The 121,530-nt window shown below is 38.7% G+C and overlaps 30 protein-coding genes across 30 annotated transcripts; 12 read left to right on the plus strand and 18 right to left on the minus strand.

Moving 5' to 3' along the window:
• Positions 1-9,022: 9,022 nt before the first annotated feature.
• Positions 9,023-19,164, minus strand: GCK72_008639 (uncharacterized protein; the record flags this gene model as incomplete). Its single annotated transcript, XM_053726938.1, has 8 exons — positions 9,023-9,236; positions 10,026-10,106; positions 10,619-10,733; positions 10,782-11,158; positions 12,970-13,132; positions 13,399-13,498; positions 17,781-18,017; positions 19,090-19,164. 8 exons carry the CDS (start codon positions 19,162-19,164, stop codon positions 9,023-9,025), a joined length of 1,362 nt encoding a protein of 453 aa, XP_053586515.1.
• GCK72_008640 (uncharacterized protein) lies at positions 13,850-20,247 on the plus strand (the record flags this gene model as incomplete). Its single annotated transcript, XM_003093734.2, has 10 exons — positions 13,850-14,113; positions 14,381-14,484; positions 17,694-17,964; positions 18,576-18,853; positions 18,913-19,044; positions 19,101-19,204; positions 19,265-19,424; positions 19,738-19,867; positions 19,917-20,006; positions 20,050-20,247. 10 exons carry the CDS (start codon positions 13,850-13,852, stop codon positions 20,245-20,247), a joined length of 1,731 nt encoding a protein of 576 aa, XP_003093782.2.
• Positions 20,248-20,985: 738 nt separating this feature from the next.
• On the plus strand, positions 20,986-22,782 carry GCK72_008641 (uncharacterized protein; the record flags this gene model as incomplete). The annotated part of the gene is made up of 4 exons (XM_003093745.2): positions 20,986-21,017; positions 21,077-21,389; positions 22,323-22,594; positions 22,641-22,782. 4 exons carry the CDS (start codon positions 20,986-20,988, stop codon positions 22,780-22,782), a joined length of 759 nt encoding a protein of 252 aa, XP_003093793.2.
• Positions 22,783-23,006: 224 nt separating this feature from the next.
• On the minus strand, positions 23,007-23,944 carry GCK72_008642 (uncharacterized protein; the record flags this gene model as incomplete). The annotated part of the gene is made up of 3 exons (XM_003093725.2): positions 23,007-23,096; positions 23,646-23,762; positions 23,807-23,944. The coding sequence occupies 3 exons, from the start codon at positions 23,942-23,944 to the stop codon at positions 23,007-23,009; spliced, it is 345 nt and encodes a 114-aa protein (XP_003093773.2).
• Positions 23,945-26,199: 2,255 nt separating this feature from the next.
• Positions 26,200-26,535, plus strand: GCK72_008643 (uncharacterized protein; the record flags this gene model as incomplete). Its single annotated transcript, XM_053726939.1, has 2 exons — positions 26,200-26,291; positions 26,337-26,535. 2 exons carry the CDS (start codon positions 26,200-26,202, stop codon positions 26,533-26,535), a joined length of 291 nt encoding a protein of 96 aa, XP_053586516.1.
• A 1,227-nt stretch (positions 26,536-27,762) lies between these two features.
• On the plus strand, positions 27,763-28,604 carry GCK72_008644 (uncharacterized protein; the record flags this gene model as incomplete). The annotated part of the gene is made up of 4 exons (XM_053726940.1): positions 27,763-27,896; positions 27,950-28,052; positions 28,097-28,189; positions 28,233-28,604. The coding sequence occupies 4 exons, from the start codon at positions 27,763-27,765 to the stop codon at positions 28,602-28,604; spliced, it is 702 nt and encodes a 233-aa protein (XP_053586517.1).
• A 2,389-nt stretch (positions 28,605-30,993) lies between these two features.
• Positions 30,994-31,261, minus strand: GCK72_008645 (uncharacterized protein; the record flags this gene model as incomplete). The annotated part of the gene is made up of 2 exons (XM_053726941.1): positions 30,994-31,103; positions 31,150-31,261. 2 exons carry the CDS (start codon positions 31,259-31,261, stop codon positions 30,994-30,996), a joined length of 222 nt encoding a protein of 73 aa, XP_053586518.1.
• A 917-nt stretch (positions 31,262-32,178) lies between these two features.
• GCK72_008646 (uncharacterized protein) lies at positions 32,179-33,093 on the minus strand (the record flags this gene model as incomplete). Its single annotated transcript, XM_053726942.1, has 3 exons — positions 32,179-32,268; positions 32,795-32,911; positions 32,956-33,093. 3 exons carry the CDS (start codon positions 33,091-33,093, stop codon positions 32,179-32,181), a joined length of 345 nt encoding a protein of 114 aa, XP_053586519.1.
• A 1,766-nt stretch (positions 33,094-34,859) lies between these two features.
• Positions 34,860-35,283, plus strand: GCK72_008647 (uncharacterized protein; the record flags this gene model as incomplete). Its single annotated transcript, XM_053726943.1, has 3 exons — positions 34,860-34,870; positions 34,987-35,122; positions 35,173-35,283. The coding sequence occupies 3 exons, from the start codon at positions 34,860-34,862 to the stop codon at positions 35,281-35,283; spliced, it is 258 nt and encodes an 85-aa protein (XP_053586520.1).
• Positions 35,284-35,346: 63 nt separating this feature from the next.
• Positions 35,347-39,005, minus strand: GCK72_008648 (uncharacterized protein; the record flags this gene model as incomplete). Its single annotated transcript, XM_053726944.1, has 4 exons — positions 35,347-35,466; positions 35,511-35,782; positions 38,725-38,871; positions 38,930-39,005. 4 exons carry the CDS (start codon positions 39,003-39,005, stop codon positions 35,347-35,349), a joined length of 615 nt encoding a protein of 204 aa, XP_053586521.1.
• Positions 35,349-35,684, plus strand: GCK72_008649 (uncharacterized protein; the record flags this gene model as incomplete). Its single annotated transcript, XM_053726945.1, has 2 exons — positions 35,349-35,440; positions 35,486-35,684. The coding sequence occupies 2 exons, from the start codon at positions 35,349-35,351 to the stop codon at positions 35,682-35,684; spliced, it is 291 nt and encodes a 96-aa protein (XP_053586522.1).
• On the plus strand, positions 37,854-41,325 carry GCK72_008650 (uncharacterized protein; the record flags this gene model as incomplete). Its single annotated transcript, XM_053726946.1, has 5 exons — positions 37,854-37,892; positions 37,936-38,130; positions 38,354-38,461; positions 38,506-38,622; positions 40,990-41,325. 5 exons carry the CDS (start codon positions 37,854-37,856, stop codon positions 41,323-41,325), a joined length of 795 nt encoding a protein of 264 aa, XP_053586523.1.
• Positions 41,326-42,626: 1,301 nt separating this feature from the next.
• GCK72_008651 (uncharacterized protein) lies at positions 42,627-42,894 on the minus strand (the record flags this gene model as incomplete). The annotated part of the gene is made up of 2 exons (XM_053726947.1): positions 42,627-42,736; positions 42,783-42,894. The coding sequence occupies 2 exons, from the start codon at positions 42,892-42,894 to the stop codon at positions 42,627-42,629; spliced, it is 222 nt and encodes a 73-aa protein (XP_053586524.1).
• Positions 42,895-47,821: 4,927 nt separating this feature from the next.
• GCK72_008652 (uncharacterized protein) lies at positions 47,822-48,467 on the minus strand (the record flags this gene model as incomplete). The annotated part of the gene is made up of 4 exons (XM_053726948.1): positions 47,822-47,980; positions 48,023-48,115; positions 48,161-48,291; positions 48,344-48,467. The coding sequence occupies 4 exons, from the start codon at positions 48,465-48,467 to the stop codon at positions 47,822-47,824; spliced, it is 507 nt and encodes a 168-aa protein (XP_053586525.1).
• A 2,459-nt stretch (positions 48,468-50,926) lies between these two features.
• Positions 50,927-51,925, minus strand: GCK72_008653 (uncharacterized protein; the record flags this gene model as incomplete). Its single annotated transcript, XM_053726949.1, has 2 exons — positions 50,927-51,800; positions 51,846-51,925. 2 exons carry the CDS (start codon positions 51,923-51,925, stop codon positions 50,927-50,929), a joined length of 954 nt encoding a protein of 317 aa, XP_053586526.1.
• A 2,850-nt stretch (positions 51,926-54,775) lies between these two features.
• Positions 54,776-57,303, plus strand: GCK72_008654 (uncharacterized protein; the record flags this gene model as incomplete). The annotated part of the gene is made up of 5 exons (XM_053726950.1): positions 54,776-54,780; positions 55,159-55,294; positions 56,558-56,823; positions 56,868-57,053; positions 57,099-57,303. The coding sequence occupies 5 exons, from the start codon at positions 54,776-54,778 to the stop codon at positions 57,301-57,303; spliced, it is 798 nt and encodes a 265-aa protein (XP_053586527.1).
• An 8,293-nt stretch (positions 57,304-65,596) lies between these two features.
• On the minus strand, positions 65,597-65,864 carry GCK72_008655 (uncharacterized protein; the record flags this gene model as incomplete). The annotated part of the gene is made up of 2 exons (XM_053726951.1): positions 65,597-65,706; positions 65,753-65,864. The coding sequence occupies 2 exons, from the start codon at positions 65,862-65,864 to the stop codon at positions 65,597-65,599; spliced, it is 222 nt and encodes a 73-aa protein (XP_053586528.1).
• An 872-nt stretch (positions 65,865-66,736) lies between these two features.
• GCK72_008656 (uncharacterized protein) lies at positions 66,737-67,631 on the minus strand (the record flags this gene model as incomplete). Its single annotated transcript, XM_053726952.1, has 3 exons — positions 66,737-66,826; positions 67,333-67,449; positions 67,494-67,631. 3 exons carry the CDS (start codon positions 67,629-67,631, stop codon positions 66,737-66,739), a joined length of 345 nt encoding a protein of 114 aa, XP_053586529.1.
• Positions 67,632-71,930: 4,299 nt separating this feature from the next.
• Positions 71,931-72,298, plus strand: GCK72_008657 (uncharacterized protein; the record flags this gene model as incomplete). Its single annotated transcript, XM_053726953.1, has 3 exons — positions 71,931-71,948; positions 71,991-72,146; positions 72,251-72,298. The coding sequence occupies 3 exons, from the start codon at positions 71,931-71,933 to the stop codon at positions 72,296-72,298; spliced, it is 222 nt and encodes a 73-aa protein (XP_053586530.1).
• A 1,118-nt stretch (positions 72,299-73,416) lies between these two features.
• GCK72_008658 (uncharacterized protein) lies at positions 73,417-73,688 on the minus strand (the record flags this gene model as incomplete). Its single annotated transcript, XM_053726954.1, has 2 exons — positions 73,417-73,493; positions 73,550-73,688. 2 exons carry the CDS (start codon positions 73,686-73,688, stop codon positions 73,417-73,419), a joined length of 216 nt encoding a protein of 71 aa, XP_053586531.1.
• A 2,676-nt stretch (positions 73,689-76,364) lies between these two features.
• GCK72_008659 (uncharacterized protein) lies at positions 76,365-76,682 on the plus strand (the record flags this gene model as incomplete). The annotated part of the gene is made up of 1 exon (XM_053726955.1): positions 76,365-76,682. One exon carries the CDS (start codon positions 76,365-76,367, stop codon positions 76,680-76,682), a length of 318 nt encoding a protein of 105 aa, XP_053586532.1.
• Positions 76,683-77,646: 964 nt separating this feature from the next.
• GCK72_008660 (uncharacterized protein) lies at positions 77,647-79,064 on the minus strand (the record flags this gene model as incomplete). The annotated part of the gene is made up of 4 exons (XM_003093717.1): positions 77,647-77,756; positions 77,803-78,093; positions 78,142-78,394; positions 78,990-79,064. The coding sequence occupies 4 exons, from the start codon at positions 79,062-79,064 to the stop codon at positions 77,647-77,649; spliced, it is 729 nt and encodes a 242-aa protein (XP_003093765.1).
• A 1,236-nt stretch (positions 79,065-80,300) lies between these two features.
• Positions 80,301-83,606, minus strand: GCK72_008661 (uncharacterized protein; the record flags this gene model as incomplete). Its single annotated transcript, XM_053726956.1, has 4 exons — positions 80,301-80,458; positions 81,324-81,756; positions 83,475-83,549; positions 83,601-83,606. The coding sequence occupies 4 exons, from the start codon at positions 83,604-83,606 to the stop codon at positions 80,301-80,303; spliced, it is 672 nt and encodes a 223-aa protein (XP_053586533.1).
• A 1,086-nt stretch (positions 83,607-84,692) lies between these two features.
• On the minus strand, positions 84,693-85,785 carry GCK72_008662 (uncharacterized protein; the record flags this gene model as incomplete). Its single annotated transcript, XM_053726957.1, has 2 exons — positions 84,693-85,656; positions 85,706-85,785. The coding sequence occupies 2 exons, from the start codon at positions 85,783-85,785 to the stop codon at positions 84,693-84,695; spliced, it is 1,044 nt and encodes a 347-aa protein (XP_053586534.1).
• A 2,012-nt stretch (positions 85,786-87,797) lies between these two features.
• On the minus strand, positions 87,798-88,583 carry GCK72_008663 (uncharacterized protein; the record flags this gene model as incomplete). The annotated part of the gene is made up of 1 exon (XM_053726958.1): positions 87,798-88,583. One exon carries the CDS (start codon positions 88,581-88,583, stop codon positions 87,798-87,800), a length of 786 nt encoding a protein of 261 aa, XP_053586535.1.
• Positions 88,584-88,629: 46 nt separating this feature from the next.
• GCK72_008664 (uncharacterized protein) lies at positions 88,630-92,096 on the minus strand (the record flags this gene model as incomplete). Its single annotated transcript, XM_053726959.1, has 5 exons — positions 88,630-88,728; positions 88,778-88,932; positions 89,963-90,266; positions 90,704-90,828; positions 92,018-92,096. 5 exons carry the CDS (start codon positions 92,094-92,096, stop codon positions 88,630-88,632), a joined length of 762 nt encoding a protein of 253 aa, XP_053586536.1.
• A 12,010-nt stretch (positions 92,097-104,106) lies between these two features.
• On the minus strand, positions 104,107-108,396 carry GCK72_008665 (uncharacterized protein; the record flags this gene model as incomplete). The annotated part of the gene is made up of 7 exons (XM_053726960.1): positions 104,107-104,320; positions 104,906-104,986; positions 105,520-105,634; positions 105,683-106,059; positions 107,872-108,034; positions 108,142-108,231; positions 108,300-108,396. The coding sequence occupies 7 exons, from the start codon at positions 108,394-108,396 to the stop codon at positions 104,107-104,109; spliced, it is 1,137 nt and encodes a 378-aa protein (XP_053586537.1).
• Positions 108,397-108,750: 354 nt separating this feature from the next.
• Positions 108,751-114,827, plus strand: GCK72_008666 (uncharacterized protein; the record flags this gene model as incomplete). Its single annotated transcript, XM_053726961.1, has 10 exons — positions 108,751-109,014; positions 109,282-109,385; positions 112,357-112,627; positions 113,170-113,447; positions 113,507-113,638; positions 113,690-113,793; positions 113,855-114,014; positions 114,317-114,446; positions 114,496-114,585; positions 114,630-114,827. The coding sequence occupies 10 exons, from the start codon at positions 108,751-108,753 to the stop codon at positions 114,825-114,827; spliced, it is 1,731 nt and encodes a 576-aa protein (XP_053586538.1).
• Positions 114,828-117,481: 2,654 nt separating this feature from the next.
• Positions 117,482-117,745, plus strand: GCK72_008667 (uncharacterized protein; the record flags this gene model as incomplete). Its single annotated transcript, XM_053726962.1, has 1 exon — positions 117,482-117,745. One exon carries the CDS (start codon positions 117,482-117,484, stop codon positions 117,743-117,745), a length of 264 nt encoding a protein of 87 aa, XP_053586539.1.
• A 165-nt stretch (positions 117,746-117,910) lies between these two features.
• Positions 117,911-119,062, minus strand: GCK72_008668 (uncharacterized protein; the record flags this gene model as incomplete). Its single annotated transcript, XM_053726963.1, has 3 exons — positions 117,911-118,000; positions 118,764-118,880; positions 118,925-119,062. 3 exons carry the CDS (start codon positions 119,060-119,062, stop codon positions 117,911-117,913), a joined length of 345 nt encoding a protein of 114 aa, XP_053586540.1.
• Between the last annotated feature and the right edge of the window lie 2,468 nt (positions 119,063-121,530).

Raw genomic sequence — 121,530 nt, forward strand, 5'->3', positions numbered from 1 at the left:
AATTTTTTCAATTTTTCATCGAAAATGTGACCATTTTTGACTAATGTTCAGATTTTCTTCTAATTCTGAATCATAGTCAAAAATTTGACTTTTTCGCGAAAAAATTTCAAAATTTTCAAAAAATTTGAAAACTTGACTTTCGCGCCAGGGCCTTGACAAATATGGCAATTTCGGATACATTTTATTCGATCTACACAATCCTTGAAAAAATTTTACGTCCGGAAACCCGTTGTAAACGATTTTTCCGAGCTAAACTCCTCAAAAGACTGAATTTTTCACCTAAAAAGTCTGCAATTTCAGACGAAAAACACGTTTGACTAATAGAGAATCACATTGGAAAAGTGCTGAAATTAGCAGTCAGATTCTGATAAAATTTGACTGAAAATTATCAGAAACTTCCTAAATATACGGTAGATCACAAATTTTTCTTTCGAGTTGAGATCCATTTTCGGCCCTTTATCAGGCTGAAAATCACTAAAAGTTGAACGTTTTTCAGAAATTAAAGATATTATTAGTTCGGCACAGTTCTTACAACTGCGCTCCACCGAAATTCCCTTGAAAAATGTCTCTTTTTCTTTAAGTCTCTCAATTTCGCACACTATTTTCTTTGGTTTCGGTAGAGCGCGGTTGTAAGAAGGGTGCCGTTCTAATAGAGTAAAAAAAAAGCAATTTTCCTCGAAAATACGTCATTTCTAACGGGAAAACAAATTTTTTATGATTTTTCAAGAAAACATGTCAGAAACCTTCAAAAACTTTATTTTTCGAGAAAAACCCTATAAAAAAGCATCAGAAATCTCATTTTTGGTGGAAATACAAAAATTCGACTTTCCGATGGAACAAAACTTAAAAATCTCGTTTTTGACAGAAAAATTGTTTTTCTTCTCGGAAGAGACCAGTTGTAACCCCTATTCCATATGAAAAACAAGCCAAAATAGGGTTACTTCTTTGAAAAGATGTTCCAGACTACAAACCTTCAAAAATCGTATGAAAACAACGGGTAAAACTCCAAAAAGAAGGAAATTCTCACGATGAGTCACTTCAAATTGTGTAAAACCGACCAAAATAGGTAAAAAGAGAGGTCATCATGTTGAAATATATGACAAAATAATGATCTTTCTCTCTGTGTCCCACAGTTCTCTTTTCTCTCTTGTCCAATTAAAATGGATCGAAAGAGGAAAAGAGGATGTCTATTACTACTTCTGAATCTGACGACTACTTCTGATGACACGACGATGAGAGTGAAATGAACACGAATACAGAGTGAAAAGGGCATTCATTCCGGTAAACAAGCCCTGCGCGGGGGCCGCGGGGGGAACCCCGTCCGATGAGTCATGTGATTCAGATGAGGCCCCTTTTAGTAGAAATAGTGTGTAAGAGGAAGAGACGCAGAGTGACAGAGAGAGAGAGGGGAAGAACAGATGATGATGGTCACTGAGGGGTCATGTGAGGGCTTTTATTATGTGCTCCTCGAGAAAAAGAGAATTGGCACAGTTTTTTTTTGTTGTGTTTTTTGAAGTGGAACCTTCTTTTTTCCTTTTTCTAGAAGAGTCTGACAAGAGATGAGTAAACACGGGGAGATGTATCCTATTACATAATCCGTTTGGTTTTCTCGTTTTTTGTTTTCTATTTTTGTGGGGATGCCGTGAATTTGAGTTTTTTGGAGCAAACCACGTGGATGTGGTTTCTGGCGCCGTGCCAGAAACCAAAATCTTGTGACATTGATGTTGCTCTAGAAGAATTGGAGCCAATTTTCAGGAGAGGATGACATCACTTGGAACATCTAGATTCCCGTTTCGGGGATCTGAGAGTTAACTTCCTAGCGACTCAACGTTTGCTAATTTGATACGGAGCGAAACAACTCCTACGGTAGCGCGATAGAGCGTGATTGCAATACCTGTGAATTGACATTCCAAATGACCATCTGTACAAACATTGGTACAGACAGACACCCGAGAAATCGTGTTTGTTCAGAGGATATCGTTGGGTATTGATAATCACTGAATAGCGACTGAAATCGTGCTCAATGGATACGAAGACTAAATTTGGCATAATACCAAATTGGATCACAGAGCAAAATCGCGAACTGTAGAATATGAACATCTGGACAAACATACACACAGATAGACACCAAATTCGCTTGGAAGCTTTTCAATGCGTAACGACCCAAATCTTACTGATCGGATACGGGGCCAATGTATAGAGTTGTTCAAATGATTGAAAATCTGGACAAACCGAGGCACAGATGGATGCCAAAATCGCATCAGAAGTCTATCTGAGTGTGAAATGGTTCTTCCGGATGTCCTCAATCAGTATCTATACGAAGACTTGTTTATCTATAGATCTGTCTATCTAAATGTCCACTGATTCAAGTCGGTCTTTCGTCCGATTTGTCCGGATGTCCACAACTCTAGAAACCTCTTCCTGGAGTCGTTCTTAGCCAAGTTTAACCAGATATCAGAGGTGCCAGAAAGTTAAATTTTCTTATCCGGAAGTCGGAAGTAGATTTTATCGCAAAGATTCTAAAATTCGCGAAAATCAAAGGAAAATTAGTTTTCGGCTGAAGAAAAGCCTATTTTCTGTCTTCTAGACCATTTTTCAAATTCTTCGTGAATTTCATAATTATGGAATGACGGAAGTCGGGAGTCGGAAGTGAAATTCCTTATCCGGAACTCGGAAGTCGGAATGCCATGCAACTCTGACAGATGTCTCCAGATCTATCTGTCTGTCTGTGCGTGCGGATGTCCTCCACTGAACAAACAAAAACATGAACCAAAAGTTCAATATCTTCTCGTTCTCTCTTATCTTCTTTTTCTCCATATCAGTCCACCTCGTTCTTTGATACCCTCCACCTTTCCGCTATCTGACCGACTAACTGTCCTTTTTATCAGGAAAAAGTTCACGCCTTAGCGTGTAAACGGATACGGAGGAGGGAGAAATAGACAACAAGACAACAATAGAGAGACGACTAAAGTGTATGTTGCCGCCGTCTTCATGGTCTCACTCTGTCGGCACTGGGAAATCACGTGTTTTCTCATTTCTTCTATGAGAAAAGAATGGGCCGATATTTGTATACATTGTTGTATATGTTGTCTTCTGATATAGTGACAGTGAACGGGATAGCGAGAATCACGTGAGAAGAGGAGAAAGGGGGGGGGGCGTGGCGTAGAGAAAACTGTGGAATTCAGAAGAACCTAAGAAAGCAGTTTTTCGAGGGAAAAAGAAGGAACTGTAACTTCCAGACGGTAGCAAGATTCTGAAAGGTTCTTCACAAAATACGATCAAGATAAATCAGCTTTACCATGGGGACATGACGATACTGGGTAGCAAATTTCTAGACTTCAAAATCTTGTGAAATATCCAAAATCTAAAATTTTGGCAGAAAACTGAGTTCAGTAGTCGAATTTACGATGTCCGAGTTATTTTCAGACGGAGCGCCAAAGGCACGCCAGACAGAATTTCAAACGGAACATCTGACTCACTCGCATCAGCTTGTATAGGAACGCGTCAGAGACACGCCAGAAAGTTCAAATTTCAAGCGTAACGGTATCCCGACGGTCTCCGTAAACCTTTAAAAAGTGTAAAGCGATGGAGGCACGCCAGACGGAATCTCAGACCCAACAGACTTCTAATGGTCTTTGCAGACTTAGAAACGCGCCTGAGGCACGCCAGTAAGTCACCGTTGGAAAAATGAACCAAACTAGGAAAAATGTTCGCTGTATGATCGAATTTCCGATTTTCCAGACATTCAGATTCTGTTTTTTGAAGATTTCTCCTTTTTCTTCTTACATTTCCGATTGATTAGAGCAAACAAGGTGAGGGTGTCTCTTAACACGTTGTAAATCATTCTGTTTTCTGGAAAATCAGAATATCAAAAACCAAATCTATCTGAATACACTTTGATCACCTAGTTGTGTGCTCTCAGGTTACAAAGTGCGAAAACAGCATCGTCATAATAATAAAAGAATCACATGACACACTCTCTGAAAGTATCTAATTCTAGTTTATTCAGACGCTTGCTCGTTAGCCAGAATTCAGCCAGAATATCGAGTTTCAGAGAAATGGATCAGATGATCGAATATTCTGTCGGTGTGACGCACGGAGTTTGCGTAGATCAAATATAGAGAATTCAGAAGAACTTTCAGAGATTCTGAAGACACAAATAAGGATCTTCTTCAGGAAAAATTTCTGTTGGCAGAACTGTGGACATCCGGACAAACGAATTTACAGATAGACGGTTAGCTAATAAACTACAGGATCCACTGGCGTGACTCTGACGCGGTGTTTTGAAAATTCTGAATACATGGTTTCAGATATCTCATCGAGCATGAAGCGAATGAATTGAGTTAGATTATAAGCTTGAAGACTCGAAAAAAAGAAAAAAGATTCGAGGTAACTTCATAACCAGGATATTTCGAAACCGAGACGTTTTGAAATGGTGGACTGAATATGCAGTAGTTTTATCGACTAACTATTATCACAACGATGGATTCGAAGAAAAATTCGAAAATTTCACATTTCAGAGCTTTTTGAAACCGAGTTTATATGAAACTGGACGTTTTAAAACTGAATCTTGGCTTTAAAAGGTCTCGGAGTTAAACTTCTCATTAACAGTTTTTGAGCGAATTCGAAAAGAGAGCTGGCGTGCCTCTGACGCCTTTTCGAGAGTTTTACAGCAGGATCTGTGCTACCAAAAGTACGGTGAAGAACACGATTTCTACAAAAGAAGTCTGGCGTGTCGTTGACGCGTATTGTAGTTCGTGACATTGTGGACCTTCTAAGCGCACTCAAAACTCAATGGACAACCAGGGATGTTTCAGAATGTTCAGAATATCCCATCCGGTTTAAAAGTTATAAGGATTTACTGGAATCGTTCAGTCCAAATCTACCCAGAATCTAGCCTATTTCCCTATCAGACTACAAAAAAAGCAAAATCGTATTATGACCTATCGACCGATCAGATGATATAATATCTCTAAATAAAGCATCCGATATATTCTTTATCATGTCCGAACCGATTTGAATCAAAGAATCAAATCACGCCACTTCTTCTTCTTCTTCTTTCTTCTTTTCTGCTTTCATTCTTTTGCTTCAACAGAGAAGAATAGCGTGTTCTGTGAACATTGTTCTGCACACTATCACATAACTACAGTATAACTTGATTAGTTCAAAAAAAAAGTAGAAAATTGCAAAAAAGGAGAAGGAGATCGATGTTATTCTCTCTCTCTATTTGTTTCGACCGATTTTCGAACCTGGTTTTCGCCGGTGGTGGTGCAGCTGAGGGAGAGCAAATAGAGAAGAAAAGAGGGGAACGGTATGGGAAAATTGAGAGAAAAAATGGTTGAAAAAACAACAAAAGTCGCCGATGGGAAGGGGAGAGAGAGAAAAAAGGGGATTACTGTAGGCTTATGTGGAAACGGCGCTGGCGTATCGTTCGGCGCGTTTGTTCTAAACAGTTTTGTAAGAAGACAAGTAAACCACAGAGGATACTGTAGAACCAAGTTGATAGAATCGCTGGAGCGCCTTGGACGCGTTTAGAGCGAACTTGGAAAGAGACCTGGCGCGCCTGTGACGCGTTTTCCGAATTATACAGCAGGATCTGTGCTACCTGAAGTACTGTGATGACCGGCCTCTATTTCTACAAATAAAGTCTGGGGTGTCGTTGACGCGTACGCTTTTCTCATTTTTCGAAGTGTTTCAACTAAAATTTAGTAAAATTCTGCAGTTTTCAGCTAATTTTCGCTTAAAAAATAACATTTTCAACGTAAAATTTGCTAAAAAACACTGGAAAATCACTTTTTTTCAGTTACTGGTCACTTCTTGCATGGTGTACTGTAGATTTATCATAATGTAGCCTGGCGCACCTTTGACGCTTTTAAGGGTCTGAAAAGGGGTCAGTTATAGTGAAAAGAGCGCAAAACCGTCAATTTCTAGCTAAATTTCCTTAATTTTGCAACTTTTTTTACTTTATTTCGCTTTTCGGGTGTCATATGGTATTATAGCTGGCAGTAGAATAAAAAATCGCAAGAGTAAATATATCTTGTAACATCGACAACTGACTTAACAAGAAAAAAGGGAAAAAGACCAAAGAATTTCGAAAACTGCGATATATATGTTCTAGTTCAAATAGAAACAACACACATACCAGGTGGGGAAAGACACGGTTTTCTGTTCTGTGTTCTACTTTGTGGTCTATTTTTATATTTCTCACTTATTTAAGAACTAATAGTGGAGGTTGTGAACGGTCAGGAGTGTAGAGCAGTAGTGTTTACAAATGAGACATTCTCGGGAAATAAATAAATTTCTAACTTTTGGAAAAATTGATTTTCCGAACTTTCACATGTTCTGCAATTGTTTCAACCAACTCGAATCTGCTTATCCGTCTTTTAAAATCAGATTTGTTCACCTTTAATTGAGAGCAGAAAGTTATTGTATAGTTTTTGCCATAGTTGTCAAGGCCCGGAAAATTGGCGCCAAATTCAAAAATTCAAACTGTTTCAAAATTTTTTTCGAACTTTTTTCGCGAAAAACTCAAATTCTCAAATATCACTCACTAGGGAAGGCCTCGGGGTGACCGTGGAGTTATAGGACGTGACCTATATCATTGGAAAGCTGAGAGAACGCTGATTCCAAATATATACTTAGTTTTTGCCCTCGAGGCCTGGTATTTGAGAAACACAAGGTCAAAGTTCAGAAAAATGACAAATTATTGCCTTTTTAACACGCGAAAATTGCAAACATTTTTTCGCGTGTTAGAAAGGCAATAATTAGTCATTTTTCCTTACTTTGACCCTGTTTTTCTCGAATACCAGGCCTCGAGGGCAAAAACTGAATATATATTTGGAATCAGCGTTTTCCCAGCTTTCCAATGATATAGCTCACGTCCCATAACTCCACGGTCACCCCGAGGCCTTCCCTAGTCAGAATTAGAAGAAATTTTGAAAAATAGTCACATTTTTCATGAAAAATTAAAAAAACTTCGAAAAAATTTTGGGAAAAAAGGATCATTTTTTGAAGCCGGGCCGGGCCTAGCCGTGCCTAGACAACTATGGTTTTTGCACTGATTTAAACGAAGCATCAAAATGAACAGAGTTACAGACTGAACAATTTAATGTTATCACAGTAAGACGAATAGCTGAACATCTGGGAAACGGTAAAAATCCTTACGAGCAGACTATAAAGATGATATTGCTATTGCGTTGATATTGCCAGACTTGTCAAAAATCGGGCCGGGCCGGGCCGGGCCGAAATTTCTCTTGGCCCGGTCTGCCCGGATTCAAAAATGGGAACCCGTTTCTACCAAATTTTATTTGAAATTTTTTAGAAAAAATAGAGTAAAAATGCTTAAATTATCATACATATTCACATTTTTCAGAAAATTTCAAAAAATTCCAAAAAAAATTCAAAAACTCAAAATGTTTCAAAACGAGCCGAGCGGGCCGGGCCGGGCCGGGCTGAGATTTTTCTTGACCGGGCCGGGCCGAGATTTTTCCTGATTTCGGCCCGGCCCGGCCCGGCCCGTGACAAGTCTGGATATTGCAGATATAATAATCTTTAATTTCATCCAAATTCCATGAAAAAATCAAGAAATAAACACAATTTGCAGATTTTCAAGCAAAAATCATATTTTTTTCCATTTTTTAAAAGTGATTTTTCTCAACGACAAATAGTGTGCAGTTAGTAAGACAACTGAGAGAAACTGCAATTTTTGAAAAAAAATCTCCTCAACAATTATAAAAGTAGGCTTGAAATCTCGATAATTCGAAAAATTCTTTTTTCTTCATTTATCCATTTTAATGTTTTTTTCTCGAATTTTAAAAATTCCAGCAAAAAACCAAAAAAAAACTAACTCTTTCTTCCCTTCTTCAACTCGGGTGCTCCTATCACAACTTCTCTCGTCGCATACACATTTTTCGACTGATTCGTCAATTCACGCACACTTCGCAACATTATTGATGACGGTGGGGTCATCGAGGGAATCTGGAAATTGAAGAATAGAATCGAGGCTGGGGCGCTGTCGGCGCGTTTTTAAATCGTTGAAAAATTTCAAGTCTGGTGCGCCGATGGCGCGAAATTCTGAAGATATTTATGAGCTCAAAAAATATAAAAATTATAGCCTGGCGTTCCATAGACGCGTTTTTCAGAATGAAAACTGGTGCGCTGTTGGCGCGTTTTTTATGTTGATGATCAGCAATTTTATGGTTGGCGCGCTCTGAATAGTGAAAACGATTCGCTGGCGTGCCTTGGGCGCGTTTTCTACGAGAAAAACTCAAACTTGGAGATTCTTATCCAAATTTTGAGCTTTTTCAAATAAAACCCGATTTTGATGAAAAATGTTCTCTTTTTTTCCATTTTTCTGCCAAAAAAATCAATAAAATCTCACCTTTTTCGACACTGCCGAAAACACGTTGACGTTACGAATGACACCGAAGAGTCGATTCATTTTTCTCACTTCTGAAATCTCAATTTTCTGGAAAAATTCCTAAAACAGAAAAAGGAAGGATTTTCGATAGAATCGAGAGGCCAGTGACCATAAAAAAATGTAGAATTTCTGAGATTTTTTGGATAACAAGTGCATTTTTTAGAGGAAACAATGGATAATAACTGATAACAAAAGAAGGTATAACGAATAAGCATTTAACAAATTGAGTGTGAAAAAATGAAGAAATTAAAATGGGAAGAATAACAGGAGAGCAAGAGAATACGGAACATACAAGAAAAAAGTGGAAAATGGGGAGAAAACAAAGGAAAAATATAGAATTTCAGAGGGAAAAAGGCTGAAAATCGGTTTTTAAGAGTTTCTTTTAATGGAAAATGACAAATTTGTAACTAAAAATGACAAAAAATACTCAAAAAACGGTTTTTAAATCGATTTTCATCAGTTTTCGGCGGTTTTTCAGTCAAAGTTTGTTATTTCTTCTCTAAAACTCGCAAAATTTTCAATTTTCAACTAATTTCCAGCACTTTTCTCCTCAAAAATTCAATAAAATCAACTAAAAAAGATGGTCAGCTAATCTTCTCCTTCTCACAACTGATTCAAAGTCTCCAAACGACATTGAACCTGTGCCAACACTGACAAAACATTCTCTTCGACTCTCTCACTGCGTGATCCATTTGGCAGTGACGTAGTTCTGATGAGCATATCGAATGCGTCCTCAGCACGACGCCATTCGGCCAGTTCTTCAGATTCCACGGCGGCGTCCACACCGGCGACACCTCCGAACACGAGCAGGATTTTACTGAAACAATAGGAATGAGAGAGGGAGTTTAAGGGCCAAAATGGGATGATCGGCGTGGTTTTTGGCGAGCTATTAAAATGAAAATCTAGAAGTTCTCAGTGACTGTGTATTAGCTTGGCACAGTTCTTACAACTGCGCTCCATCGAAATCCCCTTGAAAGTTGTCAGACTTGCAAAATATCGGCCCGGTCGACCCGCAGCCAAAAAATGTGCACTATTTTTTAACAACATTTTTCGATTTTTTTCAAATTTTCATCAAAAATGGCCAAAAATCTTATATAAGCTTGTGTTTTATCGATATGTAATAACATAGTCGAAAAATCTTTCAAAAAATTCAAAATTTCAAATTTTTGTACTGTGACCCGGTCCGGTCCGTTGCAAGTCTGAAAATTGTCTCTTTTTCTGAGAGTCTCTCAATTTCGCACTCAATTTTCTTCGGTTTCGGTAGAGCGCGGTTGTAAAAAGCGTGTTGTGCTAATATGTCAGAATATCTGTATGTCCGCCTGTCATTGAGCTGTGCATTTTCAGCGCGTCAAAGTTGAAAATTGCAACAACAAAGCCAATTTCAGACAGATGTTTGCCACAAGCACCGGAGGTCTGTTTGTTACTGAACTGGAGTGCCTTTGACGCTTTTTTCATATCAGTGATTCGAAATACTGTTATTTTCTGTTCACTGCTCTTTTCTCCTCCAAATTATTTCTAAACCGGGTCGGTAAGCCCAGATGCCCTCAACTGTTTCGAATCTGGCGCACCTTCAGCGCGTTTTTTCCATCGTATCTGAAAAACTTACGGTTTATTCAGAATACAAACGTCCATCTCAGTGGCAAGCTTTCCACGTGGAGACACACCGGCGACCATGTCGAACTTCTTTCTGGAATTAATAGAAATAAAAATGATGATCATAGAAGCGATTTTTACATTTTGTTGCAAATTTTAGCTCAAAATCAATACAAAATGAGATGAATCTCAATAAAACTTTGTCAGATAAACATTTCCAGACACTCTGGAATTCATTTCAACGAAAAATTATGAAATTGCAGAATAAAACTTGAAACATTTGTTGAGAAAAGAAGCCAGATCGACGTTTCACACGCTCTGAACCTATTTTTAGTAAGAAATCTGGAATTTTCAGCTGAAAATTGGCTCAGATAACTAAAAATGTAGGTACTCGCCTAAAAACCTCCGTCAGCAACAATCAGGGTTTCGGACTTCAAATTCCAGGAACTAGGACTATTTTCAGACGTTTTAACCTCAATTATAGCACGAAAATTTTGAAGTTTCAGCCTAAAACTATATCAGAAACCCAAATCTTGGGAAAAATCGCTGCTTTTGAAGCTAATTTTCAGATTTTAGGGCTCAAAATCTAGAATCCCAATGACTAACCCTTCCAAAACCTTCTGCAATCCAGTCAACAATCTCACTGAATATCCCCAATACTGTCCGGTTTCTCGTGTCACCGCAGCTCCATTCGTTATACTTCCACGATACAATTTGCATTCTGTAACAAGTTATCTTTCTGTCTGTAAGTAAATCCAGATGTCCTTACGCTCTGTCAAATTCTTAATCTCTACAGTAACCCGAGTATACGGTGGCAGAGAGACAGCATCCGAATCAATCTCGAACTCTTTATCCAATCCAATACTACAAATCGGTCCACGTCCCTCTTTCGATCGTTTCTTCAACACGACACCCTCACGGAATCGGAATGTCTTCTCATCATACTTCAGATGATGTTGAGCGTCGAGTGGATTCAGAAGACCCGCGTATTTTAGTGGTTTTTGGATTGGAAAGAGATCTTTCCGAAGGTATTGCGGGCATTCGAGATATTCGAGAATTTTAGCGAGGTAGAAGCATCCTTCGTAGTTGTTTTCAGCTGGGAGCAGGTTTCCTTGCCACGTTCCATTGTAGTAGGCATTGACGGCTCTGGGAGAGAAACATGGTTAGAAAATGGGCTATGGACCCCTAGTTTTGGGATTATTTCAGGTAGTTTGAAGCTATTCTACGCTATCTTTCAGAATCTCATTACAGTGGCTTCTGAAATTCAAAATACGATACTAGGTGCAGTTAATCCCAGACTTGCAACGGGCCGGGCCGGGCCGGGCCGGAATGAAAATTTCTAGGGTTTGGACAAAAAATTGTAGTGAAAAAAGTTCAAAAATTCAAATCCGGGCCGACCGGGCCGGGCCGGGCCGGAGCTTTCTCGGCCCGGCCCGGCCCGGAATTTTGCAAGTCTGGTTAATCCTACCAGGGCTTTGCGAAAAATCATTCGGTGGTTTTCGAAAAAAAAAATTCGAAAATTAGTGAAATTTCTGCTGAAATTTTCAAAAATTAGTAAAAAAAATAGTTATTTTTCGATTTTTCCAGGTATTCGGAGTCTTTCCTGGTAAAAACTTGTAGTTTTCATACAAATCGAAGATTTTTGCCTCACAATTGTCGTCAGAGAAACTCATTTTCAGTCAGTTTTCTCGAATTTTTCGGTTTTTCGGTCAAAAATTTTCGGAAACGTTTTTTCACACAGCCTTGATCCTGGCACTGGAACCCCAAAACTGGAAAAGTGTCGCGGAACTTACTCTAACGGAGTTATAAATAGCTCAAAAACGCGCTAAAGGTACACCAGCCTCACAAGGGAATTGACTTTCGGTATGCGTTCAGAATTTTCTATAAACTTGCACACTGATAGTTTCGAGTCTGCTTTAAACAATGATAATAGTGAAAAAGTGCAAAACTCCCGAAAAGTTGGACTTTTTTGCTCCGAAAGTTTGCTCATTTTTCATCATAGAAAACACGAGTGACAATTCGGGAGGACTATCGGGTTCGTAAAGGCAACTAGCTACCTTCTCAGCCAGCGGTTGGATGGCCTCGTGGCAGTGAGTGGGACTGGTAGGAGGAAGGTCTGGGGATCGACCCTTCTCCCTTTTTTATTTTTTTTTGCATTTTGAAAGCTGGCTATAAAATGTCAACTACACCGTTTTCGAACTATTCCATCAAGTTTCCTTCCGTTTCGAACAGTTTTCTACATTTTCTGAACATTTGGAAGAAACTTTTTTTCAGAAATTTTTTTGTTCTCGTTGTCTCTCATCTCACCAAGGTCTACCCACTCATTTTGAAAGCTTGTAAACCAAATTTTTCATCTACTCTCGAGCCAGACATTATTTCAAAATGAAGAAGGCACTGTACGATTATCCGGCATGTCCTCGGAAAAAACAAGATTAATGGAAGAATTGTCAAAGAGAAGTCTCCATCATGAATAAGACCATGAGAACAAAAAATTTTCTCAAAAAAAGTTTCTTCCAAATGTTCAGAAAATGTAGAAAACTGTGCGAAACGGAAGGAAACTTGATGGAATAGTTCGAAAACGGTGTAGTTGACATTTTATAGCCAGCTTTCAAAATGCAAAAAAAAATAAAAAAGGGAGAAGGGTCGATCCCCAGACCTTCCTCCTACCAGTCCCACTCACTGCCACGAGGCCATCCAACCGCTGGCTGAGAAGGACCAACTTTTCGGGAGTTTTGCACTTTTTCACTATTATCATTGTTTAAAGCAGACTCGAAACTATCAGTGTGCAAGTTTATAGAAAATTCTGAACGCATACCGAAAGTCAATTCCCTTGTCAGTAAATTATTCAAATTTCAGCAGTTTTTGACCGAAAATAGAATTTCTGAGTCAAAACTCCATTTTTAATGTCAAAATCTACGTTTTTCAGCATTTTCCTCCTTAAAAACCTCAAAACTCACTCATCAGTCATTCGACACGACTCATCATAGATGATAATCTCGTCGACTCGATAAAGTGTGGCGGCGCGAGCGATTTGTCCGGCCATATAAGTGCGGAGTTCACTGGATTGAGCATTATTCAGGAATTGTCCGGGCACGGCGATGGAAATCGTGAAGGGTGGCGCTGAAAATGGGAATTTAAAATCATTTTTAGTGAAAAATTTGAAAATCTGTCGAAAATTCTGTTTCTAGTTGAAAAATTGTCAATTTTCGCTGTAAAAATGAAATTACTGTGATCAACTTTCTCGATTTTCGCTTTCTTAGCTTCCTCCGCCTCTCGAATGACTTTCTCCTCGTTTTTTTCGCTTTTTCTCGTCTTTCACTGGAAAAATTTCGATTTTAAACTGAATTTTATGTGAAAAATTGAATTTTTAGGTCTAGAAAACCCACTTTTCCGCCAATCCTGTCTTTCTGCATTTGTTGACTTGAACAATTTGTTGCGAATCTCATTTTTCTCTTTGAACGTTTTTTTCTGGTCCGGGTGCATTTTCTGGAAGATAAATTGATTATTTATAAAGGATTTAATTTATTTTCAAGGTAAAATAAGAAAAAAATCAAGAAAAACGATTATATTAGAGCGATTTGAGTTGAGAAAAGGCCGAAAATGAATGAAATAAAATAATTTTTGGGAATAAATGCAAGCGCGCTCCATCGGATACCAATAAAAATACGCGCGCGTTTAAATTTAATTTTTTTTCCTTGACATTTTATTTTCGGAAAAAAAACGTGGAATTTTTCGCGAAAACGAAATGAAAAATCTAAAAAATTCATTTTCGTATAATAATGTCGATATCAAGACGGAATTATGAACATTTTGATTCAATGAAGTCCGAAAATCCAGATGAAAAGACGGAAAAAGTTGGTTTCGTCTGGAAAACACGGATCAAAATACACAGGAATTCAGACAGAAGATGTGATAGACAGTGAGAGACATTTGAAGAAGTTGGATCCTGATAAATTTGTGCAATCTTATGGTAATTATGGAAAATATCAAATTTTGACCTACGTTTTGGTGCAAACTCTCAATTTTTTCTACTCGTCCTCGATTTATGTGATGAGTTATGTGCAGTTGGGGTTGGATAAGAAGTGCGTTTTGAATAATGAGGTTAGTCGACTTTGGAATTTCGAGTTTTGGGTGAAAAATCGAGATTTTGAAAAAACGAGTGGTGCAAACGCGCTCAAATGCTAATTTTTAATAAAAATTAGTTTTTTGGACATCCGGACATTTGGAAATACGAACCGAATGTCCGTAGATACTCGAAACTCTCTATGTACACGAAAAGCGCTATGAAATCGCGCTATATTGACAAACTTCCGAATTTCGGACATACGTACACCCGGACACACCGACAGACTATCCCAAAATTTTCAGACCCTCCCAATGAGTCAAACTTGCGAAATTGAAACGGAACCCAAAGGAAAATTCGGAGAACTCAAAGGCGGTTACTGTGGGATTGTCAATGAGACCAAGATGCAGTGAGTTTTCGAAAAACGCGCCGAAGGTGTCCCAGAAAGAGTTTTTTTATTCAAAAAATTTGCAAAATTAATGGGTCAAGTTATCGCCCCGCGAGATTACCCACGGACTTTGGACGAGTAAGAAGTGAATGCTCTCCTCTGTTGTTTATCAATTAGAGCAAATCGAAGCAGCCGACATCTCACGGGGAAATGCCAAATGGGGCGATGGGAAAAAAAATTATGTGAATTTTATGAAAGTGAAATCACAAAAATTAAATAAAAATCTGCAAAACTATCGGTCAAGTTGGTGTCAATGGGAGGGTTTCAAATTCTGATAACCCACTGACTCCGGACCGGTGTGAGAAATGAGAGAATGCGGTTCGCTTATATACTAGACCCCCCGACGAGCGGCCGACAATGCGCTGGCGAAGTTCACTCTTTCTCTGAGTCTATTCAAGTTATATAATCTCTCAGTTCATCCTCTCCTTTCTCTGGGTCTCCTGTGACCAAAGAAGGAGGTGAGAGTTAGCAAGACGCAGAGAAATTGTGAAATCGCCCGCAAATTGTCGGCTGCTTGGAGGGTGACAGGTATATAAGCAGCCCGTATGCAGTCTTTTAAATGTCGGTCCGGAGTCAATGGGTTATCCCATTACGAACTACCCCATTGGCACCAACTTGACCGTTGTTTTTGGAAAATGTTGGGGATGGAGAAGCGCGTCGAAGGAGCGCCAGACTTAAAAAGTGGGGGATCGTATTACTGTAGTTTTGATCTGGAAGAGGATTCTGAAAGTTTGTAATGCTGAAAGTCTGAAACAAATGAAATCATGTTTCTCCATGTCATATTCAGACTGTCTTCCTGTCTAACTAGGGAATGACTCACACATAGGATGGCAAGTTCTGTTTGAGCACTAAAATTTACCCAAAGTTTGGAGCTAAAATTCTCAAAACTGGGATGGACACTGCTAAAAATGAATATAGATTCAGAATCAGGAAAACATCAGCTTTCCGTCGATATATACAATGAGGTGTTTTTCCGTACTATGTGTGAGTCGTTCCCTAGTAAGACACTCCGTTATCCCTCCCTTATTCTTAGTTACAAAATGCAAAAAGCACCGGTCAAGTTGGTGTCAATGGGGGACTTCCTCTTCAATGATAACCCATCAACTCCGGACCGCTCTGATGAAATGACTGGATGGACGGTGCTTATATACCAGACACCCACCGAGCGACCGACATTTCGTTGGGGAATGTTTCATCACCTCTATTTGACTTGCGTCTCTCACTGAAACGTTATGAAATTCCTCGCAAGTTGTCGGCTGCTTGGAGGGTGACAGGTATACAAGCAGCCCGTTTGCAGTCATTTCTGGTTCGGTCCGGAGTCAATGGGTTATCCCATTACGAACTACCCCATTGACACCAACTTGACCGTTGTTTTTGATGAATTTTGGAGGAAGGAGAAGCGCGTCGAAGGAACGCCAGGGCTATGGAATCATTTTCAGATTTTACTCTTCAAGTGCTAAACATATTGAGCCGTCCGAGGACTTGTCAAAATATTTGTTGGAGATCCATACTGTATCTACTTCGATGATAGGATCCGTCTACTAGCCAATTTGAGGAAAAGAGCATTGAGGGGAAGTAGAAACTGAAAGTGATATGAAGAATAGGCGACGGGTGATCGGAGTATCGTAATACTGGTTGGCATTGCTGACGCCTCGGGTAAACAGAATTGCAGACCATCCGGAGAATCGCTGGAGCACAATTATTGATTCACAATCTGAACAAATTCCATAGCCCTGGCGTTCCTTCGACGCCGTTCTCCTTTCCCAAAATTTACCAAAAACAACGGTCAAGTTGGTGTCAATGGGGTAGTTCGTAATGGGATAACCCATTGACTCCGGACCGAACCAGAAATGACTGCAAACGGGGTGTTTATATACCAGTCACCCTCCAAGCAGCCGACAATTTGCAGTGAATTTCATAATGTATCAGTGAGAGACGCAAGTCAAATAGAGGTGATGAAAAATTCCCCAACGAAATGTCGGCCGCTCGGATGGTGTCTGGTATATAAGCACCGTCCATCCAGTCATTTCATCAGTGCGGTCCGGAGTTGATGGGTTATCATTGAAGAGGAAGTCCCCCATTGACACCAACTTGACCGGTGCTTTTTGCATTCTGGGAATGATGGTGGGATAACGGATTGTCTTACTAGGGAACGACTCACACATAGTACGGAAAAACATCTCATGGCATATATCGGCGGAAAGCTGATGTTTTCCTGATTCTGAATCTATATTCATTTTTTAGCGGTGTCCATCCCAGTTTTGAGAATTTTAGCTCCAGACTTTGGGTAAATTTTAGTGCTCAAACGGAACTTGCCATCCTATGTGTGAGTCATTCCCTAGTTAGACAGGAAGACAGTCTGAATATGACATGAAGACGATGATTGGATCCTCACTGGGAAACATGATTTCATTTGTTTCAGACTTTCAGAATTACAAACTTTCCGAATCCTCTTCCAGATCAAAACTAGAATAACACGACAATCCCCCACTTTTCAAGTCTGGCGCTCCTTCGACGCGCTTCTCCATCCCCAACATTTTCCAAAAACAACGGTCAAGTTGGTGCCAATGGGGTAGTTCGTAATGGGATAACCCACTGACTCCGGACCGACATTGAAAAGACGGCATACGGGCTGCTTATATACCTGTCACCCTCCAAGCAGCCGACAACTTTCGGGCGATTTCACAATTTCTCTGCGTCTTGCTATCTCTCGCTTTGGTTTTTTGGTCATGGCGAGAGTTTTGAGACCCAGAGAAAAAAGGTGATGGACTTCAGTTCTCCGGTAGACGATCAGACACAACAAGAACTTCGCCAGCACATTGTCGGCCGCTCTTCGGGGGGTCTAGTATATAAGGAACGTCGATTCTCTCATTTGTCACTCCGGTCCGGAGTCAGTGGGTTATCAAACTCAGATTCCCCTCCCAGTCCCATTGACACCAACTTGACCGATAGTTTTGCAGATTTTTATTTAATTTTTGAGATTTTAATTGAATAAAATGCCACATTTGGCATTTCCCCGTGAGATGTCGGCTGCTTCGATTTGCTCTAATTGATAAGCAACCGGGAAGAATATCCGTTTTCGGTACTGGTCCGGAGTCCGTAATCTCACGTGACAATCACTTGACACCGTATTTTTGCAAAATTTTCCAATTTTTCTCGAAACCTTGCAGAATCACCAATCACAATGCGCACACGAATCTGCTCGTCGAGTTCGAGCTCTCGTGTTCTCATTGGTTTTTCCAAGAGTTCGGACTGACCATCTTCACAATTGCGGCCATCGTCGCCGTCCCATTCATGTCGATGCTAGCTGATAGATATGGCCGGAAACCGGTGATCGTCTCGACCGCAATTCTCGCTTTCTTGGGAAATGTGGCCGCCTCGTTTAGTCCGAATTTCGGAGTGTTTCTTGTGTTGAGAGCGTTGGTTGGCGCGTGTAGTGATGTGAGTGGGGGGACATCTGGATGATAGCAGGGACAGACAGACATCTGGGCATCCTGGAATATGGTGGAGGGTAGAGGAGACATCTGGATATGAAGACATACAGACAGACAGGAAAAACTGGAAATCAGGATAAAGAGTCTAACAGACAGATGCTGAGATGTCCTGGTGTTTCGAGAAGTGAAAATCGGGACATCTAGATATACAGACAGACAGACAGACAGACAGACAGACAGACAGACAGACAGACATACAGACAGACAGACAGACAGACAGGCATGTGGACATCCGGACTTTTGCATATACAGACAAGTAGATTTTGAAAACTTGGAAATTGGCGCAAAATGATATGTGGATTTGCGCGGCTATACGGGGGTATATGAATCTGAAGGGAATTTAGACATCTGGACGAACAGAGAGACATACAGACAGACGTATAGACATCCGGACTCTGACTTCGAGGCGCACAGACAGACTAATCAAACTTTATATCTTATGACTTTCGAAAACCTAATCATGTTCGGAAACCCGGACATCCGCATTCGCTGACACACGGACATTCGGACGTCCGGACACACAGACATACATCAAGTCTAATCACTTTTTTCTTCCAGACCTACCTATCCGTCGGCAGTGTCGCCACGTGCGAATACATATCCGAAAAAGCGCGTGCCTGGATTACGGTAGTCTACAACGTTGCGTGGACCCTCGGCATGATATGGACTCTTATGGTCACCCTGATGACAGATGACTGGCGATGGAGATATTTCATCGCCGGATTTCCCGGTGTCTACGCGTTTTTCCTGTGGTGTTTCCTGCCCGAATCACCGCATTGGTTGATTGTGAAAAATCGAACGGAACGGCTGAAGAAGTATATCAAAACTGCGAATCGGTATGTCCCTCCGTCTGTCTGTATGTCTGTGTGTCCGGATGTCCACTTTCCATTTTCAGAATCAACAAGAAGACGCCAGACTTTAGCGAGTGCCAGCAGAGCTCCCATCACGAGGAGAAACACGAATCGTTTAAGGCAATGCTTGGAAGCAAGAAACTGATATGGATCCTATTTGCCAATGGATTTATAGAGTGGGTGGACAGACACCGGACACTCGGACACACTCACACACAGACCTTTTTTCCAGAATGGTCATCTCCCTTGTCTACTTTGCCATCTCCTTCCTTTCCGTTGAGCTGGGAAGTGATCATATTCAAGCATTCCTCTACTCTTCTCTTGTAGAAATTCCTGGTAACCGCTCGCGCGCCTTAGGTGCCCCAGCCCCTCCTCCAACAAAACTATTTGTTTCAGCCGGTCTCGCTGTCCTCCCCCTCATGATTGTTATGGGACGGAAGACCATTGTCATCTGGTGCCTCGTACTCCAGACCTTGGCACTCATCGGAGTTACAGTATTCCTCGATGTGTACAGTCTGAAATTGGGAATGATGTTGATAGCGAAGGTTATGGCGACGTAAGTTTCATTGGGTTTCCAGTTTAAAGAAGCAAAAAAATTTGGAGGAGTGTGGTGTCGAACCCCGGTAGTGAGATCCGTGGTCAGACTAGTTACCGGTTGCGCCACAGCTCGTCGTCGCCACTGACAGCGCTGCCCGCCACCACCACCGCCACTGCCTTTGCTTTTATCACTGCCCTCTCACCTGCGCCTCAACTTCAACCTTTATAGCGCAGTGGATAACGATCCTACCCAGTAATCTAACGACCCGGGTTCGAACCCCACTTCCTAGAATTCTTTTTTGCTTCCCTCTTTCATCATGAATTTTCTTCAGAATCATCTACTCCGTCCACCCGATCTGGGCCAACGAGCAATTCCCCACATCAGTCAGATCACTCTGCTTCTCCCTAATGAACATCCCTCAAAGTATGGGAATCATTATGTCACCTTATTTGAAGCATATCGTAAGTACCGTCTGTGTGTCCTTCTATCCAGATGTCTCCGTTTTTTCAGGCCCTGTCCCCCAACTGGCTCCCTTTCGTTGTCATCGCACTATTCAGTTTCATATCGGCTACTCTTGCGTTTATGTTGAATGAGACTAAGGTAATCCGGAAAAACAGACACACATACGGACTTTGAATTTCAGAATACAAAGTTGCCAACCGACGTGGAAAGTCTCTCAAACCCAGGCGAGGCCGCTGATCTATCTGCCTACCGTAACTCTTCGAGCTCCACGTCATCTCCAAGATCTCCGAAGAATAAATCAAAGAAGAAGAAGACATCTTCAAATGAGAATATAACGACAAAAAGTTTGGGAACTGTTACTTTTTCTGGTGAACAATAGTGCTTTTTTGATTGGAAGATGAAGTTTTTCGATTGTCATCGATAAAAATGTTAGAAATTTCTATTTTGATAATGGGCCTTTTCTGGAAGTAGCAAAAAAAGCAAAAAACTATTTTTTACTACTAGCAAAAATAGTTTTTTGCTTTTTTTGCTACCTCCAGAATAGGCCCATAATACGTATCCACAGCAGTGCTCCGCAACGAACAGATTTGATTTTTTTCCGAGTCGCGAAGCGTGCGCATCGCGGTTTATATTGAAAGATACAACGAATAAACGTAAAAATCTTAGGCACTCAGCCAAGTCTTTTTTTGCCACCGTACCAACTGCTGTGCGACGGAGCAACCTTTCGCCTCGCACTGCTGTGTCTATTCAAACAAATCTGACTATTGATTTTCCTTCCAACTTGCTAGATGAATTCTATAAATCTGCTATCCTTTCCGTTATTGGCATTCTCAGAAATTGTACGGTCGATGGAGGTAATGGAAATGTAAGGGTTTTCAAGAAAAATCAATAATTCCATTTCAGAAATTGAGTTGGGTTACAAACACATATATTTCCTTTCAGATTCGAACTATCTCTAGTTTCTCGTCGAATACTGAATTGCCTAAGCCTAGCAAGAATTCCGGTTCAGACGATTGATGTGAATATAAGTTTGGATACAATAACGGTCTTTGATAAGAGTTATATAGAAAGAGAGTTCATTATTGAGTTTGTTAAATTCCCTCAACCAGTAGGACAGATGAAGGTGGACAACATTTGCATAAATGTTTGGTTAGTTTAAGATATTTGAGTTTCTTCGGCATTAGAAAACCTGAAACCGTTTATTACAGTAGCAAGGACGAAGTCTGCAAAACCATTTATTGTAACTCCAATCAGTTTGAATCCGGTCTTGTTCCTGGACTGAAACATTTGGACAAAATATTCTTCCGGATGGGTTTTGCGATTGGAATAGAAATCAATACACTGAGGAGAACGAGAGGGATACTGTGTGATCCGATTTTCAAAAAATGCTTTTATATGCAGATTCGAGGAGAAGATGAGGAATTGTCAAACGAGGACTGTGAATATCTATTGGAGAAGACTCAACCAACTATTGGAATCACTATATTTTGCGAATTAAGTCCTGACTTTAATTACAAGAAGGTAAGTACAGTGACAACAAGTTAAGGGGTAGGAGAAGTTCTCGACTACAGGTACAGTACCGGTCAAAAAGATATGGACTTTGGCCGTTGTTAGTTGAAATGATTGTAACACCCAGAAAGATTCTTATTTTCTTACAGATCAAAAATAAAGCTTCATTTTTGTAATTGACAACTTTTTTGTACGGACACTGCCTAGAGAGTTATGGTCATTTTATGGGGACAGCTCAAAAATCACACTGAAATTGGTCAATTTGAGGGTGAAATCATTTTGTCGATACGTAACTCTCTAGGGAGTGTCCGTACAAAAAAGTTGTCAACTACAAAAATTAAGTGCTAAATTTTATCATTATGATCCATTTAAAATTTACATGGTGGAACAATCAGTGATACCGTGTTCAGTTTAAAATCTTCACCTTTGAGAGTGTGTCATGGTAATATTGACTGTCCCACAAAGTAAAAGTTTAATGAATCATACAGATCAAGAATAGAGCTTTATTTTTGTAGTTCACGTCTTTTCTGTACGGACACTCCCTAGAGACTTATGGTCATTTTAAGGGGACAGCTCAAAATCGCACTGAAATCGGTTCATTTAAGAGAGAAATTGATTTGTCGATACGTAACTTGTTAGGGAGTGTCCGTACAAAAAAGTTGTCAACTACAAAAATGAACCTCTAATTTTGATCTGTACGATCGATTAAAAATCTATTTGATGGGACAATCGGTGATACCATACCACCGTCTCAAAGTTGGACATTTCCAACTGAAAACGGCCAACGTCCACATCTTTTTGATCGGTACTGTAGATTCCAACGCTCATTGTTAAAGACATATCTAGCTCGGCAGTGTTAATTTTTCAATTTGTGTGAGTCTATCTATAAATTCAAATCAGTCTGAGAACAAAGGTTGTCGTCTTCAAATGAAATTCCTTTCCCAGATTCTTCACTTCTCCCGTCTCCGTGTTCCAAACCTCGGAAACATGCCACTGGAAGACTTGAAAGCATTGAATTGTGAAATTGCCAAGTTCGGCAGACATCAGTTCAATGAAATCGATTTGAATGAGTTTCTCCATCACTGGATTAAGGGAAATAATAGAAAATTGAGACGTCTGCAGCTTAATGGATTCAAGTATGCTCCAGAATGGGATTTCTTATTAAATGGCATCACTCATACGGAATGGAATCCGAAAGAAAGAGGAGACCTCTATAAGTAGGTTATCAACTAAAATATTTCATACCATTTTCAATATTTTCAGATCGAAATTTACTGTTGACATGGAAACTATCGACTGCAAGAATGGAAGAGACTTCAAGGATGCAAATGGACAACTGGCTACAGTAGTCCATCACTCCAAGTTTTTAGATTTCCTTGTCTGGGAAAATCGATTTTTCGACTAATTTAACGAATAGCGTTGATAGCGTTGATTGACAAATAGCGTTGATTTTCAAAAATTAAAATTTTGCGTCGAATCTGAATCCGTCTAGAAATAATTTGTGTTCGATCTACAGCCGTTACGCAATACACATAAATAATCAATGAATGTTTATTCTACTCTTTTGCCTCAGCAAGACAATGAAACGTTTGGCTTAGTAATTCAGAGGGTCTCCTCGAGAGGGATCGACTACTTTTTGCAGCAACAGCAGATGATTCCAATGACTGTCGAGATGATGATACAGAGGACGAGGACGGCGAGAGCAATGTAGACCCAGACCTGGAAAATATAGGGTATTTGGAAATCAGGGGAAGGGGGGGGGGGATTGGAAGTTTTTGGACAGAAATGAGATCCTAGAATACAGTAATCCTATCTTGGGTACAGTAACCCGGACATGACTACAGTAATAGCTCAACCCGGTATTCAGAGAGACTGTTCTAATGAAAATAAGTAACTGCGATAGTTTTCTGTGTACAGTAACCCAACCTACAGTAACCTATAAATTGATCGTATCCGGGGTACAGTAACTCGAACATAGCTACCGTAGTCCAACATGAACTACAGTAACATAACCAAAATCTGGGAAATGTACAGTAACCAGCGACACTGTCCTAGGTACAGTATCCCAATATTGGGTACAGTAATTCAATTCCATCTACAGTAATTCATGAGCGTGACTACAGTAACTAAATTAATCGCAAATACATTACTATCGTTCCAGCAAACTACCATATCCAATCAGTACCCTGATTTTAAGTGATGTACCCATCCCATCTCAGCTACAGTAACCAGTTACAGTAACCATCCGGTCTACAGTATCCAACATACCTGAAGAGCGAAACAACACTCTTTTTCACCGTCTCCACAACATTTGTGAGTGTGTGCAAACGATCCTTCTCCACAATCAGTCACCTGGTTTTCTTTTGATGGACAAAACACTTGACCCTAAAATCCCATTTCCATTTGATCTACAGTAGTGAATACGATACCTTGATCTCAATCGCAGCACTTCCATTTCCACTTGCAACCGCATTCTTCGCGTCGCCGGCGCCTCCATCGTTATCAGCGAAGACCAGAGCAAGAGCGACGATGATCACGCAGAATCCAAGGAATTTGAGGTTCAGCATGATTCTGGAAAAGGGGAAATTAGGCTCCGCCCCTTTTCACTAGAACTCACAGACAAATCACACACTGCGATGCACTATTTGAGAAGGGTTCAGAAGAGGTTCGACTCGAATTGGATATCGAGGAATAGTGAGGGGGTTAGAATAGAGAGCTACGTGGAGATAAAGATCAAAACATGATCGGAAAGTAAACCAGGGTATGGTGGGAGGTCACGTGTAAATGTATAGAAAATATTGGAGCTGAAATTGAGAATTTAGAAATTCTTCACGTAAAAAACCTTTTTGTTTTTTTTTCGTTTTCGAGTTATGGATTTGTAACAAGGGAAATCCTTGAAGCGTCCTCTTTCAAACGACTAAAGAATTTGGCTCCTGATACATTCGAGTCTGTAGATTCCGAATTTGAAATAAAATATTTCATAATCCATCTGTGAGACGAGTATATGAAACCCGTCAAACGTTTGCTACGGTTTAGGTTTTCCGAAGAGGATACCTTTCGGTAGACATTTTAATAATGGATGACATCTGGAAAAGCTTCATCATAGGAACAGTTTAACGAGTCATAACTCGGCTCACAGATGGATTTAGTAGAATTTTTTTCAGATTCAGAATCTACGGACTCGAAAGCATCAAGGGCTAAATGTTTCGATTGTTTGAAAGGGGACACTTCAAGGACTACCATTGCAAGACTGATGTTTATTACCGTAGTGTTTTGTGGTTATTGTGGCAGTCCGTCTATGGAAAAAATAAACTTCGGGAGGCTCAAACTCATTTTTTTCGCTCGGATATATCTCATCTCTAGAGATTACTAGTTCCGTCGAACTATAGTTTTCTATAGAGTTTCCGTCCTGAATTCAAATTCGTTTTTGAATTTTTCAAATATGAAAAAGTTCCTACAACCGAACCCTCAAAGATACCGACATCATGACACACATTTCTCTCTCATTCCTTTTCCCTTTGAGACGGTTTCTTCTATGACTCAATTTTTCCTGTCGGAAGCTGGGCACGCCTACTGAGAGAAAACAAACATTGAGAATGAAACTTTTGAAAACTGTTTGTCATTTATTCTCTCCTTTGAGCGGCCGATTGCTGTTCTACCCCCTTTTTTTGAATTCTCCTTTCTGGAAATTCGTGATTTTTATTGATTCCTAATCTTTTATTTATTTATTTCCTAACTGGCTTTTTAGGTGAGTAACAATTTTATATTAATTCTGTTTTTGGTAGAAAAATATGAAAAAAAAATTGGAAAAACAAAGAGAGAATGTTAGTCAAATTAGTACATTGGAAGTGTAGTTACCGTAAAACCCAAAAGTTTGGAGCTTCCTAGCTCGGCTGTTGTGAAAGATATGAAATTTTTTTCAACTGAAGAAATATTCTTTGAATTTTAAACTATATTTTGTCAGTTAACAGCTTTTTGATATTTCCTTTGGGAACCGAGATATACCGCTGCGCATAGTTGTCAAGGCCCGGGCCGGTAGAAAATTTTCAAGGCCCGGCTTCAAAAAATGACCTAATTTTTTTTCGAAATTTTTTCAATTTTTTATCGAAAATGTGACCATTTTTGACTGTTTTTCAGATTTTCTTCTAATTCTGAATCATAGTCGAAAAGTTGACTTTTTCGAAAAAAAATTCGAAAAATTTGAAAAAATTTGAAAATTTGACTTTCGTGCCAATTTGCCCGGGCCAGGCCGGGCCGAGTATTGACAACTATGCCGCTGCGAACAAGCAGGTGAGCCTCTATTATAGCTTTTACGGTAAACCTTCTTGCTGAAATGCCACAACAGTGAGAAATTTTCGAGTAGAAATTGACTCTATTTCTGATTTTTTACTCGTATATAAATTTTTGTGAAGACGTCTTTGGATATTTTTGAATTGGGTGAAAAACTTACATTGTTTCAGTGTGATACTGCAAAAATTCGCCAACCACGTGCGATGCCGCTATGGGTACAAGGAGTCTTGTGCCATCACTGCGCCAACCGGTATGGCAGCCCAAAACGTCCAAGGAGTGACGATTCACTCACTCCTTCGATTTTTCGTAAGTTTTCCAACTCGTCCATTTCAGTACCTGTAAAGTGAATATTTTAGCCAGGTCGAAAACCGTTCACTCCGTTGAGTAGAGAGACAACAAACCAACTGTTCAACGTGTTGAGCCATCTGCGTGTGTTGATCATTGATGAAATCAACCGTCCTCGCTGACGACAACCGGATTCAGTCTACGAGGCGAAAGAAGTTCCTTAAAATTGGTTGTTGGCAAGAGAGTCATGGTGACACACAACTTGCCACTCCAGGGATTGGCCAACGGTGTGATGGCTCGTTTGATTCGCTACTCTCGGGAATATGTGGTGCTCGAAAGGTAACATTAATCCTATACAACCTGATCTGAAATATTTATCTTTAGACTGGATAACCGGAAAACTGTGTACCTGGATCGTAAATTGTTCACGAATGGCCAACGATATTGGCACCAGTTTCCGGTGGTCATGTCGGAAGCAATAACTGTGCACAAGAGCCAAGGAATGACATTCGATGGAGTGGTGGTCGTCACAGAAGGAATGAATCGCTGGAGCGCGTTCCCTGGAGACATCACGGATCGTTGACGTGGAGACTGTGCAATGGAGTGCGTGTCGACTGGCACTTGCTGAATTGAAGAGGATGCAACGACGATCATCAGCATAATTCTCTTGTTTTCTTTGTTCTGTAAATAAATAGGTTAGAATCAAGTTCGAACTCTGAGGGACATTGGCGGGGGAAAATAATGGTCAAAAGAAAAGAAGCATGTTCAAAAGGCGTGTCTGTGAAGCGCAATTTGTATGCATTTCTTGAGTGAGGCAAAATTTGAAAATTTTATATTTTGAAGCAAAAGCAGCAGTTATCTCGCTAAAGATGAGAAATCAACACAGATTTTCTTAGCATATCAGAATTTATAGGAAAAATACAGATAAATTTTCAGAGGAAACCTGAGTTTTGCGGGAACCAGACAATAAAATCAGATTATTGCTGAAACTCTAGAAACATCTATCCCTAAAACCAAATGCTATAATCGCAGAATCAGTTTATTCAAGTAAAAAATAATGTTTAATTTATTGACAAGTTCCAGAATTCAAATTCATTTTTGAGTATTTCAAATACATATAAAACAAAGTTACCACAATCAAACCCTCAAGGATAACGACAGCGTGACACACAATTCCCTCTCATTCCTTGTCTCCTTGAGTCGGCTTCTTCTATGACTCACATTTCCTGTCGGAAGCTGGACACACCTACTGAGAGAAAACAAACATTACCTGCTGAGAAAGAAACTTTTGAAAACTATTTCTCATTGATTCTCTTTTTTGAGCGGCCGATTGCTGTTCTACTCCCTTTTTTGAATTCTCCCTTCTGGAAATTCTTGATTTTAATTGAGTTCGAATATTTATTTATTTATTTTCTAACTGGTTTTTTGATGAGGTGAGTTTCAATTTCATATGAATTCTTTTTTTGGTAGAAAAAAAAGGAAAAAAACGGAAAATTGAAGAGATAATGTTAGATGATTTTGTATTGAGGAATAAGCTTCTGATGTTTTTCTAATTAGTACATTGGAAGTGTAGTTACCGTAAAACCCAAAAGGTTGGAGCTTCCTAGCTCGGCTGTTGTGAAAGATATGAAATTTTTGTTAACTGAAGAAATGTTCTTGGAATTTTAAGCTATATTAGATAATTTTGTTCTGAGAAATTGGAGAAAACAAGCTTCTGCTTCTTAGTGTAGTAAACCCTTCTTTCTGGAATGTCTGAAAGTTTTCAGGCACGTTTGTGGAAATTCACAAAGAGGAGAACAATAATGTCGAAATGGTGGATGATGAAAATGACTCAAAGTTTGGGATTTTTTGGAAAGGATTCATTGCTTGCCGCATTCTTCCACCAAGGGACTTGAAGCTACCGCTACTCGCAATGAAGCCGAATGGGAAACTTCTTTTCGCCCTGTGCAGAGGTACGTTGACAATTTCCACTAATTATGATAACAATAAAATTTCAGCTGCATTCATTCGGATGAAGAGAAGGCCTTCACAGGGACATTCACCACCGCAGAAATAAGAAAAGCGTTGGATTTGGGTTACAAAATTACCAACGTTTACGATGTAAGTCTTGAGATTAGGAATCGTTAAAATTTCCGAATTTTCAGGCAGTGGAGTATGAATCATGGGCCAAAAACGATGCTAGTGGAGAAGGCGGATTGTTCACCTCTTATATGAACAAGATGATCGCCCTCAAAATTGTAAGTTTTTTTCAGAAAGACTCAAACTTCTTATGAATTTCAGTATGCGAGTGGATGGCCATCTGATGTGAACACCGATGAAGAGAAAGAGACGTTCGTCGACGACTACAGGAAACAAGGAATCATTTTGGACAATTGGGACCTTTTCGATGAAAGTCCAGGACGTCGTCTCTCCTCCAAACTCTCCATAAACTCACTCGTAAGTTTGGAATTCAAAGAGATGCATCAATGTAAATTTTCAGTGGGGGAAAGTGACGCAATCATGGAAAATGTCTGGACATTCAAAGGAACAGAAATGGTGGGTGGTGCACCGGACCAGAGAGGAAGCATTAAGAAGCTTGGGGAAAAAGCTCCATGCACATTGCAGCACACGTCCCATCCTATGGACAATTTCACCTCATTGTCGATCTCCTAAAAGTATATAAATATAATCTTAAATTGCGGAAAAAGGGAAGGCCATTCTCACCTTTGAATTGTACACCGCCCTTTAGAAGTAGTCTCCTTTCATCGGGGGCCATTATGTTGATTCATCAATGTCCCACACGGGTTCCTTTTTAATCTCCTCCTAAATAAACTCTCAGTGGTGTCATAGTTTGTCTTTGATTTCATTAACCCACAATAAATTCAGTTCAATAAACACTGTCGTGCTGAAAAATGTTTGACCGTTACTCCACACTATATGACCACCAAATCACATCGTGTAAGCAGCAATATCCCACATTTTCAAAAAATTTCTACAAACTGAAAATTGAAAGCACGGGCACTTTCAAGACACGAAGACAATTTTTGCCAACATTTTGACTGTAGTCAGGTTTGTTTTTTAAAATTGGTTGCGCTGATATTGTTTCAATAAATCTTTAGAAGACCCATATTTTATTAAAGTTACTTATCATAAAAACAAAGACAGGAGTAAGAATAAACGTTCTTAATGATCTGAGACTATGCAATTGGTGTTTCCGTAATGAGAAAATAAAACGGAAACTGTTTAATCAAAACCTCTGCAACAACATGTCCCAAAAGTGCACCTGCAACTCCACCGACAGATTCGTCCCCTGAAAAAAGCGAACTTACAGTAGTTATCAGAAATATAGACGCTATTAGTTGCGATAAAATAAAAAAACTTCAAAATCGTGTCACTGGATGTCTCGTAATGTAAATTTTTGTGAGGTTTGTAAATCAAATAGTCAGAACCGTTCTGCACTCATCGACTTTGAAGTAAGTAACTTTTTAAGATCATTCACATATCAGAAAATGCACTATAGACTCACTCAATATAGTTTCACGATGTCCACAGTATGCTCCCAATGTTGCTCCAATACACGGAAGGGACATTTTCAGTAATATCTTATTCATCACTGTTACAAGTTTCATGACTTTCTCCAATTCAGAAATTTGAGTAATGTGCATGATCAGAAAAACAAATATGAAAAGATAAAAGTATAGGGTTAGAATATTGGAGCAAATAAACAAAAGTCTTCGGTAAAAGTAAGCAGGAGACCAAAATATTTTCCATAATGATTCATTTTCCAATTGGTTAACTCTATGCTCTGCTTGCGCCGCACTAGTTATCAAGCCAAGAATAACGCTATTGAGGAATTCTGAACGAGTTATTCATTTTTAAATGCTTGTACGTCTTGAACAATTACCAATCTCCTGAAACTTGGTTTTCCATATATAAAACTTGACAATCATTAGGAATCTATAGAACATTCTCCACTTTTCTTCATTGTATTCGTTCATTTCTTCAATCGAAACGCCAGATCTGCTGTTTCCAACCATTGGTGAATTGTGAAAATCAGCATTGTTGGCTTGAAATATCGGGCTTTCAGTATCCGTAGGGTCTGGGCACTTGAAGTTTACAGTGAACGTTTGTCGTCGAGAAACTGGCCGTTTTCTAGGAGCCCGTCGTCTAGGAGCCTGTATTAACCATATTTGCAACGGGCCGGGCCAGGACGAGCCGGGCCTCCGAAGGCCCGGCTTAAAAATTTGAACTAAAAATTTGAACGAAAATTTGAATTTTTTTGAATTTTTTTCCAAAAACGTCGAATTTTTGACTATACTTCAGAATTCAATCAAAAGCTAGTTATGCAAAACTTAAATTTTTAATGTAAAATTTCAAAAAAATTAAAAAATGAGGTAAAAATAGGCACCTTTTTTTGAAGCCGGGTCTTCGGGCCGGGCCGGGCCGGAAATTTGCAAGTATGGTATTAACAGATTATAATATTTTGACACTGATTTTGTTTTTTTCTTAGCCCATATTGAAACTTATAAGTGAAAAATGTAACAACAAAAAAATCTACTAACCTTTCCTGTGCCTTCTGGGTTTCCCGTCTGTTTACCATGCACATCATTTCCAAAACTCTTCCGTCTTCTAGGCATCTAAAAAAAGACTAATAAGCATGTTACAAACCTTTTTCATATTAAATTACAAGTCAATCCAATAGAAACACTCAGAATTAGAAAACAAATTTCGTAATTCGACGATAAATGCAGAAATAAAAATGATATTTTTGGAAGGGTTCAAAAAGAAACCAACCAACGTTTCATAAAACTGGTTTACTAACTGAAAAACAAGAGGTGTTGTTCAGATACATATAGTGAACGAAATCTGTTTTTTCAAACAATTTATGTTTTTAAATCCCTGTATTTATATGATTTAAAATATTTCAACGAATGAAAAATTAATCTGACACCTGGTAGGTGTTTAAAATATTTTTCTGATTTAAACGAACATGAACAATTCTCACATTTTAAAACATGCCTAAGCTGATACAAGAAAGGAAAAATAAACGTTCATTTAGACCTCAAAATTCTCTCTTTCCGAATCGAGAAACAGGCGGGTAATGTTTCAGCCAAACCTCTGCAATCACGAATCCTAACATTCCACCAGTGGCTCCACCAACATGTTCGTCTCCTGAAAAGCTTAAATATCAGTAGAACATAGTTCGAATCCAACTCACTTAATATGGTTTCAAACTGTCCGATATACGCTCCGAGAAATGATCCAAATAATGTTGAAATCAGTTTGCGGCATAGACTAATAGCCATTGTTCCACCGGTAATCTTATCCATTTTTTCTAGCTCTTCAAAGTGAAAAATAAATATGAAGATGCAGAAGAACCATAAAATTTGATAAAAGTTAGTTTTATTTTCTTCTCTGTAAACCCTCTCCTCTGCTTGTGCCACTGCAATTAGCAACCCAAAAATAATACTGTTGAGAAATTCTGAAAAAAAACGAATTTATTCAGAGAATGTACGTTTTTGAATGATTACCAAGCTCGACAAATTTGGTTCTCCATATATAAATCCTGACAAAAACAAGGAATACATAAAAAGCTCTCTTCTTCATCTCTTTATAATTCTCAATTTCTTCTTTCGATATTCTATAGGGATTTCGTTTTTTAATCGTTTTTGTTTCTTCACACATTGGGCTCTCGTTTTTCGTAGGTGATGGTCGTTCGTAGGGTCGTTGACGTCGACGTGTCTGGAAATTTCTACAATGAATTCTGTTGCTAGATGGCAGATGTTAGCATACAAAAAAGTTGGATAAAAAGTGAATCATCATAGTTTTTATGAATTCGGATCTATTGTTTGAGTTATCACGTAATCCGGAACAACTTTTTTGAAAAAAAGTATACATATTTCTATCAAAATCTTGTTTACAAAGTTGAAAACAGAAAAAAACTAACATTTGGTCTAAATTCCTGTGTCCTTGGATGTTTGTTCTGTCCTTCAGTTTCACTGTTTTTTATTCTTCTCGGCATTTTCAGTAGTGACAATCGATTTTTCGACTAATTTAACAAATTCAAATAGCGTTGATTTTCGAAAATTAAAATTTTGCGTCGAATCTGAATCCGTCTAGAAATAATTTGTGTTCGATCTACAGCCGTTACGCAATACACATAAATAATCAATAAATATTTATTTTACTCATTTGCCTCAGCAAGATAATGAAACGTTTGGCTGTGTAATTCAGAGAAAGGGATCGACTACTTCTTGCAGCAACAGCAGAAGATTCCAATGATTGTCGAGATGATGATACAGAGGACGAGGACGGCGAGAGCAATGTAGACCCAGACCTGGAAAATATAGGATATTTGGAAATCTGGGGAAGGGGGATTGGAAGTATTTAGACAGAAATGTGATCCTAAAATACAGTAATCCTATCTTGGGTTCAGTAATCCGGACATAACTACAGTAATGTCCCAATCGCAAAAAGTGTCTACCATTGTTTTCTGGGTACAGTAACTCGATGCACGCTACAGTAACCTATAAATAGCTACAGTAATCCAGCATTAACTACAGTAACCCAACCAGAAGCAGTAATCTGGGCAAAGCTACATTTACCAGCGCCTCTGTCCTAGGTACAGTATCCCAATGTTGGGTACAGTAATCCAATTCCATCTACAGTACTCCGAGGGTACTCCAGCTACAGTAACTAAAAAGCAAATACAGTACTATCGCTCTAGCAAACTACCTTATCCGATCGTAATCCTGTCTAAAGTACAGTATACGATATACTGATCCTAGGTGATGTACCCATCCCATCTCGGCTACAGTAACCAGCTACAGTAACCGGAAGGCTAACTACAGTATCCAACATACCTGAAGAGCGAAACAACACTCTTTTTCACCGTCTCCACAACATTTGTGAGTGTGAGCAAACGATCCTTCTCCACAATCAGTCACCTGGTTTTCTTTTGATGGGCAAAACACTTGACCCTAAAATCTCATTTTCATTTGATCTACAGTAGTGGATACGGTACCTTGATCTCAATCGCAGCACTCCCATTTCCACTTGCAACCGCATTCTTCGCGTCGCCGGCGCCTCCATCGTTATCAGCGAAGACCAGAGCAAGAGCGACGATGATCACGCAGAATCCAAGGAATTTGAGGTTCAGCATGATTCTGGAAAAGGGGAAATTAGGCTCCGCCCCTTTTCACTAAAACTTACAGACAAATCACACACTGCGATGCACTATTTGAGAAGGGTTCAGAAGAGGTTCGACTCGAATTGGATATCGAGGAATAGTGAGGGGGTTAGAATAGAGAGCTACGTGGAGATAAAGATCAAAACATGATCGGAAAGTAAACCAGGGTATGGTGGGAGGTCACGTGTAAATGTATAGAAAATATTGGAGCTGAAATTGAGAATTTAGAAATTCTTCACGTAAAAAACCTTTTTGTTTTTTTTTCGTTTTCGAGTTATGGATTTGTAACAAGGGAAATCCTTGAAGCGTCCTCTTTCAAACGACTAAAGAATTTGGCTCCTGATACATTCGAGTCTGTAGATTCCGAATTTGAAATAAAATATTTCATAATCCATCTGTGAGACGAGTATATGAAACCCGTCAAACGTTTGCTACGGTTTAGGTTTTCCGAAGAGGATACCTTTCGGTAGACATTTTAATAATGGATGACATCTGGAAAAGCTTCATCATAGGAACAGTTTAACGAGTCATAACTCGGCTCACAGATGGATTTAGTAGAATTTTATTTCAGATTCAGAATCTACGGACTCGAAAGCATCAAGGGCTAAATGTTTCGATTGTTTGAAAGGGGACACTTCAAGGACTACCATTGCAAGACTGATGTTTATTACCGTAGTGTTTTGTGGTTACTGTGGCAGTCCGTCTATGGAAAAAATAAACTTCGGGAGGCTCAAACTCATTTTTTTCGCTTGGATATATCTCATCTCTAGAGATTACTAGTTCCGTCGAACTATAGTTTTCTATAGAGTTTCCGTCCTGAATTCAAATTCGTTTTTGAATTTTTCAAATATGAAAAAGTTCCTACAACCGAACCCTCAAAGATACCGACATCATGACACACATTTCTCTCTCATTCCTTTTCCCTTTGAGACGGTTTCTTCTATGACTCAATTTTTCCTGTCGGAAGCTGGACACGCCTACTGAGAGAAAACAAACATTGAGAATGAAACTTTTGAAAACTGTTTGTCATTTATTCTCTCCTTTGAGCGGCCGATTGCTGTTCTACCCCCTTTTTTTGAATTCTCCTTTCTGGAAATTCGTGATTTTTATTGATTCCTAATCTTTTATTTATTTATTTCCTAACTGGCTTTTTAGGTGAGTAACAATTTTATATTAATTCTGTTTTTGGTAGAAAAATATGAAAAAAAATTGGAAAAACAAAGAGAGAATGTTAGTCAAATTAGTACATTGGAAGTGTAGTTACCGTAAAACCCAAAAGTTTGGAGCTTCCTAGCTCGGCTGTTGTGAAAGATATGAAATTTTTTTCAACTGAAGAAATATTCTTTGAATTTTAAACTATATTTTGTCAGTTAACAGCTTTTTGATATTTCCTTTGGGAACCGAGATATACCGCTGCGCATAGTTGTCAAGGCCCGGGCCGGTAGAAAATTTTCAAGGCCCGGCTTCAAAAAATGACCTAATTTTTTTTCGAAATTTTTTCAATTTTTTATCGAAAATGTGACCATTTTTGACTGTTTTTCAGATTTTCTTCTAATTCTGAATCATAGTCGAAAATTTGACTTTTTCGAAAAAAAATTCGAAAAATTTGAAAAAATTTGAAAATTTGACTTTCGTGCCAATTTGCCCGGGCCAGGCCGGGCCGAGTATTGACAACTATGCCGCTGCGAACAAGCAGGTGAGCCTCTATTATAGCTTTTACGGTAAACCTTCTTGCTGAAATGCCACAACAGTGAGAAATTTTCGAGTAGAAATTGACTCTATTTCTGATTTTTTACTCGTATATAAATTTTTGTGAAGACGTCTTTGGATATTTTTGAATTGGGTGAAAAACTTACATTGTTTCAGTGTGATACTGCAAAAATTCGCCAACCACGTGCGATGCCGCTATGGGTACAAGGAGTCTTGTGCCATCACTGCGCCAACTGGTATGGCAGCCCAAAACGTCCAAGGAGTGACGATTCACTCACTCCTTCGATTTTTCGTAAGTTTTCCAACTCGTCCATTTCAGTACCTGTAAAGTGAATATTTTAGCCAGGTCAAAAACCGTTCACTCCGTTGAGTAGAGAGACAACAAACCAACTGTTCAACGTGTTGAGCCATCTGCGTGTGTTGATCATTGATGAAATCAACCGTCCTCGCTGACGACAACCGGATTCAGTCTACGAGGCGAAAGAAGTTCCTTAAAATTGGTTGTTGGCAAGAGAGTCATGGTGACACACAACTTGCCACTCCAGGGATTGGCCAACGGTGTGATGGCTCGTTTGATTCGCTACTCTCGGGAATATGTGGTGCTCGAAAGGTAACATTAATCCTATACAACCTGATCTGAAATATTTATCTTTAGACTGGATAACCGGAAAACTGTGTACCTGGATCGTAAATTGTTCACGAATGGCCAACGATATTGGCACCAGTTTCCGGTGGTCATGTCGGAAGCAATAACTGTGCACAAGAGCCAAGGAATGACATTCGATGGAGTGGTGGTCGTCACAGAAGGAATGAATCGCTGGAGCGCGTTCCCTGGAGACATCACGGATCGTTGACGTGGAGACTGTGCAATGGAGTGCGTGTCGACTGGCACTTGCTGAATTGAAGAGGATGCAACGACGATCATCAGCATAATTCTCTTGTTTTCTTTGTTCTGTAAATAAATAGGTTAGAATCAAGTTCGAACTCTGAGGGACATTGGCGGGGGAAAATAATGGTCAAAAGAAAAGGAGCATGTTCAAAAGGCGTGCCTGAAAAGCGCAATTTGTATGCATTTCTTGAGTGAGGCAAAATTTGAAAATTTTATATTTTGAAGCAAAAGTAGCAGTTATCTCGCTAAAGATGAGAAATTAACACGGATTTTCTTAGCATATCTGAATTTATAGGAAAAATACAGATAAATTTTCAGATTTTCGAGGAAACCTGAGTTTTGCGGGAACCAGACAATAAAATCAGATTATTGCTGAAACTCTAGAAACATCTATCCCTAAAACCAAATGCTATAATCGCAGAATCAGTTTATTCAAGTAAAAAATAATGTTTAATTTATTGACAACTTCCAGAATTCAAATTCATTTTTTAATTTTTCAATACACAAATCAATTTTTTGAAATAGTTCCAGTTCTGATTTTTTTTTGATAATCGATTTTTCCTGATCGTGATTTGAAAATTCGAAAAAAAAACTTTTTATTTTTCTCTTGGAGTTATTGAGGTTTTGATGTCAAAATTTTGCAAAACACTCAAATAAACAAAAAATTATGTTGAACTGATTTCTGAAACCCTGAGCATCGTTCCAGAGATCCAGAAGTCAAATGTAGTGTACTTGGGAAAATCATCATAACTCATCAAAAAATGTTCCAAATTAATCGAAACATGTACCAAAAGATGTGTCTTAAACTTTTCTACAAACAAACATCAAAAAGTTACATTTTCAGAAAAAAATAATTTTTAAAATTTTTTTCACTCAAAATTTTTTTGATTCCCATTTTTTCCTAATTTTCGATATTTTCTCGCTATAAAACGAACATACCTCTCACAAACTGGATACAAAGTGTTTTTCCACACAAAATAAAACGCATATGTGTATCTTTTGTTCGTTTTATAGCCAGAAAATATAGAAAATTAGGAAAATATGGGAATCAAAAAATTTTTGAGTGAAAAAAATTTCAAAAATTATTTTTTCTAAAAATGTAACTTTTTGATGTTTGTTTGTAGAAAAACTTAAGACACATCTTTTGGTACATGTTTCGATTAATTTGGAACATTTTTTGATGAGTTGTAATGATTTTCCCGAGGACGCCACATTTGACTTCTGGAGCTGTGGCACGATGCTCATATAGTAGAATGCCGATTCAACATAATTTTTGTTTATTTGAGTGTTTTCCAAAATTTTAACATCAAAACCTCAATAACTCCAAGAGAAAAATAAAAAGTTATATTTCGAATTTTCAAATCACGATCAGGAAAAATCGATTATCAAAAACAATCAGAATTGAAACTATTTTAAAAATTTGATTTACGTATTGCTGAATGTTTCAGCTATCTTTGAAAAAAAAGTTTATGCAAAACGGACTCCTTTCAGCTGAGATACATGTAAAAGTATGCAGGTGTACTCACCTGTGATCGCTACTGTATAAAAGTTACCACAATACAACCCTCAAGGATAACGACAGCGTGACACACAATTCCCTCTCATTTCTTGTCCCCTTAAGACGGCTTTTTCTATGACTCACTTTTTTCTGTCGGAAACTGGACACGCCTACTGAGAGAAAACAAACATTACCTTCTGAGAATGAAACTTTCAAAAACTATTCTCACTCATTCGTACTTTTGAGCGGCCGATTGCTGTTCTACCACCTTTATTTTGAATTATCCCTTCTGGAAATTCTTGATTTTTATTGAGTTCTAATATTTATTTATTCATTTTTCAACTGGATTTTTACTGAGGTAAGTAACAATTTTATATGTATTGATTTTTGGGTAGAAACAAATAAAAAAAGCTAAATTAAAGAGAAAAGAGAAAAGAGATAATGTTAGATAATTTTGAACTGAGAAATCGGAGAAAATAAGCTTCTGCTGTTTCTCAAATTAGTAAATTGAAATTGTAGTTAAAACTTCTTTCTGGAATGTCTGAAAGTTTTCAGAGAAGTTAGTGAAAATTCCCAAAGAGGAGACGCCACAACAGTATTGGGAAATGGTGGATGATGAAAATGAGCCAGTAGAAAATGATGAATCCGAAGATACTGACTGTCTGCTTGTTTGAAGTGAGTTTTCCAAAACTTGGAATATAATAAGTTATATTTTCAGGAGACTGTCACTGCAGCTTCAGCCGCCATGAAGATTTTCCAAAGAAACCACCTTGATGTGGAACGGCCAATTGTTCTTGACGCCCGTCCTTCAGCCTCCCGAAACTCATCGATCGTCAGCCAAAAGTATCTTGCATGGCTCGACAACGCAAATAAGGTGGACATCGCTTCTTCAGGCACGACGGGGGAGAGAAAGGTAAAATTATTGAACGAAAACCCCTCAAACAATCAATGTATTACAGATCGGGAAATTTAGCATGAATGTGTTTGTCGAGCCATGCCCCAAATTCCCACGAGGACTCGTCATCGAACTTTTTGGCTGCTATTGACACGCACATGAGTGTCGGTACACCAACCGGTCAATAATTGGAGGATTGACGGGAGAAGCGATCCGGAAGCTAGATGAAGAACGATTGCAGTTTCTGAGAGAACGACACGAGGTGAAACTCGTTTGGGAGTGCAAAGTGGAGAAGCAGCGATCGAAAAATCCAGTCATGGCCAAACTTTTTGAGGAATACGAACCAATTGTAAGAAGTTTTGCATCTAAACACATCAAATTTACCAGTTTCAGGGTCTCATGGAAATGGAGAAAGCCCTCTCAGGTGGTCGAACGGAGGCATTCAGACTTATGGCCGATGATAGTCGACGGATTATGAAACATGTTGACGTAGTCAGCATGTACCCAGCCGTCAGAAATGTGGATTTTAACTTTAGTGAAGTTTTTTTATAATTGGTTGGTCTGATATAGTTTCAATAAATGTTTAGACGACCCACATTTTATTAAGGTTACTTTCAAGATAGTTGTAAAATAAACGCTTCAAATATATTCCTAAATTGTTTTCTCCGTATCGAGAAACAAACGGAAATTGTTTAATCCAAATCTCTGCAGCCGCTAGTCCCAACAGTCCACCAGCAACTCCACCGACAGACTCGTCTCCTGAAAAAGACGAAACTACAGTAGTTATCAGAAATATAGTCGTTGTTAGTTGACTTACTCAATATAGTCACATACTGTCCACAGAATGATCCCAACATTGCTCCAATCCACGGTGTTATCATTTTCAGCAACATCTCATTCGAAACCGTTCCGCCAGTTCTTTTATCAACTTCTACTAATGACTCAATATAATACATGTTTATGTGGAGACAAATAAATAGAAGTCTTCGATAAAAATGAGTGGGGGACCATATGAAGTTCCACAACGTTTCCTCTTCTCCTTTGTGATTTCTTTCCTCTATTGTTATCGCGCCAGCTATCAAGCCAATAATTATACTATTGATGAATTCTGAATAAGTTCATTACTTTCAGATAAAAATTTGTTCTGAATTGATACCAATCTCGTGAAAGTTGTTGTACCATATAAAACACTTGACGATAGTTAGAAATCTATAGATCCATCTCCACTTCTTTCATTGTATTCTTCAATTGGTCTAATCAAAGCGCCAACTATTCTGCTTTCAAACGTTGGTAAAACTTCGTAATTAGCATTGTTGGATATAACCATTGACCGTTTCAAAAGTTTAGGCACCTATAAAGTTTACAGTACCACAGATACCATGAAGATTACGACACTTTCAGTTTTCAGTCACAGTGCCATACATTTCCTAACAACAACAAAATTATATTTTAACTTCTATTTACATACTTTACACACAGTTAGCATTAGTGCAATCCATGACTATAGGTTTTTCAATTGTTGAAAAAAAAACTCCAACTGAAAACTGCAAGTGTCAGATAAACTAGGGTTAATACTGTAATAGGATATTAAAATTTCTTATCCGGTACAAACAATTTAATAGAGAGAATGAAAAAAAAGCAACTATCGAGACAAAAGTTTAAAAAGAAACTATGGAACGTTTTATTAAACTGGTTGTACAAAAAATAAGTGTTGTTCAGAGAAATCGGACGCAAACTGTGTTTTTCAACCATTTTTGATCTTTACATCTCCGCAAAGGGAGATTTGAACAGATGTAACATTAATCTGACACCTGATGGGCGGATAAAACAAAAATTCCTGTTTTTAATGAGAAATTCGAACAAAGGTTGTAAATTTTCACATCTGAACGCAGTAATACTTGAACATGCTAGATAGTAAAGGAACTCAGTAGTGTACGCCTCTAATATCACTAATACATTACTTACAAAGATGTAGATTAACTCTACAGTACTTTTTTTAAAAAGTAGGTTCAACAGGTTTTTGAGGAATACAAACACTTGAGAAAACATATTGAAAATTTTCAGACAACAAATATTTGAAAAGAAATTGTAGTGAAAGAAGTGAAAAAATCAGGCGCTGAGCGGGCTCAGCCTGAATTTTGCAATTCTGGAATATACTTCAAGACCTACTGTAACACTGATTTTCAGACAAGACCGAACACCGTTCCCCCCTTATCTTTTTTATATTCATTTGAAAGCTCAAAAACCACCTAAATCATATAATCACTCTAAACATGCACAGAATGGACATAATTTTCAGACAAAGGGATTCAAACTTTCAATAAAAAATAATATTCACATCTCTCTATCGTTTTTCTCTCAAGGTGACCCTCGGCGTCATCTCGAGACGGCATCGGCTATGAGTCACTTTTTCTATCAGAAGCTAGGGTACGCACAGAAAACAAACATAACTTTCTGCCTAAGTTACTACAGTAAAACTATTCTCATTCATTCTCTTCACTGAGCGGCCGATTGCTTTTCTACCCTATTTTTTGAACTTTCCCTTCTGGAAAATATTGCTTTTTATTGAATTATTGCATTTCTATCGAATATTATCCGGAGGTTTATCAAGGTGAGCCATTTTTTACTGAACATTTTGGTAGCCATAGATATTTCGTGACACCTTGTACAGAAAATGTGTACAGAAAAAGTTTAATTATGGGGGTTTCTTCTTGCCGAGACCATTAAGGCAAAAATTTTCTTCAACAACTAGTAAAAAACAGAATCGAGAGCTTTTTTTTTCTTTCAGAGCATTCCCCGAACCAACGAGTTTCATGATGCATCGTACACACTAACTAGTAAGCAAAGTCGGAAATCAATCAAAACTATCAATTGAAGGTCAAAGATAAAGCGACATGCATTGCTACCAACAGTACATGTGCAGAACTCACAAAAAAATACAAAGATTCATACTTTGTGGGATTCATGACTGCTGGAATGAGCATGGATGGAATAATCGCAAACAGTATGTCAGATGTGCAACCGTGCATACAATGTAAAACTGTGATCGTCTGTCTCCACATGCGCACAATCAAACCTGTAGGACGACACTTCATTATCAATTTGTCCATGTCGGACACGTTAGGAAAGCTCGGAAGCTTTTCTGCAAATGAGCCAGTTGAGATTTTCGGAGTTCGATGGATACTCATTGCTTTCGCGGCACAAAAAACCTGAGGGCAAATCCGCCAAGAGACGGATAGTCAGCTCAGTCCAAGGACAACCTTCCTCAATCAAGGAAGAAGTCGATCAAGACAAAAACTCCGTGGAATCAATTAAAAAATCGAACCAAGAAAAGGACAAAAAAAGAAAATCCATTCGGGCAGCAAGTCAAGAAAACATACAGAGTTGAAGTCATTCAAAGGAGGCAGATGGAAGTTCAAAAAATGCATGACAATATTCGAAGAAGTCATTGGAAGGACGAACATCAAAACCCTTTATGCAGCTTAAACACCCCAACTTTTGAATTGTAACTATTTTTCTTCTCCTTATTTATATAAACGACTTAAGTCCTTCCAAAAAATAAATCAATCCAATTTTGAAAAACATGTATTATTGATGAAGGTGTACATGGAAGCTGTACTCGATGTACTTTGTACATCTCCCACTTTCTTTTCCCCTCTCCCATCGGATACATACTTGTCATTTGACGGGCCGGGCCAGGACCGGGCCGAGGAAAAGTTTTGCCGGCCCGGCCCGGCCCGGTCGGCCCGGGTGGAAAATTTTTTACAATTTTTGCACCCCAAAAATAATTTTCAAGTGTTTTTTTAATCACTAAGTTCACTGTAGAACTTATAAAATCATCAATTCAGTCGATTTTTTGCAGAAAATGCCACAAAACCACTTTTTCAAAAATTACTGCTGAAAAAAACATGTTTTTCGAAAAAAAGTCGCTTCACCCGGGCCGGGCCAGGCCGGTGAAAATTTGGAAATCGGCCCGGCCCGGCCCGGCCCGTGACAAGTATGATCAGATATGATTCATAGGCTTTTAGTCTTGAATCATTCTTTCTATCTGTTTTAATTGAATTCTTTTACCACACATTTTCTGTCTGGCTCCGCCTCTGCCCAGTATAAAAGCACTGGCGAGAGCTTATCTTTTATCTTTCAATAAAGGTTTAATTACCCAAATTTAAGGTTCTACCACTACAAAAGCATTCTACTACCACCGACGCATAAGATATTCCCAAGGACCCCGAAGGAATATTTTTAATTTAGAAACGATGTTTTTGACAATGTGAACAGAGATGTGTGGAACTGGAAATTTCGGAAATTCCGGAAATCTATCTATTAAAACTATTTACATTTCTTAAAACCGCACTTTGTAATAAAACTATTTAAAAGACAACGACCAACCGTATACTGTAAATTTTGACATAGCTGTGACGTCTGGCAATCTTCATGAAAAACTGTTATTTTACATAAAAATAAGCATCATTCTTTGGAATGCATTACAAAAAAAAGAAACATTCTGCTAGACCTCAATATTCTCTCTTTCCGAATCGAGAAACAGGCGGGTAATGTTTTAACCAAACTTCTCCAATTACGAATCCTAATAGTCCACCAGTGGCTCCACCAACATGTTCGTCTCCTGAAAAGCTTAAATAACAGTAGAACATAGTTCGAATCAAACTCACTTAATATGGTTTCAAACTGTCCGATATACGCTCCGATAATTGATCCAAGTAATGTTGAAAACAGTTTGCGGCATAGACTAATAGCCATTGTTCCACCGGTAATCTTATCCATTTTTTCTAGCTCTTCAAAGTGAAAAATAAATATGAAGATGCAGAAGAACCATAAAATTTGATAAAAGTTAGTTTTAGTTTCTTCTTTGTAAACCCTCTCCTCTGCTTGCGCAACTGCAATTAGCAACCCAAAAATAATACTGTTGAGAAATTCTGAAAAAAAACGAATTAATTCAGAGAATGTACGTTTTTGAATGATTACCAAGCTCGACAAATTTGGTTCTCCATATATAAATCCTGACAAAAACAAGGAATACATAAAAAGCTCTCTTCTTCATCTCTTTATAATTCTCAATTTCTTCTTTCGATATTCTATAGGGATTTCGTTTTTTAATCGTTTTTGTTTCTTCACACATTGGGCTCTCGTTTTTCGTAGGTGATGGTCGTTCGTAGGGTCGTTGACGTCGACGTGTCTGGAAATTTCTACAATGAATTCTGTTGCTAGATGGCAGATGTTAGCATACAAAAAAGTTGGATAAGAAGTGGATCATCATAGTTTTTATGAATTCGGATCTATTGTTTGAGTTATCACGTAATCCGGAACAACTTTTTTGAAAAAAAGTATACATATTTCTATCAAAATCTTGTTTACAAAGTTGAAAACAGAAAAAAAACTAACATTTGGTCTAAATTCCTGTGTCCTTGGATGTTTGTTCTGTCCTTCAGTTTCACTGTTTTTTATTCTTCTCGGCATTTTCAGTAGTGAAAATCGATTTTTCGACTAATTTAACAAATTCAAATAGCGTTGATTTTCGAAAATTAAAATTTTGCGTCGAATCTGAATCCGTCTAGAAATAATTTGTGTTCGATCTACAGCCGTTACGCAATACACATAAATAATCAATAAATATTTATTTTACTCATTTGCCTCAGCAAGATAATGAAACGTTTGGCTGTGTAATTCAGAGAAAGGGATCGACTACTTCTTGCAGCAACAGCAGAAGATTCCAATGATTGTCGAGATGATGATACAGAGGACGAGGACGGCGAGAGCAATGTAGACCCAGACCTGGAAAATATAGGATATTTGGAAATCTGGGGAAGGGGGATTGGAAGTATTTAGACAGAAATGTGATCCTAAAATACAGTAATCCTATCTTGGGTTCAGTAATCCGGACATAACTACAGTAATGTCCCAATCGCAAAAAGTGTCTACCATTGTTTTCTGGGTACAGTAACTCGATGCACGCTACAGTAACCTATAAATAGCTACAGTAATCCAGCATTAACTACAGTAACCCAACCAGAAGCAATAATCTGGGCAAAGCTACATTTACCAGCGCCTCTGTCCTAGGTACAGTATCCCAATGTTGGGTACAGTAATCCAATTCCATCTACAGTACTCCGAGGGTACTCCAGCTACAGTAACTAAAAAGCAAATACAGTACTATCGCTCTAGCAAACTACCTTATCCGATCGTAATCCAGACAAATCACACACTGCGATGCACTATTTGAGAAGGGTTCAGAAGAGGTTCGACTCGAATTGGATATCGAGGAATAGTGATGGGGTAGGAAAAGACAGCTATCGATGACGTGGAGATAAAGATCAAAACATGATCGGAAAGTAAACCAGAGTATGGGGGTGAGGTCACGTGGAAATGTATAGAAAATATTGAAGCTGAAATTGAGAATTTAGAAATTCTTCACGTAAAAAACCTTTTTGTGCATTTTCTGCGCTTTTGAGTTATGAAATTGTAACAAGGGAAGTCCTCGAAATGTCCTCTTTCAAATGACTCAAGAATTTTGCTCCTGATACTTTCGAGTCCGTAGATTCTGAATTTGAAATAAAACTATGATTAATCTATCTGTGAGACGAGTATATGACTCGTCAAATTTTTCCTATTAAGCTTTTCCGAGGAGGAAATGTTTCGGTAGACATTTTCGGCAACGGGTGTCACCCGGAACAGCTCAACCATAGGAAACGTTAGACAAGTCATAACTTGGATCACAGATGGTTTAAGTAGAATTGTATTTCAAATTCGGAATCTACGGACTCAAAGTGCCGACTAGTTCTGTTGAGCTATAATTTTCTATAGAATGTCCGTACAGAAATGACGACTTCCTGAATTCAAATTCATATTTGAATTTTTCAAATATGAAAAAAGTTCCGTGAAAGATACCGACATCATGACACACATTTCTCTCTCATTCCTTGTCCCTTGAGACGGCTTCTTCTGTGACTCAATTTTTTGTCGGAAGCTAGGTATGCCTTCGGAGACAAAGCAAACACTGAGAATGAAACTTTCGAAAACTATTTCTCATTCATTTTCTCTTTTGAGCGGCCGATTGCTGTTCTACCCCCATTTTTGAATTTTCCCTTTTCCCCTTCAATTTGGAATGCTATTACTGCTAATGTCTTCCAATTCCTTCCTCCATCTAAATTCCAAACTCTCCTTAACTCCTCTATTACCCGTTTTTAGTACTTTAGTTAATTGTGATGCTCTCCCCCGGTTTTCTTCTCTTCCTCAAACTTGCTAACTCCATTAATTTTTCTCCCGGTTATTTTACCCCCTATTCTAATTCTCACACATTTTCCTTCATATTATTACTAGTCCATCTCGTGAGGTATGTATCTAGTCTCCCCCTTTTTTAATGAATTCCTTTCGTTATTTTACTTCTGTCAATAAATATATATATATATATATATATATATATATATAGTGTTACAGTAGATCAAGAAGTTTATTCATTTTATTAAAGAAATTACTGTATATGTGTGCAATCTGGATCAACTTCTCGATGCCGGTCGTCAACATTTCTCTCCCGACTGCTCGTGGGCTTCGTTCAGACATCGTTTCTGTAATTTCGGATGATGAGTAATAGGTCAATCAATAACATTCTGCTATATCCATCTGTGAGCCGTCAAACTTTTCCTATGGTTAAGGTTTTCCATACTTGTAAACCGGGACAAAACGGGCCGACACGGGCCGGCGCGTCACTCGCGTCAAACGCAATATTATGAGCTGAAAAATATAGCAAAATGTAGATCTCAACGAGTTCTATATCCGTGACCTACTCCGGCCGGATGGCTATTTGGTTATGTGCAGCGGGTCGGGCTAGAATGGCTTTTTTGGTCATTTTCGCGTTTTTTTCGCACATTTAAGCTTCTGATCAGGGCTGGGCATTGTTTGAGAGGTCAAATAAATAGTTTGACCAAAAAATGTTTGAAATTTTTTTCCAAACTGTTTATTTGATTAAATAATATTTGAATTTTTTTCAAATAATTTATTTGACCAAACATTATTTGAAATTTTTTCTCAAATATTTAAACAATTTTAAACAACTCAAAAAAACTTTTATAGTCAACGAGAACAGTAATATGAACAAAAAAGCAGTGGAAAATTTTTTTTAACACGTGGAAACCAATGAAAAACAATATATTTGCAAAATTTTCCGTCCTGAAAGACTTTATCAAATTCGAATTAATTATTTCACCTAACTTTTTGGTATTAGGTTGGTTCATAATTTTCTGCAATTTTCGAGCTTGCCGGTTGTCGTTTTGTTTTCTTGGCACAGGATTAGTTTTTCGATGTGGTTGTTTTTGGGTTTGGTAGACCTACTCAAGTACTTGTTACAGTTTCAAAGTTTTACTCCTTGCTTTTTTTTTCGCCGAGAACGGAGCTTTGATTTACACGCAACCTTTTGCGTTTTTGAAACGTTATTTTGTTTTCATTCGTTTCTGGTCTAAAAATCATGCCATCCAAAACGAAGTTGCTGATGTATGTTAACAAGGGTCTCCTAGTTCCAACGCAAATACATCTTAATTCAAAAGATTTGACAAACAAAACTTGGATCTGACTGAAACAATTCTTCTCTTTCAGCAGTCAGAGCTAGATTTGGAGTTATTGCAGCGAACCGTTGAAGCGGATCTGTATCAAACCACCCTTAGGTTGTCAGTTTCTTTTAGGGTGACTTATGTAACTGTAGTTCATGGATGGAAACAAATTATCGGAATGAGAAAATTCGTCGTAACATACCACACGTTTTGAAACAACATGAGATGGCACATCACATGGACCTAAGTTGGTTCATAGTACTTTTATACCAAACACACGTATGGTCGAGCTGTTTATTTGTTAGAAATAAGTAGTTGGGTTGTTACTCTAACGATGTGAGGAAAGTAGAATGTGTGGACTAAGATTTGCGCGTTCTGGATGTTCTCAAACCGAAAAAAGTGGTTTTTTGAATCTGGTACTCAGTATTCTGGGTGGAGTGGTGGAAACTCCTGAACGAAGACAGGGAAGTAACATCAGATGTTTACGTTTCTTATTTTGATAAATTTAAAATCATGTGACTTCGGGACGGGGAGATATAACAAAACGGCGTTTTCAGTATGACAAAGCTTTTTCATGTGTTGGGAAAGTAACCCACAACAAACTGTTGCCATCTGGCTGGACAACACTTTTTTATTTATCGTATTAATCCAACCTTGTTTTCTTTAATTACAAACATTTTGCCTGACTTCAACGGCATTTTAATAGGAAAGAATCCAAATAAAAAGGGGATATCAAAAAGAAGCAAGTTTCCTTTTTCAGTGATCTCGAATAGATGGTCTAAGCGAAGAGAATCAGTAAGCTACCAAAATCTTGTCAGAAGACTTCCAATGCTGATAAACAGTATTTTGAATTCTAGAAATCTTTCTGGATTTGAAAAAATAAAATCAAAGTTTTATCGAAAAATTGCAGAAAATTATGTACCAACCTAATAGTTTGAAGAGAAAATTGTCATAAAAGGAATACAGAAATCGGTTTCAAATTATTTGAAACATTTCAAATAATTTGGTCAAATAATTTTATTTGATATGAATTTGGCAAACAATTTATTTGAAAAAAAAGTTCAAATAATTTTTTGAAGCAATTTATTTGACTTTACCATTTTCCCCTACTACAAATTTACATTGATGCATCTCTTTGAATAATTAAAAACTTACGAGTGAGTTAATGAGAAGTTTGGAGGAGAGACGTCGTCCTGGACTTTCCTCGAAAAGGTCCCAGTTATCCAAAATGATTCCCTGTTTCCGGTAGTTGTCGACGAATTTTTTTTCTCTTCATCCGTGTTCTCATGGGATGGCCAGCCACTCGCATACTGAAATTCATATAAAATTTGAGTCTTTCTGAAGAAACTTACAATTTTGAGGGCGATCATCTTGTTCATATACGATGTGAACAACCCTCCTTCGCCATTAGCGTCGTTCTTGGCCCATGATTCATACTCCACTGCCTGAAAATTCGGAATTTTTTAACGATTCCTAACCTCGAGACTTACGTCAAAAACGTTGGTTATTTTGTAACCGAGATCCAACGCTTTTCTTATTTCTGCAGTGGTGAATGTCCCTGTGAAGGCCTTCTCTTCATCCAAATGGGTGCAGTTCACCTGAGACTGAGTCTTGGCGCAGGCTGAAATTTTGATGTTACTATAATTAGTGGAAATTGTCAACGTACTCCGCACAGGGCGAAAAGAAGTTTCTATTCGGTTTCATCGGGAGCTTCAGGTCCTTTGGCGAAACAACACGGCAAGCAATGAATCCTTTCCAAAAAATCCCAAACTTTGAGTCATTTTCATCATCCACCATTTCGCCATTATTGTTGTGGTGTCTCCTCTTTGTCAATTTCCACTAACTTGTCTGAAAACTTTCAGACATTTTGGAAAGAAGGGTTAACTAAACTTCTAATATACTAATTTGAGAGCTTATTTTCTCCAATTGCTCTGTAAAAAATCATCTACATTATTTCTTTAATTTTGCTATTCTTTTTTTTCTACCAAGAAGTGAATTCACATGACTGTTACTCACCTCATCAAAAATCCAGTTAGAAAATAAATAAATAAATATTAGAACTCAATAAAAAGCAAGAATGTCCAGAAGGGAAAATTCAAAAATGGGGGTAGAACAGCAATCGGCCGCTCAAAAAAGAGAATCAATGAGAATAGTTTTCGAAATTTTCATTCTCAGCAGGTAATGTTTGTTTTCTCTCAGTAGGCGTGTCCAGCTTCCGACAAGAAAAAGTGAGTCATAGAAGAAGCCGTCTCGGGGGGACAACGAAGAATTGTGTGTCACTCTGTCGTTATCCTTGAGGGTTTTTGTGGTAACTTTGTTTTATATTTGAAAAATTCAAAAATGAATTTGAATTCAGGAAGCTGTCAATAAATTAAACATTATTTTTTACTTGAATAAACTGATTCTGCGATTATAACATTTGATTTTAGGCATGGATGTTTCTAGAGTTTCAGCAATAATCTGATTTTAATGTCTGGTTCCCGCAAAACTCAGGTTTCCTCGAAAATCTGAAAATTTATCTGTATTTTTCCTATAAATTCTGATATGCTAAGAAAATCTGTGATAATTTCTCATCTTTAGCGAGATAACTGCTACTTTTGCTTCAAAATATAAAATTTTCAAATTTTGCCTCACTCAAGAAATGCATACAAATTGCGCTTCACAGGCACGCCTTTTGAACATGCTTCTTTTCTTTTGACCATTATTTTCCCCCGCCAATGTCCCACAGACTTTGAACTTGATTCTAACCTATTTATTTATAGAACAAAGAAAACAAGAGAATTATGCTGATTAAAAACTTCGAAATGATAGAATTTAATGATGTATACTCATTAGACGCACGGTGATTTTTTCGGAACCACTTGGTTAGATTCCTAGGCCATGTAAAAAAAAACAATTTTTCTACTGAACTCAAATAAATTTCTCGGCCACAAAGTGTTAAGCGTGGCCTCGAAGTATTGAATAGCGTCCTGTTCGAAACTGAGTACTAAGAATTTTTGCAAACTCCCTACTAGCACTAGATTCGAAACCGGGGAATCTGTTAAAATGCAATAAAAATTTTTTTTTAATTGTCCTTGATACCGAATTTTTATTAAGGAGATTGGGGACGAACTCAAAAGAGCCGGCCATGGAGAAAGTAAGCTCTATCCGCACGGAGAAAGATCTGCGCCGCAGTTGCGAAAACCGCATGCCAACCTTGCGATGGCCGGTTCCGCCCATTTTTCAACCTGTGGCCGAACTCATTTTGCTACCAACTAGCTGGTCCCGAAAAAATCACCGTGAGAAGACATGATGTTGGTCAATAGTAAAAAAATCAGATTCAGGTATTCCAATGTTCTCACAGGCACATGAGAAGCCGATCCTAGCAGAGATGGGAAGATGAAATGAAAGAATGACTTGGCATACAATAAAAGTTTATATATAATTCATGGAGTTATTTTTTTATTGAGTAACAGAAAATGCTTGACAATGTGTACTCGAATGTTGAGGTAGGTTGAAAATAGAGGAAGTTGAGAAGTTGTAGTTATTGGTCAAGAAGAAATGGAAAAGACAATGACAAATTATCGGCAGTGTGTGCTTTCGAAGCAATTTCGAAAGAATTTTCGAAAAATTCTTCGAAAGATTTTCGAAAGATCTTTCGAAAGATTTTTCGAAAGATTTTCGAAAGATCTTTCGAAAGATCTTTCGAAATTAATTACTGTAGCTTTAAAGGCGCATAGCAAAAAAGTTTTCATACAGTATACAAAAATTACTAAATCAGCCGTCTTCTACCAAATTTAGTGAAGTTTTGGTGTTTTATAGCAATAAATTTTCAAAATTTCCCCTGAACATATATTTAATCTCCAAAAGACTGGTTAATTGAAAGTACCAACAAAAAAAAGAAAAAAAATTGAATTTGAAAACAACAACGATGCTCCGAAATCCCACTCCGCGCTCTCTTTAGCGAAAATTGTTTTTGAAACAACTTTCGGTTTCTTTCGGAAAATCTTTCGAAAGATCTTTCGAAAGATCTTTCGAAAGAATTTCGAAAGATTTCGAAACTTTCGAAATTTTTTCGAAAGATTTTCGAAAGTTTCGAAATCTTTCGAAATTTTTTCGAAAGGTTTTCGAAAGATTCGAAGTCTTTCGAAATTTTTTCGAAAGATTTTCGAAAGATCTTTCGAAAAATCTTTCGAAAGATCTTTCGAAATCTGAATTTTTCGAAATAAAAATTTCGAAAGCACACACTGATTATCGGTATAGAAATCTGTACAGTTTCAGTCCAAAACAATGAAGTGGATGTTCTCTGATTTTTCGGTTGCAATAACTGCAGCTGTCCCGTCTTTCCGTCTGATCTGAATCATATCAACATTAACTGACAGACTGTGCTTTCGACGGATTTCTCTTTTTGCATCTTCTCTCATGCCGATGCATTTGATTCCTTTCAAGTAGATTTCTCCGTCGACAGTTTCGGTCGCATCGATAATTAGTGACAAGAATTGCAGTCTTGGATTCGATCCACGTATCCAGTGTTTAAGGAATTTGTTGAACTGTTTTTGGGTTGTTGGACGGGTGAAATCGATTTTTTCACTGTTGACCAATAGCATGTCGTCTAATGAGTAAACGGCATCGAAATCGATAATGTCGAAATTTTGAATAAAGATTTGTTGAATCTGACAAACTTCTCCAAATGGATTCTGAAACAAAACCAATTCTCTTGGGGAATTGAAGTGTTTCAAAATTTTCCTGCTCGCATTGGCAGTCACTAGTCCAGTCAGAAACAGCGTATTGACATTTCCAATTGCTTCGTTCAAGTATTTAACTTCAAAGCGCTCACAACCTTGACAAAAATAAACATTCGTTGGTTTAGTCCAACAGAATACTGTCTGAATATGATTCAACCAATCGCTGAAATTGAATGGAGTGGATGGTTTGATTGGTTTTTGGTATTCGAAGTAAGCAGCAACTGGAAGAGTAATGTCTACTGGTAGATAGCTCGAAGCGTCATAAACGTCTAGAGTCAAACGAAATTTTGTAGTGCGCACAAGTACACTAATTTTACAATAAATGCTGATGCCAATTTCACGAGCTTCTATGCCTAATGATGTCACAAGTCGTTTGGTTTTTGATGAGATTAGGGAGATGATAAATCTGAAAAAAAATTTTTTTTAGAAAAACCTGCAGGCAGCTACTTACAGTTCATTGCCATCCGTGCTTTGGAGCACTTGGATGATGACATTCTTGGGAAGTTTTAGTAGAGGAAAAATAGGTTCCATTCAAATGATTTATCGATTTTTGTATACGAATGGGCTAAGAGTAGAAGAGATTAGTCGACGGTGTAGGTCGAGAAGTGCGGTTCTGAGAAATGAGGGTGTCGCTCTATTGCATTTGCCAGAAGGAAACTATTATTACCAACGATGTTTCTGGGAAGTTTGTTGTCAACGTGGGGGACGGGAGGGAGGACTATTTGGTTTGCCAAAAGGTTTCGGATGTGTGGATTTGTACACTGGGAATGTTGGATAGATGGGTCCTTGAAGTGTGAATCCTTACAATCAGAACCTTCTGTCGAACCAAATCAGACAACACCCTCATTTCCCAGAGCCCCTACACCGTCGACTATTTTTGTCCTAATCTTCCACGGAAATCACTGATTCGAATTCTCTGCCTATTTGTACCAAAAAACAAGCCACATCGCGAAAATATAAATACTTTGATAATGGAATTAGCCGGTGGTCCAAATAAGAGGAAACGTGAATTCCATTCAAACAAATTATCGATTCCTGTGGACGAATGAGGGAAGACATGGAAAGGACAATGACAAATAAAAGAAGAGGTTCGACTCGAATCGGATATCGAGGAATAGTCAGGGGGTTAGACTAGAGAGCTACGTGGAGATAAAGATCAAAACACGATAGGAAAGTAATCCAGGGTATGGGGTTGAGGTCACGTTTATAGAAAAGATTGAAGCTGCTGATATTGAGAATTGAGAAGTTATTCACGTAGAAAACATATTTGAGATTTTTTTGTGTTTTTGAGTTATGGATTTTTAACACTGCACGGTCTCCCACACTGCCAAAAAGAACTGCAAGAAACGTGAAGCCGATTTTTTCACGTTTCAATTCAATTCTTTTATTTTTTTCACTGAAAATGCAGTATTTTTAGGTTTGCAGACGTCGCAATGGATGAAAAACGGGTCCCGTCCATCAGAATTGTGGAAAATAAAATTCCCTATCTTATGAGCCGAAGAACGTGAATATTGGTGAGAAACTGACTTTTTTGATACAGAAAAACCGGGTTTCAGAGAAATGAGTATAACTTTTTTGAAAGAAAACATTTTCTGAATAAATCTGCACATATTGTACTTGAGGATGCTCTGAAACTGTTATAATTTTTAGAACAAGAAATGTTGATTGAAATGGCTGAAAATCTCATTATTCTGAAAACCGGTTTTTCTGTATCAAAAAAGTCAGTTTCTCACCAATATTCACGTTCTTTGGCTCATAAGATAGGGAATTTTATTTTCCACAATTCTGATGGACGGGACCCGTTTTTCATCCATTGCAACGTCTGCAAACGTAAAAAATACTGCATTTTCAGTGAAAAAAATAAAAGAATTGAATTGAAACGTGAAAAAATCGGCTTCACGTTTCTTGTAGTTCTTTTTGGCAGTGTGGGAGACCGTGCACTGATGTTTATTACCATAGTGTTTTGTGGTTACTGTGACAGTCCGTCTATGGAAAGAATAATCTGTGAGAGCATGGTTTCCTACACTGCGAAAAAGAACTGCAAAAAACGGGAAACCGATTTTTCACTTTTCTATTTTCACTTTTCTATTATATTTTTTGCACTGAAAGTTCAGTATTTTCAGGTTTACAGACATCGCAATGGATGAAAAAGAGCTATTTATCAAAAATTTAGAAAACAAAATGCTCTATCTTATGAGCCAGAAATATTGAATTTTCGTCAAAATTTGACTATTTTGATACAGAAAAACAGATTTTCAGATATTTCAGCCAGTTTTTATTTTTCTCAAATTTTTTGTAGTCTCAAGACATCCTCTAGTACATTATGCGCAATTTTCGTTCAAGAAGTTACACTCTTTTATCTGAAAAACTAATTTTCTGTATCAAAAAAAAGTCAATTTTGACCAAAATTTGAGTTTAATAAGACTTATCATTTTATTTTCTTCAATTCTGATGGATGTGACATTTTTTTATCCATTGCGACGTTTGAAAACAGGAAAAGACTGCATTTTCAGTGCAAAAAATAAGAATTAAATTAAAAAATCGGCTTCCGTTTGTTTAGTTGTTTTTCGCAGTGTGGGAAACAGTGTACCGCATACTTGCAAATTTACGGCCCGGCCCGTTAGAGAACTTTCAAGGCCCGGCTTCAAAAAAGGTACCTATGTTTTACCAAATTTTTTGAAATTTTACATTAAAAATTTCAATTTTTTGATGCATAACTATCTTTTGATTGAATTCTGAAGTATCGTCAAAAATTCGACATTTTTGGGAAAAAATTCAAAAAAAATCAAATTTTCGTTCAAAATTTCAGTTCAAATTTTTAAGCCGGGCCTTCGGGCCGGGCCTTGGAAATTCTCGTCACGGCCCGGCCCGGCCCGGCCCGTTGCAAGTATGGTGTACCGTAGTATTTTGCGGTGGTTACTGTGGCAGTCCGTCCATGGAAAAAAAACTTCGAGAGGCGCAAATCTTAGTCTTTCGCACTGATATGTATCACTTCTAACTAGTTCTGCTGAACTATAACTTTCTCAGTTTAGAAAAGACTACTTCTTGAATTCAAATTCATTTTTGAATTTTTCAAATTTGAAATAAGTTCCCACACCCGAACCCTCAAAGATACCGACAAAATGACTCACTTTTCTCTCTCATTCCTTGTCCCCTTGAGATGGCTTTTTCTATGACTCAATTTTTTGTCGGAAGCTGGACACCACGCCTACTGAGAGAAAACAAACAGAGAAAGAAACTTTTGAAAACTGTTTCTCATTTATTCTCTGTTTTGAGCGGCCGATTGCTGTTCTACCCCCATTTTTGAATTCTCCCTTCAGGAAGTTCTTGATTTTTATTGAGTTCTAATATTTATTTATTTATTTTCAAACTGGATTTTTAATGAGGTGAGTAATAATTTTATATTAATTCTGTTATTGGAAGTGTAGTTACCGTAAAACCCAAAAGTTTGGAGCTTTCTATCTCGGCTGTCTTTGAAGATATGAAAATTTTTTCAACTGAAGAAATATTCTTTGAATTTTAACCTATATTTTGTCAGTTAACAGTTTTTGATATTTCCTTTAGGAACCGAGATATACCGCTGCGAACAGGCAGGTGAGCCTCTATTATAGCTTTTACGGTAAACCTTCTTTCTGAAATGCCACAACAGTGAGAAATTTTCGAGTAGAAATTGTTTCTATTTCTGATTTTTTACTCGTATAGAAATTTTGGAGAAGACGTCTTTGGATATTTTTGAATTGGGTGAAAAACTTACATCGTTTCAGTGTGGTACGGCGAAAATTCGCCAACCACGTGCGATGCCGCTATGGGTACAAGGAGTCTTGTGCCATCACTGCGTCAACCGGTATGGCAGCCCAAAACGTCCAAGGAGTGACGATTCATTCACTCCTTCGATTTTTCGTAAGTTTTCCAACTCGTCCATTTCAGTACCTGTAAAGTGAGCAAGTTGTTCACGGACGATATTGGCACCAGTTCCCGGTGACCATGTCGGAAGCAATAACTGTCCACAAGAGTCAAGGAATGACCTTCGATGGAGCGGCGGTATATTTTATACCGCTTCGAGTCGAGCGCGTTCCCTGGAGACATCACGGATCGTTGACGTGGAGACTGTGCAATGGGGTGCGTGTCGACTGGCATTTGCTGAATTGAAGAGGATGCAACGAAGATCATTAGCATAACTCTCATGATGAGAAATTAACACAGATTTTCTTAGCATATCAGAATTTATAGGAAAAATACAGATAAATTTTCAGATTTTCGAGGAAACCTGAGTTTTGCGGGAATCAGACAATAAAATCAGATTATTTCTGAAACTCTAGAAACATCCATCCCTAAAACCAATGTTATAATCGCAGAATCAGTTTATTCAAGTAAAAAATAATGTTTAATTTATTGACAACTTCCAGAATTCAAATTCATTTTTTAATTTTTCAAATATAAAACAAAGTTACCACTATCAAACCCTCAAGGATAACGACAGCGTGACACACAATTCTCTCTCATTCCTTGTCCTCTTGAGACGGCTTCTTCTATGACTCACTTTTCTTGTCGGAAGCTGGACATAGCGCCTTCAGAAAAAGAGAGAGAATAAACAAACATTACCTGCTGAGAATGAAACTTTCAAAAACTATTCTCATTCATTTTCAAGTTTGAGCGGCCGATTGCTGTTCTACCCTCTTTTTTTGAATTTTCCCTTCTGGAAATTCTTGATTTTTATTAAGTTCTAATCTTTATTTATTTATTTTCTAACTGGATTCTTTTTAATGAGGTAAGTAACTATTTCAAATAAATTCATTTTTCGGTGAAAATTTTTTTACAAAATGAAAAATTATGGAGAGAATGTTTGATTATTTTTTTCTGTTTGGTTCGTTGTGGGAGTTTCGCGGCACACTACAATTGCCCACGCATACGCCATCCTTGCGGAGCTCTCGATTGTCCCGAAACTCAAGACGACCTTCCCCGTGCTGCATAAGGTGTACCGCAGTGTTTCGATCAAACCGCCTGTCTGGAAAATCATCTGAAAAAAGGTCAACACGAAATGAACCATATCTTTATGAATCGACCAAGAATGAGAAGAAATTGACCCGGAAAAGATTCGTCTACGACTTTGAGGTTGGTTGAAACTTGAAATGCATGAAATTCATACAATTTCCGAATTTTCAGAGTATGGAGGAGGAAGATACCGGAGAACAAGTCCCTGTCCTGTTCGTTGCACTTCGTTATTGCAAAAGTTGCTCCACATTCATCCCAACCAACCTGCAGGATGCTGCAGGATCCGTCTGTGAGCACTGCGCTCCAAATGGTCGTTGCAAGGTGATAAACTGTGTTTCGGACGAGACCAGATTCACCAATGTTGCCGATAAGGCCACCGAGTGGATCTTCTCAAAGGAGAACAGTGGCTTTGTTGGCATTGCACACAACGCGTCTGGGTAAGTTTTTGTATAAAATTATGAAAACGGTTTTGTGGTTTCAGATACGACGCGCAGTTTATCCTGAAAAGCCTCATCTCCAGGAACAAAGCAAGTCCAGCAGTGATCATGGCAGGAACAAAGATCGTTAGCTTGAAGTACAAAGGAGTCAAGCTGATCGATTCTTTGAAGTACTTGACCATGAGCCTGGCAGCCGTTGGAAAGGCTTTCAGAATTCCAACGGAGAAGGGGTCAGTTTTCCTTGATTTGGAATATTTACAAATCGAAACATTCAGAGACTTTCCGGTGAAATTCATCAAAAGAGAGAACTTCGACTACGTCGGCGACATCCCAGAAGACAAGTTTTCCAATTTGGAACACAAATCCACCGCCGCCAGACAGAAGCTCACCGATTTTCTAAAGGAAGAGAGAGCGCAAAATCTTATATTGCGAAAAATGGGAAAGTTACTCTCACCTTTGGATTGTACACCGCTCCTTTGAAGTAGTCGCTTTTCATCAGGGGCCATTGGGTTAACTCACCAATGTCCCACGCGGGCTCCTTCTTAATCTTCTCCTAAATAAACTCTCAGTGGTGTCATAGTCCGAATTTGATTTCATTAACACACAATAAAATTGTTTCCGTGAATTTTCTAATATTCTGTTCTCGAATTTGATAGTTTTCAATGGGTCCATCAATATACTCGGTCGTGCTGAAAAATGTTTGGCACGTACTAGATTCCACGCGCGCAGGATATGAACACTATATCTCTGTCACACATTTACAAAACTTTCTACAAATTGAACATTCAAAACACGGGCATTCAAGACACGGAAACAGTTTTTGCTAGTTTGCAACATTTAAACTGTTACTGTATTTTCAAACCTATAAGTAACTATATTTTCTTGACGAATTCTGAATTTCGACTTTATAGAAGTTTTTTTTATAATTGGTGACTCCATATTGTTTTAATAAATGTTCAGAAGACCCACATTTTATTAAAGTACATTTTCATAAAAACAAGGACAGTAGTAAGAATAAAATTTCTTAATGATCACTAACTATGCAATCGGTCTTTCCATAATGATAGACAAATGAAAAGTGCTTTATCAAAACCTCTGCAACAACATGCCCCAAAAGTGCACCAGCAACACCACCGACCGATTCGTCCCCTGAAAAAAAGCGAGCTTACAGTAGTTATCAGAAATACAGACGTTATTAGTTATTTTGATATGAAACAGATATAAACTTTTTGGCTCTGTTCGATTATAGCGGGTCGAAATCGAAAATAGCCCAAAATTAAAGCGCTCATTGGCTATTGAAATTTGAAAATTATTCTATTCATGTTTAAAAAAATTTATATACAACTTTTAATTGAACAACAGAAGAGGAAGTATGAAAAAAAGAAAAAATAGAAGTACAAATGCTTCTTTTACTACTTTCTATCTATACTGATTTGGTGTCCCTTTTTTGATTCGCTATTTTCAATTTCGCCCTCTATTTTGACCTCGGGCCGCTATGATCAAATAGAGCCAACTTTTTGTCTGAAGGGAACATCCGTACGTCGAGGTAGTCAAATATAAAACTCGATATATATGTACCTTACAAAGGCTAATGTAATGGGACGATCATTCACATAATAGAAAATACACTATGGACTCACTCAATATAGTTTCACGATGTCCACAGTATGCTCCCAAAGTTGCTCCATAAAACAGAAGAGAGATTTTCAACATCATCTCATTCATCTGCTTGTGTTTCTCGACCTTCTCCGATTCAGCAATGTGATTCATGTGCTGGATCAGATAAAATAGAAATATGAGCAGACACAAGTATAGGGTTAGAATGTAGAGACAGATAATAAAAAGTCTTCTGTAAAAGTAAGCAGGAGACCAAAGTATTCTCCATAATGATTCATTTTTCCCTTTGTTAACTCTCTCATCTGCTTGCGCCGCACTAATTATCAAGCCAAGAATTACAGTATTGAGGAATTCTGAACTAGTTCTCCATTTTTAAATACTTGTACGTCTTGGACAATTACCAATCTCTTGAAATTTGGTTTCCCATATATATAATTTGATAATCATCAGAAATCTATAGAACATTCTCCACTTTTCTTCATTGTATTCGTTCATTTCTTCAATCGAAACTCCAGATCTTCTGTTTCCAACCATTGGTGAATTGTGAAAATCAGCATTGTTCGCTTGAAACATCGAGTTTTCAGTATCCTTAGGGTCTGGGCACTTGAAGTTTGCAGTGCATTTTTTTCGTTGAGAAACTGGTCGTTGTCTAGGAGCCTATAGTAACAAATTATAATTGTTTGGCACATAATTTTGTTTTTTTTCTTAATCTATATTAAAATTTATAAGAGGAACATGTACATAACTACAAAGAAAATCTACTAACCTTTCCTGCGCCTTTTTGGTTTTCCGTCTGCTTACCACGCACATCATTTCCAAAACTCTTCCTTCTTCTAGGCATCTAAAAAAACTAAATCAATCCAAAATGAAAACTCAGAATTGGAAAAAAATCTCGTAATTCGACAATAAATGCACAAATAAAAAAGATATTTTGGAAAGGGCTTAAAAAGAAACTAAGCAAAGTTTCATAAAACTGGTTCAATAACTGAAACGAAAAAATATGTGTTGTTTAGATACATATGTATAGTAAATACAGCCTGTTTTTTTCGAACAATTTATGTTTTAAATCCCTGCATTTTGTATGAAAAGGATTCGAACGAATGAAAAATTAATCTGACACCTGGTGGGTGTATAAAATAAACACTTTATTTTCCTGATTTGAACAAACATAGCTAATTCTCACATTCCAACACATTTTTTAGATTTTGATGCCAAAAGGATTACTATGATAGAAACTCATTTTTTGACGGCTTACGACGCACATATCGTTCATTTATTACAGAAGGAAATTACTGAAGATTGAAGATTGACAATACAGTAATTTCTTCAATAAAATGAATAAACTTCTTGATCTACTGTAACACTGATTTTCAGACAAGATCGAAGACAATTCCCCCTTATCATGTTTATACTAGTTTGAAAGCTCAAAAACCCCCTAAATCAGGTAATCGCTCTAAAAATACACAAAAATAACTGAATATTCAGATAAAAGGCTTTCAAACTAAGTTTTTTTTTCAAACTCATATCTTTCAAAACAAATTTCTCTCAAGGTGACCCCCGTGGACCTCGAGACGGCATCGACCATGACTCACTTTTTCTATCAGAAGCTAGGGTACGCGGAGAAAACAAACATAACTGTCTGCCTATGTTACTTTAGTCATACTTGTCAAATCACGGGCCGGCCCGGGCCGGGCCCTCTGAAAATTTCAGGGCCCGGGCCGGCCCGCAGGGCCCGCAGCAAGCGTTTTTTTTCAATATTTTGACGGGCCGGGCCGGGCCGGAAGATTTTTTTAGCGGGCCCGGCCCGGCCCGGCTCGGCCCGGCCCGTGACAAGTATGACTTTAGTAAAACTATTTTCATTCTTTCTCTCCTGTGAGCGGCCGATTGCTGTTCTACCCCCATTTTTTGAATTTTCCCTTCTGGAAATTCTTGATTTTTATTGAATCATTGCATTTCGATCGAATATTATCTGGAGTTTCATCAAGGTGAGCCATTTTTTACTGAAAATTTTGGTAGCCATAACCCATGTTGTGACACCCTGTACAGAAAAAGTTTAATTATGGGGGTTTCTTCTTGCCGAGACTATTAAGGCAAAAATTTTCTTCAACTACTATTATAAAAACAGAGGCGATATCTTGTCTTTTGTCTTCCAGAGCATTCCCCGAACCAACGATTTTCATGTCACATCATACGCACTAATTAGTAGTCGGAAGTCAATCAAGACTATCAATTAAAAGTCAAAATTACAGCGACATGCATTGCTACCAACAGTACATGTGCAGAACTCACAAAAATACAAAGATTCATACTTTGTGGGATTCATGGCTGCTGGAATGAGAGTGGCTTCGCCTAGGTTCTTCAGCCACGAAACCCATTGGAAGAGAAGAAATCAAAGGAGAGAAGGAACGTGGAATCCGGATGACCCAAGCCACGTCAAAAGGTCAAATATGAACTCTTCTTGAATGATTAAATCAGTTCTAAGTTCTCGTTTTTGCGAAACTCAATAAAAGGTATTTGTTGTGAGTTTAGTGTGTTCTTAGTTCTCAAAGTCTGTTTCTGTCCTAACCGATAGAAATAGATAACTTGGGGGCCGAACCAAATTAGTTGTAGTAGTAGAAGTCAGACGCTGGTGAAGGTGATAAGACCTGATCCGAGCTCCTTCGCTATTAGAACTATTTCTCAATTCGAATTCGTTTTGAGAGAAAAAAACCTCTCGTTGACTAAATATCAGCGAACGTGCTGTTCCTGTCTCGGAGATCGAAGATCGAAGAGTCGGACAAATAGAAACGGTGAGACCGTGGTGAGATACTTTGGTGTGATATTGGTGAGACGGTGGTGAGAAACGGTGATGTCGTTCAGTACGGAGAGAACTAAAAAGAGAAGCTCGAGTGTTACTTCTTCCGAGAAGTCATGGGCTGTCCAAATGAACGAGGTGAGACTGAAGGAGAGACGCAAGTTGGTGAAGGGATTCACTGACTTTTTGGAGTCTTCGGGTCGTATGGAGAGTGATATGTATGAGGCACTCATAGCGGCGTGCAAAGGCAATGAGAGACAGTCAGAAGTGCTTGTAGAGCCGGTGAAAAAGTACTGTCAGGAGTTGCGAGAACGATTTGAAGAGCTTGGCGGAGAGAGATGGCCGCTAGAGATTATTGGAGTAATGAGGGAAAATGGAGTGGAAACGGTAGAAGAGTTGCGTGAACTCTGTGAGAAAGGCGTAGAAATGGTGCCAGGTGGCATCGTGGAGAATGCCAACAAGGCCCAGGATGAGTTGGCATTGTTACAAGATGCTTGGAATGAGGAGAGAGAGACGTTGTTTAGAGAATTGAACAAGCTGAAAGAGGAGAAGAGATTGGCTGAGGAGGCTGTCTCGAAGTACAAAAAGACGCTAAAGGAGGAGCGTGAGGCAAGTAGCGAGTTGAGAGGACTGCTCAGAAAGCAGGAAGGTGAGCCTAAGAAGGCTGGGCAGGCCCGTGATACTAAGGAAGTTCCGGTGCCCTCGAGGTTGGAGGTGGTCAGAAAGTGGTCCTCAAGGGATTCGGATGACGAATTCTCGATGCATGGCAGGCGTGGAGAATACTCGGATAGTGAAAGAAGTTGGGGTGAAGATTGGAAGAGTGGCAGAAGTTCCAGGTATAGCGCGGGGAACGAGGTTATGATGGGAATGGTGGCATCTATGGGGAGAATGATGAAGGCGTCGGCGTTGCCAGAGCCAAAAACGTTTGACGGTACTGGGGACTTCAAGGAGTTCAAGAGAGCGTTCTTGCTGAAGTACCAGCAGGTTACGGATGAGGATTATGAGCTAGTAGCCATATTGGAGGAGAGATACTTGAAGGGGGCAGCGAAGTCGTTGTTCAAGTCACTGGGAGATAGGCAGGAGAGGCCGATTGCTGAGTTGTTTGTGGAGTTTGAGAGAAAACTCCGGAAGAGACAGGGGGATGCGAAGGCTGAGGCCTTGCATGAATTCGATCGCCTTCAGAGGGCTCCGGGACAGAAGTTCTGGGAATACCTGGTGGAGGTAGAGAAGTGGTCGAAAAAAGCGTATCCCGAGGTCGAGAAAGCGACGTTGTCGCAGATGAGAACGACAAAGTTGATGAGAGCTACGGAGGATGATGACATGCTGCAGTCGGTGCTTGTAGCTAAACGGTTGGAGTTGCCACTGGCGGCGCAGTATGACCAGTTGAAGGATATTGTACTCCAGAGGGAGAATGAGAAACTGAGGAAGCAAAAAGAGAGAATGGGGAGATTGGGAGATCAGGGAAACAGTGTTGGTCGTCGGTCGCCTGAAGGTAGTAACGATGGTGACAGGAAAACTGTAGGGGAGAGAAGAGATAGTGGAGCGAAAATGAAATGCTTCACTTGTGGAGGAATCGGACATGGTTCCTGGCAATGTGTATCGAAAAGAGTCGATAAAGTGCAGATCCAGGAGGGGACTGTCGAGAATGCTGGGGTGGAAACCGTGGAAATGGTGGAGATGTTGGGACAACGGAGACGGGTTGTCATTGATAGTGGGGCAGTCGTATCGGTGATATCGACTACTGCTTATGAGAGGTTGAAGGCGGGGTGTCGTGACTGGGAAAAGGAAGTTGAAGTGTTCGGAAAGCCGACATTCACAGTTTTGAATGCGTCAAACTCTAAGATGAGAGTCAGGGGGCAGATCAAAATTCCCATGGTGGTCAGAGGGCGGAAAGTGAGAGTAGTTTTCCAGTTGGTTGACAATTGGGTGGAGAGGATACTGATAGGAACTAATGCTTTTGAGAGCATTGGCGTTGAGCTGAAATGGAAAGATCCATATGGTTTGGTGAATGCCGAAGAGAACTCGGCAGAAGTACAGTTCAGTGGAGGTGAGAAGAAACTGGAGAGACCAGGAGAGAAACTTCGGAAGGTTCCGACGGAGGTATCAGAGATACAGTGCAAGAGCGTTGCCGTGCGTGGAGAGAGGGGGAGAAGTGCAAGCACGGGTGACGTGGGAGAGGTGTTCAAGTCGGAAGGGGAGAAGGAAAGAAAGAAGGTGAAGATTCGGGCGAGTGTTGCGGTCATCGGACCTAGATTGGAGGCGAGGGGGCCAGGTGTTCTCGAGTATCGTAATAAGACGATAACGGGGTGGACTCAGAAGTTCGATTGGGGAGAAGTGAAGGAGGCAGTGGTGCTTGTTGAGTACACTGATAAGGAGGATGAGAACAGCGAGAGAGTTGAGTTCGTAAAATCAGTTGCGAAGGAAGTGGAGAAAGTCTGGATGATGCCGAGAAGTCTACAATGTGAATTTGGGGACGTCGCCAAAGTGACCGAAAAGTGGAAAATATGGATGGAGAAGTCAGTCAACGTGGAGGTGGTGGATCCGCTGATGCCAGTTGGAAAGCACAAAATACCACTCATCTTGGAGAAGTGGAATCAGAAGTCGCTGGACGGTCTTCGACAGTATCTGCGGATGGCGTTGCCGAATAATTCAACTGGATGTCAGCTGAAGAAGGATGAAACACTCGGACAGGATACCACAATTTGGATTGGAGAGAGTCTTCGGAAAAGGACGCCCGATCGCCGAGAGGAGGGGGAAGTGGCTTCGCCTAGGTTCTTCAGCCACGAAACCCATTGGAAGAGAAGAAATCAAAGGAGAGAAGGAACGTGGAATCCGGATGACCCAAGCCACGTCAAAAGGTCAAATATGAACTCTTCTTGAATGATTAAATCAGTTCTAAGTTCTCGTTTTTGCGAAACTCAATAAAAGGTATTTGTTGTGAGTTTAGTGTGTTCTTAGTTCTCAAAGTCTGTTTCTGTCCTAACCGATAGAAATAGATAACTTGAGCATGGATGGAATAATTGCAAACAGTCTGTCGGTGCATACAATGTAAAACTGTGAACGTCTGACGACACTTCATCATCAATTTGCCCAAGTCGGACACGTTAGCAAAGCTCGGAAGTTTTTCTGCAAATGAGCCAGTTGAGATTTTCGGAGTTCGATGGATGCTTATTGCTTTCGCGGCACTGGGACATCCGGGCAACCAAATTATTGCATTTGCAAAAAAAACCTGGAGACAAGTCCGCCAAGAAACGGATAGTCAGCTCACTATCGGTCCAAGGACAACCTTCCTCAATCAAGGAAGAAATCGATCAGGACAAAAACTCCGTGGAATCAACCAAAAATAGAACCAAAAAAAAGGAAAAAAAAAGAAAATCCATTCGGGCAGCAAGCCAAGAAAACATACAGAGTAGAAGTCATTCAAAGGAGGCAGATGGAAGTTCAAAAAATTCATGACAATATTCGAAGAAGTCATTGGAAGGACGAATATCAAAACCCTTTATGCAGCTTAAACACTCCAACTTTTGAATTGTAACTATTTTTCTTCTTCTTATTTGTATATACAGTACCGCTCAATAGGATATGAACTTTGGCCGTTTTCAATTGAAATTGTCCAACTTTGAGAGTGTGTCATAGCGATTCTGATTGTCAAATCTAGTAGGTTTTCAATGAACCATGCAGATTAAAAGTAGAGCACCATTTTTGTAGTTGGCAACTTTTTTGTACGGATACTCTCTAGAGAGTTATGATCATTTTAAGACGACAGCTCAAAAATCACTCGATTTTGCACTGAAATGGGACTATTTGAGGGAGACATTACTTTGTCGATATGTAACTTGCTAGAGAGTGTCCGTACAAAAAAGTTGTCAACTACAAAAAAAAAGTTCTACCCTTGTTCTGTAAGATCCAATAAAAACCTAATAGGTATGACAACCAGAATTACCTTGGCACACTCTCAAAGTTGGACGATTGCAACTGAAAACAGCCAAAGTTAATATCCTATTGAGCGGTACTGTATGACTTAAGTCCTTCCAATAAATAAATCAATCCGATTTTGAAAAATGTATTATTGATGAAGGTGTACATGGAAGCGATGTTTTTGACATTGTGAACAGAGATGTGTGGAACTGGAAATTTCGGAAATTCCGGAAATCTATCTATTAAAACTATTTACATTTCTTAAAACCGCACTTTGTAATAAAACAATTTAAAAGACAACGACCAACCGTATACAGTTAAAAAGATTGACATAGCTGTGGCGTTTGGCACCAAAGCTTTATGAAAAACTATTATCTTACATCAAAATAAGCATAATTTCTTATAATGCAATACAAGAAATAAAAATAAACATTCTTTCAGACCTCAATATTCTCTCTTTCCGAATCGAGAAACAGGCGGGTAATGTTTTAACCAAACTTCTGCAATCACGAATCCGAATAGTCCACCAGTTGCTCCACCAACATGTTCGTCTCCTGAAAAGCTTAAATAGCAGTAGAACATAGTTCGAATCCAACTCACTTAATATGGTTTCAAACTGTCCGATATACGCCCCGATAATTGATCCAAGTAATGTTGAAAACAGTTTGCGGCATAGACTAATAGCCATTGTTCCACCGGTAATCTTATCCATTTTTTCTAGCTCTTCAAAGTGAAAAATAAATATGAAGATGCAGAAGAACCATAAAATTTGATAAAAGTTAGTTTTATTTTCTTCTTTGTAAACCCTCTCCTCTGCTTGCGCAACTGCAATTAGCAACCCAAAAATAATACTGTTGAGAAATTCTGAAAAAAAACGAATTAATTCAGAGAATGTACGTTTTTGAATGATTACCAAGCTCGACAAATTTGGTTCTCCATATATAAATCCTGACAAAAACAAGGAATACATAAAAAGCTCTCTTCTTCATCTCTTTATAATTCTCAATTTCTTCTTTCGATATTCTATAGGGATTTCGTTTTTTAATCGTTTTTGTTTCTTCACACATTGGGCTCTCGTTTTTCGTAGGTGATGGTCGTTCGTAGGGTCGTTGACGTCGACGTGTCTGGAAATTTCTACAATGAATTCTGTTGCTAGATGGCAGATGTTAGCATACAAAAAAGTTGGATAAAAAGTGAATCATCATAGCTTTTATGAATTCGGATCTATTGTTTGAGTTATCACGTAATCCGGAACAACTTTTTTGAAAAAAAGTATACATATTTCTATCAAAATCTTGTTTACAAAGTTGAAAACAGAAAAAAACTAACATTTGGTCTAAATTCCTGTGTCCTTGGATGTTTGTTCTGTCCTTCAGTTTTTTTCGACTAATTTAACAAATTCAAATAGCGTTGATTTTCGAAAATTAAAATTTTGCGTCGAATCTGAATCCGTCTAGAAATAATTTGTGTTCGATCTACAGCCGTTACGCAATACACATAAATAATCAATAAATATTTATTTTACTCATTTGCCTCAGCAAGATAATGAAACGTTTGGCTGTGTAATTCAGAGAAAGGGATCGACTACTTCTTGCAGCAACAGCAGAAGATTCCAATGATTGTCGAGATGATGATACAGAGGACGAGGACGGCGAGAGCAATGTAGACCCAGACCTGTAAAATATAGGATATTTGGAAATCTGGGGAAGGGGGATTGGAAGTATTTAGACAGAAATGTGATCCTAAAATACAGTAATCCTATCTTGGGTTCAGTAATCCGGACATAACTACAGTAATGTCCCAATCGCAAAAAGTGTCTACCATTGTTTTCTGGGTACAGTAACTCGATGCACGCTACAGTAATCCAGCATTAACTACAGTAACCCAACCAGAAGCAGTAATCTGGGCAAAGCTACATTTACCAGCGCCTCTGTCCTAGGTACAGTATCCCAATGTTGGGTACAGTAATCCAATTCCATCTACAGTACTCCGAGGGTACTCCAGCTACAGTAACTAAAAAGCAAATACAGTACTATCGCTCTAGCAAACTACCTTATCCGATCGTAATCCTGTCTAAAGTACAGTATACGATATACTGATCCTAGGTGATGTACCCATCCCATCTCGGCTACAGTAACCAGCTACAGTAACCGGAAGGCTAACTACAGTATCCAACATACCTGAAGAGCGAAACAACACTCTTTTTCACCGTCTCCACAACATTTGTGAGTGTGAGCAAACGATCCTTCTCCACAATCAGTCACCTGGTTTTCTTTTGATGGACAAAATATTTGACCCTAAAATCCCATTTTCATTTGATCTGCAGTAGTGAATACAGTACCTTGATCTCAATCGCAGCACTTCCATTTCCACTTGCAACCGCATTCTTCGCGTCGCCGGCGCCTCCATCGTTATCAGCGAAGACCAGAGCAAGAGCGACGACGATCACGCAGAATCCAAGGAATTTGAGGTTCAGCATGATTCTGGAGAAGGGAAAGTTAGGCTCCGCCCCAGTGCTCTTCACTAAAACTCACAGACAAATCACACACTGCGATGCACTATTTGAGAAGGGTTCAGAAGAGGTTCGACTCGAATTGGATATCGAGGAATAGTGATGGGGTTAGAATAGAGAGCTACGTGGAGATAAGGATCAAAACATGATCGGAAAGTAAACCAGAGTATGGTGGAAGGTCACGTGGAAATGTATAGAAAATATTGTAGCTGAAATTGAGAATTTAGAAATTCTTCACGTAAAAAACCTTTTTGTTTTTTTTTTCGTTTTCGAGTTATGGATTTGTAACAAGGGAAATCCTTGAAGCGTCCTCTTTCAAACGACTAAAGAATTTGGCTCCTGATACATTCGAGTCTGTAGATTCCGAATTTGAAATAAAATATTTCATAATCCATCTGTGAGACGAGTATATGAAACCCGTCAAACGTTTGCTACGGTTTAGGTTTTCCGAAGAGGATACCTTTCGGTAGACATTTTAATAATGGATGACATCTGGAAAAGCTTCATCATAGGAACAGTTTAACGAGTCATAACTCGGCTCACAGATGGATTTAGTAGAATTTTTTTCAGATTCAGAATCTACGGACTCGAAAGCATCAAGGGCTAAATGTTTCGATTGTTTGAAAGGGGACACTTCAAGGACTACCATTGCAAGACTGATGTTTATTACCGTAGTGTTTTGTGGTTATTGTGGCAGTCCGTCTATGGAAAAAATAAACTTCGGGAGGCTCAAACTCATTTTTTTCGCTCGGATATATCTCATCTCTAGAGATTACTAGTTCCGTCGAACTATAGTTTTCTATAGAGTTTCCGTCCTGAATTCAAATTCGTTTTTGAATTTTTCAAATATGAAAAAGTTCCTACAACCGAACCCTCAAAGATACCGACATCATGACACACATTTCTCTCTCATTCCTTTTCCCTTTGAGATGGCTTTTTCTATGACTCAATTTTTCCTGTCGGAAGCTGGACACGCCTACTGAGAGAAAACAAACATTGAGAATGAAACTTTTGAAAACTGTTTGTCATTTATTCTCTCCTTTGAGCGGCCGATTGCTGTTCTACCCCCTTTTTTTGAATTCTCCTTTCTGGAAATTCGTGATTTTTATTGATTCCTAATCTTTTATTTATTTATTTCCTAACTGGCTTTTTAGGTGAGTAACAATTTTATATTAATTCTGTTTTTGGTAGAAAAATATGAAAAAAAAAAATTGGAAAAACAAAGAGAGAATGTTAGTCAAATTAGTACATTGGAAGTGTAGTTACCGTAAAACCCAAAAGTTTGGAGCTTCCTAGCTCGGCTGTTGTGAAAGATATGAAATTTTTTTCAACTGAAGAAATATTCTTTGAATTTTAAACTATATTTTGTCAGTTAACAGCTTTTTGATATTTCCTTTGGGAACCGAGATATACCGCTGCGCATAGTTGTCAAGGCCCGGGCCGGTAGAAAATTTTCAAGGCCCGGCTTCAAAAAATGACCTAATTTTTTTTCGAAATTTTTTCAATTTTTTATCGAAAATGTGACCATTTTTGACTGTTTTTCAGATTTTCTTCTAATTCTGAATCATAGTCGAAAATTTGACTTTTTCGAAAAAAAATTCGAAAAATTTGAAAAAATTTGAAAATTTGACTTTCGTGCCAATTTGCCCGGGCCGGGCCGGGCCTTGACAACTATGCCGCTGCGAACAGGCAGGTGAGCCTCTATTATAGCTTTTACGGTAAACCTTCTTGCTGAAATGCCACAACAGTGAGAAATTTTCGAGTAGAAATTGACTCTATTTCTGATTTTTTACTCGTATAGAAATTTTTGTGAAGACGTCTTTGGATATTTTTGAATTGGGTGAAAAACTTACATCGTTTCAGTGTGGTACTGCGAAAATTCGCCAACCACGTGCGATGCCGCTATGGGTACAAGGAGTCTTGTGCCATCACTGCGCCAACCGGTATGGCAGCCCAAAACGTCCAAGGAGTGACGATTCATTCACTCCTTTGATTTTTCGTAAGTTTTCCAACTCGTCCATTTCAGTACCTGTAAAGTGAATATTTTAGCCAGGTCGAAAACCGTTCACTCCGTTGAGTAGAGAGACAACAAACCAACTGTTCAACGTGTTGAGCCATCTGCGTGTGTTGATCATTGATGAAATCAATCTGGTCTCCGCGTTGCAATTCGAAAAAGAGCATCGTTTTGGAACCAATCACCGTCCTCGCTGACGACAACCGGATTCAGTCTACGAGGCGAAAGAAGTTCCTTAAAATTGGTTGTTGGCAAGAGAGTCATGGTGACACACAACTTGCCACTCCAGGGATTGGCCAACGGTGTGATGGCTCGTTTGATTCGCTACTCTCGGGAATATGTGGTGCTCGAAAGGTAACATTAATCCTATACAACCTGATCTGAAATATTTATCTTTAGACTGGATAACCGGAAAACTGTGTACCTGGATCGTAAATTGTTCACGAATGGCCAACGATATTGGCACCAGTTTCCGGTGGTCATGTCGGAAGCAATAACTGTCCACAAGAGCCAAGGAATGACATTCGATGGAGTGGTGGTCGTCACAGAAGGAATGAATCGCTGGAGCGCGTTCCCTGGAGACATCACGGATCGTTGACGTGGAGACGGTGCAATGGAGTGCGTGTCGACTGGCACTTGCTGAATTGAAGAGGATGCAACGAAGATCATTAGCATAACTCTCTTGTTTTTTCAGTTCTGTAAATAAATAGGTTAGAATCAAGTTAAAAATCTGAGGGACATTGGCGGGGGAAAATAATGGTCAAAAGAAAAGGAGCATGTTCAAAAGGCGTGCCTGAAAAGCGCAATTTGTATGCATTTCTTGAGTGAGGCAAAATTTGAAAATTTTATATTTTGAAGCAAAAGTAGCAGTTATCTCGCTAAAAATGAGAAATTAACACGGATTTTCTTAGCATATCAGAATTTATAGGAAAAATACAGATAAATTTTCAGAGGAAACCTGAGTTTTGCGGGAACCAGACAATAAAATCAGATTATTGCTGAAACTCTAGAAACATCTATCCCTAAAACCGAATGCTATAATCGCAGAATCAGTTTATGCAAGTAAAAAATAATGTTTAATCATTTATTGGCAACTTCCAGAGTTCAAATTCATTTTTGACCTTTCCAATATAAAAAAAGTTCCCATAATCAAACTCTCAAGGATACCGACGACATGACACACAATTATCTTTCGTTCCTTGTCCCCTTGAGACGGCTTCATCTATGACTCACATTTCTTGTCGGATGTTGGGCACGCCTACTGACCTAGAGAAAACAAACATTACCTGCTGAGAAAGAAACTTTCGAAAACTATTCTCATTGATTCTCTTTTTTGAGCGGCCGATTGCTGTTCTACCCCATTTTTTGAATTTTCCCTTCTGGAAATTCTTGATTTTTATTGAGTTCTTATCTATATTTATTTATTTTCTAACTGGGTTTTTTAAATGAGGTAAGTAACTATTTATATGAACTCCTTTTTTAAAAGAGAAAAATAATTAGAAAATCAAAGAGAGAATGTTAGATGATTTTTTACTGAAAATTTGGAGAAAATAAGCTTCAGATGTTTTTCAAATTAGTTTATTGGAAGTGTAGTTCACCCTTCTTTCTATAATGTCTGAAAGTTTTCAGACAAGTTAGTGGAAATTGACAAAGAGGAGACACCACAACAATAATGTCGAAATGGTGGATGATGAAAATGACTCAAAGTTTGGGATTTTTTGGAAAGGATTCATTGCTTGCCGTGTTGTTTCGCCAAAGGACCTGAAGCTCCCGATGAAACCGAATAGGAAACTTCTTTTCGCTTTGTGCAGAGGTACGTTGACAATTTCCACTAATTATGATAACAATAAAATTTCAGGTGCATTCATTCGGATGAGGAGAGGGCCTTCACAGGGACATTCATCACTGCAGAAATAAGAAAAGCGTTGGATCTCGGGTAAAAAATCGCCAGCGCTTTCGATGTAAGTCTCGAGATTAGAAATCGTTGAAAAATTCCGAATTTTCAGGCAATGGAGTATGAATCATGTGCTAAGACTTTAGTATTCAAATTTAAAAGTATGCATTCCATTGACTCATCTTCTTCCCTGTTTTCAATTGTTTCCAAAGCGAATTCATTGCCTTATTCCCCTCACAATACCTTCTTTTCCCCACAACTTCCTTCTTCTCTTCCTCTGCCCCCACTACGGTTATCGCCTCAATAAAAGAACGACGCTAATGGCGAAGGAGGATTGTTCACATCTTATATGAACAAGATGATCGCCCTCAAGATTGTAAGTTTCTTCAGAAAGATTCAAATTTCATATAAATTTCAGTATGCGAGTGGATGGCCATCTAATGTGAGCACCGATGAAGAGAAAGAAAAGTTCGTCGACGACTACCGGAAACAGGGAATCATCTTGGATAATTGGGACCTTTTCCAGGAAAGTCCAGGACGTCGTCTCTTGTCCAAACTTCTCATATATTCACTAGTGAGTTTTGAATAAATGCAAAGAGTAGTGTAAATTTTCAGTGGGGGAAAATGGCTCAACGTGTTTATATGCCGAACACTTCATTCTTCCATGACCCCGCTCAGATCTGGACAATGTTCCACGACACATCCAACATCATGGAAAATGTCTAGACATTCAAAGGAGCAGTAATGGTGGTGCACCGGACCAGAGAGGAAGCATTGAGAAGTTTGCCCACAAGCGACATGTCCCACACGGGTTCCTTCTTAATCTCCTCCTAAATAAACCCTCAGTGGTGTCATAGTCCGTCTTTGATTTCATCCACACACAATAAATTTGGTTTCGTGCATTTTCTAATCTATTGTTCTCGAATTTGTTAGTTTTAAATGACTCCATCAATGAACTCTGTCGTGCTGAAGAATGTTTGACCCTTACTGGATTCCATGCGTGCACTTTATGACCACTCTTCTCTCGTATTAGCAGCAATATCCCTATAAAACATTTCCAAACAATTTCTATAAAATAAAAATTGAAAAGACGGACATAATTCAGACAGTTTATGCTAGTTACCAACATTTAAACTAGTACTGTATTATCAAACTTGGAAGTGACTGAAGCAATGATATTTTTCAGCAGAGAGTGTCCTCTCCTACATATTAACAAATTTTAAAAATTTAAGACTTTGTGGAGTTTAAAAAAAAATTTGATTACTCTGACATTGTTACAAAAAATGTTTAGAAAATCCACATTTTATTAAGGTTACTTTCAAGATAGTTGTAAAATAAACGCTCCAAATAACTTCCTAAATTGTTCTGTCCGTATCGAAAAACAAACGGAAATTGTTTAAAGGCGTATTGTGGTCTGTTGTGATGTTTTCAATACTGAAAAAACAACTTTACAGAAGTAAGATTTCTAGAAAATTCTCGCTGGCCAAACTTTCCGTTGGTTTTTTCAGTATTCTGCTATTTCTGGCGTTATTTTCGATAGTTTTTAGTGTTTTTCTATCAATATTCGCCGTTTTCTATCGAAATTATTGAAGAAATACAACAAAAATAATCGAAAATACCGTCAAAATTCAAAAAATCAACTTTTTCGAAGTCGAATTTCTAGGCCACGGCCCCCAATTTTCTGCGACCTTTTCAATGACCAAACTTTCCGGCGCTCGCTCTCAGCGGGTTGTGGACCGAATTAAACAATTCTTGAACTATGAAAATGAACTCGCCGAAACTCATACATTAAAATATGAAAACATCACAACAGACCACAATACGCCTTTAAAGGAAATACGCCTTTAAAGGAAGAAAATCAAAATCTCGGCCGTCGCTTGTCCTATCAATCCACCAGCAACTCCACCGACAGACTCGTCCCCTGAAAAACGAGTTTACATTAGTTATTAGAATTACAGTCGTTGTTAATTGACTTACTCAATATAGTCGCATACTGTCCACAGAATGATCCCAACATTGCTCCAAGCCACGATATACAAATTTTCAACGTCATCTCTTTTCCCACTGTGCCACCAGTCCATTTATCAACTTCTATTAATGACTCAATATAATACATGTTTATGTAGAAACAAATTAATAGAAGTCTTATGTAAAAGTGAGTGGGGGACCATATGAAGTCCCAAAACTTTTTCTCTTCTCCTTCGTGATTTCTTTCCTCTATTGTTATCGCGCCAGCTATCAAGCCAATAATTATACTATTGATGAATTCTGAATAAGTTCATTACTTTCAGATAAAACAAACATTCTGAATTGTTACCAATCTCGTGAAAGTTGTTGTACCATATAAAACACTTGACGATAGTTAGAAATCTATAGACCCATCTCCACTATTTTTCATTGTATTCTTCAATTGGTCCAATGAAAACGCCGACTATTCTACTTTCAAACGTTGGTAAAATTTCGTAATTAGCATTGTTGGATATAACCATTGTCCGTTTCAAAAGTCTAGGCACCTGTAAAATATACAATACCACAGATACAGTATTAAAAATGCGTCACTTGCAGTTTTTAGTTGAAAATGGTCAGAGTCTAGAACGGCCTCCCTGATAGTCTCACAATATTGATTCTTTATGGAGTGTTTAGATCACAAGTAGAGTTTCATTTTTGTAGTTGACAGCTTTTTTGTGCTGATGCACCTGTAGAAGTTATAAGCCGTCTATGTAAAAAACTCATAAATTTCTCCTTTTAGCAGGGCAATAATTGCGAGTAATTTATTTGACGATTGATAACTTCTTAGGATGTGCCCGTACAAAAAAGTTGTCAACTACAAAAATGGAGCTCTACTTTGATCTATACACTCCTTAAACAACCGATATTGTGACACTATCAGGGAGGCCGTGTCACAGTCCCGAAGTTGACAATTTTCAACTAAAAACTGCAAGTTTCGCATCCTTATGGCCAGTACTGTACCATGCATATTATGACACTTTCAGTTACCACTTTTCACAACAATAGGATATTTTAACTTCTATCTACAAACTTTGCAAACAGTTAACATTAATCCATGACTATAGATTTTTCAATTTTTGAAAAAAAAACTCCAACTGAAACCTGCAAGTGTCAGAAAGACTAGAGTTAATACTGTAATAGGTTATTGAATATTTTAATCTGGTTCAAAAAAGTTTTAAAAGAACAAATGAAAAAAAAGTAACTATTGAGACAAAAGTTTAAAAAGAAACTATGGAACGTTTTATTAAACTGGTTGTACAAAAAAGAAGTGTTGTTCAGAGAAATCGGACACAAACTGTGTTTTTCAATAATTTTTGATCTGTACAACCTCCATAAGAAGGGAGATTTGAACAGATGTAAAATTAATCTGGCACCTGATGGGCGTATAAAACAAACATTTCTGTTTCTGATGAGAAATTCGAACGAAGATTGTAAATGTTCTGAATGCAGTAATACTTGAACATGCTAGATAGTAAAGGAACTCAGTAGTGTACGCCTCTAATATCACACTTACAAAGATGTAGATTAACTCTACAGTACTTTTTTTAAAAGGTTGTTGAGGGATACAAATACTTGAGAAAACATATTGAAAATTTTCAGAAAACAAATATTTGCAAAGAAATTGTAGTGGAAGAAGTTAAAAAAATTAGACGCTGAGCGGGCTCACTGGGGAAGGTCATGGACTCGGTCTGGAGTTATGAGGTGATCTATATCATTGGAAAGCTGAGAAAACGCTAATTCCAAATATATATCCAGATTTTGCCCCCGAGGCCTCGTATTCGAGAAAAACAAGGTCAAAGTTAGAAAAAATGACAAATGATTGCCTTTCTAACACGTGAAAAACTTTTTGAAATTTTTTGCCATTTTCGCGTGTTAAAAAAGCAATAATTTGTCATTTTTCTAATTTTGACCTTGTTTTTCTCGAATACCATGCCTCGAGAACAAAAACTGAATGTATATTGGGAATCAGCGTTTTCTCTGCTTTTCAATGATAAAGGTCACGCCCCATAACTCCAGACCGAGTCGAGAGCCTTCCCTAGTCAGCCTGAATTTTGCAATTCTGGAATATACTTCTTGACCTACTGTAACACTGATTTTCAGACAAGACCGAACACCATTCTCCCTTATCTTTTTTATACTCGTTTGAAAGCTTAAAATCCCCCAAATCATATAATCACTCTAAACATGCACTGAATGGACATAATTTTCAGACAAAGGATCCAAACTTTCAATAAAAAAAATAACACTCACATCTCTCTATCGTTTTTCTCTCAAAGTGACCCCCGTCGTACTCTCGAGATAGCATGAGTCACTTTTTCTATCAGAAGCTAGGGTACGCACAGAAAACAAACATAACTTTCTGCCTATGTTACTTTAGTAAAACTATTTTTCATTCATTCTCTTCACTGAGCGGCCGATTGCTGTTCTACCCTCCATTTTTTGTATTTTCCCTTCTGGAAAGTCTTGATTTTTATTGAATCATTGCATTTCGATCGAATATTATCTGGAGTTTCATCAAGGTGAGCCATTTTTTACTGAGAATTTTGGTAGCCATAACCCATGTTGTGACACCCTGTACAGAAAATGTTTAGTTATGGGAGTTTCTTCTTGCCGAGACTAGTAGGGTGGAATTTTTCTTCAACAACTAGTAAAAAACATAATCGAGAGCTTTTTTTTCTTTCAGAGCATTCCCCGAACCAACCATTTTCATGGTGCATCGTACGCACTAACTAGTAAGCGAAGTCAATCAAGACTATCAATTGAAGGTCAAACATACAGCGACATGCATTGCTACCAACAGTACATGTGTAGACCTCACAAAAAATACAAAGATTCATACTTTGTGGGATTCATGACTGTTGGAATGAGCATGGATGGAATAATCGCAAACAGTAAGTCAGATGTGCAACCGTGTATACAATGTAAAGCTGTGAACGTCTGTCTCCACATGCGCACAATCAAACCTGTAGGACGACACTTCATCATCAATTTCTCCAAGTCGGACACGTTAGCAAAGATCGGAAGTTTTTCTGCATATGAGCCAGTTGAGATTTTCGGAGTTCGATGGATGCTTATTGCTTTTGCGGCACAAAAAACCTGAGGGCAAATCCGCCAAGAGACGGATAGTCAGCTCAGTTCAAGGACAACCTTCCTCAATCAAGGAAGAAGCTCCTCAATCAAGGAAGAAACAAAAACTCCGTGGAATCGATACAAAAAATCGAACCAAGAAAAGGAAAAACCCGTGGAAAATCCATTCGGGCAGCAAGTCAAGAAAACATACAGAGTTGAAGTCATTCAAAGGAGGCAGATGGAAGTTCAAAAAATTCATGACAATAAAGAAGTCGGAAGGACGAATATCAAACCCCTTTATGCAGCTTAAACACTCCAACTTTTGAATTGTAACTATTTTTCTTCTTCTTATTTATATAAATGGCTTAAGTCCTTCCAAATTTTAAATCAATCCGATTTTGAAAAATGTATTATTGATGAAGGTGTACATGGAAGCTATATTCGATGTACTTTGTACATCTCCCACTTTCTTTTCCCCGCTCCCATCCGATATGATTCATGGCTTTTAGTCTTGAATCATTCTTTCTATCTGTTTTAATTGAATTCTTTTACCACACATTTTCTGTCTGGCTCCGCCTCTGCCCAGTATAAAAGCACTGGCGAGAGCTTATCTTTTATCTTTCAATAAAGGTTTAATTACCCAAATTTAAGGTTCTACCACTACAAAAGCATTCTACTACCACCGACGCATAAGATATTCCCAAGGACCCCGAAGGAATATTTTTAATTTAGAAACGATGTTTTTGACAATGTGAACAGAGATGTGTGGAACTGGAAATTTCGGAAATTCCGGAAATCTATCTATTAAAACTATTTACATTTCTTAAAACCGCACTTTGTAATAAAACTATTTAAAAGACAACGACCAACCGTATACTGTAAATTTTGACATAGCTGTGACGTCTGGCAATCTTCATGAAAAACTGTTATTTTACATAAAAATAAGCATCATTCTTTGGAATGCATTACAAAAAAAAGAAACGTTCTGCTAGACCTCAATATTCTCTCTTTCCGAATCGAGAAACAGGCGGGTAATGTTTTAACCAAACTTCTCCAATTACGAATCCTAATAGTCCACCAGTGGCTCCACCAACATGTTCGTCTCCTGAAAAGCTTAAATAACAGTAGAACATAGTTCGAATCAAACTCACTCAATATCGTTTCAAACTGTCCAATGTACGCTCCTAAATTTGATCCTACCATTGCAAAACAAAATTTGATGGCTAGACAAATCGCCATTGTTCCACCGGTAATTTTATCCATATCTTGTAACTCGGCCATGTGAACCATATATATCATGAAACAGAAGAACCATAAATTTCTATAAAAGTAAGTACGCGACCAACATTTGATCCAACGTTTTTTATCTTCTTCTCTGTAAACCCTCTCCTCTGCTTGCGCAACTGCTGCTAGCAATCCAAAAATAATACTGTTGAGAATCTCTGTAAATAAAATCATTTATCAAAAAATAAACTTTTTTGAATGATTACCAAGTTCGACAAATTTGGTTCTCCATATATAAATCCTGACAAAAACAAGGAAACCGTAAAAAGCTCTCTTCTTCGCCTCTTTATAATTATCAATTTCTTCTTTCCATATTTCAAACGGGTCTCGTTTTCCATTGGTTTTCGTTGCTTCACACATTGGGCTCTCGTTTTCCGTAGGTGATGAAATGACTGGTACTTCATCTGTTTGTATTTGCTTGGTAATTTGCTGTTTTTGAATCCGTTGACGTCTTCGAGCCTGGAAATATCTGCGACAAATTTCGTTGGTAGCTGGCAGCTTTTAGTCTACTAAAAATAAGAAGTGCTCATAATTTTCGTAAATTCGAAGGTTCGCTTTGAGAGTAAAAAAGGATTTAGCTCGGAAGGTCTGAAGACTGTAATGGCTTGTTTGATTTCTTTTTTATAAAAGAAAATCATAATCGCTCGTTGGAATCGTTTCGAGTTTTAATTTTTGAGCGCAATATTAGCAGCCCACCCTCTCTTCAACTCGACCGCAGCAAACTCGTCGAATTCCAGCCCGACCCGTGAGAAGTTTGTACCGCAGACGAGAGAGTATAATAATTTACGAAAAAAACTTATTTTTTCATACTATACTCGTTAAGACCCGGCTCGGACCTTGTTTCGAATTTTTTGAAATTTTTTGTATTTTCTACTATGATTCAGAATAAAAAATTCGAAAAATTAAAAAAAAAAGTTCACATTTTCGATGAAAAGTTGAACAATTTTTAAAAGTTTTTGAAAAAATTGGTTTTTTTTTTGAAGCCCTGCCTTCGGGCTTGTAAAATTTTCCCTCAGCCCGGGACGGGGGTGGACAAGTATGAAAAAAAGCTAACACTTGGTCTAAATTCCTGTGTCCTTGGATGTTTGTACTGTCCTTCAGCCTCACAGTTTTTCATTCTTCTCGGCATTTTCAGCAGTGCTAATCGGACTGAAAAATTGGAGCGATGTACAAATTCTAAAAACGGATGATTCAAAATCGAACATGAAAAACGGGAGGCAGATACATACTAGAGTGTCGTATCGCGAGACGATTCCAGCTGATTCCAGCATATTCTCGCAATCGTCTCGTTTTGCTCTGTCTCGTTTTGTCCAGCACAAAGTTCAGCATATTCTCGTTCAGCATAGTTCAGCAAAGTTCAGTTACAGCATATTCCAGCACGTTTCATTTATTTTTCATTCCCGCATAATTTCTTGCTGGACATTGCGAGAATCTCGCGAGACGAACGTGAATTATTTTTCTGTGAGAAAAATAGAAAAATCTATGCTAAAGTGTTATTTCCGTGATCTTCCATTGTGAATCAAGTACAGTGTTCCTTCATTTTGAACTTTTTTCGAAGGTCACGGTTCTAAAAATGTCAATTTTGCTTTATTTTCAACATTCGTTTCGTAAAAGTTTGCATGAAAAAATGATAAGAAACGTCAAAATTAAATTTCTTTATACGAAAGAATGGCCACGTTCGTCTCGCGAGATTCTCGCAATGTCCAGCATGAAATTATGCGGGAATGAAAAATAAATTAAACGTGCTGGAATATGCTGTAACTGAACTTTTTCTGAACTGAACTTTGTTGAACGAGAATATGCTGAACTTTATGCTGGACAAAACGAGACAGAGCAAAACGAGACGATGCTGGATTCAGCTGGAATTCTCGCAAAGTGCTGTAACTGATTCTCGCGAGACGACACTCTTTTACATACAAATGAAGCTAAAAACCGATCAGTTTCCTTTTTTCCGGAAATTAATATTTATCGCATAAATCTATGACTCCAGGAAATTGAAAAGTAGTTAGAGAAAACCGAAAACAACAAAAGCCACGTCTCCTTACTAGAATTCAATAATTGAAAGAGACGCAGATAGCAAGAAAAATAAATCTCCGAAAGAGAAGGCATCTGTTTTCCAAACATTTGTTGCCTCCTGAGAGTTTGACCAGCTGTCGTGAACTAGAATCATGCTTTTCTGTTTGTGAAATCCAATGAGAACTTTTATACATTGAAAAAATTTATTGTGATTTAGAAACCACCAAACATTTTTGAACGTGTTAATAAAAATAAAGTTCTTTGAGAACAGCATGGCTATAATATCTACTTTTTTCATAGAAGCATAAACATTGAAAACGATGTCATCATTGAGAATGTCTCAAGTTAGTTATGGCATGCTTGTTGGGATCGCATGAATTGATTCAATTGGATACAAATGTGCTGGGTGATTCTCCATTCGATGAATCAGCACAGCGCGGGACACCAACCCGAAGACAACGATTCCGATGATCGAACCGATAACAGCACCAATTGTTGCACGATATCCTGAAACAAATGGAATCATTAAATTTTGTTGTGGATGTTTGGGATTGAATTGCTCTAGTCATGGCCGGACCGAATAAAAATTGGCTTGGGAGAATATTAGCTCAGCATAGTTTGCTTGAAAAATGTCTTCTCCGAGTCTCTCGATTTCGCACACAATTTTCTTCGGTTTCGGTAGAGCGCGGTTGTAAGAAACGTAACGGGCTAATAAATTGAGCTGAGTATACATAGCTTTTGTTTAAAATTTTTTTTTTGAAATTTTCCAAGAAAACGTTATTTTATGGAAAGAATATTGTTTTTCGAAAGTAAATCCGGTATTTTACTCTTAAAAAATTATTCTAACTAGGGAATGACTTACACAATGTTTGGAGATACACAACTTGATATATATTACCGGAAAGCTGACGTTTCCTGATTCCGAATCTATATTCAGTTTTTGCAACGGCGCTCCCAGTTTTAAGAAATTCGGCTCCAAATTTTGGGTAAATTTAGTAAGCAAAATATACGTTCCTTTGAAAATGTTATTATCGGTTCACGAACACTCTGGTGTTCAAGGTGCATGAAATTTGTTGGGATGGGTCTTGCAGCGGAGAACATATATTACGGTATTTTGCGCTTCGCAGTTGGGAAATTGAAATGCATACTACGGTAAAACCTGTTCTCGCTGCAAGACCCATCAAAAACAGTTCCATGCGCCTTTAATACCTCCCGGTGAGTGATTACGAACCGATAATAAAGTTATCTACCGTAAACTTTTTCAAGAACTTTTCCTGATTTCAAGACATCAAGATATTTTTTGACAGCATAGTGTTTATTGTTTTACTTATTCCTCTCACCCTACTTTCATGAATTTCTCACGCAAACTCACGACTTTCTGGGGTTTTTTTGAAGTTGGCAGCATAGGCGCCAGTCCATGACAACCCAATTTCGACTGCTCCGCCAGCAAAAAACATAATGTGACCGATCTCCAACAGTTCCACTCGCAAATGTTCGTAGCCATCGATAAAGAGAATTGCTCCGAACAAGATGATGTACGAAAGCAGATGATTGGGGTGTTTGCAAGCGTAGAGGTTGTAATCAATTGAAATCGATCCGATGATACAGCCGAGGACAATTGTCCGAAGAACATCTGAAATTTTTTTATTTGGAAATGTTGGTTGGTTTTGCGACTTGCTGGTTTCCTCCAGGGAGATGAACCAGATGACGATACTCATCAGAACTGCGATCGTATTGAATATCAGCCATTTGGAGGCATTGGGATTGGAATCCCATTCATTTTTGGCATTTGGAGCAAGTTGTTTCTGAAAGATATTTTCGTTATCTATGTGCCTTTCAAAAGTTTCAACTTGAGCTTAGAAGCAGAGACATCTGGGAACAGAGTTGAGCGGTGTGCGGTTTTTGAAATGCTGGAAGGCGGAAGACGAAAAGCGGAATGAAAAAACTGTCAAAGATCAGAAGGCGGAGTGAAAGTTTCGTTTTTAGAAAACGATTTTGGCCTTACTTTCTTGTAAAAAGCCCCTAGAAAGCAGACTTGTCACGGGCCGGGCCGAAATCAAACAAAATCTCGGCCTGTTTTTTGAAAAAATGTGAATTTTTAATTTTTTTTGAAATTTTTTTTGAATTTTTTTGGAAAAAGTTTAGTTTTTGACCAAAACCTTAAAATGGAATCAAAATGTGAATATTTGTGATAATTTTAGCATTTTTCACTCTATTTTTTCGAAAAATTTAAAAAATCAAAGTACAAAATGTGTACCCACTTTTGAATCCTGGCCGACCGGGCCGGGCCGGGAGAAAATTCGGCCCGGCCTCAAGAAATTTCGGGCCGGCCCGATTTTTGACAAATCTGCTAGAAAGTGTTATATATGTGTTAAATTTCGTTAAATTTTAGTAAAAACTGATAGCCTTGCTGCATAAAACCTCAAAAAATGGGGACTGTGACAATGGAAAACAGCTTCTCTCATTTTCTTACTTTTATTCAGACTCGTCAAAAATCGGGCCGACGGGCCGGGCCGGATTCAAAAGTTGGTACCCATTTTTGAGACCCCACAAATCGGGGAGAAACGTGGTGCGGGAAACACGAATCGGAAAAAAAGTTGCAAAAAAATTTGCTCATGGTAATTTTTCCTCTTAAAACTACTGTAAAAAGTTATCACAAATACTCACGTTTTGATTCAATTTTAAAGTTTTGGTCAAAAACTATACTTTTTCCAAAAAATGTTCAAAAAATGTCAAAAAAAATTCAAACACTCAAATTTTTTTTCAAAGAATGTTTCAAGACGTGCCGAACGGGCCGGACCGAGATTTTGTTTGATTTCGGCCTGGCCCGGCCCGTGACAAGTCTGCTTTTAATCACTTTCCTCATCGCACAAAATATCCCAGTTTCAAAACGTCTCAGTTAGACCCTGGGTTGCTCAGTAATGATTGATAATGCGTGACAATCGTCCCGTGAAACTTAAAAAAAGTCGGACTAACCTAACAGCTGTTCTGATTGAATTGTGTACTAAAGTGTCAGTTGTTTTTGAAACAAAAAATATCTTCACACCTCATGGCATGCTAAAGTGTCAGTTGCGTTCGGGAGCCCGGAGAAATAGTTCTCTGATCCGTTTAATCGAAAAAAAAACCGCTGGTGTAATGACAGTCACGTACGAGCATTTCCGAATTTTAGAGAAGGCCAAGATCTGATCTCAACTCGAATAAAAAACTTTTGAAATTTTTTCTGAGTTTTCTGAAAGTTTAATGGTCCGAAATAATACGTTTTTTTTCAGAAAACTAGAAAACTTTCCACATTCACTGACTCAGAATCTGCTTCCGTTTTTTGCAGAAAAAAACCCAAAGAGATAACGACAATTCTAGAAAGGAAAAAAAGCACTTAACGGGATAGTTTTTATTTAGCAAGGGGGGGGGGGGCACTAGCATTTTTTTCAACCATTGAGAAGTGTATCATTAAGGAGGACTACATTAAAATATCATCACTAGAGCACAATTTTCAAACTATATACATATGCACTTCCCAACTAACCTCAAGTCCTGGATTGGCCAAATTGGTATTATCCATCGGGATGAGGACATCCTTAGCTTTTTGAACCTCGATTTTCTGAAATTACGTATATTTATTTATAGATAGTTAAAAAAATATATGAGTTACCGTCATTTTCTTCTTTTTGAAGTTTTTCCTGGATTGTTGAGGATCGACAGAGAACAGTCCCAACGACGGCTGAAAAGAATCAACAATAAGGCCGACCACACGGTGAGAATGAATAATAATAGCAACAAATACTGACTTTAGATTATAAATACGTTATTATAATGAGTTCATTTTGGAAAATTAACAGGTGAAATATTTTCATATGTTAATTTTCCTATAGATCAATTGATTTTTAATCATTTGACCCGGATTTTATTCAATATTTGCCAATTAAAAATGAATAAAAGAAGAACTAAAAGTTGTGGGATGTTAGCGACGATCCGGGCTGTCCGTGTACGCTCCGCCCACCCGGCGATCTCTTGAAACAAAAAAATGAAAGGACGAAAACAATTGATGGAGTCCTCTTGGTGTAATGGAAAAGAACTAGCGAACAAAAAAAATGAAGAAGAGAAAATAGAAGGAAAGGGAGTGGAGAGGCAGCACTTTTTTGATAAACGATCTAATAATCGGGAAGAGTTTCGTGATTCGATAAGGAGACAGCGGGAGACTCGTGATGAAATGTTTTCGCATTCTTTTGATTGAAAGTTTCATTCACAGTAGCGTTCTTTGTGTTCGTATGACGTAAATACCTTTTCTAGCATTGTGACCAGTTCCCGATACTAACTGATAAGACTTTCTATATAACCCCTGCCACTGACCAGTCTTGGTCGGTTCTCTTATCATCGTTCCATAGACATTATGATGTTTCACTAAACTCAAATAAAGATACTACGTCTAGATTATGACGCCCTAGATAAATCATTTTTGATAATACCGCTCACACTAAAGGCTAAAGAAACACTACATATATTACAAAAGAGTCACTTCAAGAGACAACGAAACTGGGATTTTTCTAATTTGAGAGGGGAAAATTTATAATTTCAAGGGAAAAAGGTGTTTCATGTATGTTAAAAGTCCCCCGAGTCGCCGGAACAAAACAAGAGCTGTAAAGTTGAATTCAGTCGGGTATCATTGCAGTTTATCTACAATCAAAACGCTCGAATTTTCTCAATTCAAAATTTATAGAAAGAATAAGAAAGATAGATAAGATAATTACAACAACATTAAACATATTCTTCTCTCGATCTCATCCACTTCTCCCAAATAATGTACATTCATGTTCAAATATTGAAGATTATCAAAAGACTTGAATTCAATCGTAGCTTTGGTCCCATCACATCTATTGAAGTCATAGCCTCCTTTCACGGTACATGTTAATTCTATGTCTGATTTAAACCATCTCGTATGCTCAGCAGGGAATTCGGTGCACTTGATTCCTTTGAAAATGTCGGATTTGTTGAGAGCTTCTGGTGAGAAAAAATGAATTCGAAGCCTTTCCATGCGGGGATTAGACCCTTTTATCCAATGTTTGAGAAATCTGTTGAGCTCTTTCTCCCTCCAGCCGATGTTACTGATATCTATTGTTTTACTATTTATAACTAGTAAATCATCCAACGTCAATGTACTTGGCCGAGTAACCTGACGGATCTCAAGATCATCATAATTTTGAATTAACACTTGATGAGGATTTTCAAGGTTCTTAAAAACATCATCAGCAAATAACAGTCGTCTTGTCGGAAAATGTTTCAAAATTGATTTCACATTTGATCGATTATCACTAAGGATATCGACTTTGTCGTAGGTACAGAACAAGGTCCGCAGCGCTTTCATATCAAAACGAGATGTATTCTCATCGAACTTAAGACAGTAAAATTTGGAAAAATGGAAAACTTCTTTTAGATGAGTGATCCATTCCTTGATGCTGAGTCCTCCTTTCATACTCCTTTTCACATTTACTGGCGGATTTCTGAAAATTCTCAATCCCACTTTTTTCGGCAATAGCGAGTGACCACTTGCTCGTCCATTACAAAGTTTGAACGTCCAATCCAAGCGTATTGTATCAAGTACAATATGTAAACGAATCTCACTGCTTATGTGAACTATTGAAAATACATACTTCCAATTCATCGATCCCACGGATCTCTTTGCTCTTTCGGAAAGTAATGAGAGAGTGATACTGAAATAATTTGATGCGTTTTATAGGCTAAAGTGAAGAGGAAGCTCACAATTCTCCAAAATCCATTGATTTGAGCACATGGAGAACCGCTTCGGGAGGGAGGTTGAGGAGAGGAAAAGATGTCGTCATCAGGGCAGAAGAGATGAGGATGAATGAATGAGAAGATGGGGATGAACGGTGAGGTAGAATGCGTGCAGTCTCTGAAATCGATAAATGAAGGGTCTAGTCAAACAATAATGACAAACGACTGTGGGAAACAAGGTAAGGGAAAATGTGACTGAGTAGGAGAACGACGGACTGATCTTTGACTGACAGATGGACTAAAAAAATGGAAGTTGGGAAACTGGAGAAGGTTACTGTCAAACTAGGAGAAAATCGAACGAGATGCAGAAGACATGCGGCCTCTGTGATGGCCTAAACGAATAAAAATGCATCAGGTCGTGGACTCGGCTAGGATGAGATGCACTAACGGTGGCCAGGAATGAGGAAATGTCTGTTTTAGAATTGTTCCGAGAGCATTGTTTACAAATTCTAAGCAAAAATCCTCATTTCTGACTCAGAGCTTGCAGTTCCTTTTTTAAGACTGGGGGGACCGTGCAGTGACAACAGAAGCGGTGGTCAAACAGTAGTGTCGGGATAACTAAACGAGACATCTACAGAAGATGATCAGGATTGTGGATAAGATGACGGGTGAAAGCAAAATGGTAACTGAGTTATCGACTGACAGATGGATTTACCAAACAATATTTGCATGGACCTCTGGTGAACTAAGCGAGGATACTGTGTGAGTAGACACAATGGAATAAACGAAAGATGCACACGGAACATATGAACAGGTGCAACTTCATCCAAAACCTATCCTGGGGGGGGGCACTTTAATTTTAATTTTATTTATTGACTAGAATATAAATCATGAAAATTAAACAGGAGACCGGATCATGCCCCTCACGAGGCTATAGACCTGGTAGGAGGGCAAAAAAGGGGAAAGCAAGATATTAAGTCCGAAAGAATGGGAAAAAATGGGGGGGGAACGAGAATTAATTGACATGAGGTGAGAAGATATGAATGAAATGGATGAAATAGCCGAAAAGGGGGAGAGGGGGCAAGGTAAAGAGCAAATTCACAGGGGGGAGATCATAGTCTATTAATTGAATTATTGAGCAGGGAGACAAATTCACCGGGGGGGAGGAAGTCATGGGTATTACATATGATAGAATTCCATATGGGAATAGTAGTAGAGAAGAAGTCATTAACGTCAGGCCTAACACAAATTAAAGTCATGGGTCGTCTAGCCGAATTGGACAGTCTGACATACGATTGGATATTTGGAAAATACGCTGCGCCGCATATAAATTTATAAAGTAAGATTAATTGTGATTTAAGTCTGCGATGGCGGGTTGAGTAAATATCGAGAATTTCGAGACGGTCGAGGTAAGAAGAATAAGGGATGTTGCATCGTTGTAGAACTTTTCTAGTGAATAATCTGAGTGGTTTTTCAAGTTTTTGAGATAGAATGCTAGAAGGTTTAGGAGAGTAAACAACAGAGCAATATTCAAGTAAGGGCAGAACATAGGTGTAGAAAAGATGCCTGTAGAGTGATATAGATCTAGACTTGAAGGCTTTCAGCAGTTGATTACAACGGAGTAAAGCTAACGAGGATAATTTGGAAATGTGAAGGTCGAATTTGAGATCTGAGTCGGTTAATAGACCCAGATCCCGTACTACTGTAGATTCGGAGATGGGGATGGAGTCTACATGAAATGGGTGACGAGAGTTTTCGGGACCTAGCCTAAGAAGAGAGGTTTTGGTGTGGGCTAGCGGGAGGGCGTTGGCGGAGAAATTCTGGTAAAGTGCACACGCACAGGGTAATTTTTGACCATGCGAATTCAAATTATTTTCCCGCGGAATCGGAAGTCTAGTGAAGCGCGTTTGCATATGACTTGACAGGTTGCCAATTGAGTCGCCGCTCAGCCATAACTTATAACGGAGCGCATTCATGACAAACAAAGCGAGCGATATATTTATTTAACAAGAATGATTAATAATGAAACTACTCACGAGAAAAAAGTGTATATGAAAACTTATGGGAACCAATCAAGGAAAAAAGTTAAAAACATTAATTAGTCTTCTCATACTGCCGCCTATCCCACACAATGTGGATACCAGACATACATTACAAACAAGTAACTATGAAAACCGTCATTCGAAAATGTGATTGTCGCTTTGATCCCATCTTTTCGATAAAAATCAATTCCTTCTCTGAATGCATAAATCTTCCCGACGCTTGTCTTGAACACTCTCGTATGCTCAGCAGGGACTACGCTGCACTTGATTCCTTTGAAAATATTGGATTTGTTGAGAGGTTCTGGTGAGACAAAATGAATTTGAATCGTTTCCATTCGGGGATTAGACCCCTTCATCCAATGTTTGAGAAATCTGTTGAGTTCTTTCTCTTTCCAGTCTAAATTATTGAAATCTATTGTTTTACTATTTGTGATCAGTAGATCATCCAACTTCAATGCACTTGCTAACTCGAATCCCGGACGGATCACAAGTTGGTCATAATTTTGAATTAATACTGGATAAGGATCCTCCAGGATATCAAAAATATCATTCATTATCTCCAGGCGTCTTGTCGGGAAATTTTTCAAAATTGATTTCACATTCGATTCACTATTACTTGAAATAGAGAGGTTCTTGTAGCTATTGAACATGATCCGCAGATCTTCGATATCAAACAGATTTGCATTTTCCATGAATTGAAGACAGGAAAATGAGGAAAAATGAAAAACTTCTTTGAGATGAGGGATCCATTTCTTGATGCTGAGTCCTTTCATACTCCATTTTATTCTTACTGGCGCACAAATTCTCAATTCCACGTTATCCATCAAAGGACCATTCGCTGGATCTTCCGGGACGTTATTCATTTTGAACTTCCATACCATGAAGGAATTGCCAACTAACATATATATACTAATGTGATTGGTTATGGTAATTGATGAAGTTTTGTGGTTCAAGTTCATCAATTTTACGACTTGCTTTGCTCTTTTGGAAAGTAATGAGAGACTTATGCTGAAATTAATTACTATGTTTTAGGAGAATGAACAAAACGAAAACTCACAATTCTCCATAATTCATTGATTTGACCACATGGAGGATAGCCTCGAGAGGGAGGCTGAAGAGAGCGAAAGAGTACGTCATAGTTGTAGATGGGATGAGGGTGAATGAATGAGAAGAAGGGAGGATGGATGGTGTGATGTGGAATGCGCGCGGTCTCTGAAATCGATAAATGAATATATGACTGTGGGAAACAAGGTAAGGGAAATATGACTGCGTTGGAAGACTGCTCTTCGACTGACAGATGGACTAAACAAATGAGAAGTGATAAACTGGGGAAGGTTGCTGTCAGACTATCGAACGGGATACAGAAGAACTGCCTCTGAGATGGCCTAAACAAATAAAAATGCATCAAGTCATGGGATACAGACCTGTCTCGGATGGATCAGTTGTATGTTGTGATCAGAGATGGGCGGAAGAGTTAAAGACGGTAACCGAAAGTGTTCAACAGGTGAAACTTGCAGCACTAATTTGTCTATCGATTGGAAAAAAATGAGGCTCAAAAATATTAAAAACTAAACGAGTTACAGTCATTAAAGTTTGTATTCCGCCTTCCGCCGAATGGCCTCATGGCGGAAGGCGGAATACACAGCTTAAAGGCATTCTCTCTGGTTGTGGTTACGGACACAGTGTTCTTATTACATACACAACTGCGTTCTTCTGAAACTGGGTGAAATAATATGGGCAATTGAGAGACGCAATGAAATAAAAAAGGTAAAAACGGCCACCAATTTTCTTCGGCCTTCTCAATGACCAAACTTTCCGGTGTTCGCTCTCAGCGGGTTGTGGACCGAATTAAAAAATTCTTGAAGTATGAAAATGAACTCGCCGAAACTCATACATTATGATATGAAAACATCATAACAGACCACAATACGCCTTTAATCTTTTCTTTGAGAAAAACTCGGGGGAATAGTTTTACAAACATCTGAATTTCCAGGCCATCAATATAAAAACCTTAAAATTGACAGTTTTGTCCAATTTTTTTGAAAATTTCTGTTTTAGTTTGTTCTGGATTTTAAAAAAATCCACAAAATCTACATTAGTTTCGAGACGACACACAAAATTTTGTTGTTTTACCTATTTCGACTTCAAAAAATAGTTTTCAACAGAAAAGAGATGTGAGGACTAACTTTTACAAACATTAGGATTTCTAGGCCACTGAAAATTTCAGAAATATTTCGCTCACCTTTAACATATTCAATCTTATTCTCCTCGACTTTTCCAAAATGCAAAACGGTTCCATCAGCCGGTGAGACCAACGGAGACGCACTAATCGGACGAGTCGATTCTCTCAATTTGCGATTGAAGAATGCGGCAAACGATCGATAATTCTTGAAATCCGGATCGACGCATTCCTCCATTCGACAGTCATAAATACGGGCGAATCCACCGAGAAGATGCTCACGGAGCCAGATGGGAATCTCTTGATTTGCGAGACCTCCAATGACTCGGCTGGCAGTGTTGAAGGGGAGAGACAGGTAGACACGAATCTAGAAATTTCAGAGTTGTAAAATAGGAAAAATAGGGAATTTTTGGGGTCGGCAATCGGGGGCTGTGCAAAAAAACTCTTCACCGAAAAAATCGGAAAAATGTCAAGAAAACTGTCTGAAAAAACGAGTTTTTCGGATGTAAAAATCAAGTATTTCAGGGATAGACCCACAGAAATCTGTTTTTGAGTACAAATTTAGAAAAAATTCAGAAAAAATTGAAAAATCACTATTTTGTTACTCAATTTGAAAATTTTAGTAGAAATTTGAAAATTTTTTCGAACGGCTTTTTCGAAAATTATATTCAAAATACATATAATTGTCTGTGCGGACGTCCGGATTTCCAGATTTGTCAAAACTATGAAAAAATGCTCCCGTTTCTACAATTTTCTCTATGAAAAAAAGATGAAAAATATCACAATTTTGTCCAGATTACTCACCTTCCAATTACTATAATAATGTTTCGAATCAACAATTTCCCGCCAATCCGGAGTGAATAAGTAGCCAATATAGGAAGCGCCTCCGATGATCAACGTCGATACGGATAGCCATTTCACCCAGCTCCCTGCAATGAACACTGACTGTAGGGAGAGGAAAAACAAAGGTTATTTCATTTTCAGACATAATTAAACCTATATAATCAAATTTTTTATGGATTATATTACCTCTTTTATGGATTATATTTTGTCTCGTTTTCTCTGAGTCTCTCGCTTTCGCACACAATTTTCTTCGGTTTCGGTAGAGCGCGGTTGTAAGAAACGTGTCGTGCTAATAAGAGTACTTGGATTTTTATAAAATTTACTTCGACTATTCTAAATTTTCCAATTTTGAAAATTCACTTCAACTGATACGTACCCAAACAAAAACCATAGATAATTGTTCCTAAATACATGATTTTCAAAATTATAGAAACCACGAGAACTATGCATTTATTATTTGAATGTTAAAGGTCAATATGTATACATAAGATACATTAGAAAACAATAATACATCATCCAGATTTTTGAAATATAGTTTTTTTTCCTAAATGATGTTTTTGATATTTGGTGTTTTCTTTTGATATTGAAATTTGCAGATATCGATACTTCAGAAAATTCAAAGAAACTTTCATCATTAGAGCATATGCTAAAAATCCCTCTAAACACCAAAATTCCCGTTCTCCTGACTCGAAAGAAGCCTAGGTGGAAGAGTTTTTTCCTGCGGTCGTGTAGTCCTCTCGGACAAGATTTTTGCTCACTTACTCTTTTTTCTCGCTTTTCCAACAATTTTCCGTTTTTTCTCTCGATATAATTGTTGGTAAAAACGAGAAAACGAAGAAATGAGCAAAAATCTTGTCCGAGAGGACTACCCGGCCGCGCGGGAAAACTCTTCCACTAATGCTCCTTTTGAGGAGTCAGGAGAACGGGAATTGTGGCGTTTAGAGCGAAAAAAATAACATTGTGATTTCAGCCCTCGTTTAATAACAATTTTTGTTAGAATTTTCGAAAAAAAAAGACTTTTCTCTCTAGAAAATAGAAAAATCCCATTATTTTTAGGAGAAACGAATGCTACATGCTTAAAAAACGGATCAAAATGAAAATTAATTGAGAATTTCACTTTCTATCGGAAGGACATCCTTGAGACTCATAAATTTTTAAAATACCGGAATCCAGTTAAAAAAAAACCTATTTTCATCGAAATTTCGTGCTGAAACTTGATTTTAAGCTTTTTTTTTCATAAAAAATCACTAGAAATTTTCAAATTTTTCTACTCACAAACTGCAACAATAATCAAAAAGGGATTGATCGCCATAACAGAGTCGGGATGAAGGAAACCACCAGAGTATGTATCCATTCTTTATACAGTAGTTACAGTAATCCAAGTCGAGAGAGCGCCGAGAGAGAGAGTTGTTGTATATCACCTATTCCGTTTCGTTGTGATTCACATCGCACTGTGAATTCTATTCTCACAAAATTGTAGGCGGGGCAGACACGCAGAGAGGGGGCGGAGCTTAAAGAGTTTTTTAAATGACGGGATGAAGAGAGATGGAGAGACGCAGAGAAACGAGAGGGAACAACAAAACAAAAGTGATGGGATGACAAAAGTTTAGGTCAAATTAGGAGAGACCACGCCCACTTTTGATGCCGATAAAGTGGGCGTGGCCTCGAAGTGGGCGGAGTTTCAGGGCTAATAGGAACTAGTTTTCTGATTTTTTTAAGCGTTCAAACGAGAAAAAAATGTACTGTGTGACAAAATTGCAAAAAGGGGTGTGGCCTGAAGTGGGCGGAGCTTCAGGTTTTTTGAACCATGTCAAAAGAGTTTAGAAAAAGAAAGTGTGCGGCAAAATTGCCAAAAATGGGCGGAGCGTCTTCAGAAATTTTGTTCAAATTATCAATTTCAACCGATTTTCTCCGCGTTTTCAAAGATTGAAATAGCTAAATTGACAGGAAACAAGGAGACTATGCGGCAAAATTGCAAAAAAATTCAAACGAAACTAAAAAAACAATACTTTTTCTCGAAAACATGAAGTGATGCCATTGGAATTGCCCAATAATGGCCATGACCATTGGCTGCAATTTCATAAAGGAGGAGAGAAAACAACCAAAACAAAGAGAGAGAGCGGACGATCAAAAAGATGAAAAAAAAAACAGTCGTCAGAGATGGAAATGATGGGAGTGGGAGTGGGAGGAGGAGGGGTATTCGAGACAACAAAACTTTTTTTCGAAAAATTTTAACCGAAAAATCCGAAAAAAAGAAAACTGTCTGAAAACATAAGTTTTTCGGAGTCAAAAATCTTGAATTTGTATGAAAACTGAAAGTATTTCGAGGACAGAACTCGAGAAACCTGTTTTTGAGTAGAAAATTAGAAAAAAATCGAAAAATCACTATTTTTGTTATTAGCAGCCCACGCTTTCTTACAACTGCGCCCCACCGCAAACGAGAGAGTATCGGCGAGAGACGCAGAGCTTTTTTTCTGGCGCGAAACAGATTTTCACTATTTTTGACTCGGAAATTGGCAAAAAAATTATTAAAACTTGTGAAAATAGGTCAGAAACTGAAACTTTGTGTTGGCACGAGAAAAAACTCTGCTTCTCTCGCCAATACTCTCTCGTTTGCGGCGGAGCGCGGTTGTAATGAATCTGCTAATACTTAATCTTCGAAAATTTCAACGAAAAAATTTCCAAAATTTTTCCAAACTTCCTAGTTTTGAAACGTCATGGTTTTAAAAAGGATGATTGCATGAATACCGGTTTCGAGACCGTCTCGAGTCTGAATTTTTGAATTTTTCGCGAAAAAGTCTAATTTTCGACTATCATTAAGAATAAGAAGCAATTCTGGAAAATCCTCAGAAATGGTCAGATTTTGGATGGAAAAATGAAAAAATTTCAAGAAAAAATTTGGAAAAAAATGGTAATTTTTGAAGCCGGGTCTTGAAAATTTTCCAAACATCTCGATTTCCAACTCCCTCGGTTCCGTAAAGTTCCGGTTTTGAGATTCTTGGTTAAGAACTGTCTCAGTTTCGAAACGTCCATAAATCTAACAAAACAAGAAAATGAAACTTTGAGCGATGCTATGAATCTGTGACGACATTGTTGGAAGAAGAAGAAGGAGGAGGAAGAGGACATCATAATAAAAACAAAACAAAAAATATTTGAAGACAAAGACAGAGAAAGAACTTTAACCGCAGATTAAAATGATGGAAGAGAAAATGATAACAAAAAATGAATTGGTTGATTATTTGGAGGGAGGGCATCAAAAAACGACCCCGAACAAGGAACTCATTATAGGGAGGGGGTGTGGGAATTTACAACTGCGCTCTACCAGAAACAGAGAAAATAACGTAGGAAAGTGAGAGACGCAGAGTAAGAAGAGAAATTTTTCAAGAATTTCAGATTCCTGTTCCTACAACTGCGCTCCACCGAAATTCTCTCAAAAATGTCTCTTTTTCTCTGATTCTCTCAATTTCGCACAAAATATTCTTCGTTTCCGGTAGAGCGCAGTTGTAAGAAACGTGTCGTACTGATAACAACTTTTAAAATGTGGAAAAGCACTCAAAATGATAGAAAGGAGTCAGATTTTAGCGCTTTCCAGCCTGGAAAAAAATTATATTTTCCTATAGAAACATGGAAAATTTCTCTCAATGATTACAGTGAATTCCAATTTTTTGAACACTTCCTATAGATCGAAATCTGATCTTTTTTCATTCCCCATTTACCGCTAATTTGAATTGAATTTGGAAGTGAAAAGAGAAGAAAAGTGAATACGGATGGCAAGCTAAACGAGAGGAAGTGAGACGGAAATGATTGAACTAATTGAGAGAAGATTCATCGATTTCAAAAAGATCAGGGAAAGGAACGCTTGAAAAGACCTTTGTAATCAACCGAAAGAAAAATGGGTTACAGATTTTTGTAACAGACGGAATAAAAAGAAATACTAAGGTACTACTAATAGAGTATTACATAGGAAAAATTCTGAAAACTACAGTCAGATTCCGATAAACTTTCATAGAAATTATTGGGAATTTCCTTTAAAAAAATACGGTAGATCACAAATGTTTCGAGTTGAGATCTATTTTTAGTCATAATCAGGCAGAAAATCACTACAAGCTGAAAGCTTTTTAGAAAATAAAGACATTAGTCTAAAAAAGTCAATTTTTCTAGAAAATAAGTAATTTCTAGAGTGAAAGCTAACTAGGGAATGGCTCACACAATGTTTGGAGATACACAACATGATGTATATCGTTGGAAAGCTGACGTTTCCCTGATTCCGAATCTATATTCTGTTTTTGCAACGGCGCTCCCAGTTTCGAGAAATCCGGCTCCAAAGTTTGGGTAAATTTTAGTGCTAAAACTCAAGTTGCCAGCCCGCGTGTTGAACTAACACGTAAACCCATTCGGATAATAGTTAAACCAGCGGTCGAATGGTCTAGGGGGTTACACGTAGGGTAGGAGGTGGACACTCTATGGTTCGATTCCTTGCTTTTTTCCTTCTTTTTTTATTTTTGTAATCCTCGTTTTTGGGTCCCATGGTCATCACAATGTGCCAGAAATGGAGGTTTTGAAGATTTTCTAGTCCATATTGACCGTCTACGACGTTTTAAGAAAAATAATTTTTTCAAGAAAATTAACTTTTCTGTGAGTTCAAGGCGAGAAGGCACTTGGAATTTTTTGAACAATTTTCGTTAAAAGTTAGAAAAACAATATAAAATTTGTTTGGTATTTGATTCCATCATGTTTACATGGCAGAGATCTACTGACTACGACCAACTTTGAATCACCAAATATGAAGCAGAGTAGTTGCTTCAAAAAAGTATCTACCGGCGGAACAAGAAAAGTAAACTTTGGAAAAATCATTTTCAAAGCTTGCTATAACATTTTATATTGTTTTTCTAACTTTTAACGAAAATTGTTCAAAAAAATTCCAAGTGCCTTCTCGCCTTGAACTCACAGAAAAGTTAATTTTCTTGAAAAAATTATTTTTCTTAAAACGTCGTAGACGGTCAATATGGACTAGAAAATCTTCAAAACCTCCATTTCTGGCACATTGTGATGACCATGGGACCCAAAAACGAGGATTACAAAAATAAAAAAAGAAGGAAAAAAGCAAGGAATCGAACCATAGAGTGTCCACCTCCTACCCTACATGTAACCCCCTAGACCATTCGACCGCTGGTTTAACTATTATCCGAATGGGTTTACGTGTTAGTTCAACACGCGGGCTGGCAACTTGAGTTTTAGCACTAAAATTTACCCAAACTTTGGAGCCGGATTTCTCGAAACTGGGAGCGCCGTTGCAAAAACTGAATATAGATTCGGAATCAGGGAAACGTCAGCTTTCCAACGATATACATCATGTTGTGTATCTCCAAACATTGTGTGAGCCATTCCCTAGTAAATCTTTTGTGATTTTTCAAGAAAAAATCACAGAAAACTTCAAAACCCCTATTTTTCGAGTAAAATACTAGAAGAAAATGGCAGAAATCTCATTTTTCGTGAAAATATAGAAATTCGATTTTCCGATGGAACAAACCTACAAAAATCCCGTTTTTGACAGAAAATTGGTCTTTTTGCTTGGAAGAGACCAGTTTTAGCACCAATTCCTTATGAAAACCAAGCCAAAATAGGGTTACCCCTTAAAAAAAAGATTTCTAGACTAAAAACCTTCAAAAATCTATCAAAACAACGGGGAAAACTCCAAAAAGAAGGAAATTCTCACGATGAGTCACTCCAAATTGGGTAAAACCGTCCAAAAAGGTAAAAAGAGAGGTCATCATGTTGAAATATATGACAAAATAATGATCTTTCTCTCTGTGTCCCACAGTTCTCTTTTCTCTCTTGTCCAATTAAAATGGATCGAAAGAGGAGAGGAGAAGAGGACGCCGAGGTCTATTACTACTTCTGAATCTGACGACTACTTCTGATGACACGACGATGAGAGTGAAATGAACACGAATACAGAGTGAAAAGGGCATTCATTCCGGTAAACAAGCCCTGCGCGGGGGCCGCGGGGGGAACCCCCGATGAGTCATGTGATTCAGATGAGGCCCCTTTTAGTAGAAATAGTGTGTAAGAGGAAGAGACGCAGAGTGGCAGAGAAAGAGGGGAAGAACAGATGATGATGGTCACTGAGGGGGTCATGTGAGGGCTTTTATTATGTGCTCCTCGAGAGAAAGAGAGAATTGGCACAGTTTTTTTGTTGTTGTGTTTATTGAAGTGGAACCTTCTTTTTCCTTTTTCTAGAAGAGTCTGACAAGAGATGAGTAAACACGGAGAGATGTATCCAATTACATAATCCGTTTGGTTTTCTCGTTTTTTTGTTTTCTATTTTTGTTCTGTGAATTGGAGTTTTTTGGAGCAAACCACGTGGATGTGTGTGGTTTCTGGCGCCGTGCCAGAAATCTTGTGATGCTCTAGAAGGATTGGAACCAATTTCCAGGGGAGCATGACATCACTCCGTTCTGAAACATCTAGATTCGGGGATCAAAGAGTTGGCGACTCAACGTATGCTAATTTGATACGGAGCCGCAACGCCTGATGCGATAATGACAATCTTACGGTAGAGCAATAGAGCGTGATTGCAATACCTGTGAATTGACATTCCAAATAACCATCTGTACAAACATTGGTACAGAAGGACACCCGAGAAATCGTGTTTGTTCAGAGGATATCGTTGGGTATTGATAATCACTGAATAGCGACTGAAATCGTGCTCAGTGGATACGAAGCCTAAATTTGGCATGATACCAAATTGGACCACAGAGCAAAATCGCAACTCTAGAATATGAAAATCTGGACGAACAGACGCACAGATAGACAAGCTTTTTTGTCTGCGAAATAATGTCTGAGCGAATGTGTAGCGGCTCAAACCGTACTGATCGGATACGGAGCCAAAACATAGAACTGGACATACTTGCAACGGCCCGGTCGGCCCGGGTCACAGTACAAAAATTTGAACTTTTTTGAAATTTTTTTTTGAAAGAAAAAACCGGGCCGGCAACTTTCTCTACCGGGTCGAGCAGGGCCGATATTTTGCAAGTATGGAGCCGGACAAACCGAGGCACAGATGGATACCAAAATAGCATCAGAAGTCTATCTGAGTGTGAAATGATTCGTCCGGATGTCCTCAATCAGTATCTATACGAAGACTTGTCTATCTATAGATCTGTCTATCGAAATGTTCACTGATTCCAGTCGGTCTTTCGTCCGATTTGTCCGGATGTCCACAACTCTAGAAACCTCTTCCTGGAGTCGTTCTTAGCCAAGTTCGACCAGATATCAGAGGTGCCAGAAAGTGAAATTTTCTTATCCGGAAGTCGGAAGTAGATTTTATCGCAAAGATTCTAAAATTCGCGAAAATCAAAGGAAAATTAGTTTTTGGCTGAAGAAAAGCCTATTTTCTGTCTTTTAGATCATTTTTCAATTTTTTCGTGAATTTTATAATTATGGAATGACGGAAGTCGGGAGTCGAAAGTGAAATTCCTTATTCGTAACTCGGAAGTCGGAATGCCATGCAACTCTGACAGATGTCTCCAGATCTATCTGTCTGTCTGTGCGTGCGGATGTCCTCCACTGAACAAACACAAACATGAACCAAAAGTTCAATATCTTCTCGTTCTCTCCTATCTTCTTCTTCTCCATATCAGTCCACCTCGTTCTTTGATACCCTCCACCTTTCCGCTATCTGACCGACTAACTGTCCTTTTTATCAGGAAAAAGTTCACGCCTTAGCGTGTAAACGGATACGGAGGAGGGAGAAATAGACAACAAGACAACAATAGAGAGACGACTAAAGTGTATGTTGCCGCCGTCTTCATGGTCTCACTCTGTCGGCACTGGGAAATCACGTGTTTTCTCATTTCTTCTATGGGAAATGAATGGGCCGATATTTGTATACATTGTTGTATACATTGTCTTCTGATATGGTGACAGTGAACGGGATGGCGAGTATCACGTGAGAAGAGGAGAAAAGGGGGCGGGGCGTAGAGAAAACTGCGGAATTCAGAAGAACCTAATAAAGCCGTTTTTTCGAGGGAAAAAGAAGAAACTGTAATTTCCAGACAAGATTCTGAAAAGTTCTTCACAAAACACGATCAGGATAGGTCAGCTTTACCATGGGGACATGAAGATACTAAGATTTCGAGAAATGGAATTGAAGAAAGCAGGAATACGGTAGCAAACTACTAAATTTCAGAATCAGAATTGTGAATTATCCAAAATCTAGAATTTGTAAGCTGAGTTCTGTATTCGAATTGACAATGTCCGAGTTATTTTCAGATGGAGCGCCAAAGGCACGCCAGACAGAATTTCAAACGGAACAGCTGACTCACTCGCCTCTGAAACGCGTCAGAGACACGCCAAAGTGTAAAGCGATGGAGGCACGCCAGACGGAATCTCAGACCCAACAGACTTCTAATGGTCTTTGCAGACTTAGAAACGCGCCTGAGGCACGCCAGTAAGTCACCGTTGGAAAAATGAACCAAACTAGGAAAAATGTTCGCTGTATGATCGAATTTCCGATTTTCCAGACATTCAGATTCTGTTTTTTGAAGATTTCTCCTTTTTGCTCCTTACATTTCCGATTGATTACAACAAACAAGGTGAGGGTGTCTCTTAACACGTTGTAAATCATTCGGTTTTCTGGAAAATCAGAATATCAAAAACCGAATCTATCTGAATACACTTTGATCACCTAGTTGTGTGCTCTCAGGTTACAAAGTGCGAAAACAGCATCGTCATAATAATAAAAGAATCACATGACACACTCTCTGAAAGTATCTAATTCTAGTTTATTCAGACGCTCGTTAGCCAGAATTCGGCCAGAATATCGAGTTTCAGAGAAATGGATCAGATGATCGAATATTCTGTCGGTGTGACGCACGGCGTAGATCAAATATAGAGAATTCAGAAGAACTTTCAGAGATTCTGAAGACACAAATAAGGATCTTCTTCAGGGGAAATTTCTGTTGAAATTCGGACAAATTCCAACAGAAGGTCACAGGAGAAAGGCAATTGGCTTTTCGGTCTGTGGACATCCGGACAAACGAATCTACAGATAGACGGTTAGCTAATAAATTACAGGATCCACTGGCGTGACTCTGACGCGGTGTTTTGAAAATTCTGACTATGGTTTCAGATTTTTGTCAACGTCAGAACCAAGTGAGATGCACGACCGAGCTTGAAGCGAGTTAATCCAGTTCGAACCTCAAGATTCGAGGAAACTTCATAAATATTTCAAAACCGAGACGTTTTGAAATGGTGGACTGGATTTACAGTAGTTTGAAGATGCTCTAACTATAATCACAACCCTGGATTCGAAGAAAAATTCGAAAATTTCATATTTCAGAGCTTTTTGAAACCGAGTTTATATGAAACTGGACATGTTAAAACTGAATCTTGGCTTTAAAAGGTCTCGGAGTTAAATTTCTCATTAACAGTTTTTGAGCGAATTCGGAAAGTGATCTGGCGTGCCACTGACGCCTTTTCGAGAGTTTTACAGCAGGATCTGTGCTACCAAAAGTACACGATTTCTACAAAAGAAGTCTGGCGTGTCGTTGACGCGTATTGTAGTTCGTGACGTTGTGCACCTTCTAAGCGCACTCAAAACTCAATGGACAACCAGGGATGTTTCAGAATGTCCAGAATCCCATCCGGTTTAAAAGTTATAAGGATTTACTGGAATCGTTCAGTCCAAATCTACCCAGAATCTAGCCAATCTCAGACTACAAAAAAAAGCAAAATCGTATTATGACCTATCGACCGATCAGATGATATAATATCTCCAAATAAAGCATCCGATGTCATGTCCGAACCGATTTGAATCAAAGAATCAAATCACGCCACTTCTTCTTCTTCTTCTTTCTTCTTTTCTGCTTTCATTCTTTTGCTTCAGCAGAGAAGAATATCGTGTTCTGTGAACATTGTTCTGCACACTATAACAAAACTACAGTATAACTTGATTAGTTCTAAAAAAAAATGTAGAAAATTGCAAAAAAAGGAGAAGGAGATCGATGTTATTCTCTCTCTCTCTATTTGTTTCGACCGATTTTCGAACCTGGTTTTCGTCGGTCGGTGATGGTGCAGCTGAGGGAGAGCAAATAGAGAAGAAAAGAGGGGAACGGTATGAGAAAATTGAGAGAAAAAATGGTTGAAAAAACAAAAAAAGTCGCCGATGGGAAGGGGAGAGAGAGAAAAAAGGGGATTACTGTAGCCTTATGTGGCAAGGCTGGTGTGTCGTTAGGCGCGTTTTTTTCAAATGGTTTTGTAGGAAGACAAGTAAACCGCAGAGGATACTGTAGAGCCAAGATGATAGAATTTCTGGAGCGCCTTGGACGCGTTTACAGTTTTAGAGCGAATTTGGAAAGAGACCTGGCGCGCCTGTGACGCGTTTTTGAATACAATAAAAAACTAATACGGTTACATGAGGTGATTTGTGTTCTTAAAAGCAAAGAGGGCTGGTGCGCGGAGCTACTGGACGCACTATAGAAGCTGAGGACTCTAGAAGTCTGGCATACCGTTGACGTGGCAGCAGGTTCGTTGTTAATTTAGTGAATTTTTGTAGTTTTCCGCAAATTTTCGCTTAAAAATAACATTTTCAACGTAAAATTTGCTAAAAAACACTGGAAAATCACTTTTTTTCAGTTACTGGTCACTTCTTGCATGGTGTACTGTAGATTTATCATAATGTAGCCTGGCGCACCTTTGACGCTTTTAAGGGTCTGAAAAGGGGTCAGTTATAGTGAAAAGAGCGCAAAACCGTCAATTTCTAGCTAAATTTCCTCAATTTTGCAACTTTTTTGACTTTATTTCTTTCTTCGGGTGTGCAATGGTATTATAGCAGGTAGTAGAATAAAAAAATCGTAAGAGTAAATATATCTTGTAACATCGACAACTGACTTAACAAGAAAAAAAGGTAGAAAGACCAAAGAATTTCGAAAACTGCGATACATATGTTCTAGTTCAAATAGAAACAACACACATACCAGGTGGGGAAAGACACGGTTTTCTGTTCTGTGTTCTACTTTGTGGTCTATTTTTATATTTCTCACTTATTTAAGAACTAATAGTGGAGGTTGTGAACGGTCAGAAGTTTAGTCGTTACCAGAGCTATGGGAAAAACTTTTTTCGAAAGTTTTTGACCGAAAAATTCGAAAAAAATAATTTCAAGAAAACTATCCGAAAAAATGATTTAAAAAATTTCTTCGAATAGCTCTGGTCGTTACCACTTATTGTCAAAACGGAGAGGAGTATAGTGAAAAAAACTGAAAAATGCTTTATTTTTTTTTAATTAGCTTAAAAAACACGCAGAAAATCACAAAAAACTAGTTGGAAAGTAGATTTTCAGACAGAATTATTGATATTTTCTCCAAATTTTTCTAATTTTATGTGTTTTAAGTAAAATCAGTATTAACAACGTAAGGTTGTTCTGAAAAATCTCAAAAATTCACAACCTTCATTTAAAATAGATTTTTTTCAATTGTCTTAATAAATCCATATTTATCATACTTGCAAAATATCGGCCGGGCCGGTAGAGAAAGTTGCCGGCCCGGCCCGGCCCGGTCGGCCCGGAGTCAAAAAATGAGCACAATTTTTTCACAAAATTTTTCGAAATTTTTTGAAATTTTTATAAAAAATAGTCAAAAATCCTATGTAAACTTGAGTTTTATCGATATGTAAAAACATAGTCGAAAATTCGACTTTTTTGCGAAAAAATCAAAAAAAAATTTCAAAAAAATTCAAATTTTTGTACTGTGACCCGGGCCGGGCCGGGCCGGTGAAAATACTCAAATCGGCCCGGCCCGGCCCGTTGCAAGTATGATATTTATACACTGTTTTTGGACATTTTCTCGAATTTTACAACCTGAAAATCTTAACAATACTAACTCTTTCTTCCCTTCTTCAACTCGGGTGCTCCTATCACAACTTCTCTCGTCGCATACACATTTTTCGATTGATTCGTCAATTCACGCACACTTCGCAACATTATTGATGACGGTGGGGTCATCGAGGGAATCTGGAAAGGGAAGAATATAATTGCGGCTGGGGCGCTGTCGGCGCGTTTTTCACACGATTCACACTGGAAACTGGTGGTCGTCGTGTTTCTAAAACTTTGAAAAATTTGGAGTCTGGTGCACCGATGGCGCGAAATTTCGAAGATATTTATGAGCTCAAAAAATACAAAAATAAATAGCCTGGCGTTCCATTGACGCGTTTTAGAATGAAAACTGGTGCGCTGTTGGCGCGTTTTTTATGTTGATGATCAGCAGTTTTATGCTGCGTCCAAAGTAACTTTTTCGCGGAAAATCCGCGCGGAAAAAGTGTCCAAAGTAGCCATTTCTTTTCCGCGTTTTCCTCTGCGCCTTTAAGCTAATCGCGGCGAGACCAGCGCATTTTTTAGGAGGGAAAGTTAAATTTTCGAAATTATATATTCTTTTTGAATTCCCTCCAAAAAAGTGAGCTGGTCTCACCGCGATTACCTTAAAGGCGCAGAGGAAAACGCGGAAAAGAAATGGCTACTTTGGACACTTTTTCCGCGCGGATTTTCCGCGAAAAAGTTACTTTGGACGCAGCATTATGGCTGGCGCGCTCTGAATAGTGAAAACGAGTGGCTGGCGTGCCTTGGGCGCGTTTTCTTCGAGAAAAACTCAAACGTGAAGATTCTTATCCAAATTTTGAGCTTTTTCAAATAAAACCCGATTTTGATGAAATAATTTCCCGTTTTCAGCCAAAAAATCAATAAAATCTCACCTTTTTTGACACCGACGAAAGCATGTTGACGTTACGAATCACACCGAAGAGTCGATTCATTTTACTCACTTCTGAAATCTTTCTGGAAAAATTCCTAAAACAGAAAAAAGGAAGGATTTTCGATAGAATCGAGAGGCCAGTGACCATGAAAAAATGTAGAATTTCTGAGATTTTTGGGATAACAAGTGCATTTTTTAGAGGAAACAATGGATAATAACTGATAACAAAAGAAGATATAACGAATAAGCATTTAACAAATTGGGTGTGAAAAAATGAAGAAATTAAAATGGGAAGAATAACAGGAGAGCAAGAGAATACGGAACATATAAGAAAAAAGTGGAAAATGGGGAGAAAACAAAGGAAAAATATAGAATTTCAGAGGGAAAAAGACTGAAAATCGGTTTTTATGAGTTTCTTTTAATGGAAAATGACAAATTTGTAACTAAAAATGACAAAAAATACTCAAAAAACGGTTTTCGGTGGTTTTTCAGTCAAAGTTTTTTATTTCTTCTCTATTTAAAATTCGCAAAATTTTCAATTTTCAACCAATTTCCAGCACTTTTCTCCTCAAAAATTCAATAAAATCAACTAAAAAAGATGGTCAGCTAATCTCCTTCTTCTCACAACTGATTCAAAGTCTCCAAACGACATTGAACCTGTGCCAACACTGACAAAACATTCTCTTCGACTCTCTCACTGCGTGATCCATTTGGCAGTGACGTAGTTCTGATAAGCATATCGAATGCGTCCTCAGCACGACGCCACTCGGCGAGTTCTTCTGATTCCACAGCGGCGTCCACACCAGCGACACCTCCGAACACGAGCAGGATTTTACTGAAACAATAGGAATGAGAGAGGGAGTTTAAGGGCCAAAATGGGGTGGTCGGCGTGGTTTTTGGCAAGCTATTAGAATGAAAATCCAGAAATTCAGTGACTGTGTATTAGCTCGACACAGTGCTTACAACTGCGCTCCATCGAGATTCCCTTGAAAATTGTCTCTTTTTCTGAGAGTCTCTCAATTTCGCACTCAATTTTCTTCGGTTTCGGTAGAGCGCGGTTGTAAGAAGCGTGCCATGCTAATATGTCAGAATATCTGTATGTCCGCCTGTCATTGAGCTGGCAAATTTTCAGCGCGCCAAAAATGATACTTGCAAAAAACGATGACAATTTTAGTCAGATGTTTGCCCCAATGCCCTGATGTCCGAGTGTTGCTGAACTGGAGCACCTTTGACGTTTTTTCCATTTCAGCGATTCGAAATAATGCTATTTCCTGTTCACTGCTTTTTTCTCTTTCAAAATATTTCTAAACCGGGTCGGGTAAGCCCAGATGTCCTCAACTGTTTCGAATCTGGCGCGCCTTCAGCGCGTTATGATGCAGGATTCGAGTTCTCCGGATTACTCAACATCTGAAAAACTTACGGTTTATTCAGAATACAGACGTTCATCTCAGTGGCGAGCTTTCCACGTGGAGACACACCGGCGACCATGTCGAACTTCTTTCTGAATTAATAAAAGTTTTATGATCATAGAAGCGATTTTTTAAAAACATTTTTTGAACGAATTTTAACCCAAAATCAATATAAAATAAGATAGAGCTCGGCAAACCCCTGACAATCTCGGATCAACATTTCCAGGCATTCTGGACTTCATTTAAATGAAAAATTGAGAAATTTCAGAATAAAACTTGATAAATTTGTTGAGAAAAGAAGCCAGATCGACGTTTCACACGCTCTGAACCAATTTTTAGTAAGAAATCTTGAATTTTCAGCTGAAAATTGGCTCAGATAACTACAAATTGAGGTAATCGCCTAAAAACCTCCGTCGACTACTTCATAAACACTTGAGTGGAGTTTCAGACTATAAATTTCAGGAACTGGGACTATTTTCAGACGTTCTAACCTCAATTATAGCAGGAAAATATTTGAACTATCAGTCTAAAACTATGTCAGAAACTCAAATCTTGAGAAAAATCGCTGCTTTTGATGCTAGTTTTCAGATTCTAGGCCTCAAAATCTAGAATCCCAATGACTAACCCTTCCAAAACCTTCTGCAATCCAGTCAACAATCTCACTGAATATCCCCAATACTGTCCGGTTTCTCTCGTCACCGCAGCTCCATTCGTTATACTTCCACGATACAATTTGCATTCTGTAACAAGTTATCTTTCTGTCTGTAAGTAAATCCAGATGTCCTTACGCTCAGTCAAATTCTTAATCTCTACAGTAACCCGAGTATACGGTGGCAGAGAGACAGCATCCGAATCAATCTCGAACTCTTTATCCAATCCAATACTACAAATCGGTCCACGTCCCTCTTTCGATCGTTTCTTCAACACGACACCCTCACGGAATCGGAATGTCTTCTCATCATACTTCAGATGATGTTGAGCGTCGAGTGGATTCAGAAGACCCGCGTATTTTAGTGGTTTTTGGATTGGAAAGAGATCTTTCCGAAGGTATTGCGGGCATTCGAGATATTCGAGAATTTTAGCGAGGTAGAAGCATCCTTCGTAGTTGTTTTCAGCTGGGAGCAGGTTTCCTTGCCACGTTCCATTGTAGTAGGCATTGACGGCTCTGGGAGAGAAACATGGTTAGAAAATGGGCTATGGACCCCTAGTTTTGGGATTATTTCAGGTAGTTTGAAGCTATTCTACGCTATCTTTCAGAATCTCATTACAGTGGCTTCTGAAATTCAAAATACGATACTAGGTGCAGTTAATCCCAGACTTGCAACGGGCCGGGCCGGGCCGGGCCGGAATGAAAATTTCTAGGGTTTGGACAAAAAATTGTAGTGAAAAAAGTTCAAAAATTCAAATCCGGGCCGACCGGGCCGGGCCGGGCCGGAGCTTTCTCGGCCCGGCCCGGCCCGGAATTTTGCAAGTCTGGTTAATCCTACCAGGGCTTTGCGAAAAATCATTCGGTGGTTTTCGAAAAAAAAAATTCGAAAATTAGTGAAATTTCTGCTGAAATTTTCAAAAATTAGTAAAAAAAATAGTTATTTTTCGATTTTTCCAGGTATTCGGAGTCTTTCCTGGTAAAAACTTGTAGTTTTCATACAAATCGAAGATTTTTGCCTCACAATTGTCGTCAGAGAAACTCATTTTCAGTCAGTTTTCTCGAATTTTTCGGTTTTTTCGGTCAAAAATTTTCGGAAACGTTTTTTCACACAGCCTTGATCCTGGCACTGGAACCCCAAAACTGGAAAAGTGTCGCGGAACTTACTCTAACGGAGTTATAAATAGCTCAAAAACGCGCTAAAGGTACACCAGCCTCACAAGGGAATTGACTTTCGGTATGCGTTCAGAATTTTCTATAAACTTGCACACTGATAGTTTCGAGTCTGCTTTAAACAATGATAATAGTGAAAAAGTGCAAAACTCCCGAAAAGTTGGACTTTTTTGCTCCGAAAGTTTGCTCATTTTTCATCATAGAAAACACGAGTGACAATTCGGGAGGACTATCGGGTTCGTAAAGGCAACTAGCTACCTTCTCAGCCAGCGGTTGGATGGCCTCGTGGCAGTGAGTGGGACTGGTAGGAGGAAGGTCTGGGGATCGACCCTTCTCCCTTTTTTATTTTTTTTTGCATTTTGAAAGCTGGCTATAAAATGTCAACTACACCGTTTTCGAACTATTCCATCAAGTTTCCTTCCGTTTCGAACAGTTTTCTACATTTTCTGAACATTTGGAAGAAACTTTTTTTCAGAAATTTTTTTGTTCTCGTTGTCTCTCATCTCACCAAGGTCTACCCACTCATTTTGAAAGCTTGTAAACCAAATTTTTCATCTACTCTCGAGCCAGACATTATTTCAAAATGAAGAAGGCACTGTACGATTATCCGGCATGTCCTCGGAAAAAACAAGATTAATGGAAGAATTGTCAAAGAGAAGTCTCCATCATGAATAAGACCATGAGAACAAAAAATTTTCTCAAAAAAAGTTTCTTCCAAATGTTCAGAAAATGTAGAAAACTGTGCGAAACGGAAGGAAACTTGATGGAATAGTTCGAAAACGGTGTAGTTGACATTTTATAGCCAGCTTTCAAAATGCAAAAAAAAATAAAAAAGGGAGAAGGGTCGATCCCCAGACCTTCCTCCTACCAGTCCCACTCACTGCCACGAGGCCATCCAACCGCTGGCTGAGAAGGACCAACTTTTCGGGAGTTTTGCACTTTTTCACTATTATCATTGTTTAAAGCAGACTCGAAACTATCAGTGTGCAAGTTTATAGAAAATTCTGAACGCATACCGAAAGTCAATTCCCTTGTCAGTAAATTATTCAAATTTCAGCAGTTTTTGACCGAAAATAGAATTTCTGAGTCAAAACTCCATTTTTAATGTCAAAATCTACGTTTTTCAGCATTTTCCTCCTTAAAAACCTCAAAACTCACTCATCAGTCATTCGACACGACTCATCATAGATGATAATCTCGTCGACTCGATAAAGTGTGGCGGCGCGAGCGATTTGTCCGGCCATATAAGTGCGGAGTTCACTGGATTGAGCATTATTCAGGAATTGTCCGGGCACGGCGATGGAAATCGTGAAGGGTGGCGCTGAAAATGGGAATTTAAAATCATTTTTAGTGAAAAATTTGAAAATCTGTCGAAAATTCTGTTTCTAGTTGAAAAATTGTCAATTTTCGCTGTAAAAATGAAATTACTGTGATCAACTTTCTCGATTTTCGCTTTCTTAGCTTCCTCCGCCTCTCGAATGACTTTCTCCTCGTTTTTTCGCTTTTTCTCGTCTTTCACTGGAAAAATTTCGATTTTAAACTGAATTTTATGTGAAAAATTGAATTTTTAGGTCTAGAAAACCCACTTTTCCGCCAATCCTGTCTTTCTGCATTTGTTGACTTGAACAATTTGTTGCGAATCTCATTTTTCTCTTTGAACGTTTTTTTCTGGTCCGGGTGCATTTTCTGGAAGATAAATTGATTATTTATAAAGGATTTAATTTATTTTCAAGGTAAAATAAGAAAAAAATCAAGAAAAACGATTATATTAGAGCGATTTGAGTTGAGAAAAGGCCGAAAATGAATGAAATAAAATAATTTTTGGGAATAAATGCAAGCGCGCTCCATCGGATACCAATAAAAATACGCGCGCGTTTAAATTTAATTTTTTTTCCTTGACATTTTATTTTCGGAAAAAAAACGTGGAATTTTTCGCGAAAACGAAATGAAAAATCTAAAAAATTCATTTTCGTATAATAATGTCGATATCAAGACGGAATTATGAACATTTTGATTCAATGAAGTCCGAAAATCCAGATGAAAAGACGGAAAAAGTTGGTTTCGTCTGGAAAACACGGATCAAAATACACAGGAATTCAGACAGAAGATGTGATAGACAGTGAGAGACATTTGAAGAAGTTGGATCCTGATAAATTTGTGCAATCTTATGGTAATTATGGAAAATATCAAATTTTGACCTACGTTTTGGTGCAAACTCTCAATTTTTTCTACTCGTCCTCGATTTATGTGATGAGTTATGTGCAGTTGGGGTTGGATAAGAAGTGCGTTTTGAATAATGAGGTTAGTCGACTTTGGAATTTCGAGTTTTGGGTGAAAAATCGAGATTTTGAAAAAACGAGTGGTGCAAACGCGCTCAAATGCTAATTTTTAATAAAAATTAGTTTTTTGGACATCCGGACATTTGGAAATACGAACCGAATGTCCGTAGATACTCGAAACTCTCTATGTACACGAAAAGCGCTATGAAATCGCGCTATATTGACAAACTTCCGAATTTCGGACATACGTACACCCGGACACACCGACAGACTATCCCAAAATTTTCAGACCCTCCCAATGAGTCAAACTTGCGAAATTGAAACGGAACCCAAAGGAAAATTCGGAGAACTCAAAGGCGGTTACTGTGGGATTGTCAATGAGACCAAGATGCAGTGAGTTTTCGAAAAACGCGCCGAAGGTGTCCCAGAAAGAGTTTTTTTATTCAAAAAATTTGCAAAATTAATGGGTCAAGTTATCGCCCCGCGAGATTACCCACGGACTTTGGACGAGTAAGAAGTGAATGCTCTCCTCTGTTGTTTATCAATTAGAGCAAATCGAAGCAGCCGACATCTCACGGGGAAATGCCAAATGGGGCGATGGGAAAAAAAATTATGTGAATTTTATGAAAGTGAAATCACAAAAATTAAATAAAAATCTGCAAAACTATCGGTCAAGTTGGTGTCAATAGGAGGGTTTCAAATTCTGATAACCCACTGACTCCGGACCGGTGTGAGAAATGAGAGAATGCGGTTCGCTTATATACTAGACCCCCCGACGAGCGGCCGACAATGTGCTGGCGAAGTTCACTCTCTCTGAGTCTATTCAAGTTATATAATCTCTCATTTCATTCTCTCCTTTCTCTGGGTCTCCTGTGACCAAAGAAGGAGGCGAGAGTTAGCAAGACGCAGAGAAATTGTGAAATCGCCTGAATGTTGTTGGCTGCTTGGAGGGTGACAGGTATATAAGCAGCCCGTATGCCGTCTTTTCAATGTCGGTCCGGAGTCAGTGGGTTATCCCATTACGAACTACCCCATTGGCACCAACTTGACCGTTGTTTTTGAAAATTTTGGGAGAAGGAGAAGCGCGTCGAAGGAGCGCCAGACTTAAAACAATGAGGTATTACTGTAGTTTTGATCTGGAAGAGGATTCTGAAAGTTTGTAATGCTGAAAGTCGAATGAAATCATGTTTCCCTGTGAGGCTCCAATCACCGTCTCTACTCCGTTATTCCTCCATCATTCCCAAAATGCAAAAAGCACCGGTCAAGTTGGTGTCAATGGGGGACTTCCTCTTCAATGATAACCCATCAACTCCGGACCGCACTGATGAAATGACTGGATGGACGGTGCTTATATACCAGACACCCTCCGAGCGGTCGACATTTCGTTGGGGAATGTTTCATCACCTCGGTTTGACTCGCGTCTCTCACTGAAACGTTATGAAATTCCTCGCAAGTTGTCGGCTGTTTGGAGGGTGACAGGTATATAAGCAGCCCGTTTGCAGTCATTTCAATGTCGGTCCGGAGTCAATGGGTTATCCCATTACGAACTACCCCATTGGCACCAACTTGACCGTTGTTTTTGATGAATTTTGGAGGAAGGAGAAGCGCGTCGAAGGAACGCCAGGGCTATGGAATCATTTTCAGATTTTACTCTTCAAGTGCTAAACATTTTGAGCCGTCCGAGGACTTGTCAAAATATTTGTTGGAGATCCAAACGATGATATTTCGATGATACTATGATCACCCGTCTACTAGTCAATTTGAGGTAAAGAGCGTTGAGGGGAAGTAGAAACTGAAAGTTATCTGAAGAATAGGCGACGGGGTGATCGGAGTATCGTAATACTGGTTGGCATTGCTGACGCCTGGGATGAGCAAAAACAAAGACAGATTTTGAAAGCAGTTTCCAGAGAATCGCTTTACACTTTCACAATCTGAAGAAATTCCATAGCCCTGGCGTTCCTTCGACGCCGTTCTCCTTTCTCCAAAATTTACCAAAAACAACGGTCAAGTTGGTGCCAATGGGGTAGTTCGTAATGGGATAACCCATTGACTCCGGACCGAACCAGAAGTGACTGTGAACGGGGTGTTTATATACCAGTCACCCTCCAAGCAGCCGGCAACTTGCGAAGAATTTCATAACGTTTCAGTGAGAGACGCGAGTCAAATAGAGGTGATGAAACATTCCCCAACGAAATGTCGGTCGCTCGGTGGGTGTCTGGTATATAAGCACCGTCCATCCAGCCATTTCATCAGTGCGGTCCGGAGTTGATGGGTTATCATTGAAGAAGAAAGCCCCCATTGACACCAACTTGACCGGTGCTTTTTGCATTTTTCGACTTGGAATGATGAAGGGATAACGGAATGTCTTACTAGGGAACGACTCACACATAGTACGGAAAAACACCTCATGGCATATATCGGTGGAAAGCTGATGTTTTCCTGATTCTGAATCTATATTCATTTTTAGCAGTGTCCATCCCAGTTTTGAGAATTTTAGCTCTAAACTTTGGAAAAATTTTAGTGCTAAAACGGAACTTGCCATCCTATGTGTGAGTCATTCCTTAGTTAGACAGGAAGACAGTCTGAATATGACATGGAGAAACATGATTTCATTTGTTTCAGACTTTCAGAATTACAAACTTTCAGAATCCTCTTCCAGATCAAAACTACAGTAATACGATCCCCCACTTTTCAAGTCTCGCGTTCCTTCGACGCGCTTCTCCTTCTCCTAAAATTTTCAAAAACAACGGTCAAGTTGGTGTCAATGGGAGGCGTTCAAATGATAACCCATTGACTCCGGACCGACATTGAAAAGACGGCATACGGGTTGCTTATATACCTGTCACCCTCCAAGCAGCCGACAATTTGCAGGCGATTTCACAATTTCTCTGCGTCTTGCTATCTCTCGCTTTGATTTTTTGGTCATGGTAAGAGTTTTGAGATCCAGAGAAAGAGGGTGATAGACTTCAGCGTTCCAGGAGACGATCAGACACAACAAGAACTTTGCCAGCGCGTTGTCGGCCGCTCGTCGGGGGGTCTAGTATATAAGGAACGTCGATTCTCTCATTTCTCACTCCGGTCCGGAGTCAGTGGGTTATCAAACTCAGATTCCCCTCCCAGTCCCATTGACACCAACTTGACCGATAGTTTTGCAGATTTTATTCAATTTTTGAGATTTTAATTGCATGAAATGCCCCATTTGGCATTTCCCCGTGAGATGTCGGCTGCTTCGATTTGCTCTAATTGATAAGCAACCGGGAAGAATATCCGATTTCGGTACTGGTCCGGAGTCCGTAATCTCACGTGACAATCACTTGACACCGTATTTTTGCGAAATTTTCCAATTTTTCTCGAAACCTTGCAGAATCACCAATCACAATGCGCACACGAATCTGCTCGTCGAGTTCGAGCTCTCGTGTTCTCATTGGTTCTTCCAAGAGTTCGGACTGACCATCTTCACAATTGCGGCCATCGTCGCCGTCCCATTCATGTCGATGCTAGCTGATAGATATGGCCGGAAACCGGTGATCGTCTCGACCGCAATTCTCGCTTTCTTGGGAAATGTGGCCGCCTCGTTCAGTCCGAATTTCGGAGTGTTTCTCGTGTTGAGAGCGTTGGTCGGGGCGTGTAGTGATGTGAGTGGGGGGACATCTGGATGAAAGCAGGGACAGACAGATAGGTATCTGGACATCCAGTATAGTGGATGGCAATGGAGACATCAGGACATGAAGACATACAGACAGACAGGAAAAACTGGAAATCAGGATAAAGAGGCTCACAGACAGATGCTGAGATGTCCCGGTGTTTCGAGAAGTGAAAATCGGGACATCTAGATGTACAGACAAACAGACAGGCTTGTGGACATCCGGACTTTTGGATATACAGACAAGCAGACTTTGAAAATTTAGAAGTTGGCACAAAACGATATGTGGATTTGCGCGGCTATACGAGCGGGCATGAATCTGAAGGGAATTTGGACATCTGAACAAACAGACAGACATACAGATATTCTGACTTCGAGACGCACAGACAGACTAATCAAACTTTATATCTTGTGACTTTCAAAAATCTAATCATGTTCGGAAACCTGGACATCCGTATTCCCCGACACACGGACATCCGGACATCCTGACGACCGGACACACAGACAGACGCCAAGCCTAATCACTTCTTCCAGACCTACCTATCCGTCGGCAGTGTCGCCACGTGCGAATACATATCCGAAAAAGCGCGTGCCTGGATTACGGTAGTCTACAACGTTGCGTGGACCCTCGGCATGATATGGACTCTCATGGTCACCCTGATGACAGATGACTGGCGATGGAGATATTTCATCGCCGGATTTCCCGGTGTCTACGCGTTTTTCCTGTGGTTTTTCCTGCCCGAATCACCGCATTGGTTGATAGTGAAAAATCGAACGGAACGTCTGAAGAAGTATATCAAAACTGCGAATCGGTATGTCCCTCCGTCTGTCTGTATGTCTGTGTGTCCGGATGTCCACTTTCCATTTTCAGAATCAACAAGAAGACACCCGACTTTAGCGAGTGTCAACAGAGCTCCCACCACGAGGAGAAACACGAATCGTTTAAGGCAATGCTAGGAAGCAAGAAACTGATATGGATCCTGTTTGCCAATGGATTTATAGAGTAAGCGGACATCCGGACACACTAGGACACACCGACAGACCTTTTTTCCAGAATGGTAATCTCCCTTGTCTACTTTGCCATCTCCTTCCTTTCCGTTGAGCTGGGAGATGATCATATTCAAGCATTCCTCTACTCTTCTCTTGTGGAAATTCCTGGTAATCGCGCGCGCGCCTTAGGTGCCCCAGCCCGTCCTCCTACAAAAACTATTTGTTTCAGCCGGTCTCGCTGTCCTCCCCCTCATGATTGTTATGGGACGGAAGACCATTGTCATCTGGTGCCTTGTATTCCAGACCTTGGCACTCATCGGAGTTACAGTATTCCTTGATGTGTACAGTCTGAAATTGGGAATGATGTTGATAGCGAAGGTTATGGCGACGTGAGTTTTTATTGGGTTTCCAGTTTAAAGAAGCAAAAAAATTTTGGAGGAGTGTGGTGTCGAACCCCGGTCGTGATATCCGTGGTCAGACTCGTTACCGGTTGCGCCACAGCTCGTCGTCGGCACTGACAGCGCCGCACACCGCCGCCGCCTTCTGTTTTATCAATACCCTTTCAATGGCGCCTCAGCTTCGACCTCCATAGCGCAGTGGATAACGATCCTACCCAGTAATCTAACGACCCGGGTTCGACCCCCACCCCCTCGAATTCTTTTTTTCCTTTTTCATCATGAATTTTCTTTAGAATCATCTACTCCGTCCACCCGATCTGGGCCAACGAGCAATTCCCCACATCAGTCAGATCACTCTGCTTCTCCCTAATGAACATCCCTCAAAGTATGGGAATCATTATGTCACCTTATTTGAAGCATATCGTAAGTACCGTCTGTGTGTCCTTCTATCCAGATGTCTCCGTTTTTTCAGGCCCTGTCCCCCAACTGGCTCCCATTCGTTGTCATCGCACTATTCAGTTTTATATCGGCTACTCTTGCGTTCATGCTGAATGAGACTAAGGTAATCCGGAAAAACAGACACACGAACGGACTTAAAATTCTCAGAATACAAAGTTGCCAACCGACGTGGAAAGTCTCTCAAACCCAGGCGAGGCCGCTGATCTATCTGCCTACCGTAATTCTTCGAGCTCCACGTCATCTCCAAGATCTCCGAAGAATAAATCAAAGAAGAAGAAGACATCTTCAAATGAGAATATAACGACAAAAAGTTTGGGAACTGTTACTTTTTCTGGTGAACAATAGTGCTTTTTCGATTGGAAAAGGAAGTTTTTCGATTGTCATTGATAAAAATGTCGGAACTTTTTCATGATGCGTTTTCACATTAGTGAGGAACAGATTTGATTTTTTTTCCGAGTCGCGATGCGTGAGCGTCGCGGTTTATATTGAAAGACACTCATCCAAATCTTTTTTTCTACCGGACCACTCGCGACGGAGCAACCTTTCGCCTCGCACTGCTCTGCCTATTCAAACAAATCTGACTATTGATTTTCCTTCCAACTTGCTAGATGAATTCTATAAAGTTGCTTTCCTTTCCGTTATTGATATTCTCAGAAATTGTTCGCTCGATGGAGATAGTGGAAATGTAAGCGTTATCGAGAAAAATCAATAACTCCATTTCAGAAATTGAGTTGGGTTACAAACACATATATTTCCTTTCAGATTCGAACTATCTCTAGTTTCTCGTCGAATACTGAATTGCCTGAGCCTAGCAAGAATTCCGGTTCAGACGATTGATGTGAATATAAGTTTGGATACAATAACGGTCTTTGATAAGAGATATATAGAAAGAGAGTTCATTATTGAGTTTGTTAAATTCCCTCAACCAGTAGGACAGATTCAGGTGGACAATATTTGCATAAATGTTTGGTTAGTTTAAGATATTTGAGTTTCTTCGGCATTAGAAAACCTGAAATCGTTTATTACAGTAGCAAGGACGAAGTCTGCAAAACCATTTATTGTAACTCCAATCAGTTTGAATCCGGTCTTGTTCCTGCACTGAAACATTTGGACAAAATATTCTTCCGGATGGGTTTTGCGATTGGATTAGAAATCAATACACTGAGGACAACGAGAGGGATTCTGTGTGATCCGATTTTCAAAAAATTCTTTTATAGGCAGATTCGAGGAAAAAAGGAAGTGTTGTCAAACGAGGACTGTGAATATCTATTAGAGAAGACTCAACCAACTATTGGAATTACTATATTTTGCAAATTATGTTCTGACTTTAATTACAGGAAGGTAAGTACAGTGACAACAAGTTAAGGGGTAGGAGAAATTCTCGAATACAGGTACAGTACCGGTCAAAAAGATATGGACTTTGGCCGTTGTTAGTTGAAATGATTGTAACACCCAGAAAGATTCTTATTTTCTTACAGATCAAAAATAAAGCTTCATTTTTGTAATTGACAACTTTTTTGTACGGACACTGCCTAGAGAGTTATGGTCATTTTATGGGGACAGCTCAAAAATCACACTGAAATTGGTCAATTTGAGGGTGAAATCACTTTGTCGATACGTAACTCTCTAGGGAGTGTCCGTACCAGAGTTGCGCGGAAGTGATTTTTTCTAAAACGGAAGTCGGAAGTCGGAAGTAGGAAGTAAAATTTCTAAAACGGAAGGCGGAAGTCGGAAGTCGGAAGTAAAATTTCTAATCCGGAAGGCGGAAGTCGGAAGCCGGAAGCAAAATTTTGAAAACGGAAGTCGGAAGCCGGAAGTCGGAAGTGAAAAAAACGCCCGGAAGTCGGAAGTTGGAAGTCGGAAGTCGGAAGTCGGAAGTAGATTTGTTCGCAAAGATTCAAAAACTCCTAGAAAAACTTCATCAAACTCGCGAAAATCAGTGTAAAATTAGTTTTTGGCTGAAGAAAAGCCTATTTTCTGTCCTTTTAGACCATTTTTTCTTGCATTTCTGCAAAATATACTTTTCGGAAATTCCACAATTATGGAATGACGGAAGTCGGAAGTAAGTATCCGAAAACGGAAGTCGGAAGTCGGAAGTCGGAAGTAAAATTTTCAAAACGGAAGTCGGAAGCCGGAAGTCATAAGTGAAATTTTAAAAACGGAAGTCGGAAGCCGGAAGTCGGAAGTGAAAAACAGCCCGGAAGTCCGAAGTCGGAAGTCGGAAGTCGGAATTCCGCGCAACTCTGGTCCGTACAAAAAAGTTGTCAACTACAAAAATGAAGTGCTAAATTTTATCATTATGATCCATTTAAAATTTACATGGTGGAACAATCAGTGATACCGTGGCATCCTCTCAAAGTTGAACGATTTCAACTGGAAAAGGCCAAAGTCCACATTTTTTTGACCGGTACAGTAGATTCTAACTTTATTGGCCCATTGTTAAGGACCTACAGTACCTTTTTTTTGGACGATTCCAGTTGAAATTGTCCAACTTTGAGAGTGTGTCATGGTAATTCTGATTGTAACATCCAATAAGATTTTAATGAATCATACAGATCAAGGCTAGAACTATATTTTTGAAGCTGACAACTTTTTTGTACGGACACTCATTAGAGAGTTATTGCCATTTTAAGACGACATCTCCGCACTATTTTGCACAGAAATGGATCGATTTCTTTGTCGATACGTAACTCTCTAGGAAGTGTCCGTACAAAAAATTTGCAACTACAAAAATGGAGCTCTAAATTTTATCTTCATGATCCATTTAAAATTTACTTGCTGGAACAGTCAGTGATACCGTAATAGGTGATACCGTAATAGGTGATACCGTAAACAGTGATACCGTAAACCCTCTCAAAGTTGGACATTTTCAAATGAAAACGGCCAGTCTAAATTTTTTTTGCTGGTACTCTATCTAGCTCGGCAGTGTTAATTTTTCAATTTGTGTGAGTCTATCTATAAATTCAAATCAGTCTGAGAACAAAGGCTGTCGTCTTCAAATGAAATTCTTTTCCCAGATTCTTCACTTCACCCGTCTCCGTGTTCCAAACCTCGGAAACATGCCACTGGAAGACTTGAAAGCATTGAATTGTGAGATTGCCAAGTTGGGTCGTCATCAGTTCAATGAAATCGATTTGAATGAGTTTCTCCATCACTGGATTAAGGGAAATAATAGAAAATTGAGACGTCTGCAGCTTAATGGATTCAAGTATGCTCCAGAATGGGATTTCTTATTATTGCTCCAGAATGGGATTTCTTATTAAATTTTGCGTCGAATCTGAATCCGTCTAGAAATAATTTGTGTTCGATCTACAGCCGTTACGCAATACACATAAATAATCAATGAATGTTTATTCTACTCTTTTGCCTCAGCAAGACAATGAAACGTTTGGCTTAGTAATTCAGAGGGTCTCCTCGAGAGGGATCGACTACTTTTTGCAGCAACAGCAGATGATTCCAATGACTGTCGAGATGATGATACAGAGGACGAGGACGGCGAGAGCAATGTAGACCCAGACCTGGAAAATATAGGGTATTTGGAAATCAGGGGAAGGGGGGGGGGGGGGGATTGGAAGTTTTTGGACAGAAATGAGATCCTAGAATACAGTAATCCTATCTTGGGTACAGTAACCCGGACATGACTACAGTAATAATAGCTCAACCCGGTATTCGGAGGGACTATCTGAATCACAATAAGTGGTTCTAGATCCTGCGATCGTTTTCAGTGTACAGTAACCCGATCCACGCCACAGTAACATTTACATAGATACAGTGATCGTCGACTGGTTAGAGTAACCCCAAAATAGCTACAGTAATCCAACACCAACTACAGTATCATAACCAAAATCTGGGGAAAGCTACAGTAACCAGCGGCACTGTCCTAGGTACAATATCCCGATATTGGGTACAGTAATCCAATTCCATCTACAGTAATCCATAAGCGTGGCTAAAGTAACTAAGTTAAGCACAAATACAGTACTTTCGCTCTAGCAAACTATTAGCACGGCACGCTTCTTACAACCGCGCTCTACCGAAAAACAATTGTGTGCAAAATTGAGAGACTCAGAGAAAAAGAGCCATTTTTCAAAAGAATTTCGGTGAAGCGCAGTTGTAAGAATTGTGCTGAGCTAATACCGTATCCGATCAGTGCACCCCCACAGTAATCCTCTATGGGACAGTAAATACATCTATGCGATCATCTGATCCTAGGTGAAGTACCCATCCCATCTCAGCTACAGTAACCAATTACAGTAACCATCCGGTCTACAGTATCCAACATACCTGAAGAGCGAAACAACACTCTTTTTCACCGTCTCCACAACATTTGTGAGTGTGAGCAAACGATCCTTCTCCACAATCAGTCACCTGGTTTTCTTTTGACGGACAAAACACTTGACCCTAAAATCTCATTTTCATTTGATCTACAGTAGTGAATACGATACCTTGATCTCAATCGCAGCACTTCCATTTCCACTTGCAACCGCATTCTTCGCGTCGCCGGCGCCTCCATCGTTATCAGCGAAGACCAGAGCAAGAGCGACGATGATCACGCAGAATCCAAGGAATTTGAGGTTCAGCATGATTCTGGAAAAGGGTACCTTAGGCTCCGCCTCTTTTCACTAGAACTCACAGACAAATCACACACTGCGATGCACTATTTGAGAAGGGTTCAGAAGAGGTTCGACTCGAATTGGATATCGAGGAATAGTGATGGGGTTAGAATAGAGAGCTACGTGGAGATAAAGATCAAAACATGATCGGAAAGTAAACCAGGGTATGGTGGGAGGTCACGTGTAAATGTATAGAAAATATTGGAGCTGAAATTGAGAATTTAGAAATTCTTCACGTAAAAAACCTTTTTGTTTTTTTTTTCGTTTTCGAGTTATGGATTTGTAACAAGGGAAATCCTTGAAGCGTCCTCTTTCAAACGACTAAAGAAATTGGTCCCTGATACATTCGAGTCTGTAGATTCCGAATTTCAAAAAAAAAAAATTTAAATCCATCGGTGAGCCGAGTTATGACCTGTCAAACGTTTGCTGCGGTTTAGGCTTTCCGAGGAGGAGGTGTTTCGGTAGACATTTTTAATAACGGATGACATGTGGAAAAGCTTGACCATAGGAACAGTTTAACGGGCCATAACTCAGCTCACAGATGGTTTTAGTAGAATTTTATTTCAGATTCAGAATCTACGGACTGGAAAGCATCAGGGGCTAAATTTTTTGATTGTTTGAAAGGGGACACTTCAAGGACTACCATTGCAAAACTGATGTTTATTACCGTAGTCCTTTTGTGGTTACTGAGGCAGTCCGTCTATGAAAAAAATAAACTTCGAGAGTACGAAAAGAACTGCAAAAAACGGGAAACCGATTTTTCACTTTTCTATTCAATTCTTCTATTTTTTGCACTGAAAACCCAATATTTTCAGGTTTTCAGACGTCGCAATGGATGAAAAAAGGAGCTATCTATCAGAATTATAGAAAAAATGAGTCAGAAAGATTGAATTTTCGTCAAAATTTGACTATTTTGATTGAGAAAAATGAGATTTTCAGATATTTCAGCCAGTTTTTATTTTTTTGAAAATTTTAGTAGGTTCAAGGCATCCTCAAGTACATAATGTTCAATTTTTGTTCAAGAAGTTACACTCTTTTATCTGAAAAACTAATTTTCTGTATCAAAAAAGTCAATTTTGACCAAAATTTGCGTTTAATAAGACATAGCATTTCATTTTACACAATTCTGATATATGGGGCATTTTTTCATCCATTGCGACGTTTGAAAACAGGAAAAGTCTGCATTTTCAGTGCAAAAAATATAAGAATTGAATTAAAAACACGTCTTTCCGTTTTTTTTTTCGTTTTCGCAGTGTGGGAAACAGTGTACCGCATACTTGCAAATTTACGGCCCGGCCCGGTAGAGAACTTTCAACAATTTACCGGCCGAGTCGCGATGCGTGTGCGTCGCGTATTTCATTGAAAAATACGGCAAACACACGCTAAACTTGAACTTGGCACCGCTGTGAGACGGACCTTGCGTTTTGCACCCCTGTGTTTCAAGGCCCGCATTCAAAAAAAGGTACCTATTTTTTACCAAATTTTTTGAATATTACATTAAAAATTTCAATTTTTGATGCATAACTATCTTTTGATTGAATTCTGAAGTATAGTCAAAAATTCGACATTTTTGGGAAAAAATTCAAAAAATTCAAACTTTCGTTCATTTCAGTTCAAATTTTTCAGCCGGGCCTTGGAAATTCTCGTCACGGCCCGGCCCAGCCCGGCCCGTTGCGAGTATGGTGTAGTAGTATTTTGCGGTGGTTACTGTGGCAGTCCGTCCATGGGAAAAAAAAACTTCGAGAGGCGCAAATCTGAGTCTTTCGCACTGATATGTATCACTTCTAACTAGTTCTGCCGAACTATAACTTTGTCAGTTTAGAAAAGACAACTTCTTGAATTCAAATTCATTTTTGAACTTTTCAAATTTGAAATAAGTTTCCAAAATTTAACCCTCAAAGATACCGACAAAATGACTCACATTTCTCTCTCATTCCTTGTCCCCTTGAGATGGCTTTTTCTATGACTCAATTTTTTGTCGGAAGCTGGGCACCACGCCTACTGAGAGAAAACAAACAGAGAATGAAACTTTTGAAAACTGTTTCTCATTTATTCTCTCCTTTGAGCGGCCGATTGCTGTTCTACTCCCATTTTTGAATTTTCCCTTCTGGACATTCTTGCTTTTTATTGAGTTCTAATATTTTATTTATTTATTTTCTAACTGGATTTTTAATGAGGTAAGTAACTATTTTTTATTAGTTCCTTTTTCGTACTAAAACTATGGAACATAAAACAAAATTTAAAGACATAATGTTATGATTTTGAACTGAGAAATCGGAGAAAATAAGATTCTGCTGTTTTTTTTTTAAATTAGTACATCGGAAGTGTAGATAACTTTTCTTTCTGAAATTAAATGTCTGAAATTTTTCAGACAAGTTAGTGAAAACTCACAAAGAGGAGAGACAACAACAGTGAGAAATTTTTGTGTAGAGAATGAC

This window comes from Caenorhabditis remanei, chromosome III (assembly GCF_010183535.1).
Source record: "Caenorhabditis remanei strain PX506 chromosome III, whole genome shotgun sequence".
Lineage (NCBI taxonomy): Eukaryota > Metazoa > Nematoda > Chromadorea > Rhabditida > Rhabditidae > Caenorhabditis > Caenorhabditis remanei.